This window comes from Hemitrygon akajei, chromosome 16 (genome assembly GCF_048418815.1).
Source record: "Hemitrygon akajei chromosome 16, sHemAka1.3, whole genome shotgun sequence".
NCBI classification, from domain to species: Eukaryota; Metazoa; Chordata; class Chondrichthyes; order Myliobatiformes; family Dasyatidae; genus Hemitrygon; species Hemitrygon akajei.
In genome coordinates, this window is record NC_133139.1 from 90,580,364 (window position 1) to 90,724,542 (window position 144,179).

Below are 144,179 nucleotides of genomic sequence, written 5' to 3' on the forward strand. Positions count from 1 at the left end.
AACTAAAGTGTGGAAAAACAAACGATAGAACAATTTCAGAAGAACTGGATGAGATTTTGGTATCGAAAGCTGTGGAAGGAGATATGGCACAGTCAAGTCTTTAATCTAAAACCTGCTGGATTCATTGCTCAGGCTTTCAGCAGTGTATAGGCCCTAATTCCAGGTGGAAAGAGAGCGTGTAATGGAGGCGATTCACTGTGCCAAGGGACATGGTGGGGAGGGTTGTCAAAATACTTTACCCCAAAACAGCATCAGATCAGAAAACTCTGTGGATGGAATGTTGGCTCAGTGCAAAAGCCTAACGTAAAAGGCCTCAAACTGTGCCTCTTTCTTGAAGAGATTTCAGTGCATACCTTTGGAGTAGGATGTGACATTTAGTTTTAAAAGAAAACAGTCCTTTTAATCTTCTCTTCATCTGACCTTGTGGTTTACAGTTGACATTAGCACATCGCGTGTGATTGGCGTCCTTTGTGCTGTAGTGCCTCCTCTTCTTCCTCTCTGACAGATGTACTATAATAACACCTAAAAAAAAAATCACCCGCACACACACACGCACACGCACACGCACACACACTAAAAGAAGTCAGGCGCACGTTGCTGCAGTGGTTTCGGTCAGAGGACCAGTGCGGAGTGTCAAGTGCTCCTTTAAGCAGAGGATTAGCAGAACTCTCTGCTTGTCTGGTACATAGTAATGGAGGAAAATTCACCGGCTGCAGCTTCAGACCTGACTGACAAGCAACCAGGAGAGAAGCAGGCACTTCTAAAGGCCTACAAGTGGTTTACAGGCCCCAAGCAGAATGCCAAGAGGTGCAAGGAGGACGAGGAGCAGGCAGCTATGGAGAAGGAGGGGGCAGTTGATGGGACCCTCAAGGAGAATGCCCAAGGTGCAGTGCCTCCATTGCATGAGAGTCCTGGAGAGATATCCCCAAGCCCCGAGGAGACAGGAAGTACAGAGCAAGACCAAATATCCCAGGATGATGCTGTGAATACAGGGAGCAAGAAGGACCCTCTCTCCAAAAGATCTAACCAGCAGTGCAAGCAGACAGAGCCATCTAAGTTGACAAGAGGTCCAGGCCGGAACCTGCGCAAGGTGAAGTCAGATTCCGCAGAGAGGATCCGGAATTTCTTGACTTCAGTTTCCAACCGGTTATCCAGGAAACGTTCCCTGCAGGAACCAGTGCAGGAACCACCCTCTCAAGGTACGTCTTGAAAGCTTTGTGTTGATGTCAAAAGAGATGTGATTTGAGTATTTTCTGGTTGGTGGATTTAAAATCCTTGGCCGTGGGGAGCAAATTATGCCCACTATAACTTTGGTTGAGGTACAGGTGAAGTGGAGTAAATTCCGAAGTCACGGTGGTTAATCAGGACATCCAGTATGTTTGCAGAATACAGGGTCTAATGGAGTTAGGATGAGTTTACACGGAAGTGACCAGTTTTTGTTCTGTTCTGTTCTGTCTGTCATCTTTTGTCTGTTTCTCACTTGTGTCAGTCACCAGGTACAAAGCCAGAAAAAACTCCAGGAAATCAGAGAGTCTGTTTACTTGCTGAAAACTCTGATAACACTGAGGTGTGAAATAGTCACATTAAGATACTCATTTCCTCAGACAATGACCTTGGAGGTGTTGTCACTGTTGCAATATTGGAGGCCAAGTTATCAATCTGTGCACAGCAAGCTCCCACAGACAACATCATGAAAACAGCCTGATCATTGGTTTGCTTTCAGTGATGTTGGTTGAGGGACTGAGTTTTGAACGTGGACTTTGATGGAGTCCTAGTGCAAAGGGATCTTTTGCGGATGATCAAATTCAAGTTCAAATTCAGTTTGTTGTCATTCAATATGTAGACTGCCAAAAGAAACCAAAGTGTACAGTGTACAAAGTATAAGATGTAAGCGATGGCAGGGAGTTCAGTGTCTCACAGCCTGGGAAAAGAAGCTGCCTCCCATCCTAACAGTTCTTGTCCTAATGCTGTGGTACATCCTGCCTGATGGTAGGGGGTCAAAGAGACTGTTGGACGGATGGCAGGGATCATTGACAATGCTAAGATCCCTGCATACACAGCCCTCCAGATAAATATCTCTGACGGGTGGATGAGAGACCCAGGTAATCCTCTCAGCAGTCTTTGCAATCCTTCATAGGAACTTGCTGTCCAATGCCTTGCAATTCCTGTACCAGATGGTGACGCAGCTGGTCAGGACTCTCTCAATGAGGCTCCTGCAAAAAGTGGTTAGAATGGGGCGGGGGGGGGGGTGGGGGGGGGCCCTCACTCTATGCAGACTCCTCAGAAAGCAAAGGTGCTGCTGTGATTCCATGACCAAAGAGGAGGTGATGAGGGATCAGGTGAGGTTGTTCATTGTGTGCACGCCCAGGAGCGCGGTGCTCCTAACTCTACGGAGGACCCATTTATGTGGAATGAAGAGTGGTCAGCCTGCACCTTCCGAAAGAACAGAATCATCTCTTTAATCTTGTCTGCACTGAGACCAAAGTTTGAATGCTGATTTAATCCACCATGTCAACTGACTGACTACAGTTCTTCTCGAGGAACCAACAAGATCCGATAGTACAGAAGAGCAGATGAGAGGAGAGGATTTATTTCTGTCTGTACAATTCCACATCTACACAGGTGCCATGAAAAACTTACTTCAGCAACATCACAGACACATAGCATTGCAAAAGCAGCATTCACAAGAAAAACTATGCATCAAAATAAATTAGACACAATTTTTATTAGGAAGAGCACAATCTGAACAGAAGCAGACCACAATGGGCGTTTTAATGCGAAGTGATCGAAGTGGACATAGAGATGGTGATTAGGGCTGTGCTGTTTGGTTCAAGAAGCAAATGGTTGAAGAGAAAGAACTGCAGCTGTTCTTGAACCTGTTGGTGTGGGATCTCAGGCTGCTGTCCCTCCTGCCAGATGGTAGCTGTGAGAAGATAGCAGGCCTGGATGGTGGGGATCTTTGATGTAGCGCCTCTTGTAGATACTACCGATGGTAGGGAGGTGTTGCTGTATTGGGCGGAAACCATCACTCTCCAGCTCAGTATGTTCTTGCAGATTTATTCTGAGGTACATTAAAGCTGCTGGTTAGGTGACAGCAACCTGGGGCTATGAGGCCTGTGGGTTGACAAGGAAGGATCTAAAAGTGAGGCATTATCAGCAGGGAGTAATTCTATCCTATATTGATTTGACAGTGTTGCTGTAGGGAAGGAGGAATCTCAGTGTGGATCTGGCAAGGAATGACCTATGGTGACATATGCCAGTGATATTAATCTTGATTCTGATTCTGATTCAAGAAGTATGACACCATCCGCATAGCCAGCTGGTTGGTAGGCTCCCCATCGCCAACCCTAAATGTTCATTTCCTTCACCGTTGGTGTTTTGTGACTGCAGTGTGTGCCATTTTTCAAAACACTGGGCAGGAATTACCAATACCACCTCCTGAAGACCCCCACAACCTGAAAAGACAAGGGCAAGGGCAGTAGGTGCATGGACCACCGCCATCTACGTGTTCCCTTCCGAGTCTCACATTATGCTAATCTGGAGATATAATACCAGTTCTCCACCATCAGCAGCTCTGAGTTCACACTTCCCTACCTCCTTACAATGTAGAAAGAGACCACTTGGCCCTACAAGTCCACGACAGCCCACAGAACAACCTGTTTCCCCCATTCACTCCAAATTCCATACACCTACACCTGAGGCGATTTACAGTGGCCAGGTAACAGAGCAACAGGTTCTCCAAAGCATGCCGGAGTTTCCTCACCATAAGGACGGTAACAGTTCACCACCATATTCCCAAAAGGACTGCAGAGAGGAGAAGTTAATGTTACTTTGCTTATAATAACCACATCCTGTGACAGAATTTGAAAAAAAAGCTGCAAGACTGCTTTTGACGTTTAATGATACAAATAAATATTGGGGAAATCAACTAGTGCAACAAATACCCCTTGATTGTGTAAGAGGTGGCTGAAAAGATTATGCAGGCATTAGTGAGAACCTTTTAAGAATCTCTCTTTCAATATTTTTATTAGTTTCTTCATAAAGGAACACAGAGTACAACTATATATTATAAGTCAAAAGAAAAAAATAGAACTAAATACATTGTATTAAAAATACAGTTACAATCACTAAACCCTGTATTCATAAAAATTAAATTAAATCATAATATTGAAATATAATCATTTTGTTATACAGAAAAAAATCTAAACCCACTACCAAATTCAGAGCTGTTAGGAAAAGCAAGAAAAAAGGGGAAAAACCCTTATCATATGATAATATATTATTAGCCACCATCTGTACTTTTACAACAAATCAAAGGTTTTGAAAATAACTCAAAAATGGTCCCTACAATGTATAAAAGTCTTGGCTAGATTCAAAAACTGAACATCAGCTCTTCTCTAAATTCGAGCATGACATAACATCCCATAACCATTGAGCATGAGTAGGCAGAACAGCATCCTTCCATTTAAGCAAGAGCGCCCTCCTAGCTATAAGAAAAGTAAAAGCCAAAATATGCAAATCAGGAGTCTCCAAAAAAAAGTCTTTTCCTCCAACAATACCAAATAATGCGGTCAAAGGGTTAGGCTTAAAATTTACCTTGAAAAGTACTGAGAAAGCTTGGAATACTTCCTTCCAGTATCTTTCAAGGCTCAGACATGTCCAAAACATGTGGATTAATGAAGCTTCTCCATTATTACATCTATCACAGAAAGGAGATATATCCGAATAAAAACAAGATAGCTTATCTTTAGACATGTGAGCCTTATGAACCACTTCAAGTTGTAAAAGGGAGTGACAGGCACATAACGATGAAGCGTTAACCAATTTAAAAATTTCATTCCAAGTTTCCTCAGAAATTGAAGTCTGTAAATCTTGTTCCCAAAGATTTTTAATTTTGTCTATAGGAGCTTTTCTCATTCCTAGCAACATATCATAAATATTGGATATTGAACCATTATAAAAAGGTTTCAAATTAAAAGTTACATCTATTAAGTCCTTATCGGAACTTACAGGAAATGTATATAGTTGAGAACACAGAAAGTCTCTAATTTGTAAATAACGAAAAAAATGAGTTTTGGGTAAACTATATTTAGCTGACATTTGCTCAAACGAAAGAAGACTTCCTCCAACAAACAAATCCTGGAAGCATTTAATACCCAATCTATCCCATTCTTTGAAAACTGAATCGGTCATCAAAGGTATAAAAAAATAGTTAAAGCAAATGGGACTAGACCAAGGAATTTCCTAAATTGTACCCAGATCCTCAAAGTATGTTTAACTACCAAATTTTCAGTTAGTTTACTAAAAGATAAAGGGAGTGAGGATCTGACAAGAGAAATAATAGAAAATTTATTAACAGAGTTAGCTTCTAAAGAAATCGATATTGGACAGTCCTCATGGTTATTATAATATGTCCAAAATGTAAGATTTCATATATTGACTGCCCAATAATAAAACCTAAAATTTGGTAAAGCTAAACCTCCATTCTTCTTGGAATTTTGAAGATGAACGTTATTTAGTCGAGAATGTTTGTTTTTCCATATAAAAGAAGATATAACAGAATCGAGAGAATCAAAAAAAATTTAGGAATAAAATTTAGGAATCTCTAGATTCTAGAAAGGTTCCAGAAGACTGAAAAATTGCAAATGTCACCTTCAAGAAGGGAGACTGGCAGAGGAAAGTAAGTATAGGTCAGTTAATCTGACCTCCGTGGCTGGATGGCGTTTGGAGTTGATTGTTAAGGACGAGGTCTCAGGGTAGCTGGAGGCACGTGATAAAATAAGGCAGTCAGCATGGTTACATCAAGGGAAAATCTTACCAGACAAATCTGTTGGAATTCAGCTGGATAGACAAAGGAAAAATTGGTTGATGTTGTGTACCTGGATTTTCAGAAGGCCTTTGAAAAGGTACCCCACATGAGGCTGCTTAACAAGCTATGTGCTCATGGTATTACAGGAAAGATTCTAGCATGGATAAAGCAATGGCCAATTGGCAGGAGGCAAAGTGGGAATAAAGGAAGCCTTTTCTGGTTGTTTGCCGGTGACTAGTGGTGCTCCACAGAGGTCTGTGTTGGGGTTGGTTCTATTTACGTTATATGACAATGATTCTATTGATGGAATTGATGGCTTTGTTGCGCAGTTTGCAGACGATATGAGCATAGGTGATGGTGCAGGTAGTTTTGAGGAAGTAGAGAGGCTACAGAAGGACTGAGCCAGATTAGAAGAATGGGCAAAGAAATGGCAAATGGAATGCAGTGTCAGAAAGTGTATGTTGATGGTAGAAGAAATGAAAGGGTTGACTATTTTCTAAATAGAGAGAAAATACAAAAAAATTGAGAAGTAAAGGGCCTTGGGGATCCCTCTGCAGGATTCCCTAGAGGTTAATTTGCAGGTTTAGTCAGTGATGAGGAACCCAAATGCAATGTTAGCAGCATTTCAAAAGGGCTAGAGTATAAAAGAAAGGATATAATGTTGAGTCTTTATAAACACTAGTGAGGCCTCTCTTGGAATATTGTGAGATGTTTTGAGCCCCTTATCTTAGGAAGGATGTGCTGAAGTTGGAGAGGGTTCCAGGATTGAAAAGTGACAAGCTCTGGGCCTGTATTCACTGGAGTTTAGAAGAATAAGGGGTGTCTTAATTGAAACCTATCGAATGGAGAAAAGCCTCGATAGAGTGGACGTAAAGAGGATGTTCCTTATGGTGGGAGAGTCTAAGACCTCAGCCTCAGAATTGAGGGGTGTCCCTTTAGAACAGAGATGAGGAGGAATTTCTTTAGCCAAACAGGGAGCAGTGGAGGCTAAGTTTTTATGTATATTTAAGGCAGAGGTTGATAGATTCTTGATTGGTCAGGGGATGAAGGGATAGGAGGAGAAGGCAGGATACTGGGGCTGAGAGGAAAACTGGATCAGCCATGATGAAATGGCGGAGCAAACACGATGGGCTAAATGGTCTAATTCTTCTCCTATGTCTTAAAGTCTTAAGTTAGATATGGCCCTTGTGGCTAAAGGGATCGGGGGTATGGAGAGAAAGCAGGTACAGGGTTCTGAGTTGGATGATCAGCCATGATCATAATGAATGGCGGTGCAGGCTCGAAGGGCCGAATGGCCTACTCCTGCACCTATTTTCTATGTTTCTATGTTAATGATAACAATAGGATGCAAAATTTATTAAAAGAATTTAAGAGAGAGAGAGAGATTCTAAACATGAGGAGAAGACAACAGAGAAGATCTCTTTTAACTTTCCATCAATTTGAAGATTTTCAATCCATGTTTTCACACCCAAAAATCTCTGGCTGCTGGGGTAACAATAAAGCAAGATTAGCTTGATTTGTCACATGTACATTAAAACATTGAAAAATACAGTGAAATGCATCGTTTTATGTCAATGGCCAACGCAGTGTGCTGGGGGCAGCCCGCAAGTGTCCCCACTCTTCCAGCACCAGCACGACATGCCAGTAACTTATTCACCCTAACTATATGTCTTTGGAATGTGGGAGGAAACTGAGCACCTGAAGGAGACCCACGTCATCATGAAAAGAACGTGCAAATCCCTTCCCGACAGTGGTGCGAATTGAACTCCAACCTTCCAATCGATTGCTGGCCCTGTGAAGTGCTGCGCTTTGCACTATGTTTACCACGCTGCCCAAATGCAGTTTTCATGGCTGGAGTCAATAGATTTTATTTGGTAAAGACCACTAATCTGCTCTGAACCAGCGTGGATAACTTCACTCATCCCAACAATGAACTGATTCCACAACCTATGGATTCACTCTCAAGGAGTTTACACTCATGTTCTCAGTGTGTATGTACTTATCTATATATTTATTTTCGTATGTTAGCACAATTAGTTGTCTGCTGCACAGTGATTGCCTTTGTGTTCAGTTTTTTATTGATTCCATGGAACTTCTTTGTACCTACTGTGAATGGCTGCAAGAAAGTGACTCTCGGGGTTGAATGTTGTGACACACAAGATATGTACTTTGGTAATAAATTTATTTTGAACTTTGAAGACAGGCGGGTCAGGATTGAATTGGCTTCGAATGATTGAAACACAAGGGGCTGAAAACCCCACTCCTGAATCTAATGCCCCCTCAAAAGCCCTGTCACTTACAGGAGGATAAGCATTTCTGCAGTGCCTTGCATAGAGGAAAAGAGCATGGAACCAGGTACTTCAGCAAATGGATCATCCAGCACCCACTTACGACAAGCTCATCTTATTCTCTCCACGTTTCCATCAACTCTGTAGAGTTTCTCCCATGCACCAACATACCAGAGGTAAATTACAATGCCTGACTCACCAACTAACCCATGTGCCTGTGGTCAGATGGAAATTTCACCAAGACCCTCAGGATTGGACCTCGTTTTCTGGATCTGTGAGGCAGCTACACTATTGTGCCACCCCAATTTTTGCATTGCCCAAAGCACTTCAGTGAAATGGCTAGCATGCCTCGATTAGAGCTCAGGGCTCCTATAGTTTGGAGTTCAATTCTGGCGCTATCCATAAGATCGCAAACATGAGAAAATCTGCAGATGCAACACACACAAAGTGCTGGAGGAACTCAGCAGGTCAGGCAGCATCTGTGGAAAAGAGTAAACAGATGACGTTTTAGGCCGAGACCCTTCTTCAGGACTCAATGAGAGAGATAAAAACACAAATTATACAAACGATAAAAGTGATCAACAGCATTCTGAGCAAAATTGAGTCCATAGACCCGAATCCCAGAGCAGCTGGAGTGGGCCCATAGCCCCGGTCTCAGTTCATCATACAGCGGGGCAAATTGCCACAAAGCTCGCAGACACAAAGCGCTTAGCAGCCAGATCCAAGCCTCAGCACTGTGGAGAGAGGAGTGAACACTGTGGAAGAGGGAGCAGCATCTTCTCGGCCCTTGCTCCCAGTCCTGAGTTCCTGCCTTTCCAGTCTATCTGGGCCAGCATTCAAATCGTCTAATCACCAGATCATGCCTCACCCTGGGACCTAGGCCCTGCTGCAGCAATACGCTCCGGGCCTAGACCTCACTGTCCAGGTTGAAGCCGTTCCCAAACTTTCCAAATTGACTCAGCACTGATCCAATTGCACTCCTGGCTTAGGTTGCTGGAAACCAATACTCCTCCACCTCGACTCCTCTCCGAATCACTCACTCCAACTCCATCTTCGACACTGTCACAAACACATTACACTCCAACTTTGCAATGTACAGCATGGCTCATTCCTTGAAACAGTGTTGCCTTCGCTCACCTCTTCACTGTTTGCGGTAATCGTTTACCACAATTTACCTCAGAAAAAAAAGTTATCAACAATGTTTTTAGTCAAATTTCTTGCCTCTTGAACTACCAGTAAGCTGTCACCTGACTCGAGTAGCACCATTCACCTTGCAACGTAAAACTAATCCGTTTTCTTATTTTCCTAGTAACGATGAAATATCCGTGAATTGGAAATATTAACTATTATTTATTTATTTATTTAGCGATACCTCGCAGGCATAGGCCCTTCCAGCCCAAAGAGCCTCACCATCCAGCAACCCACCCGTTCAACCCTAGCCTATCACAGGACAATTTACAATGACTAACTTATTAACTGGTACATCTTTGGACTGTGGGAAGAAACTGGAGCACCTGGAGTAAACTCATGTTCATGGGGAAGACTTACAAACTCCTTACAGATGACATCAGAACAGAACTCTGTGATAGCTGTATTAGCACCATGCTAACCACTACGTTACAATGGCACCTGAGTTGTCTGCCATTGTCAGAGACCCAAGATACCATTGTCTTCCACCATGCCACAGTAGTATAGCGGTTAGCACAACAAGACTACAGCTTGGGGCTTCGGAGTTCAGAGTTCAGTTCTGGTGCTTTTCAGGAGTTTCAGGAGTTTTTACATTCTCACTGTGACCTCATGGGTTTCCTCCAGGTGCTCCAGTTTCCTCCCACAGTCCAAAGACGTATCAATTGGTAGGTCAAATGGTCATTGTAAATTGTCCTGTGATTAGGCTAGGGTTAAATAGATGGATTACTGGATGAGTGTCTCATTGGGACGGAAGGGCCCATTCCACACTGTGTCTCCAAATAAAAATTAAATTAAAAGAAGTTCTCTGACTGGCTGAGTGTTGGATGTTCCTCGTTTGGATTTCCAGCAGCTGCAGGCTTGTTGAATTTTGGCTTTCTACACTAGTGTTTGTGGACGGCTGCGAAAACAAGTTCACGTTGTTATCATTGGCCTGTCGAGGTTCTGCAGATGACAGACAGTGTTAGGTAAAAACAAAGGTGGAATGGAATAGAGGGCATGATGAGGAGGGGTGCTACAGGTTTTGAGATATTTACAGGAAAGAAGCACAGTGGGGAAAAAAAGGAACCAATGAAGAGAAAAGAAAGTCCAAAAATCAGCAAAAAGCATTACCTCAGGGGTTCTCAAACGACGTTAGGGCAACATATCCTGCTTGCAAATCAAACAGCTTCCCCACAAACTTCCTGTTGAAGAGATTTCATTGTCAATCTGTCTTCAAGCAGGTTAAGCTTTCCGTGCAAGGCAAATAGAGATCAAATTAGAATCAGCTCACCAAATCAGAAATGTGGCAGCTTGCGATCTGCCATCCATGTTACAGGGCAGTAAAAGTAACTTCTGAGAACACCAAATAAAGACAGAAAGAAGTGCTGGAGTCAGGCAGCGTCTATGGAGAGAGAAGCAGTTTTCAGGGCAATGACTTTCCATCAGATTTACAGTCAGTTGGCAGGTGATAAGTCTCAACCAATCTGTCCTCTTGCTTGTTATGTTAAAATGTTCACAGATTATGTCCAGGTTAATTGGAAAATTGGTTTATTATTATCAGAGGAACCAAGGTACAGTGAAAATTTTGTCCTGCATACTGTCTTTACAGATCAATTCAGGACAATAGTGCATTGAGGTCATAATAGGTGAAACAAAGAGTGAAAAATAAAAGTACAGAGAAGGTACAGAGCAGGGAGGCAGTAAGGTGCAAGGTCACAGTGATGTAGATTATGACGTCAAGGGTCCATCTGATCACACCAAGGAACCATTTAATAGTCTGATAACAAGCTGTCCTTGAGCTTGATGGTATGTGCTTTCATGCTTTTGTATTGCCTGCCTGATGGGAGAATATCCACCTGAATAATCATTGTACCATTTTAGTTCCATTTGCCTGAATGAGTGGAACTCTGACAACTTTAAAGAAGCACAGTATAATTCGGGAAATAACAGCCATCAACCACCATAAATGTTAACTCTAAAACTCTTATCAAGTTTATTAGAGTTTCACCAGTTGGTTCAAGAATCGAATGGGTATAGGGAAGAAACTGTTCTTGATCTGGTCATGCAAGACTGCAGACTTTTCAAGAAGCGATGTCTCAAAAAGGTGGCGTCCATCGTCGAGGACCCCCATCACCCAATACATGCCCTGTTCTCATAGCTACCATCAGGAAGGAGGTACAGGAGCCTGAAGACACACACTCTGCGATTCAGGAACTGCTCCTTCCCTTCTGCCATCTGATTTCTGAAAGGACATTGAGCCCATGAAGACTACCTCGCTACCTTTTTATTTCTATTGTTTATTTAATTTAACTGTAATATATATGGTTACTGTAATTCATAATTTTTTTCTTCTCTATTATCGCGATGTATTGCGATGTATGGTATTGCGATGTACCGCTGCCGCAATTTCAACAAATTTCATGACATATGCCGGTGATATTAAACCTAATCCTGATTCTGATTTTATACCACCTGCCTGATGGTAGCTGCAAGACAATGGCATTGGCCTGATAATGGCAATCTTTGGTGATGGATGTTGCCTTCTTGAAGCAGAACTTCCAGTGAATGCTGCCTATGGTGGGGAGGGATGTCCCTTCGTCCAGTGTGTACCATCTATAAAGTGCACTGTAGTTACAGGTTACTTTGACTGTGACCTCTACCACCAGCAAGAACAAGGGGATTGGGAACATGGGCACACTACCACCTGCAGGCTCCCCTCTGAATGGCACGCTGTCTAACTTGGAAAAGTGTTCACAGTTGATGGATCTATGTCATGAAGCTTCAGTCCCAACAGCACGGTGGGAATACCTTTACCAGAGGGACTGCAGTGGTTCAAAATGCTGGCATGTTTTCACTACTACCTCGCTGGTGGTTAGCGATAAGTATTAAATGCTGGCCTTTTTAGTATTGCCCACATCCTGACAACAAATGCAATGAGAAGGCCTTCGAAATGTCACTGGTTAATCTGTTCCTTACCTTACATTTTAAAATTTATGCTCTTTAGTTAGTTATTTATGCGTGAATCATCTGTAGGTTTTATCCTTAACTTCATATGTTCTGTGTGTTGTGTGTACTATTGTGTTTTACATGCTGATTTGGAGAAACGTTGTCTCATTTCTATACACTGTACAGTATATGGTTATGAGACATTATATACACATATATCATTAAATGTCAATAAACAACTTAACTTGACTTGAAATTCATTCTCACTTTGCATACAAAGTATCCTGGCATTCCGAGCTGTACTTTGAAAATTCAGTTCCATTAAAACTGATGGAGCTAAATTCTGGAAACGCAGTACCAAGCACAATAGTGCCTGAATGCTCATTTAACAAAGTTGAATGTCCACCTCAAAGTGTCCTCGTTCGGGTTAAAATGTTTGGGGCCAGAAGTGTTTTGGGATCACTGTCATTTCTGACTCCAGGTACGCAGTCTATGTCTTACATTTGTTGATCACAAATATGTACTTAACAGTACAAAATTATTACATCCCATGAATATGGTGTGTTCAGTGTAACCAAAGCAGCACAGCCTCATTGGGAGAGTACCTGAATCAGCTGTGGAGAACAGTGACAGGATTCAGTCTCCACATACAATGCCATGTTTTGAATAGAAGGTTACAGTACACTGTGTTTGAAATTTACTTGTTTTTAGGTTTTATGTAAGGTATAAAAACAACCAGCATCATAGACTTGTTCTGGTGTTAGATTTTCATCAGCAATGATCTTGGCTTTTCATCAATGAAATTCTCTGCTGCTTCATAATCAGCAGACACTTTATCAACACAGATCTTTAAATATTTAACACTGTGCCTTTTCTTAAATTTCTGTGAGCATTCTGCTGAATTTTCATAATTACATTCAATTTTCAGTTTGTGGTGATAGATCTTTGATTGTTTCATGATCAGCATACCATTAAGCGGCATGTGACAAGGTGCTACACACGAGGCTTTTTAACAAGGTTAAAATGGTTGCACAAGAAAGATACTAGCATGGATAGAAGATTGTCTGACTGGGAGGAGGCAAAGCGTGGGAACAAAGGAGGCCATTTCTGGTTGGCTGCCGGTGACTAGTGGTGTTCTGCTGGGGTTGGCATTAGGATAATTTTTTTTTTCATATTATGTATCAATAATTTGGAGACAGAATTGATGGATTTGTGGCCAAGTTTGAGGAAAGTATGAGGATAGGTGGAGAGCCAGGTAGTGATGAGGAAGTCAGCAGAAGGACTTAGATTGGAAAATTGGGCAAAGAGGTGGCAGATTGAATTTAGCGTAGAGATGTATATGGCCATGCATTTTGGCAGAAGGAGTAAAGGCATAGACTACCGATATTTTCTAAATGGGGAGAAAATTCAAAATTCGAGGGTAAAAAGGGACATGGTGCGGGATTCACTTTGCAGGTTGAGTTGGTGGTGAGGAAGGCAAATGCAATGCTAATATTCGTTCTGAGACGACTAGAAAATAAAAAAAAGTATGGCTAAGGCTTTATAAGGCATTGGTCAGATCACAGTTGGAGTATTGTGAGCAGTTTTGAGCCCCTTAGCTAAGAAAAGACTTGCTTCCATTGGAGAGGGTCCAGAGGACATTTATGAAAATGATTCTGGAAATGACTTAACTGGGCCTGCACTTACTGGAGTTTAGAAGAATGGGGATGGGGGCAGTCTCTCATTGAGTACTCAAATATCGAACTGCTTGGATAGAGTGGATGTAGGAAGAGTATTTCCTATAGTGGGTGAGTCTAGGACTGGAGGGCATAACCCTAGAATTGAAAGATGGAGATGAGGAAGAATTTCTTTAGACAGAGGGTGGTGAATCTGTGGAATTCATTGCCACAGACACCTGTTGAGGTCAAGTCATTAGGTATGTTTAAAAGTGGAAGATAGGTTCCTGATTAGTCAGGGCATGAAAGGTTATGGGGAGAAGGCAGGAGAATGAGGTTGAGGGTATTAACAAATCAGCCAAGATGGAATAGTGGAGAAGACTTGATGGGCTGAATGACCTAATTCTGCTCCTGTGGCCTTATGAGATCTCTCATCCTGTTGACACTCTCTCTCAATGGCGCAGGGTGCAGCCTCAGACTAGATTACATTTTCAGAGCTCTGGAATGTGATTTGAACCACAACCTTCTGACTCAGAGGTGAGCTGTAACCAACCAACATAGAGTGTGTGAAACATTTTAAAAAACTGATGATGTCTGATCTCTTCTGATAGAGAGTCTCAAAGTCTGTCTCTGTCCCCAGATACTGTTCTGGCCTGTTGAGTATTTCTGGCATTTTCTTTTACACCATTGTGTGTATCAGATGTATAAGTGATCTGACATCACTCATGCATAGTATGACATAAAAGTAATTTCCTGGGCCCAAGTAATCTCTCTTTAGAGTGGCACAGTAGTGTAGTGGTTTGTGCAATCGATTTGCTGCTCTAGTGATCAGTGTTTGGGGTTCGATTCCTGCCACTGTCTGTCAGAAAGTTGTACACTCTTCATGTGACTGCGTGGGTAAGATTTAGATTTAGATTTGGGTTCCTTTAATATGAGAGAATGTTTAGTGTATACAACCAGAAATTTGTACTCTTCACAGATATCCATGAAACAAGAGACCCCATAGAATGAACGATAGAACATCAAAGCCCTGAAACCCCCTTCCCCCCACCCTTCCACTCCCCCCACTTGAACACACTCCCCCCTTGAATCCCAACATGCAAGCAACTGCAAAAGCCCCATCAAAACTACAGTCCATAACCCAGCACTTTGATATCTCAGACAGACCACTCCTGCAACAACGAGAGTGGAGATCAGCAACTCACTGTTCTGATGTTACAATCTTCCACATCACTCCTCCAAGCCCCCCCATCTCAAGGACCGACAGGCTCTCAATCTCTGTCAAAAGAGAGAGAGAGGGGGGGATCGCTTGGGTACAGGGACATTATTCTGACAGCAGCCAGTGATTAGCAAATGCACTGCCTGCTGTCTTGATGTTTCCGTCTTCCACGAAGCTTTAGTCAGCGAAATCGGCGAGGACCAGGGTCATCCAGGGGCCCCCCCGAGGATACACGTCTTCTAGACCACTCCCAGAGAAAGAAAAGCACTAGGCTGCACAGCCAGGCCAAAAACTCACAGCTTGCAAAGAACTGTAGGTCACAGACTCCGAGAAAACCCCAACCACCGTCAAAAAAAAGGAAAGACATAAGAGAAGACTAAGCAGTTTCATGGAGAAACCAGAAGTCACTGGGTCTAGCATCATCTTTCCATGCTTCTTCTTCTGATTTTTCTGGGTTTCCTGGTATACTCCAGTTTCTTCCCATATTCCAAAGGCCAATGGTTGGAGTTAGTGGCTAAGCTACGTTGTGTGGAAGCATGGCAGTAACTGCAGGCTACTCCAGTGCAATCCTCGGAAGGTGTTGGTTGTTGATGCAAAATAATGCACTTCACTGTACATTCTGATGTTTTGATGTGCGTGTGACAAATGAAGCTAATCTTTACCATCTTTACCTTAATGGAACTGGAGGGGGACTTGTATCCCAGTGGGAAGGTTTGTTAATACCGCGCAGTGGGGTTTAAATGAGAGTTGTAGAGGGATGGGATCCAGAGTGCCAGAACAGCTAGTGGTTGTGGAAGCGAATGTTGGTAAGACATCAGACAAAGGCAGGAATCAAAAGGTTGAGCATGGTGTGACTAGTGTCCAGAGCTGCGTATATTTCAATGCAAAAAATATCGTAGGAAAGGTTGATGAGCTGAGGGCATAGATCGATACCTAGAATTATGACATTGTAGCCGCTGGTGAGTCTCGGTTGCAGGAACGGCAGGTCTGGAGTCCGTTGTTTCAGACGTGACAGAGCAGGAGGGATTAAAGGAGGAGGGGTGACATTACTGGACAGGGAAAAAGTCACGGCAGTGCTCCGTCAGGACAAACTGGAGAACTCGACCAGTGAGGCTTTATGGGTGGAACTGAGATATAAGAAAGGTATGACAACATTAATGGGGATATATTAAAGGCTATATAAAGGATATATCCAACAGTCCGAGGGATTTAGAGGAATCAATTTGTAAAGAGATTGTAGTTTGTTGCAAGAAACATAAGGCTGTTTCAGAAGGTGGTTTTAATTTTCCACATTGCGTCTGGGAATCCCATACTGTAAAAGAACTAGATGGGATAGACCACAATGCTATGAGTTACAAAGTAAATAAGCGAAAAGGTAGGTCTGGTCCACATGTTGAGATTCTAAATTGAGAAAGGCCAATTTTGATGTTAAGTGTGAATTGGGACAGGTTGTTTTCTCGCAAATGTGTACTTGGAAAGTGGGAAGCCTTTAAAGATGAAAATTTGAGAGTAAAAAGCTTGTATGTGCCTGTCAGAATAAAAGGTAAAGATAACAAGTGTAGGGAACCTTGGTTTTCAAGTAATAAGCCTTGGTTAAGATAAAAAGGGAGGTATATCACAGGTATAGGCAAGTAGGAACAAATTAGGGGCATATGGAGTAAAGAAATGGAAAAGAACACTTAAGAAAGAAATCAGGAGGGCTGAAAGAAGACATGAAGTTGCTCTAGCAGACAAAGTGAATGAGAATTCTAAGGGATTCTGTGGATATGTTAAGAGAAAAAGGATTACAAGGGACAAAATTGGTCCTCTGAAAGACCAGAATGGTAATCCATGTGTGGAGCCAAAGCAGATGGAGGAAATCTTCAATGCATTCTTTGCATCTGTATTTACCTGGGAGACGGAGACAGAGTCTATAGAAGTGAGTCAAAGTGGCATCCGATCACGGATTACAGAGGAGGAGGTTTTTGCTACCCTGAGGTGAATCCCAGGGCCTGACAGGGTGTTCCTTCTGACCCTACGGGAGGCAAGTGCTGAAACTGCTGGGGCACTAGCAGAGATATCTAAATCATCCTTACTGACAGGAGAGGCAGCTGAGGATTGGAGAAAAGCCAATGTTGTTCCACTGTTTAAAAAAGGCTCTATGCTAGTGAATGAAATATTAGACCATAAGACATGGGAGCAGAATTAGGCCATTTGGCTCAATGAGTCAGTTTGCCGTTTCATTGTGGCTGATCCAATTTTCCTCTCAGGCCCAATCTCCCGCCTTCTCCCTGTATCCCTTCATGCCCTGGCCAATCAGGAATCTATCAATCTCTGCCTTAAATATACATAAAGACTTGGCCTCCAAAGCTCCCTGTGGCAAAGAATTACACAGATTCAGCATTTTCTGGCTAAAGAAATTCCTCTTCATCTCCATTCTAAAAGGACAGCCCTCTATTGTGAGGCTGTATCTTCTGGTCTTAGATTCTCCCACCATAGGAAACATCCTCTCCATGTTCATTCTATCACACCATTTCACCTTTTTCAAGGAAGTTACCAGGAATGTGGATGAAGGCAAATCAGTGGATGTTGTCTACATGGACCTTAGTAATGCATTTGTCAATGTCCCACATGGGAGGCTGGTCAAGAAGTTTCAGTTGCCTGGTATTCAGGATGAAGTAGCAAATCAGCTTAGACTTTGACTTTGTGGGAGAAGCCAGACAGGTAGTAGATGGTTGCTCCTCTGACTGGAGGCCTGTGACTAGTGGTGTGCCACAGGGATCAGTGCTGGGTCCATTGTTGTTTGTCATCTTATCATTGATTTGGATGAGAATGTGGTTAACTGGAGGACACCAAGATTAGAGATGTAGTGGACAGAGGGGAAGGCTATCATGGCTTGCAAAGGGATCTGCTTCAGCTAGAAAGATGTGATAACATGCAGACCCAATGGAGATGTTAGTTCAGAGTCAAACACAACATAGTTGGTAAGAAGTTACATTTAGATCAAGATGGATAAAGGCAGCGGATTTCCTCCCTCCAAGGGCATTATATAATAATCTGGTGACTTCATTGACATTGTTATTGCTGCATGGCGTTTTGGTCCTGAATTAACTGGAACTGAATTGTCAACCAGCACGTGGAGTTGAAATGTCCTGGGATAATTTGGTCTGGTTTCCAAGTTACTAGTGTAGCCAGGTTATTCCATAAATAGGGACTGGACTAGTTTCAAAAGCAGACCAACAAGAGACATCATCCACATTCTTGACTGATCCCCATTTTCTCTCATTGCTTTGAAACAACACATTCCTCGGAATACATTCAGTGATAATAAACCAGATTCTGAAATTCATATTTTGGAAGTCTCAGCCTCGAATAGACTCAACAGTAAATGATACACATCCCTCAGGGGAAAGGTATTCAAATTGACAAATGACAGGAAGTTTCTCCTTTCATCATTCGATGACCAAATCTAATTCAGTTTAAGAAAGACAGTCAGGAGGATGAGTTCATAGAGAGGAATTCAAAATGGTTTCCTAGAATTTTACATTAGTGAACCACCTACCAGGGAACTTTGGATCTTGTACTATGTTGTCATGAAATTTGCTTTTTTTGTGTACAGTGGTATACACAAAATTAATACAGTACTTTGCAAAAGTCTTAGGCACCCTAGCTGTGTATATGTATATACTTTTATACAGCATTGTATAATTTGAAAATGAGTGGTAGGCCAAAATATTGGCTGTACAATAGTGTAATGGTTCAAAGTTCATTCAAAATGCATTGCTTTATAGCTCCAATGACCTGGGTTCATTTACCGCCACAGTCTTCAAGGAGTTAGTGTCTTCTCCCTGTGACTATGTAGGTTTCCTCTGGGTGCCCTGGTTTCTGCTCACATTCCAAAGTCATATGGATAAGGAGGTTAATTGGTCGAAAGTGTATAATTGCGTGGGTGGGCTTATTGGATCAGAAGGTCCTTTTACTGTGTTACATCTCTAAATAATAATAATCTAAAAAATTGGGAAACTTTTAGAAATTAGCAATGCATCACTAAGAAATTCATTCAGAAGGAGAAGGAAGCAGTTTGAGAGTTACCTAGCAAATGATGCATACACAAAACACAATCAGTGAGAGTTTCTAAAGATAAGTGAAAATGAAGGAAGTAGCATTGTCCTCTCAGAGCAGGGGACCTCAACCTTTTCATGCCATGGACCAATTCATTTAAGCAAGGGGTCTGTGAACCCCAAGTTGGGAATCCCAGCCTTAGAGGATAAGTATGGGGAATGCATAAAGGGAAGTAGAGAAATGGCAAAGGTTCTAAATAATTATTTTGGATCAGAGTTCAAGGCAGAGATCTCTAAGTATCCAAATAACGATAGACAGTCAGGTGGGTTAAGGGAGGGAGGAATGTGAAACAATCTCAGGTCTTGAACAAGAATGTGAGTCTGGAAAGTGCTGCCGGAGGAAGTCGTTGAGGTAGGTACAATAGTATCATTTAAGAAGCCCTTAGATGGGTAATAGAGGGTTAGATCTTAGTGGGATATCAGCCAAATACAAGAAAGTGGGAGTAGCCAGTGGCACACACTCTTTGGGCCAATGGGTCTGTATCCGTGTTCTACTGCTCTGTGATTCTATGACTTGATGACCTGCATTTCCTGGTCCCTGAGATTCCAAGACTGCAAATGTCATGCTGCCATTCAGGAAAGGAGAAGGATAGAAATCTGGAAGCTAGAGCATCTACCAATGGGAAAACACTGGAATCTATTCTTAAGGAGATAATAGTGGGGAATTCAGAAAATCCTGTGACCATCCACCCTGGTTAAAGAAGGGGGACCTAGAACATAGAACAGTACAACACAGTAACAGGTCCTTTTTCCCTTAGTGTTTGTGCTGACGCTGATGCCAATGAAACCAGTCCCTTCATATTCATGTATCTGTCTAAATACTTCTTAAATGTCAGTATTGTGGCTGCCTCCATTAATACCCTTTGATAAATTTGCCACAGTCTTTGAGGATGAGATAGGGTGGATAAAGGAGAACCAGTAGATGGAGTTCATTGGGACTTCTAGATGTTTGACAAGGTGCCATATAAATCATTACTGTACAAATCTAGATCTTACAGGCTTGAGGATAATATATCAGCATAGAGGATCAGATAAATGTTCATTTTGGACTGGGAATCTGTAACTATACCATAGGCATCAATGCTGAAGCCTCAACTATTTACAATCCATATTAATGACCTGGGTGAAGCTGCAAACAAATTTGCTGATGTCACAAAAAATACACTCGGTGGCCAATATATTAGGTATCTTCTGTAGCTGATAATGTGGCAACTGAGTGTATATTTGTGGTCTTCTGCTGCTGCAGCACATCCACTTCAAGGTCTGGCATGCTGCACATTCAGTGCTGTAATGTGTGGTTATTTGAGTTATTGTCGCCTTCCTGTCAGCTTGAACCAGTCTGTCCATTCTTCTCTGACCTCTCTCATTAACAAGGCATTTTTGCCAACAGAACTGCCGCTCACTAGATGTTTCTTTTGGTTTACACACAATTCTCTGTAAACTCTGGAGATTGTTGTGCATGAAGACCCCAGGAAATCAGCTGTTCCTGGGATACTCAAATCACCCCATTTGGCACTAACAATCATTCTATGGTCAAAGTCACATAGATCACATTCCTTCCCCATTCTGATGTTTGGTCTGAACAACAGTTGAACCTCTTGACCATGTCTACATGGTTTTATGCATTGAGTTGCTGCAACATGATTGGCTGATTAGATATATGCACTAATGAGCAGGTGTACCTAATAAAGTGTAGGTGGATCAGCGAAGAACGCGTAAAAGAATTTTAATAGGGTAAGTGAGTGGACATGAAGTGGACATGTGGAAAAATGTGAGGTAATAAACTTTGTAAAGAAGAATGCTAGAGCATATCTTGGTTTAAAACAAGTGAGAATACAAGTGATCCAGCGGTCTGAGTACATGAAATTTAGAGATACAGCATGAAACTGGCCCTTGGTGATGGATAACTGGTGTTACTGTCCTCTGTAGGCCACACTAACTGTTACAAGACAACTATGCTGCTGTCAGGTTTGACCTGCTCAGTAATGAATGTGTGCGCTGCTTCAAGACACATTCTTAGTGATGCAATGACTACTCCACACAGCCAATATATATTTAAATAACATCCATGCACTGAAGACAGGAAATTAAATCTATTTATTTAATTGGGATAATCGAGTGCTCTTATGACTTTTTCAGCAACAGGTTTATGAAATGTTATTGCTAATTCTTAATTTAGGTAGCTCAATATTTAATAAAGATCTTGCTGATAAGAGGATGAGTACTTCTTAATGCTATCGTTACCATAGCACCACAACGTTCAACCAGGAACCTATGGTAAAAATGGATGCCTTTCCTGTTTGAGCACGGAGGACTAGAATATAAAGGCAAGGATGTAATGCTGAAGATTGGTTAGATCACACTTGGAGTATTGTGAGATGTTTTGCACCTCTTATCTAAGAAAAATGTGCTAGCATTTGAGAGGGTCCAGAGGAGGTTCACAGGAATAACTCCTTGAATGAAAGAGTTAATGTATGAGGAGGATTTGATGGCTCTGGGCCTGAAATCAGTGGAGTTTAGAAGAATGAGGGGGCATCTCATTGAAACCTATTGAATATTGAAAGGCCTGGATGAAATAGATGAGAAGAAGATGTTTCCAATAGTTGGTAAGCCTATGACCAGAAGCACAATCTCAGTATAGAGGAATGTCCATTTAGAACAGAGATGAGGAGGAATTTCATTGCCACTGATGGCTGTGGATAGATAGATAGATAGATAGATAGATAGATAGATAGATACTTTATTCATCCCCATGGGGAAATTCAACTTTTTTCCAATGTACCATACACTTGTTGTAGCAAAACTAATTACATACAATACTTAACTCAGTAAAAAAAAAATATGATATACATCTAAATCACTATCTCAAAAAGCATTAATAATAGCTTTTAAAAAATTCTTAAGTCCTGGCGGTAGAATTGTAAAGCCTAATGGCATTGGGGAGTATTGACCTCTTCATTCTGTCTGAGGAGCATTGCATCGATAGTAACCTGTCGCTGAAACTGCTTCTCTGTCTCTGGATGGTGCTATGTAGAGGATGTTCAGAGTTTTCCATAATTGACCGTAGCCTACTCAGCGCCCTTCGCTCAGCTACCGATGTTAAACTCTCCAGTACTTTGCCCACGACTAATGACCCAAGTCATTAGGTATATTTAAAGTGGAAGTTGATAGATTCTTGATTAGTCAGGGAGTCACAAGTTATTGGGAGAAGGCAGGAGAATGGGGTTGAGAGGGAAAATAAATCAGCCATGATGGAATGGCAAAGCTTATTCGATGGGCCATTCGGCTCCGCTAATTCTGTTCCTGTATCTACTGGTCTTATTGTAAGTGGCCAAAAGAAACAAGCATCTGTAATAAGAATGTAAGGAGATAAGAATATTGTGATTGGTTCTGGTCACCCTATTAGGAGGGAGAATCAACTAAGCTGAAAAGAATGCAGAAAAGATTTATGAGGAAATTGCAGGACTTGAGGGACTGACTGTAGAGAGCGGTTTAGCAGGCTAGGACTTTACTCAGTCAAGTGACGGAGAACGAGGGGTCATATTATAGAGGGGTATAAAATCATGAGGGGCAAAGATAGGGTGAATGCAGGGTTGTGGAATCAAAAACTAGAGTGCATATGTTTTAAGTTGAGATTTAATAGGAACCTGAGGGGCAGCTATTTTACACAGATAATGTTCCATTTATGGAATGAACTGCCAGAGGAAGTGGTTAAAGTAGATCTGTTAGCATTTAAAAAGCACTTATTTGGCTCAGAAAATAGAAAATGTTCAAGGTGATTTGAGCAAAATGTAAGTAGATGAACTGCCCTAGATGGGAATCCAGGTCAGTATGGACTAGTTGGACTGAAAAACCTACTTCCATGATGTATGGCTCCGACATCCAACTCTGACTCCTAACAGCATCAGACCTGCAGTATTCCAAATTGATTTGTGGGATATTGGCTGAATAAAACTGATACCAGGGAACATAAGCTGTAGCTAATAAAGTGGCCACCGAGTGTATGTGGCCTTTTGCTGCTGTAGCCCATCATCTTCAAGGTTCAATGAATTGTACATTCAGAGCTGCTCTCCTGCACACCGCTGTTGTAGCACGTGGTTATTTGAGTTACTGTTACCTTCCTGTCAGCTTGAACCAGTCTGGCCATTCTCCTCTGATATCTCTCATGAACAAGGTGTTTTCAACCACAGAACTGCCGCTTAATGGATTTTTTTTGTTTTTGCGCCATTCTCTGTGAACTCTAGAGACCGTTGTGGGTGAAAATCACAGGGGATCAGCAGTTTCCGACATATTCAAACCAGCAGGTGGTCTGACACCAATAATCATTCCATGGTCAACATTTCTTCCCATTCTGAACAACACCCAAACCTCTTGACCACGTCTGCACGCTTTTATGCATTGAGTTGTTGCCACATGACTGGCTGATCGGATATTTGCATTAACAGGCAGGCGTACAGGTGTACCTAATAATGTGACAGGACAGATAGGATGATTGAACAGATTGTTTCAAACTGAAAGGTTTAGAGGAATAACAGGGAAGATTGATGGGGTGGGGTGAGGGTTGATCCCGGTCCCTAACGGCTGTGCCCAACAAAGGCTGAGGAACTATATTCTGAGAAGGGGAAGATTGGAAAAGATTGCTAAATGTAGAGGATAAGCTTGTTGGAACACAGTTGCCTTGTGACTGGACAACTGACCAAAAAGTATAGGATACTTTGTAAGATTATCCTCTCCACTTTGGGATGAGAATCTTGCTGACTGGTACAGTGAAGCCAGGGTGTGGAGAGAATCCACACGATCCACAGATTGAACATACCATAGCTAGACTATGGCTTAGACAGACCAAAGGGAAGAAGCAGGAAAGTCCAAGATCAGGTAACCCCATATCTCATGGAGTGGCAGAGCAGAAATTATTGTCTTTGTTCTCCTATCACAAGGAGTCAGCTCCAATGAGTTTACAGGGAATGCAAGGATACAGAGGAAGTAAGGAATTGATGGATTTATTGATTAGGTGAGCTGAAGAGCAGTGGGAGAAAATTCATGCAGAATGTAAACACCGCATGAAGAAGATGGGCCAAATGGTCTTTTGCCGTGCTATAGCTTCGTTATATTTGATATATACTCATTTTGGCCGACGGGCAGTCGCTACTCACCCGTGAGAAGGCCGTGCTGAGCTGCCTTCTTCTTCCACTGCATCCCTCTGCTGAAGGTGCTCCCACATTTGGGACGAGAGTTCCAGGATTTTGACCCAGCAACAGTGAAGTAAAATAGTTTTCCCCCTGGCACATATCCTTGCAAGTGAGAGAAATGCTACAGCTACTCCTTCACCTCCAATCAGAGCCCCAGACAGCTCTTCCAGGTGGGGCAACACTTCACCTGTGAGTCTTCTGGCATTGTCAGTTGCAGCCTCCTCTACACTGGTGAGACCCGATGTAAAGTGGGGGCTGGGGGTCGCTCTTGCACCGTCTGCCAAAAGCGGGATTTCCCGGTGGCTAGCCATTTTAATTCCTATCCCATTCTCTTTCTGACATGTCACTCCAAGTCCTCCTCTTCTGCCATAATGAGGCCATTCTCAGGGTGGATGAGAAACACCTGATGTTCCATCTCAATAGACTCCAATTCGATAGCATGAACATTGATTTCTGCTTCCACAATTTATTTATCTCTTTTTTTGTTTTGCCCTCCTCCTCCCCTCTTCCTTCTTCCCCACTTGGTCTCTTGCCTTTTTTCCTCATCTGCCTTTATATTTTAGCATCTTTCCCTGTCCTTTCCAGTATTGAAGAACAATCTCAGCCTGAAACATTGACCGTTTATTCATTTCCATAAATGTTGCCTGATCTGCTGAGTTCTTCCAGTGTTTTGTGTGTGTGCCAGTAACCAACACAATCCGAGTTGTACTGCGGGTAGCACAAGTATCGCCATGCTTCTGATGCCAATCTAGCATGCCCTGCTCACTAACCAGTAGGTCTTTGGAATGTGGGAGGAAAGCAGAGTGCCTGTTAAACATTTTAACAGCATCTGTAATTGATAATTAATCGCTCTGTACAAGTAAGAAGTGGGAAATGTTGCTAACCAGTTGGGAATGAGTTTATTTTTGAAAGCATTGATTCGCAATTTTAAACAAAATTTAAAATTATGGTGGATTTTAAACATGGTGTCATGACAATGACGTTTCGTCAATGTCAGCAGAACAGAAGAGCTGGTCATTGCCTTTAGGAATGGGTGGGGGCAGGCAGTACGCATGCTCTTGCCTACATAACATTTTTTGAGTTCCTAGGAATAAACATGACCAATAGCTTGTCCTGCTCCAACCACAAGTCTCCACAGCCAAGGAAATTTACTAAGTCAAGACATTCAGCAGGTGCATTCATGGTTAATCCTAGGAACTTGAAATTGTCAACCTCAGCACTGTTGATGTGGACACGAGCATGTGTACTGCCCCTCCCCCATCCTAAAGGCAATGACCAGCTCTTTTGTTTTACTAACATTGACGAAATGTCATTGTCATGACACCATGTTACTAGGCTCCCTGTCTCCTTCCTTTACTTCAACTCATTGTTATTTGAGATGCCGCTCACTACGGAGATACCATCTGACAACTGAGCGGAGTGTAGCCCTGCAGTCACAGGCGTGTGGAGCAGCCTTGTGGAGAACCACGACTGAGGACGTGTTGCCTGCATTTTCAGCTCTTGTTTGATGGTCTGTGTGTCTGGGTGGTGCCACCCTTTACTTCGAAGTAGAGCTTTGACCATTGTGAATGATTAAAAATACTTTGGTCGCTCAGAGAATCCTCATAGCACAGGAAGTGAAAAATTATCTTTCATTTCTATCGTGCTTTTCAGTATCTTCAGAAATGGTGATGCTCACTTGAAGTGTTGTTGCAATTCTTAAATGGAAACTTGGTAGCCACATTGTGTACAAGAAGATTCCAAAAACATAAAACACCACAACACAGTACAGGCCCTTCAGCCCACGATGTTGTGTTGACCTTTAAACCTACTCCACGATCAATTTAGCCCTTCCCTCCTGCAGCAGTGGTCCCCAACCATCGGGCCGCGGACCGGTATCGGGCCGCAAAGCATGTGCTACCGGGCCGCGAGGAAACGATATGATTTGGTGATATGAAACGATATGAGTCAGCTGCACCTTTCCTCATTCCCTGTCACACCCACTGTTGAACTTGAACGCACGCGAGGTCATCAGTCGTCGCCTAACCGCAGTGATACCCTTGCGCCAGGGATCACTGGTTGGCCTCAGGTAACTGGCTGCTGGGAAGTGCCGTTGGTACTGGCCTGGAGCGTGGACAGATGGGCGCCGCTTCTAAACCTGTTCAGCACACCGAATGTTCGTGGGGAGCCCGGTGCTGAAATATTTGTAGGCAGCTTAATTCGGGCTCAGAGTTTCATAAGTAGCAGAGCAGCCACCTCGCTGCGATCTACCTAAAGTCATCCCTCCAGCCAAATTTTTGTTGGCCGATAGATCCTACCTACCTACGGGTGGGGGGGGGGTTTGGGCACCCTGTCGCACTCCTCGCTCAGTCTGTCGCTCTCTCCGGACTACGACCGCCGTGGCCCCGGCACGGGGACCTCCGGCCCTTACCTTGTCCTCTCACTGGTGTGTTGCAATGAGTTTATATGTTCATACGAGGAAAATATGTGCTGTGGGTTTAATATCCAAACATTGCTTAAAATGTTATGATGCTATTGACTTATAAGTGAGTTATAATTGACTTATCACTGTGTTCATGCGAGGAAAATATGCGCTGTGTGTTTAATATTAAATTCGTTCGATAAACCCTTTTAGAAACAAAATTGAGTGTATTAGCCACTTATAAGTGACTTATAGCTGACTTATCACCTATATTACGGTCGTGATTAACACCCCCACCATCACCCCCCCGCCACCCCCGGTTGGCTGGTCTGCAAGAATATTGTCAATATTAAACTGGTCCGCGGTTCAAAAAGTTTGGGGACCCCTGTCTGACAGAGCCCATAACCCTCCATTTTTATTTCAGCCATGTGCCTATCCAAGAATCTCTTACATGTCCCTCACGTGTATGTCTCTACCACCACACTCACATTGTGCTGCAGGCATTTACCTGTCTGTGCAAAAAAAACTACTGTATCAAGTGACCAGATAATTTTTTTGAGTCATAGGGTATTGAAGAAGACCCTTAGGCCCCCTATCTGTGGCTCGCAAAGCACCAACCACCCGTGTACACAGTTGGGAAGGACTGTAGTTTTTGATAGACTACAATCATGGTCTTTGGGGGCTTTGCTATTGTTTGCTTGGTGGGTGGTGGGGAGGGGGGGCTGATGCCTTTGCTGGAGCAAGAGAGGTGAGGAGAGGGGTGAGAAGGGTGGGTTGATGCCTTTGCTGCAGGGTGTGCCTGGCTTCAGGGTTCTAATGTTTTCTGTCATTCATTCTTTTGGTTTTTTTGTCTCTGTTTTGTGGATGTCTGTGAAGAGTAGGGATTTTGGGTTGGATATTGTATACTTTCTCTAATATTAAATGGAACCATTGAATCCCGTTTTATGCTTCTCGCTCTCCCATCAGCTCATCATATTCTGCCACTCATTTACAGATTAGATTAGATTAAATGTACTTGTCGCATGTACTTCAAAGCACACAGTGAAATGTAGCATTTGTATCAAATTAAATCAGCGAGGGTTGTGCTGGACAGCCCATCATTGTGCCACAGTTCCAGCTCATACATAGCACGTCGTCAGCTCACCAACCTTAAGCTGGATGACTTTGAACTGGGGGAGGAAACTGGAGCACCCGGAGGAAACACACACAGTCAGGAGGAGAACATGCAAAATCTCTTGAGGCAGTGGTGGGAATTGAACCCCAGTCGTACAGCTGGCACTCCAAAATGATACGCTAACCACAACGGCACCTTGCTACCATCTTTCACATGAGGCACAATTTAAAGTGGTCATTTATCCCACCAATCTGTATGCCTTTGAGTTTTGGGAGTGAATTAAAGCACCCAGAGGAATCGTGCAGGGTCATAGGGAGAACTGTGTCTTGGTCCACACAGACAGAGCCTGGATTGAATCTGGACCACAGGAGCTTTTCTACCAGATGCATCATTGTGCTATCTGGTATTCTTTCTTTTTCTTCTAACTCAGAGTTGCTCAGTAATTGGAAAATGCCGCAACGGCCAATGTTCCACTTAAATAGAGTTAACTTGGACAGAAATGTAGAGGCGATTGATGCAACTTTGAAAAGATTCACAGCATTTCCTTGCAACTGAAGATTAATTTAATTAAACGTTGCAAATAATTCTGATAAATAAGCAACATCATGCCTTATATTCTTGTGTTGATTGCTGAATGAAGCATTTAATCTTCAAAGAATTTTATCACAGTTTTAAAAAGTGCATAAAAGTATTTCGGGCAGTTTCATTTTGAGAGCTATCTGACTCATATATGCAATAGCACCATTCAAACTGTTCATCATTCTCTATATAAATCTCTTGAAATTGTTGAGAATTGAGAGCATAGGGCTTAGTTTTATTTAGCACTGTGCTAACAACAATTAACGATATATCCAACCGATCACTTTGGTATTTTGTGACAAGATGTTGTCTGTGAATTACCCAGTGAATGGTGAATATGTTGGGAACAGTTTTTTTCTGAGGAAGTAGTAACTCCATGGCAGCATCCTGTCATTGTTAGTGCCCCATGCAGCCAAAAACATTGACTCCCCCGTCATACCTGCTTTTAGTCCCCTTGCAGATAACCACTCTTGAACCACACTTTCATATTTTATGAAGCAAACATAACCAAGAGGCATAGATTAATTGCCTGGCAAAGTTGACTCATCCAAATACAGAACAAATGTTGTTGTCCTCCCTTACTGCTGGCTCTTCCTCAGGAGTCTGTGGAGATTTGGCATGACATCTAAAAGTTTAACAAACTTCTATAGACGTGCAGTGGAGAGTATGTTGACTGGCTGCATCACTGCCTTGTATGAAAACATCAAAAGGTAGTGAATTCAGATCAGTACATCACAGGTAATACTCTCCCAACCATTCAGCACATCTACATGAAATGCTGTCGTAGGAAAGCAACATCCATCATCAGAGATTGCCACCAGCCAGGCCGGGCTCTTTTCTCGCTGCTGCCAGCAGTAGAAGGAACAACAGTCTCAGGACTCACGCCACCAGGTTCAAGAACAGTTGCTACCTCTCAACCAACAGGCACTTGAACAAAGAGGATAACAGTCTTATGGTTTTTATATTCTCTGTTATCGCCCGTTCTTTCTCATTGAGTTTTTGTGCAGGGGGAAGGGGTTTGGGGGCCGATGTTCTTGTTGTGTTCTGGGTTGGGGGGAGGTTGATGATTGTGTTGCCATTCTCTTTCTGAGTGGGTGGGTGGGTTTGCTGTTTCTCTTTAAACTAATTTCATGGATTTTCTTTATTTCGTGGCTGTCTGGAGAAGAAGAATCTCAGAGTTCTATACTGCATACATACTTTGATAATAAATTAACCTTTGAACCTTTTTGCATTCACTTCCCCATCCATTGAGATGTCCCCACAACCAATGATCCGACTTTAAGGACTATTTATCTTGTTATTTCATGTTCTCATTTATCACTATTTATTTATATTTGCATTTGCTCAATTTATCTTCTGCTCGCTAATTGATCTTTCATTGATTCTGTTATAGTTACTATTTTATAGATTTTCTGAGTATTCCCACAAATAAATTAATCTCAGGGTTGTGTGTAGTGACATATATGATGTACTCTGATAAAAAAATTTACTTTGAAATTTGAATTTCAATTGTTTGGGCTTTCCTAATTTAGTAAGGAGCAATGAAATGCTGTATGAGGCAAGCAAACCGTTATAGTTTGTTGTGAAATGTTGGAAAATGTGTTTTGAAGTATTTTCCAATTCTGAACATTTTCATGAAGTGACTGAAAATAGCCTAGTTCTTGTTTGCTTGATCAGTGTGTATTCTCTTCAAAGGTTCAAGGAGTCTGGATGATTTCATTGCCTCATTTGAAAAAAATACTATTTCACACAACAGACACATTGTCTGCTGTTGGTTGCTTGCTGCTGGTATGAATCCACATTTTGGATACTCCACACTATACTGTCTACACTCCTGTTTCATCTGGTCTGCTTCTGCCATTTTCATTTGGATTAATGACCATGGTCAATCGCCTCTTGTTTAAGTCCAGCCGCAGGCGCTGCAATCAATAAAGGGGAAACTTATGACATCGTCATTGCTCAGGCTAAACCTGACTCCCTGCTTGAAGGTACATAAAGTGGGGCAGCGATATCCTGGTTGGCCATGGGCTAGAGACATCATTGTGAGCCTTTTCTGCACCCTCTCTGGCTTAATCATGTAAGTTAAGGTAAATCTTAGTTTTGAATCTAAGCGACGCTTGGTCCAGGGGTTCCCAACTTGGGTCCCACGGACCCCTTGATTAGTGGTAGGGGTCCATGGTATAAAATGTTTGGGAATCCCTGCTTTAGTCTATACAACCCACCATTTTGCAAAGATATTTCTCCCCATTTCAATGCAACAGGTACATGGACAGTAGGGAAATGGAGGGCTATGGTGCCAGTGCAGGTCGGTGGGAGTAGGCGGTTTAAATGGACCAGATGGACAAAGGGTCTGTTTGTGTGATGTACACTCTATGCATACATCTCTTTTACTTTGAGACTGCATTAGGACAACAGCTGAAACTCCAACAATCTTTTACAAAATATCATGTCAGAATCAGAATCAGGTTCAGGCTTTGATCTGTGTGTGATCCTTCATCTTTCCTCAAGTCCTCAAGTTGCAAGTCTCCTGCTGTAGAGTCAGGTTGGATCACAAAACTTTGGACCCAGATTCTTCTGTCTGAGATAAGATGATGGGATCACTGAGCCAAAAGCAATCTGACAGCTCAGTGAATAACCCTACCCCCACACAGGGAAACTACTAGCACCGTGGGCTCCTGTTTCAGTAGTTATGCTGAGGTTAGTAACCCACAATTAACGGTCGAGAATATGGAACAGGAAGTGGATAATACATCGTGCACCTTTAATATACTTCCTGTCTACACCACACTGACTGGCAGAAAAGCTGACAGTAACAGAGTACAGAATGAAGAGAAAATTTACAAGGACATTGCTGGGTCTGGAGGCCTGAGTTATATTGAAAGACTGAATACAGTAGGACTTTATTCCATGCAACATAGAAGACTGAGAGGAGATTTGATAGAAGTATACAAAATTATGAGGGGTATAGATGGGGTAAATGCAAGCATGTTTTTTCTACTGAGGTTGGTTGGGACTACATCCAGAGGTCATGGGTTAAAGGTGAAAAGTGAAATTCTTATGGAGAACATGAGGTTAAACTTCTTCACTTAGAGGGTCATGAGAGTGTGGAATGAGCTGCCAGTGTGAGTGATGCATGAAAGCGCACTTTCAACACTTAAAGAGAAGTTTGGACAGGTACATGAATGACATGGATATGGAGGGTTATGGTTCTGGTGCACATCAATGGGCGTAGATGGTTTAAATGGTTCTGCATGGACTAGATGGGCCAAAGAGCCTGTTTCTGTGCTGTACTTTTCTGTCACTCTAACCAGAATTCAGAGCATGAGATGAGTCAATCACATTAGAGTGTCATCTTCAATAAACTTAAACAATGTTTTGATTTTCATCCTTGTTGGTCCCAACTCTCCTGAAATTTTCTCCAACTTTATAGAACAGTACAGCACAGCAATAGGCCATTTGGCCCACAAAGTTGTGCTGAGCCAGCTAAAAAGTAAATCAAAACATCCAAACACTAATCCCTCCTATCTGCACCATGTCCATATCCCTCCATCTTCCTTACATTCATGTGCATTAATCCAAACATCTCTAATGTGAAGATCTCTCTGTTCAGCAACACTGTTAAGGAGCTTGCCCTTAACAGCGTCCTGTCTCCTTGCATTTGTCCTACCAAGGTGCAACACATCACATTTATCTAATTTAAACTCCATCTGCCATTTCTCAGCCCATGTCGGCAACTAATCTATATTGTGCTGTACAACATGCTGGAGGAACTCAGCAGGCCGGGCAGCATCCTCCAGCGTGTTGTACGTGTTGCTTTGACCACAGCATCTACAGTGTACTTTGTGTTTACTATATTGTGCTGTATTCCTCGCCAGTTTTCTACACTGTCCTCAGCTTCACCAATCTTGGTATGATCAACAAATTTACTAACCCACGCACCTACATTTTCACCCAGTTCAAACTTATGACCCAGCACAAGCATATGACCGCACAAGTGCAGTGAACTAGAATTAGAGATCAGAATCAGGCTTATTATCATTGTCTTATATGAAGTGAAATTTGTTGTTTTGCAGCAGCACCACAGGCTCATAGAATCAGGTTCGTACACCCACAAGAGATACATACTAACAAATTACTATACAGAAAAAATACAGTTTGATCAGAAAAAGACCATTTTGTACCAAGTGGACAAAGGGTCATAGCATTGCAATTTTGGGATAGCGATTTAGGTTGTGGAGGTTGGTTCATGAATTAAACAGTCAAAAGGAAATTACTTTGAAAAGCTGGTGGTGTGAGACTTCAAGCTTCTGTACCTCCTGACCAATCTCAGTTTCTTTAACTGGTCTCTTGCTCATCTTCCACTATCAAACTTTTGAATGGACCTCGCATTAGCTAATAGTGAATTCCTCGACTTCAAACCTACTTTATCATGACCCTTGAACTGTATTTGTTTGCTCACACTGCACTTTCTCTGTAACTGTACCACTCTATTCTGCATCCTGTAATTTCTTACTACCTCAATGTATAATCTGTTGGGGTAGTATATAAACTAAGTTTTTCACTAACACAAGAAAGTCTGTAGATGCTGAAAATACAAAGCAACACACACACAATAGTGGAGGAACTCAGCAAGCCAGGCAGCATAGATGGAAATGAATAAACAGTCACTGAGACCTTTCTTCGGGACCTTGAAGGAAGGGGAAAGGCGGCAGAATAGAAAGATGGGGAGAGGAAAGAGAGGCTAGCTGGAACATGGTAGGTGAAGCCAGGGGAGTGGGAAAGGTTAAGAGTTGGAGAAGAAAGTATCATTTTTCACTGTATCTCAATACAAATGATGGTAATAAACTAATTCCATCCATCCTCAATAAACCAATCCCATCCATCCTCAATAAACCAATCCCATCTATCCTCAATAAACCAATCCCATCCATCCTCAATAAACCCATCCCATCCATCCTCAATAAACCCATCCCATCCATCCTCAATAAACCAATCCCATCCATCCTCAATAAACCCACCCCATCCATCCTCAATAATCCAATCCCATCCATCCTCAATAAACCTATCCCATCCATCCTCAATAAACCAATCCCATCTATCCTCAATAAACCAATCCCATTCATCCTCAATAAACCAATCCCATCCATCCTCAATAAACCCACCCCATCCATCCTCAATAAACCAATCCCATCCATCCTCAATAAACCAATCCCATCCATCCTCAATAAACCAATCCCATCCATCCTCAATAATCCAATCCCATCCATCCTCAATAATCCAATCCCATCCATCCTGAATAAACCAATCCCATCCATCCTCAATAAACCAATCCCATTCATCCTCAATAAACCAATCCCATCCATCCTCAATAAACCAATCCCATTCATCCTCAATAAACCCATCCCATCCATCCTCAATAATCCAATCCCATCCATCCTCAATAAACTAATCCCATCCATCCTCAATAATCCAATCCCATCCATCCTCAACAAACCAATCCCATCCATCCACACCATCAGTTTCAAAAGGCAAAGCACTGATTCCTGAATTCCCTCCTTGAAATGCTTTACATCTCAGTACTTAAGGCCACAGTGCAGTCGTTGGACCGCCTACCTCACAGTTCCTGAGATATGGATTCAATCCTGACCTCTGTTGCTTTCTGTGTGGTCTGCACACCGTGACTGCATGGGATTCTACCAGATGCTTAGTTTTCCTCCCACATCTCAAAGATGTCCAGGTCAATTGTGGGTGGTGGGAGAGTCAGAGGAAGCTGATTGGTTACAGGGTTGTAAGTGGAGGAATGTGACTATAGGTCACTGCTGAATTACCACTTACAGACATCTCTCTCTTCCTCCACTTTTAGTGATTATTTTTTCTTATCAGTCTTGTATATTTTTGAATGCAAATTATTACAATACAGCAGGGGGATAGTTAACATTTATTTCTTGAGATACAGTGCGGAAGAGGCCTTTCCGGCTCTTCGACCACGCCACCCAGCAGTCCACTGATCCTAGCCCAATCGTGGGACCACTTAACCTACCAATTGGTACGTCTTTGGACTGTGGACCACCTGGAGGAAACCCACACGGTCATGGGGAGACCGTACAGGTAGCGGTGGGAATTGAACCTGGGCCTCTGGTACTGTAAAGCATTGTGCTAAAGACTACACTACCCTACTGCCCTTACCATATCAAATGACATTTGTGGATTTTTTTAGTAAACAAATAAAATCTATTTGTTAACCAGGGACACCTAGTAATGGGATTGTAAGTGAACTGGTGTAGACTTGATGGGCTAAATGGCCTCTTGCTTTATCGTAAGTGAAACCCCCCGGTTTCCTTTGCTGCAGTAAGCCTAGGGAAGACACATTCTGGTCCCACCAAACCTGAGATGGAGGTGGCACTCCTACCCCAAACACCGGCTTGTGTGGATGCTGTGTAATTTGCTGCCATTACAAATTAACGTCACGAAGTAACAGACAGTACACTGCATATGATTAAAGGAATTATATTTATGAATCTTAACTAAAGGGATAGTAAAGAAAACCAAAAGGAAAAGGACCATTTTAATTAAACAGTCAAATATGCACAAGTTGGAGCTCATCGCTTCACCGATATTCACTAATCCTCAGTCAATCCTGCCACCGGATTCCTTTGAATCACGGCCCCACCCCAGGTCGAATCCAACGACCAGTTCTCTGCAGTGTCTCCTCTCTTCATCTCCCGCTGAACAAAATCCCCAAGACCAACCTTACTGTCCCTCAGCAAAAAAACTCCCCCCAGTTCCGCCATCCTTATTGGATGACAAACATTCCTCATCATCCCTTATCTTCAACAAAACCCCAAACAGGCTGAAAGCAGCTCTCACAGAGCTGCTAAGTGAAGTACCTACAACAGAACAGTAAAAAGTATGAATCAAGGCATTACATAAGGAAATATGAAAAAATATTGAAAGGCTATTTCACTGAGTTTTTGCTCACCTGCCTGAGTATCTCCTCACATGAGTAGAGCCAACAGCCTGTCTCTGAATGTGAACAAAGCAAAAGAGATGGTTGTTGACTTCAGGAGGGCACGGAGCGACCACTCCCCGCTGAACATCGACGGCTCCTCGGTAGAGATCGTTAAGAGCACCAAATTTCTTGGTGTTCACCTGGCGGAGAATCTCACCTGGTCCCTCAACACCAGCTCCATAGCAAAGGAAGCCCAGCAGCATCTCTACTTTCTGCGAAGACTGAGGAAAGTCTATCTCTCACCCCCCCCATCATCATCACATTCTACAAGGGTTGTATTGAGAATATCCTGAGCAGCTGTATCACGGCCTAGTTCGGAAATGGCACCATCTCGGATCGCAAGACCCTGCAGTGAATAGTGAGGTCAGCTGAGAAGATCATTGGGGTCTCTCTTCCCACCATTACAGTCATTTACACCACACGCTGCATCCACAAAGGAAATAGCATTATGAAGGACCCCACACACCCCTCATACAAACTCTTCTCCCTCCTGCCGTCTGGGAAAAGGCACCGAAGCATTCAGGCTCTCACGACCAGACTTTGTAACATTTTCTTCCCCCAAGCTATCAGACTCCTCAATACCCAGAGCCTGGACTGACACCAACTTACTGCCCTATTGTCTTGTTTATTATTTATTGTAATGCCTGCACTGTTTTGTGCACTTTATGCAGTCCTGGGTAGGTCTGTAGTCCAGTGTAGTTTTTTTTCTGTGTTGTTTTTTTATGTAGTTTAGTCTAGTTTCTGTACTGTGTCATGTAACACTATGGTCCTGAAAAATCGTTGTCTCATTTTTACTATGTACTGTACCAGCAGTTATGGTTGAAATGATAATAAAAGTGACTTGACATGAGTCAGTGTCAATATCTTATTTATTTTTATTTAGAGACTCAGCACAGCAAGAAGCCTTTCAGCCCCAATAGGCCTGCACTTCCCAAGTGACTTATTAACCTACTAACCCATGTACCTTTGGAATCTGGGAGGAAGTGGGAGCAGCCAGAGAAAAGCCACGTGCTCATGGGAAGAATGTAAAAACTCCTTGCAGACAGCGGCAGGTGTTGAACCGGAATACTGGCGCTCTAACTGCTACACTGCAGTGCCACTCATTTTGTTTAGTAACATTCCTGCAAAGCGTCTTGGGACACTTATACATGCCACATAAGTAGGTGCTATACGTAGCTTTGCTGGTTGTACCCCAGGTGTCTTGACCGGCAACTTCCTCAGTTTAAATTGTGAAACTGCAATAGTTGTCTGGCTTTAACCGAGGGCTGTTTTGAGATATTGCCGTTTGCACACTAATTGTCGTAAGTCCAATATTCCTGCAATTCAGAAGGTGCTGCATTAGCTGTTACAGACATTGCGATCCTATCATTGGGCAGGAGGTATACAAGCCTGATGTCCCACAGGAACAGACCAATGGACTAACCTTACTTCAGCTACGACAATGATTTACACTACCACTTTCTTGTCTCATATTTTGTGTTTTATTTTGTACTAATGTAAGAGTTTCTTCTTTTATGTTAGTTGGTAAGGCTTATAATAGAATGGCTTCTCTGTAATGTTAACTGCTGGGGCAGTGGGCTCAAGTCAAGTCAAGTCACTTTTTTATTGTCATTTTGACCATAACTGTTGGTGTAGTACACAGTAAAAACGAGGATGTTTTTCAGGACCATAGTTTTACATGGTTCTCTGTGTAGCAGCATGTTTGGGTTATAACTGATAACGGGGCTTTGGAATTCAGTGTTTACCAATGGAAGAGATCTTATTCTTTCTGTGTAAAAGCTGTTAGTTTGCGTGGGCTTCGGGCAGAAGGCACAAGGAGGATGAAGAAAGACACGGCTTGAGGAGATGATGGGTTGACAGACCCTCTGGGCCTTGGGCTCAGGGCGGGAGCCCAGGGTCGGCAATGATCGAAGGGGGATCCGTGAGCTCCAATTGCTGGAATATTGCTGGTTTATTTTGGGGTACTGACTCTACACAGGGGACATCACACACAGCATCCACCCAAAAGAGAGTGCTAAGGTTTGGCCAGGCAGGGGTTATCACCCCGCGATCATGCCACTAGGCAAAGCGAGTGTTTTACTAATAATTGGAATTGGTTTATTATTGCCACCTGAACCGAGATACAGTGAAAAGCTATCTTGCAGATGGTTCATACAGATCAGATCATTACACAGTGTATTGAAAGGAACAAGGTAAAACAAAAACAGAACACAGAATAAACTAACAGCTACAGAGAAAGTGCAGTGTCGGTCGGTAAAAGGGTGCATGAACATAATAAGGTAGATATTGAGATACAGAGTCCGTCATATCATATGAGGAACCATTCAATAGTCATAACAGTGGAGTAGAAGCTAACCTTGTGCTTTCAGATTTTAGTATCTAATATCTTCTGCCCAATGGAAGAGAGAGAAGAGAGAATGTCTGAGGTAGGGTGAGGTGTTTGATTATGCTGTCTACTTCACTGAGGCGGCGAGGGGTTAGAGGCGATGGAGGGGAGACTGGTTTCTGTGACGTGCTGAGCTGTGTCCACCAGCCTCTGCAGTTTCTTGGGCTGATGGGCCCAGCAGTTTCTGTACCACGCAGTGATGCATCCAGATAGAACGCTCTCGATGCAGGCTTTATCTTTCACCGTCGCTTCACTCTGTTATACAATTAATGTACAGTATATTCTTTATATTCTGTGTGTTATCTCAATCTGTTTGCTGTTGCAAGCCAGTTTGTTATTAGATTAGATTAGATTCAACTTTATTGTCATTTGGCCGAGTACAGATAGAAAGCCAATGAAATGTAATTAACATCTAACCAGAAATGCTAAGAATAGTGTTATTTACAAAATAGCTGTGAATAAAAAGTAAGTGCTACAGCACACAAATATAAAAGTACTGAGACAGTACAATATGGGTGCAATACTGCTTAGCGCTGTGATGTGAGGTTCAGCAGGGTCACAGCCTCAGGGAAGAAGCTCTTCCTGTGCCTGCTGGTGTGGGAACGGAGGCTCCTGTAGCGCCTACCGGATGGGAGGAGAGTAAAAAGTCCATGGTTAGGGTGAGATGCATCCTTGATAATGCTTTTCGCCCTGCCCAGGCAGTGTTTATGGTAGATGTTCTCAAAGGTGGGAAATTTGGTGCTGATAACCCGCTGGGCAGTTTTCACCACATGCTGGAGTGCTTTGCGGTCCGATACGGGACAATTGCCATACCACACTGAGATGCAGTTGGTGAGTATGCTCTCAGTGGTACAGCGGTAAAAGTCCATCAGTATCCTGAGACAGAGATGGGCTTTCTTGATGCTCCGCAGGAAATAAAGGCACTGTTGTGTCCTTTTGATCAGGATGGAGGAATTCAGGGACCAGGTGTGATCCTCGGAAATGTGGACACCAAGGAATTTGAAGCTTGATACACTCCCCACTGCAGCTCCATTGATGTAGATGGGGACGTGAGTGTGGCTCCTAGCATGCCTGAAGTCCACAATGATCTCCTTGGTCTTCTGGGTGCGAAGGGCCAGGTTGTTGTCAGCACACCACGCGGCCAGGTGCTGGACCTCATCCCTGTAGGCCGTCTCATCATCCCCTCTGATCAGGCCAACCACCGTCTGCGAACTTGATTATGGAGTTAGAACCATGTACAGGAACGCAGTCATAGATGAAAAGGGAGTACAGAAGAGGGCTCAGCACACAGCCTTGAGGCACGCCAGTGTTTAGGGTGAGAACACCGGCGTGCCTGTATTATTGTACCTGTGCCCACCTGTACTCTGATAATAAACTCAACTCGATGATGTGCTGTTTCTAAAGAGTTATAAATTCGCTGGAGATGCGAGAGACGGCAAATGCTGGAATCTGGAGCAACAGTCAGCTGGAAGAATTCAGCTAGTCCAGCAGTATCTGTGCGAGGAAAGGAATTGATGATAATTTGGGCCAAATCCCTGCAGGATTTCAGGCTGAAATGTTAACAGTTCCTTTCCCTCTATAGATACTGCTTGATCTGCAAAGCTCTTCCAGCAGATCATTTGTTGCTCTAACGAGCGGGTATTTGTTGCTGTAATTAGCAGGAGTGGCATGTATGATAAGATACACTGCAATGGGCTGATTTTCCTGACTTTGTCCCACACTGTGTAATATTCATTATGTTGTTTTGTCCTTCATGTGTTAAAGGCTCCTCTTCTTACACTTCAACAGATGACGCTGACGCAGGGGCTGAGGGTTCGAGTCAGTCTCCTCCTATAACGTTGGTGCCTTCAGCCAGAGTACCAGTCTGGGACATCAGTAACTGCACGCTGGTCGACGGTCAGCTCCTTTTGATGTCACGGGATGACGAGGTAACAGAACACAGTTACAGGTCCTTTCCCTTTACCGGCACTTGATTGGGATACCAGGCACCAGGGAGTGAGTGGCATCTTTTCCAAATGTGGATGATACGTTTCTTGCAAACTTATTGACTTAGGGGCTGAAAGTTCTCTTCCTTGTGTTCCACAGCAACTTGTATATTTATATAGAGCAGCACAGGAAGAGGCTCTTCAGCCCCAAACTATCCCTTCTGCCTACACAATGTCCATGTTGCTCCATTCTCTGCAGATTCATGGCTGATCTAAGAGCCTTCTTAATTTCTCTATCCTAGTTGCCTTCAGCACCACCCCTCATAGTGCAGTCCAGACACCCACCACTCTCTGCCCTACACATTTCCTTTGAACTTACCTCTTCTCACATTGATGTGCCCCCCAGTACTTGGCATTCCTACTCTATGAAAAAGATTCTTACACTGGCTGTTTGATCCTCTCATATTCTTCTAAATTTCCATCAGGTCTTCTCTCAGTCTCCATAACTCCAGAGAAAACAATCCAAATGTGTTCAACCTCTCTTTACAGTGCATCACACTTAATCCAGGCAGCATCTGCTAAACCTCTTCTGCACCCTCTTCAAAGCCTCCACATCCTTCCAATAAGGGGGCAAACAGAATTGAATGCAATAGTCCAGATGCCACATAATAAGAGTTTTATACAGCTGCACCATAACTTTCCTGGCTCTTAAACTCAGTGACTCGACTATAAAGGCTGGGGTCATAAAACTTCTTAACCACTTTATCAACCACATCCACTGAGCTCTGGACTTGGACTTCAGGATCGTTCGGCACATCGGCACTGATAAGGGTCCTGCTGTGAACAGTCCATTTGCATCTCCAAATATGCAACACCTCACACGTGGTCAGATTAAACTCTATCTGCCATTTCTCTGCCCATATCAGTAACTGTACCATATCCACTAAACCCTTACACCATCTTCTGCACGACACGCGACACCACCAATTTGTATCTTCTTCAAACTTAATAAATTTTTTTGCTCCTCAACATCCCAAGTCATTTCACACCAAGGCATCGAATGAAAGACAACATTCTGGGGAAATATCACCTCCCTCAACAAGGCACAGTAGTGCCTCCACTTCCTAAGGAGATTGAGGCAAGCGAGGCATCTTTTACCCTCACCCATCTTAACTGCCTTTTACTGGAGCAGCATTGAGAGTGTTCTGACAAGCTGCATCTCCATCTGGTATTGAGACAGCCCAGCGTCAGATGGGAAGTTCCTACAAAGGACTGTGAGAACAGCAGAGGGGATCGTAGGGGTCTCCCTACCATCCATCAGCGACATTTATCAGGAGCGCTGTGCACACAGGGCCCTTAGTATTATTAAGAAACCTGCCTGTCCATCTGACATCCTCTTTGGCTTTCTAACATCAGCAGAAGACAAGTGTCATAAAATCAAGAATGAACTCGCTGCCACATCACATTGAACTGTCACTGGTTAGTCTATTCTGTACCTTACAATGTTTAATTTATGTACTTTAGTTTGATATTTATGTGTGATTCATCTATAGATCTTATCATTACCTCCATAAGTTGTGTGTATGCGACTACGTGCTTTAAACCCTAGTTTGGAGAAACTTGGTCTTGTTTCTATATACATTATATAGTTAGATACATTATATACATGTATATAGTTAAATGGGTTGTATTGAGAACATCCTAAGCAGCTGCATCACTGCCTGGTTCAGAAATTGCACCATCTCGGATCGCAAGACCCTGCAGCGGATAGTGAGGTCAGCTGAGAAGATCACCGGGGTCTCTCTCTTCCCACCATTACAGACATTTACACTACATGCTGCATCCGCAAAGGAAACAGCATTATGAAGGACCCCATGCACCCCTCATGCAAACTCTTCTACCTCCTGCCGTCTGGGAAAAGGCTCCGAAGCATTCGGGCTCTCACGACCAGACTATGTAACAGTTTCTTCCCCCAAGCTATCAGACTCCTCAATACCCGAAGCCTGGACTGACACCTTGCCCTACTGTCCTGTTTATTATTTATTGTAATGCCTGCACTGTTTTGTGCACTTTATGCAGTCCTGTGTAGGTCTGTAGCTAGTGTAGCTTTCTCTGTGGTTTTTTTTTTACGTAGATCAGTCTAGTTTTTGTATTGTGTCATGTAACACCATGGTCCTGAAAAACTTTGTCTCATTTTTACTATGCACTGTACCAGCAGTTATGGTCAAAATGACAATAAAAGTGACTTGACAATAAATTTGACTTGAAATGTAAGTATCTACTTTGAGAGGAGCAGCAGTCAGACATTACATAGTTTAGTGGAGTGAGTTTTCAGTAACTAAACCAGAAATAAATATTCAGCAGGTCAGGTAAGTGAGAAAGTGTTAATGTTTTGGAGTTTGTGATTCTTCATCAGAATAGAGAAAGACAGGTTGGTGTGATACACATCTTCTCTGGCAATTTCTAGTTTTGCTAGTGATTTTGTGCTAGAGAGAGCATTTTCCAGTAGCTGGGTGTCAATATCTCTAAGAATCTAACCTGGTCCCAACATATCAACGCAGCTATAAAGACAAGACAGCAGCTATATTTCGTTAGGAGTTTGAAGAGATTTGGTTTGTCACCTAAAACCACCGAAAACTTCTACAGATGTACCGTGGAGAGCATTCTGACAGGCGGCTCCTCTGTGTGGTATGGGGGAGGGGTCTACTGCACGGGATGAAAGAAGCTACAGAGAGTTGTAAAATTAGGGAGCTCCATCTTGTGTACTAGCCTTCATGATATCCAAGACGTTTTCAGGGAGTGGTGCTTCAGAAAGACAATGTCCTTTACTTAGGACCCCCATCACCCAGGACATGCCCTCTTCACTCTGTTACCATCGGGGAGGGGGTACAGAAGCCTGAAGGCACACACTCAGCGATTCAGAAACAGCTTCTTCCCCTCTGCCATCAGGAAGGAGGTACAGGAGCCTGAAGACACACACTCAGCCATTCAGAAACAGCTTCTTCCCCTCTGCCATCCGATTTCTGAATGGACATTGAACCCATGAACACTACCACACTTTTTAAAAATATATATTATTTCTGTTATTGCACTATTAATTATCTATTTAATGTACATATATGCCTACTGTAATTGATTTACTTTTTCTTATATTATGCATTGTATTGAACTGCTGCTGCTAAGCTAAGAAATTTCACAACACATGCCACTGATAATAAACCTGATTCTGATTCTGACAATAGTTTAAAAACAGTGAAACCATTATTACCTGTAGTTAGTAGATGGCCTAGCCAAATGATCGGTAACTACCTTTGTTGTGATGAAGCGGGTATTGACAGCAGTTTAGCTGTGTTAACAAAGTAACCCCTAGAAGGAATGCTAGCAAAATTAGTAGCAGCTAGATTCATCTTCAATGAAGGTAGCAACAATTCTCTATTGTGATAGTGATATATGTTTGTTACCTACTGTATAGTAATGTTTATTTGGCAACTGTTGAAACCTTTCTGGTCTGTTTATGTTTGCAGAGTGGCTACAGATCGCGGCTCCGTACGGGTAGTTCAATGTCTGAGGTCAGCCTCACCCCGTCACACAACTGGGGTAAGTGTCTTCCCCCCCACCTCATCTCTAATCTCCACCCTCACCTCAAGCCCACCCTCATCCAAGCTCTAACCTCATCCAGAAGGGCAACTCTGACAAATTTACCTTTGCACCGTCAGTCCAAGTATGTTGTCATACTACACACATCACACACTCAATACACACACAGCATACTTACACAGAGCTCACACACACAACCTGCTACATACAAAGCACACGCACTGAACACATGTACATAGAGAACACAGATATGCAGCCATATATACACAACACATATACACACAGCACATACACAACGTGCATATATACAAAAAACAAGCATACACACAGCACATATACACACAGCACAAATATCCACATAGAACACATACACTCCCATATACACAAAATGTCACACAGACAGTTATCATACACTGGCCATACACACACACACTCACACAGCCTTTCACACATACGGTACATGTTCACATTCAGTCTCAAACACGTCAAATATTCATAAAAATACGTGCCGGTATAAACCGAGAAAATGCAGAAGCACATACACACAGATGCAGACCCATGATGTACATAGACATACATATACAACATGACATACACACACGGCCACGTGCACATTGATATACAATTAAGCATACATACACAACACAGACTTCCAGCAACTCCTCCCAACTGATCATCAGGGTAGCCTCCTACCGAAAAGGACAGAAGCAATGAGAAATAAACAACAGGTGGAGAGTGGAATGAAGCTAGTGAATTCCATGTACACATTGGGCATAGACAGAGAAATAAAAAGTAGGAAAAAATATTGGATTAAGAGAAAAGAAATGAAGATGGTAGAAAAAACAAATATGATGCTTTGAAATTCTCCCAGTAAGTTTTAAAGCTTATTTGAATCAATTGTGGAGTGTGATTGTGGCTGGCCAAGTACAGTTTAATTCGTGCTGAAAAGGTGTGCTGAGCAACATGTTGACCTTGAGCATTTCAGACAGCAGGCCGGAGATAACACATTGGTCTGGGTCTGGGTCTGGGTCTGGGTCTGGGTCTGGGTCTGGGTCTGGGTCTGGGTCTGGACTCACATGCAGGCAAGACTGAGAAGGTTGGCTGTATCCGTTACTGAAGGGTGTGAACAATCTTGATGGGGTTTACATCCAAACTGGCTGTTTGACCATTTCACATCCCTTTTTTAAAATTTTAGATTTATATAATTAGCTGAATTTAAATTTCCACTCAGCCATGGTGTGATTTGAACTCTTCTGTCCAGATCTCCAGCTTATGCATTACTAGACAGTCAACATGATTACCGTAGATGTCGGATTATAAGCCGCTACTTTTTTCCCACATTTTGAACAGCTTTGAACACTGCGGCCTTTACTACGGTGCGGCTAATGCATGATTTTTTTTCATGCCGCCAAAAACATTTTGCCTCGTAACAGTAGACCAATAAAATTGATGAGTAGTTCACAGAGGTCCAATGAAATTGTACGATAAATCAAGCGCACTTTCACAATTAAATTATTGTAAATCAGTCATTTGTACTCACCCTCATCAACATGGAAAACACTCGAAGAAAAGCATTGTGCTGCCTTTATGGCAGTTATTTAGTTTATAATATTTTCGCTTAGTAATTCATTTTCTAGTTAAAGTTAGAAGTGTTTTAACTATATTTGTTTTCTGTACTACATCGCGGGATGCTATGACATCACACCCGGTTTCGCCGCGTCTTGTGGGAAATACCGGTTTGCGATAAACGGGAAGGAGGGGGGCGAGCGCATTACGCGAGCGGCATTAGATCTGAGCGAACGCTGCTTTTAAGTTAAAGGCGATCAATAACTTTTCCTGGTAGGCTGCAGTATATATATTTTTTACCAGTCGTTAGGAGATATTGGAATGTTGTTCAGTAAAAAAGTATACGCAACGTATATTTAAAAGTAGTCGCGTTACAGGCACGGTTCAAAAAAAAGCATTTGCAATATGTATTTGTTTATGTTACCATATGGATTTAATTAAAAGTTAAAAAATCCTCACGTGTAATATCTTTCTGTGTAAATATCTCATATTACAACGTGGGACACCTGCGGCCGAAAATCCGGTGCGGCCGAAAATCCGGTGCGGCCTAAAATCCGGTGCGGCTTGTACAAGTACAAAATTGATTTTCTTTCTAAAATTAGAGCCAGCGGCTTTTAATCAGGTGCGCTCTGTAGTGCGAAATCTACGGTATTAATTCTGATTCCCATTCACATTCTGACATGTCAGCCATGGCTTCCTCTTGTGTCAAGACAAGGCCACCCTCAGCATTTAGCAGCAAGATCTATATACCGCCTGGGTAGCCTCCAACCAGATGGCATGAATATTTGTCATAGGGGGGTGTTGGGAGCGGACCCAAATGCAAGACACAGACACTGAACTACCAGGAACAGGACTAGGCGTGAGAAGGAAGCAAAGAAAGTGGGGAAGAAAGGACGCTGGACATGACACTAGCCCTGGATGAGACCAGGACACAGGGCCCAGACTAGGACTTGACTAGGATAGCGGAACCAGGACATGGAACTGAGAGCTAGGAGCCTGGGCTTGGACTCCAAGCCAGAGACTGGACAAGGACCCAGAACTTGGGTCTTGACTCGGGCTCAGACCCCAGAACTAGGTGAGGACATGACGAGGCAACAGGACTGGACGTGAGACTCCTGGGCAGGACAAGGGAACCCCAGCACCGGGCTGGGCAAGGTACACCTGGGCTGGGTGAGGCACATGGACAAGATGAGAACACAAAGCCGTGGCTTGGACAGGACAAGGTTCTTGGACGTGGCTAGGACTGGACAAGACTCCGAAGCCTTGCCTTGGTCGAGGGAGAGACAGGAACGCAGAACCTTGGTCGAGGGAGAGACAGGAACGCAGAGCCTTGGTCGAGGGAGAGACAGGAACGCAGAGCCTTGGTCGAGGGAGAGACAGGAACGCAGAGCCTTGGTCGAGGGAGAACAGGAACGCAGAGCCTTGGTCGAGGGAGAGACAGGAACGCAGAGCCTGGATCGAGGGAGAGACAGGAACGCAGAGCCTTGGTCGAGGGAGAGACAGGAACGCAGAGCCTGGATCGAGGGAGAGACAGGAACGCAGAGCCTGGGTCGAGGGAGAGACAGGAACGCAGAGCCTGGATCGAGGGACAGACAGGAACGCAGAGCCTTGGTCGAGGGAGAGACAGGAACGCAGAGCCTTGGTCGAGGGAGAGACAGGAACGAAGAGCCTTGGTCGAGGGAGAGACAGGAACGCAGAGCCTGGATCGAGGGAGAACAGGAACGCAGAGCCTTGGTCGAGGGAGAGACAGGAACGCAGAGCCTTGGTCGAGGGAGAGACAGGAACGCAGAGCCTGGATCGAGGGAGAACAGGAACGCAGAGCCTTGGTCGAGGGAGCGACAGGAACGCAGAGCCTGGATTGAGGGAGAGACAGGAACGCAGAGCCTTGGTCGAGGGAGAGACAGGAACGCAGAGCCTGGATCGAGGGAGAACAGGAATGCAGAGCCTTAGTCGAGGGGGAGACGGAACACAGAGCCTTGGTCAAGGGAGAGACAGGAACATGGAACACAGAGCCAGGACACCCTCCTTGGAAACAGGACATAGGGCCAGGTCTCATACACAGAACACGGAGCCAGGACCCCTCCTTGGGTACAGGACATAGGGCCTGGACTCATTACACAGAATGCAGAATACAACGAGATGGTTCCCAACACAAGGTAGCAGCAGACAGCCAGACCTACCCAGTGAGGGAATGGACACAGACAGTTCCCAACGCTAGTTAGCAGCAGACAGCCAGACCTACCCAGCGAGGGAATGGACACAGACAGTTCCCAACACTAGTTAGCAGCAGACAGCCAGACCTACCCAGCGAAGGCATAGACACAGACCATTCCCAATGTTAGTTAGCAACAGACAGCCAGACCTACCCAGCGAGGGAATGGACACAGACAGTTCCCAACGCTAGTTAGCAGCAGACAGCCAGACCTACCCAGCGAGGGAATGGACACAGACAGTTCCCAACGCTAGTTAGCAGCAGACAGCCAGACCTACCCAGCGAGGGAATGGACACAGACAGTTCCCAACGCTAGTTAGCAGCAGACAGCCAGACCTACCCAGCGAGGGAATGGACACAGACAGTTCCCAACGCTAGTTAGCAGCAGACAGCCAGACCTACCCAGCGAGGGAATGGACACAGACAGTTCCCAATGCTAGTTAGCAGCAGACAGCCAGACCTACCCAGCGAGGGAATGGACACAGACAGTTCCCAACGCTAGTTAGCAACAGACAGGCAGACCTACTTGGCAAAGGCGTGGACACAGAGACAGTTCAAAACAATGAAAGACAGTTCCTTATCTTGCTTCGGTGGTAGAACTTGACAGCAGTGAAGAGGAGGCGAGGCTCCAGGAGGAGGGTGAAGGGAAGGAAAGGGACACAGACAGGGGGTTTGGACAGGAACAATCCAGCATCCAGAGGCTGTATCCTGAAGCTATTTATGAGGCCAGCCCAAACGAGAATCAGCTACTGCAACAGAAACTGAGGAAACCTAAAAAACCCGGAATAAGGAGTCTGGACCGGAGCATGAACCGGAATGCGGATTTCACGGACTGGACCATGACAATATTGTTTTCTCCTTCTGGTAAAAAGATGATTTTTCCTTCTGCTCCTCTCTTCTTCTGTTTCACACTCTGACCTTTTACCTCTTCTTGCCTGCCTATCACTTCTCCCAAGTCCCCTCCTCTTTCTCCTACGGTCCATTCTCCTCTCCTATCAGATTCCTTCTTCTCCAGCCCTTTGCCTTTCCTACCTATCTGGCTTCACCTATTACCTTCCAGCTAGCCTCCTTTCCCTTCCCCTATCCTTTTATTCTGTTGTCTTCCCTCTTCCTTTCTGGTCCTGAAAAAGAGTCTTGGCCCAAAACATTGATTGCTCATTCATTTCCATAGTTGCTGCCTGACTTGCTGAGTTCCTCCAGTATTTGGTGTATGCTTTGGATTTCCAGCATCTGCAGGCTTCTAGCAAACATAATTACTACATCACCAAACCAAGAAGAGTGAATTTGAACCCCCACCATCCAGGCCATTTTCTCTTCTCACTGGTGTCATCAGGAAGGAGATACAATAGCTTTAGGTCCCACTCTATCAGGTTCAAAAACGGTTATTACCATCAACCATCAGGCTCCTGAACCATGAGACCATGAGACAGAGGAGCAGGATTAGGCCATTCAGCCCCTTGAGTCTGTTCTGCCATTCCATCATGGCTGATCACAGATCCCACTCAACACCATACACCTGCCTTCTCATCGTATCCCTTGATGCCCTGACCGATCAGGAAACTATCAACTTGTGCTTTAAATATACCCACAGACCTGGCCTCCACTGCAGTCTGTGGCAGAGCATTCCACAGATTCACTACTCTCTGGCTAAAAAAATTCCTTGCTGCCTCTGTTCTAAAAGGTCACTCCTCAATTTTGAGGCTGTGCTCTATAGTTCTGTATACCCGCACCATAGGAAACATCCTCTCCACATCCACCTTATCTAGTCCTTTCAACATTTGGCAGGCTTCAATGAGATTCCCCCCCACCCCATTCTTCTAAGTTCCAGTCAGTACAAGCCCAAAGCTGCCAAACTCTTGTCATATATTAACCCCTTAATTCCCAGAATCTCTGCACCAACTCCAATGACAACACATCAGACTGCTTAACCCATGTTGACACAACTGTATTTCTATGTTATATTGACTATCCTGTTGTACATACTATTTATTATAAATTACTATAAATTGCACATTTAGACAGTGATGTAATGTAAAGACTTTTACTCTTTATGTATATGAAGGATGTAAGTAATAAAGTCAATTCAATTCAATTCAATCCTGTCTGAGATACAGGGTCCAAAACTGCAGCCTGATTAGTGTCTTATAAAGCCTTAGCATTATTTCCTTGTTTTTATATTCTGTTCCCCTTAAAATGAACTCCAACATTGTATTTGCCTCAATTGTAAATTGACCTTCTGAGAGTCTTGCACAAGGACTCCTAAGTCCCTCTGCACCTCAGGTGTTAGAATTATCTCCCCATTTAGATAATAGTCTTCACTATTGCTCCTTTTATCAAAATGCAGTATCTTCATACAATCCACAAAGTTTGCCATAAAGCTGTGAATTCCATTATCTAAATCTTGACAAACAATGTGAAAGGTATAGGTCCCAATACTGACCCCTGAGGAACACCACTAGTCACTGGCAGCCAACCAGCAAAGGCCCCCTTTATTCCCACTTGCTGCCTTCTGCCTGTCAGTCATTCCTCTATTCATACCAGTATTGTTCCTGCAGTGCCATAGGATTTTACCTTATTAAGCAGCCTCATGTAGCAACCTATCGAATGCCTTCTGAAAATCCAAGTAAATGACATCCTATGCCTCTCCTTTGCCCATCCTGCTTGTTACTTCCTTGAAGAACTCTAACAGATTAAGAGATTTGACAGTCAAGATTTCCCTTTACAGAAACCATGCTGACTTTGACTTATTTTATCATTAGTCTCCAAGCAGCCCGAAACCTCATCCTTAATAATAGACTCCAACACTTTCCCAACCACTGAGTTTAGGCTAACCGGCCTATAATTTCCCTTCTTTTGCCTTCCTCCCTTCTTAAAGAAGGGAGTGACATTTGTAATCTTCCAGTCCTCTGGGACCATGCCAGAATCAAGTGATTCTTTAAAGATCAGGAGTTATGCATCTGTTATCTCTTTAGCAACATTCCTCAGAACTCTGGGACGTTGTTTATCTTGTCCAGGTGGCTTATCCACCTTAAGAGCTTTGAGTTTGCCTAGTGCTTTTTCCTTTGTAATAGCAATGGCACTCACTCCTGCTCCCTGACACTCACGTACCTCTGGCACACTGCTAGTATCTTCCACAGTGAAGACTGATGCAAAGTACTCATTAAGTTCATCTGCCATTTCTTTGTCCCCTATTACTACCTCACTAGTGTCATTTTTCCACTGGTCCAATTTGAACTCCCACCCCCATTTTACTCTTTATATAACCGAAGAAAAATCTTTTAGTGTCCTCCTTGCTCTCACCTTTGGCTAGTTTGCCCTCATATTTCATCTTTTCCATTCTTATAGCTTTTTCAGTTGCCTTTTGTTGGATTTTAAAAGCTTCTCAATCATCCAACTTCCCACTCACTTTTGCTATCTTAAATGTCCTTTCATTGGCTTTTTTGCAGTCCTTAACTTCCCTTGTCAGCCACAGTTGCCATTTGAGAACTTCTTCCTCTGTGGGACATATATATCCTGAACTATTCCCCAAAACTTCAGCCATCTCTGCTCCGCCATCATCCCCACCAGTATTTTCCTCCAATCCACCTGGGCAACCTCCTTTCTCAGGCCTCTGAAGTTCCCTTTATTCCATTGTGATACTGATACACGTGAGTTATGCTTCTCCCTCTCCAACTGCAGTTTGAATTCAGTCATATTATGTTCATTGCTCCTAAGGGTTCCTTTACTTCAAGCTCCCGAATAAGATCTGGGATATTACACAACGCCCAACCTAAGATAGACATTCCCCAAGTAGGCTCAAGCACCAGCTGCTTTAAAAAGCCATCTCAAAGGCATTCAACAAATTCCCTCTCTTGCTATCTGACACCAACCTGATTTTCCCAATCACCTTGCACGTTGAAAAGTCCCCCATTATAACTTTGTCATTACCCTTATTACAATGCTTTTCCAGCTCCCTTTGTAATTTCAACCACACACCTTGGCTACTATCTGGATGCCTATGTATGATTCCCATAATTCACTTTTTACCTTTGCAATTTTTAACTCCACCCACCATGTGTCACCTCTTTCTAAAGATGTAATTTCATCTCTTACCAACAGAGCCACACCACTGCCCATGACTTCCTGCCAGTCCTTTCAATACAAAGTATATCCTTTGATGTTAAGCTCCCAACTATGGCCTTCTTTCAGCCACGATTCAGTGATGCCCACAACGCTATACCAACCAATCTCTATAATTGCGCCAGGAGTTCACCCACCTTACTCCGAATGCTACGCACATTTAAATACAACATCTTCAATCCTGCATTGTTCGCCCTTTTCAATTTTGCCTTTGTTGTACAATTTAACTCTTTGCCCTGTCTGCATTTGTACCCAGTCATTGGCATGTCCTTCCTTGCATTCATGTTACATAAATCATCTACTTGTAAACCTTCTGGCTTATCCTCAGCTCTATCATACTGGTTCCCATCCCTCTACCATATCAGATTAAACCACTCCCAACAGCTCTAGTAAACCTGCCCGCAAGCATATTGGTCCCCCTTGAATTCAAGAGCAATCCATCCCCTTTGTACAGGTCACACCTGCTGCAAAAGAGGTCCCAGTGATCCAGGAACTGAATCCCTGCCCCCTGCTCCAATTCTTCAGCCATGCATTTATCTGCCACTTTATTCTATTCCTATCCTCACTGTCATGGATAATTTCACTTACCTCAACAGTGAACTGATTCCTCAACCTATGGACTCACTTCCAAGGTCCCTACAGCTTGTGTTTTCAGTATTATTTGTTTGTTTGCTTATTTATGTATGTATGTATGCTTGTAACAAATAAATACAGTGGAATCAGTGAAAAATAATACCCAGATATTGACGACAACTGATGTGCAAGAGAAGACAAACTGTAAATTTGTCACTCTTCATCTGTGTGCAGTTTTTCATTGATTCCGTTGTATTTATTTGTTCTGCTGAGAATGCCTGAAAGGAAATTAATCTCAGGGTTGTACATGGTGACGTTTACATACTTTACTTTGAACTTTGAACTTCTCAGTCACAGCGTATGTGCAGGTCATACTGAATCTTGATTATGTAATACAAAGTTTTGCAATTATATGACTTAACTTTCTGTGGTGAGCTCTGTGGCATTACAAGCCCAGTAAAATGGGAAGAATAAGACCAGAATGGTGCAATTCTGACAACAGCTGCAAGATTTTCAATTTTGAACGCCTCTCCTTGCCTTTAGTTAGTTTTGCCATTAGGGCAATAATTAGAATTGGAATCTGATTCAGGTCTTTTATCTTTGACAGATGTCTTGAAATTTGTTGACTTTGGTTCAACAGTACAATGCAAAATTTAAAAAACCCATTAGTTAAAATAAATTTTTTAAAAAAACAACAAAATAAATCTTGCAAAAGAGGAATAATGAGGTAGTCTTCATGGGTTCACGGAAGAAGCAGTTCCTGAAATGTTGAATGTGTGCCTTTAGGCTCCCGTACCTCCTTCCTGAGGATAGCAATGAGAAGAAAGAGAGCCATTAATGATGGATGCCATCTTCTTCAAGCACCACCATTTGAAGATGTCCTCAATGTCCATTATCTTCATGGTGCATTGCTAACAAAGGCCTGATATAAGGATGAGAAAATCTGCAGATGCTGGAAATCCAAGCAGCACTCACAAGTGCTGGAGGATCTCAGCAGGCCAGGCAGCATGATAAAAGGTCTTGGCCCGAAACGTCGGCTGTTTGTCTTTTCCATAGATGCTGCCTGACCTGCTGAGTTCCTCCAGCATTTTGTGTGTGTTCCCATGACATAAGGATGTTTCAAGAGTAAGGTAAAGGCAATGAATGAGGTATTGAGTTTGCTAGTCTGTTTGAGGTAGATTTCTAAACTCAACTCCAGCAAACTGAGTTCAGTCCTGATCTCTGCTGTTGTCTGTGTGGAGCTGCATCCGGGTCCTCCATTTGTCTCCCAGTTCCCAGGCTGGTAGGTTATTTGGCATTCTCAACTATCGATAGGGTGTGGGTGAGTGGTAGACTCTGGATAGAGCTGGAGAATGAGGGGAGAATAGGTTTTAAGGAACATTAACGGAGAATGGGATGATTCTGTGAGCCAGTGGAATGAAATGGCATCCTATGTTGTCAGGATAAATAGAGATGGGCAGTTGGAACTGAGCGTGGAAACGGGGACTGAGAGAAAGTGACCTGCCTGAAGGTGGTCTGAGCTAATCCGTAACTATAAACATTGCATGGTGCCGACATTCTGAAATCTGTTACAGATGATCAAAGATGCTGTGCACACACACAGTTAAACAGACAGACAGACACACACAAACTCTCATGCAATACAAGGCACACACACACACAAAATCATACACTCACATACTCACACACACAGACTGACAGTCTCTCTCAGACACACACACAGAATCAGACACAGACTCACACACACACATGCGAGCACAGACACCACCATACGAAGGAAGAAAGTCAAGGCTGTAGAGAAACTGCAGTCAATGTCCGTATGGATAAGGCACTTGTTATGGTTTGTAACTTCAAAGCATTAAACAAATTCAAAGGAAGACACGAGGGTATGGGAATGTGAGGTCTGGCTTCGAGTTTACTTTAAGTGAGGCGTGCACATATCACCTGGTAGCGTGATGATGCATGCAATTAATGTATTTTTTCATATAACCCATAATTAATTACTTAAACAAACAAGAATGCTTAATCAGTCAATATATATACAAAACTACTCAATATTACTGAACTATTAAATGCACAATAGCACCAGTACATGGAGAACTGGAAAAGCTGGTGTTGTACCCCTTAGAGCTGAGACGGTGAAGGAGAGGCTTAACTGACAGTATAAAATTATTCCTGGAGATCAGCAGAAATTCCACAGCCGAAGTAACTAAACCTTTTCATTAGCAGAGTTATCAAAAGCTAAAGAGCAGAGATTTAGGGTATTGGGTAAAAGATTTAGAATGGATATAAAGAGGAACGTTTTCATCAAGGTGTGGTTGGAATCTGGAACAGGCTGTCAGAGTGGGTGGTGAATGAAGATAATCTCATCTAGACACGTCTGGTGTGGAGGCACCAAAGAAGATCAGACAAAGCTGCAGAGGGTTGTAAACTTAGCCATCTCCATCATGAGCGCTAGCCTCCACACCACTGAAGACATCGTCAAAAGGTGATGACTCGGTAAGACATCATCCATCATCAAAGACCACCAGCACCCAGGACATGCCCTCTTCCCATCACTACCATCAGGGAGGAGGTACAGAGCCTAAAGGGGCATACTCGAGAATTCAGACTTGAAATATTACCTTTGATTTTATTTCCACTGATGTTGCCGGACCTGCTGAGTGTTTCCAGTACAATATTTTCTGTTTACATTTCAGATTTTAACTCAGCTGAATTGTCTATGTAAATATAAGTACTTTATTTTTCTTCTGCTGTTGGATATAAATAGTCTATATTTCAGCCAACATCTATTCTGTACATATGAAACTTTCATTTCTGTTCTTCATTCTATAATTACATGATGTAAATTTGCAAATTTAAAACCTCTCAAAACAATAAATAAGAAATGTTAAAGAAAAAATTCAAATCTGTTCTTAAACTTTAATTAAATCAAGGAAATAAATTGCATTATATTTTGGCTGCAGTTTTAGTAAGGCAACTTTTGCCTGTGTAGTACAGGTTGATGCTTAATCAACAGTCGAGCTTCTTCCCCTCTGCCATTAGATTTCTGAATGGCCAATGAACTATCATCCCCACCTCACTACTTTGCTCTCTTTTTGCATTACTTATTTAATTTTCAGTGTATTTCTTATTGTAGCTTATAGTATTTTTGCCGCAAAACAACAAATTTCATGACATTTGTCAGTGATAATCATCCTGATTCTGGTTCTGACCAAATTGCTAAGGCTTAGAATTGTATGGACCAAGTGCTGGTGTATGGCGTTAGTGTAGGTAAGTACCTGATTTATGGTTTGGATGTGGTGGATAAAGGGCCTTCCCTGTCCTGTGTGTTTCTATCACTCTGCTGTATGAGGAGGAACTGGTTCCTTTGACTGGAGATCTGTATTCAGAGAAAGCAAATATAAGGTAATTATTGAAACAACCCAAGGACACAGAGGAATCATGTCAAGTCAAAGTCACAGACAAAGTAAATTTATTATCAAGCTATGTACAATGTATGTCATCATGTACTACCATTTTCTTGCAGGCATTTACAGGAAAATAAAAATTACAGACTAACTATTAATTATTGTGCAAAAGAAGAGAACTTTTGCAAACAAATAAAGCACCAAGAATGCAAGTTGTAGCATCCTAGAAAGTGAGTCTGTAGGCTGAGGAATCAATCAGAGTTGAGGTGAGTGAAGTTATCCATGCTGGTTCAGAAGCCTGATAGTTGTCTAGAAGCAAGGGTGTCTGGAATTTAAAAACAGGAATGTAACGTTAAGGCTTTATAAAGCACTGGTGAGGCCTTACTTGGAGTATTGTGAGCAGGTTTGGGCCCCTTATCTTAGAAAGGATGTGCTGAAATTGGAGAGGGTTCAAAGGGGGTTCACGAAAATGATTCCAGGATTGAATGGATTGTCATATGAAGAGCATTTGATGGCTCTGGGCCTGTATTGACTGGGATTTAGAAGAATGACGGGTGACCACATTGAAACCTATGAACTGGAGAAAGGCCTTAATGGAGTGGATGTGGAGAGGCTGTTTCCGAGGATGGAAGAGTCTAAGACCAAAAGACACAGCCTCAGAGTAGAGGGGCGTCCTTTTAGAACAGAGATGAGGAGGAATTTTTTTAGCCAGAGAGTGGTGAATCTGTGAAATTCTTGGCCACAGGCAGCTGTGGAGGCTTTTTTATGTATATTTAGGGCAGAGGTTGATAGATTCTTGTTTAGTCAGGGCATGAAAGGATGCAGGGAGAAGGCCAGAGATTGCAGCTTAGAGGAAAATTGGATCAGCCATGATGAAATGACAAATAGACTTGATGGGCCAAATGGCCTAATTCTGCTCCTTTATCTTATGGTCTTATGTTTGCAGGGTAATAACTGTTCCTGAAGCTGGTGGTTTCTTCACAAACCAGTTTTTGTGGTCTGAAAGGCTGGCTGGAAGCAGATTCAAATGGAAGTTTCAAAAGGGAGTTGTATCAATATTCGAAAGACAAGAAAACTTTTACTAGTTGAGGGGGTGGAATTGTTTGTCCAAAGAGTTGACATAAATTGTGATGGGCCAATAGCTTCCTTCTGTGCCTTAATAAGTTATGTAGAATCTAATTTGTTCAATGGAGCTGAAAACTTAGGCAACAAGGCAACCTATTCGCACAGAGCAAGATCCCAAATAAGCAATGTGTCAATAGTCAGCTTGGTCAACTGAAAGGTACATATTGAGCCAGAAAATGCTAATGACTTCCTGTTAACGACTGCTGCCTGGCATTTTCTGTGTGTTGCTTGAATTTCCAGCATCTGCAGATTTTCTCTTGTTTGTTAATGATAACGACTTCCCTGTTTTTATTCCCCTAGAATTGAAGTTAGGGGAATTTTTGCATTTGCCAGAGAGGATAAAATGGTGCTATAGTTTACATGGATTCAGAAAAGTCACAGTGCATCATTTACATTATGTTACAGATGAGAAGGGAAGAGGGAGAGGGAGGGGGAGGAGAGAGAGAGAGAGAGAGAGGGAGAGAGAGGGGAGAGAGAGGGAGGATGAGAGAGGGAGGAGGAGAGAGAGCAGGAGGGGAGAGAGAGAGAGAGAGGGAGGGTTGTGGTGGTGGGAGGAAGGGAAGGAGAGAGAGAACTTGCAGTTTGTAATTTGTCCAGCAGATGGTTGCTTTGAGACGTAGAATCAATAGGTTTCCATCGCCTTGTTTTCATTGTGAAAAAAAATCTTAATTGGGGAAAAGAAGGGTGACGTGCTCAAAGTTGTCAGGGTTATGATGGTATGAGATGTTTCTACTAAGATGCAAGACCAGATCTAAGAGAGCCATGAATACAAGCCACACTAAATAGATCCAGCAGGGATTTCTGGAGAAACATCTTAGCATGTGAGTGGGAGTTGTTCTTTTAATTAATTTTGAATCTCCTCTGCATCTACTACATATTGATAATTATAAAGTGTCTGTGGGTCCATGTTCAAGGGGCACTCAGGAACCACTGATATCGAGTCACATGCAGGCCCCATGGTAGAGCCAGTGGTACACCACCAGTGATCCGAGTGCAATCCTGACCTCCTGTGCTGTCTGTGTGGAGTTTGCATGTACTCTGTATTGCCATGAGGGGTTCCACTGGGAACTTTGGTTTCCTCCCACTTGAAAACAATGGTTTCATTGACCTGTAAGCTGTCACTGGTAACTAGGTGAGTGGTAGAATTTGGGATTGTGCTGGAAGGAAATGAAAGGAGAATAAAGTGAGATGAGTATTTATTTATTTTTTTATTGAGATATGGCAGAGAATAGCTTGAAGCCATGCCAACAGGCAAACCCAAATTTAACCGTGGCCCAATCAAGAAACAAATTACAATGACCAACTAACCTACCAACCTGTACGTTATTGGACTGTGGGAGGAAACTGGAGCAAATATAGTGTATTTGAATACGAGGGGTGATTGATAAGTTTGTGGCCTAAGGTAGAAGGAGTCAATTTCAGAAAACCTAGCACATTTATTTTTCCTACATTTACACACTTAGTCCAACGGTCGTGGACCAAACGGATCCCTTCTTTGTAAAAGTCGGTGTCTTGGACCTCCAGAAGTGGTCCACAGCAGGGGTGATTGATAAGTTTGTGGCCTAGAGTAGAAGGAGATGAGTTATTAACTTCAAACTTCCTGCATTTTCACTCATAGAGTTGAACGACACGAGCAGGTAACAAGAGCTGTATAACTCATCTCCTTCTACCAAAAACTTATCAATCACCACTGCTGCGAACCACCTGGAGGTCCAAGACGCTCTCGTTACATGCACGTGCAGTTAAACTCTTTGAGTGATTATGCAGAAAGTTTGAAGTTAATAACTCATCTCCTTCTATCGGATCCGTATGCTTCACGACCACTGGACTAAGTGTGTAAATGTAGGAGGGGACTATGTTGAAAAATAAATATGCTAGGTTTTCTAAAATGGACTCCTTCTACCTTAGGCCACAAACTTATCAATCACCCCGGTATGTAGTGGAACCACACATTTTACTGCATGTTTTGATGTACTTGTGGCAAATAAAGCTAATCTTTTTCATCTTTTCATTCTTGGTTGTGCTACTTCAACCACCAGGGTTGGCAGTGAGTCCCTGATGATTGGAGGGATCTGGATAGGGTGCTGCTGGGAGCTAGGAATAGGATTTTGGTCTTTGACTGGCTTCAGGCAGATGTGATCATGAGTCTGATGTTCCAATTTCTAAATGGTTTGATAGGAGAGATTAGAGAAAGCAGAGGTGGTGAACAGGAAATGATTCAATGTTCTTTGGAATGCAAAGACTGCAATAGACAGGAAACAGTTACCTCTGTTCACCAACACACACAAAATGCTGGGGGATCTCAGCAGGCAAGGTAGCATCTATGGAAAAAAGTACAGTCGGCATATTGGGTCGAGACCTTTTGGCAGGACTGGAGTAAAAAAGATGAGGAGTAGATTTAAAAACTGGGGGAGTGGAGAGAAAAGCACAAGGTGATTGGTGAAACCAGGAGGGGGAGGGATGACGTAAAGATCTGGGAAGTTGATTGGTGAAAGAGATACAGGGCTGGAGAAGAGGGCATATAATAGAAAACTGAAGGCCATAGAAGAAAGAAAAGGGGGAGGAGGACCAGAAAGAGGCAATGGGCAGGCAAGGAGATGAGGTGAGACAGCGAAAAGGGGATGGGGGAATGGTGAAGGAGAGGTGGTGGGGGCATTACTGGAAGTTCAAGAAATTGATATTCATGCCATCGGGTTGGAGGCTACCCAGATGGAATACAAGGTGTTGTTCTTCCAACCCGAGTGTGCCTCATTGCGACAGTAGAGGAGGCCATGAATTGACATTAAACATTGTGCAAGTTAACATGTAATTGTGTAGCTGACAAACTGGAATGGACTTGGGATCAGGGTCGTTGATGACAATTCCTTCCACCTCTTCATCAATTATCTTTCTTATACGGCTGGCTTGGGTTCATTCATAGTATCAAAAAATAAAAATTGGCATTCTTTTTTCAATAGCACAATGTCCAGATTTTGGCATTGTCTGTATTGATGCAATATGTATCTCTGGTTGGTTGATGTGCTATGCTGATGCCTATCAGAACGCGCCTAGGCTTGAGATTGTATTGCCACTGAAGCAGGTTGGCTATTCTACCTGGAGCCTTTGCACCTGGGTAAGTGAAATCTGAAATCAACTAGGGCTAAATTATATGTAGGGATTTACAGGAGTGAAAAGAATAAGTGGTTCTACAGGGTGGTTGATGTTCGAAACTCTCATCAGTAAGCCATGTGTTATATGACACCAACTGTTAACTTAATATCTGAGATTGATAAATGTTTATTTTCCACAGGTATTGAGGGATATGGGGCAAAGATTGGTGTGTGCAGGGAGGTTACATATTCACCACCATTTAATGGAAGGTGGGTCAGGCTAAGGGCCATAAGACCATAATTCATAGGAGCAGAAGTAGGTTATTCGGCCTGTTGAGTCTGTTCCAACATTCGATCACAACTGATTTATTATCTCTCAACCCCATTCTCTTGCATTCTCCCCATAAACTGTGATGCCCTTATTAATTAAGAGCCTACTCAACCTTCACTTTAAATATACCCAATGACTTGGCCTCCACAGCCATCTGTGACAATGAATTCCATAGATTCACTACACACTAATTAAAGAAATTCCTCTTCATCTATGTTCTAAAAGGACATTGGTGTATTCTGAGGCCGTGCCCTCTGGTCCTAGACTGTCTCACTATTGGAAACATCCTCTCTATGTCTACCCTGTCTAGGCTTTTCAAAGAGCTGAGAGAGATGAATGACTTCCCTTGTCCCTCAACAACTTTTCCAGAGACCTTATAGATGGTCTCTTAAACATAGAAACATCGAAAATAGGTGCAGGAGTAGGCCATTCGGCCCTTCGAGCCTGCACCGCCATTCAGTATGATCATGGCTGATCATCCAACTCAGAACCCTGTACCTGCTTTCTCTCCATACCTTCTGATCCCTTTAGCCACAAGGGTCATACCTAACTTCCTCTTAAATATAGCCAATGAACTGGCCTCAACTGTTTCCTGTGGCAGAGAATTCCACAGATTCACCACTCTCTGTGTGAAGAAGTTTTTCCTCATCTCGGTCCTAAAAGGCTTCCCCTTTATCCTTAAACTGTGACCCCTCGTTCTGGACTTCCCCAACATCGGAAACAATCTTCCTGCATCTAGCCTGTCCAATCTCTTTGGAATTTTATACGTTTCATAAGATCCCCCCTCAATCTTCTAAATTTCAGTGAGTATAAGCCTAGTCGATCCAGTCTTTCTTCATATGAAAGTCCTGCCATCCCAGGAATCAATCTGGTGAACCTTCTCTGTATTCCCTCTATGGCAAGAATGTCTTTCCTCAGATTAGGGGACCAAAACTGCACACAATATTCTAGGTGCGGTCTCACCAAGGCTTTGTACAACTGCAGTAGAACCTCCCTGCTCCTGTACTCAAATCCTTTTGCTATGAATGCCAACATACCATTTGCCTTTTTCACCGCCTGCTGTACCTGCATGCCCACCTTCAATGACTGGTGTACAATGACACCCAGGTCTTGTTGCATCTCCCCTTTTCCTAATCGGCCACCATTCAGATAATAATGTTTTCCTGTTCTTGCAACCAAAGTGGATAACCTCACATTTATCCACATTAAATTGCATCTGCCATGAATTTGCCCACTCACCTAACCTATCCAAGTCACCCTGCATCCTCTTAGCATCCTCCTCACAGCTAACACTGCCGTCCAGCTTCGTGTCATCCGCAAACTTGGAAATGCTGCATTTAATTCCCTCATCTAAATCATTAATATATATTGTAAACAACTGGGGTCCCAGCACTGAGCCCTGCAGTACCCCACTAGTCATTGCCTGCCATTCTGAAAAGGTCCCGTTTACTCCCACTCTTTGCTTCCTGTCTGCCAACCAATTCTCTATCCACATCAATACCATACCCCCAATATCATGTGCTTTAAGTTTGCACACTAATCTCCTGTGTGGGACCTTGTCAAAAGCCTTTTGAAAATCTAAATATACCACATCCACTGGCTCTCCCCTATCCACTCTACTAGTTACATCTTCAAAAAATTCTATAAGATTCGTCAGACATGATTTTCCTTTCACAAATCCATGCTGACTTTGTCCGATGATTTCACCTCTTTCCAAATGTGCTGTTATCACATCTTTGATAACCGACTCTAGCATTTTCCCCACCACCGATGTCAAGGTAACCGGTCTATAATTCCTCGGTTTCTCTCTCCCTCCTTTTTTAAAAAGTGGGGTTACATTAGCCACCCTCCAATCCTGAGGAACTAATCTAGGATCTAAGGAGTTCTGAAAAATTATCACTAATGCATCCACTATTTCTTGGGCTACTTCCTTAAGCACTCTGGGATGCAGACCATCTGGCCCTGGGGATTTGTCTGCCTTTAATCCCTTCAATTTACCTAACACCACTTCCCTACTAACATGTATTTCCCTCAGTTCCTCCATCTCACTAGACCTTCGGTCCCTTACTATTTCTGGAAGATTATTTATGTCCTCCTTAGTGAAGACAGAACCAAAGTAGTTATTCAATTGGTCTGCCATGTCTTTGTTCCCTATGATCAATTCACCTGTTTCTGACTGTAAAGGACCTACATTTGTCTTGACCAATCTTTTTCTTTTCACATATCTATAAAAGCTTTTACAGTCAGTTTTTATGTTCCCTGCCAGCTTTCTCTCATAATCTTTTTTCCCTTTCCTAATTAAGCCCTTTGTCCTCCTCTGCTGGTCTCTGAATTTCTCCCAATCCTCAGGTGTGCCACTTTTTTTGGCTAATTTATGTTTCTTCTTTGGACTTGATACTATCCCTAATTTCCCTTGTCAGCCACGGGTGAACTACCTCCCCTGGTTTATTCTTTTGCCAAACTGGGATGAACAATTGTAGTAGTTCATCCATGCGATCTTTAAATGCTTGCCATTGCATATCCACCGTCAATCCTTTAAGTATCATTTGCCAGTCTATATTAGCTAATTCACGTCTCATACCTTCAAAGTTACCCTTCTTTAAGTTCAGAACCTTTGTTTCTGAATTAATTATGTCACTCTCCATCTTAATGAAGAATTCCACCATATTATGGTCACTCTTACCCAATGGGCCTCGCACGACAAGATTGCTAACTAACCCTTCCTCATTGCTCAATACCCAATATAGAATGGCCTGCTCTCTAGTTGGTTCCTCAACATGTTGGTTCAGAAAACCATCCCGCATACATTCCAAGAAATCCTCTTCCTCAGCACCCTTACCAATTTGGTTCACCCAATCTATATGTAGATTGAAGTCACCCATTATAACTACTGTTCCTTTATTGCATGCATTTCTAATTTCCTGTTTAACGTCATCCCCAACCTCACTACTACTGTTAGGTGGCCTGTACACAACTCCCACCAGCGTTTTCTGCCCCTTAGTGTTATGCAGCTCTACCCATTTCAATTCCATATCCTCCAGGCTAATGTCCTTCCTTTCTATTGTGTTAATCTCCTCTCTAACCAGCAATGCTACCCCACCTCCTTTTCTTTCCTGTCTATCCCTCCTGAATATTGAATATCCCTGGATGTTGAGCTCCCATTCTTGGTCATCCTGGAGTCATGTCTCTGTGATCCCAACTATATCATATTCATTAATAACTATGTGCACATTCAATTCATCCACCTTGTTACGAATGCTCCTCGCATTGACACACAAAGCCTTCAGGCTTGTTTTTACAACACTCTTAGCCCTTATACAATTATGTTGAAAAGTGGCCCTTTTTGCTTTTTGCCCTGGATTTGCCTGCCTGCCACTTTTACTTTTCACCTTACTACTTTTTGCTTCTACCCTCATTTTACACCCCTCTGTCTCTCTGCACTTGTTCCCATCCCCCTGCCACATTCTTCTGCCTATTTAAAGCAGAAGAAAAGAAGAACGCCAGGAAAGAAAGTCAAAGATAGCATTCAAAACTTTAAATAGGTTTGCTAAAAACAAACTCTTCCCACTGGCAGGATGGTTGACTACAGAACATGGAATGAAAGAGGAAACCGAATCTCTAACAAAGTGCTGGAAGATCCCAATGGGTCAGGTAGCATCTATGGAGCCAAATGAACAATCAATGTTTGGGTCAAGTTCCCTTGTCTGGAGAGACACCCATCGAGTTCCTCCCGTGCTTTGTGTGTTGCTCCAGGTTCCAGCAATGACAATCTCTTGTCATATATGGTGATATGAGGTATTCTTTGAATTGGACACTTTGTTGGCTTCTGAAATGTGCTGCCTTAAAGGACAGTGAATCCTGTAAATTCAACTGGTGGAACTTGAGAAGGATAAAAGTTTGGGGCAAGTCCGACACTGGAGCAATAAACTCCAGTGTTATGTGACTTGTTCGTTGAGCTCTTTGGGAAATGATTTTCAAAATCTGCTGTGAATGTAAGACGATGAACTGATCTCTAAGAATCAAGGGGAATTTTATTCTCTGCAAGGTTTGTTTCTGCTGACAGGAAGCAATGCTGATAGAAAATTGATGAGGTTTGGGGCTGAAATATTTCCTCTAGATCAAACTGTGGAGATCACCTGACCGGAGGGGATGGGTGTTGTCGGCACAAACAAAATTGTCGCACCAGTCTGTGGTGCGCGAGGTTGTGTAGTGTTGGAGCTGCTACTCAGCAGGAAACTGACAGGCTTCACAGAGAGAAGAGCGGTGCTGGAGGGTACTTGTGAGACGCTACCTCCTGTGTCCTGTGTCAATGACAGCAGCAGTCTGCGAGGCAGAACAATGGGGATGAAGCGTTGGTTATTCTGCGGGGGACAACAAGGTAAGAGACAACCTGCTTCCAATTCTTCTGAATCTCCTGAACAACACAGCAGGCACTGGCAGAACATTTGCTTCCTGTGGTGGCTGGTTTTATTCAGCTGTTAGGCTTAACATGAACATAAAGCTTTGAAATAATGTTCTCTTCTTTTCATGACTGTAGCTTGCCTTTGCCCTCACGCCATCTGGATTTAAAAATACTTTGTAGAAAATCTCCCAAAAACCCATCAAGGTCCTTGGCGTAGATTGTGTCTGATATCCAGAAACAAGTTTTCCTCTTTCCAAACCCACAACTCCACTAACCTCTAGAGGACAAGGGTGTTTTGAATGCCAGCACCTTTAGGTTTCCCTCCATGCCATCCTGATTTGGAAACTTTTCCCTGTAGCTGGATAAAACTCATGGAATTCCCTCCATAGCCAAACAGAGGGAACACCTCCATCAGAAGGGCAGTAATGGTTCAAGAAAGTAACTCACCACTACCCTCTCAAACGCAGCTGGGGATTGACAGTAAACACTGGCCTCTCCATAAAAGGGACTGAGTTTATGTCATCACTAAACGCCTATTCTTTTATTAGGACACAAGCGTGAAGATATGTTTAATTGGTTTACTTTGCAGGGTAATTTTCTCAGGAACCATTTGCTTTCCCATACAACCTTTGGTTAATGGGTGCATGATGATGAGGCAACGAACGGCTGAGATATTGTAGGCAGGTGGAAAATCTGAGGGAGGTGGTGATGTTTCAGAAAGCTTGGTGGTTTACCATTGTATCTCTGCATTGTCTAATATTTTATATTTTGCATACTGGCATTTGAATGACTTGGATTTTCATAATGTTTTTGGTGATTATAGGTGAGTTCAGAGCACCTTGCAGTGAATTTATGAAATGCTTTTAGACTGCTGTCACTGAAGCAAAACAGGATGAAGACTGCGGTGACCAATTTCTGTACAGTACAATCCCCATCCATATCTTGATTGTGAGAGAGGCTATAACACCAGTGTTAGAGTGATGTATAGCTGAAGGAACATGGATCTTTTATAACTGCAGATGATAGTTATATCCACTTCAAAGATTCAACGTATATTTATTATCAAAGTATGTACGCAGAATACAAACCTGACATTCATCTTCCCCACAGGCAGCCATGAATCAAAGAAAACCATGGAATCTGTTCAGAGAAGACATCAACTCTCTCCCCCACACACAAAAAAATAACAAATGGCACAACTGACAGCAAAAACACAGAATATAAGACACAAAATTGAAAGAGTCCAGGCATATTCAGTTCAGCTCAGCATTTGTTATCTGTAGTCTGCCCGGATTCAAAATCACCCAAAATAGCAAAAAAAAGCTATGAACAAAAACTAGAAAAAGCATCATAACATGGACTACAGAGTCTAATCCCCAAACAGCATTGATTAACCCAAACAAGTTCTGGCTCAAAACCCAGATCTCAGCACCATCCTCTCACAGCAATGAGAGAGAGAGAGAGACAGACAGACAGACCATTTGAACGCAGGGACCTACCTCCTGGAGTAGTGAGTAAGAAAGAGAGAGAGAGAGAAAGAGAGAGAGACAGAGAGACAGAGAGACAGAGAGACAGAGAGACAGACCATTTGAACGCAGGGACCTACCTGGGACCTACCTCCTGGAGTAGTGAGTAAGAAAGAGAGAGAGAGAGAGAGAGAGAAAGAGGGAGACGGTCACACAGCAGTGAACAAGAGGCTAATGGATGGTGTTGAATCCCTCCCCCCACTTGCTGCACTCACCTCAATGACTTCAAACTTCCTCGGTGTCTTAATCTGTGAGATTGGCGAGAAATGAAGTTGATTGAGACTGCAAAGTGCTTGAGAGATTAGAGAGGACCACAGTTTCACGACTAAGTTGTTAGCTCTATTACTCTGATGTGAATTTCACTGGTTTCATCGTAGGGTGGGACTCGAGCTCAGACTTTGCAGTTTGCAGCCAAACAAGCTATGGGTTGTGTCACGTGTCAAGGGGTAAACTTTAGGAGAGGTTTTGCCATGTTAATGAAATTCTTATTTTCAATTAATCATTATTCTTTGCCCTAATGGGAAATGCCTTTCAAGATAATGTAGATTAAATTTAGTGCATTGTAGATAGTCACAATATATTATTGGGCACACTTTATCAGCAATTTTACTTACTGCCTGTTATGCTGCTGGCAGTGGTCAGGGCTTCCCTCATCGTGTCAGTAGCTTCCTCTTGGTTTTCACCACTGTCAGTCATGCAAGTCCCAGGAGGAGTCTCAGGGATGCAGTCACACTAAGATGTAGGATGATTCTCCATTGCTGTTTCCGTAACATTTTTGTTTTGCCTGAGCTAAACCCCCAACCTAGATGACAGGTGGATCACTCAGTCTGGCCTCTACCCTTTGACCTGTTTGGCATGGGTGACCCTACCAAGAACCAAAGCGTAAGTCCCTGACTCCAGCCAAAATAGCTCTCCGGGTCATTGAGGCGTGCAAGCCTCCAAACCCTACCACAAGGTTGTGGTGCTCTTGGAGGTCAGCAATTTTACTGGAACACAAATGGACCCCTTCTTCTTCTACTATTCACATGACCCCTCAGCAAGTGGCCTAGCTGGAGTAAGCCATTCGGCCCCTTTTACCTGTGCTATCACCAAATAAAATCATGGCTGACATTATGTCTCAACGCAGCTCTCTCGTACTAACTGCACAGTCCTTGATTCCCCAGTACTCAAAAGTCTAACATTACGGGTGTTACCTGTCTTCTGTAGAAGCAGATATGACAGTGGTCCTCAGCAAATTGTTAGGTAGACACATGAGCATGCAGGGACTGGAGAGATATGGATTTAGTTTAATTTGATATCAGGTTTGGTACAGGCATGATGGACAGAAAGTCCCATCCCTGTACTGTACCGTTCCATGTTCCATATTCACAAAACTCTGGTTGGGCCTCAGATGGAGTAGAAGAGCACGAGGAAGATCTTGGAGTGGGTCTACGGAATTGTACTCAAACTACCCTGAGGTGAGGGACTCCGATTAACATGGCAAGCCTGGAGAGGCTGAGGTTGTTACTCCAAGAGCAGGCAGGCTTCAACAGGAGCAGCAACGGAGGCACAGAGAGTTACAAAGAGCTCACAGGGAACAAGTTAGGGGAGATGTGCCCACTGAACATCGAAAGTAGAACAGTACATTCAAAGTTCAAAATAAATTTATTATCAAAGTATGTATATGTCACCATATACCACCCTGAGTTTCATATCCTTGCAGGCATTCACAAAGAATGAAAAATTGCTCACAAAGACTGTTAAGCAACTATTGTGTGAAAAAAAGACAAACTTTACTTTACTTTATTGTCACCAAACAATTGATACTAGAGTGTACAATCATCACAGTGATATTTGTTTCTGCGCTTCACGCTCCCTGAAGTAAAAATCAAAACTGTGCAAATACAAAAATAAACAATAAATTATAACATAGATAAGAAATAGTACAGCACTGGAACAGGCCATTCGGTCCCCAGTGCCCATTCCAACCCTAACGCTAAATTAAATGGTTCAATCCCATCCTCCTGCACATGGCCTGTATACTCTCATTCGCTGCCTGCTCACGTCTCAGTCTTAATAACTCTTAAATATTGCTGTTGTACCTGTTTCCATCAGCACACCTAGCAGAGCATTCCACTCTGTGTGTAAAAAATGCGCCAGGTAGATCTGAAGGCCTTTTCGTATTTGGCAACTCCACCCTGGGAAAGTGACTCTAGCTGTCTGCCCTGTCTGTGCCTCTCAGAATTTCCAGCAAGTTGCCCCTCAGCTTCCAACCTGCTAGTATACCAATACAACAGCTGGATAAACTTGGGTGTCTTCTCTGGAGCATCGGAGGCTGACGGTAGATCTGATAGTGGTTTACAAAATTATGAGAGGCATAGATAGACTGGACAGAGAATATCATTTTCCAGGATTGAAATATCTAATACCACAGGGCGTGCATTGAGGGTGACAGCGGTGGGGGGGGGGGGGGTAGGTCAGGGGGGATGTGAGGGGTAAGTTTTTTACTCAGAGAGTAGTGGATGCCTGATATGGTGGTAAGTGCAAGTACATTAGAAGCTTTTAAGAGACATTTGGATAGGTACATGGATGCAAGGGAGATGGAGGGATAGGGAGATTGTGTAGGTAAGAGGGAATATTCTTAATATTTACTTTTCAGCTGGTTCAGCTCAATATTGTGGGCTAAAGGGCCTGTTCCTGTGCTGCACTGTTCAGTGGAATATGTTTACTTAATTACCACACATAGACAGAAAGCCATTCAGCCCATTAGTGCATGTCAGCCCCTGGCAGAGCAATCTTGTAGAATGTTGGAGCCGTGCAGTTTCGAGATGAAGAGTAAACAGTTTGTCTCATAATGTTAGAGAGGAGCTTCAGGGAGTGGTCACAAGAAAATGGTTACGGGGCTATTGGGATGAAAGTAAAGGAAGTGAGATAAATCAAATTAACAAAACCATAATCATATATGTACTGTAAACAAAATCAGCAAGGGCTGGAAACACCAGCAGACCTAAATGTTTTTCACCTGAAACCTTGGCTCCGTGTCTCTCCCCACAGATGCTAGCTGACATGCTCAGTGTTCCCAACATGTTCTGTTTTCATCCTAGATTTTCAAAATCTGCAGTTCCTTTAGCTTTCAATTAAATGAACAAACCCTGGATTTGCCAGTCATGAGGCATTTTAGTAAAAAAAATCATTTTTATAACTTAAGCAAATCAAGAATAACATGTTCATGAAATTACGTAGCACAGTGGTACAGCAAGCAGAGACGCCAGCTCACAACTTCAATTACTGGGATTCATTTCTGACCTCAGATGCTGTCAGTGTGGAGTTTGCATGTTCTCTCTGTGACTGTGTAGGTTTCCCTTGGATGCTTGGGTTTCATTGCACATCCCAAAGACGTGCTGGTTTCCAGGCTATCTGGACACTAAATTGCTTTGAGTGTTAGGATATGGACGGGGAGTGATTTGGTGAGAATGTGGGGGAATGAAAAGTCAGGGTTTAGTGTAAATGGGTGGCCAATTATTGTTGCAGTCTCAAAGAGCCAAAGGGCCTGCTGTTGTGCTGTAACTATAACCCCAACAAAAATTTAAAATCATTCCATACGGTAAGTTCACTTCCTTTTTGCTGGCTAAACCAATGGCCAGGAATCTCCATTATAATCATTAGCATCTTCAATTCTGTGTCCAGTGCGACATGCTGTATAATTCGGGAAACTGTTTCTGTCTAGCTTACTGCAGGGAATCCTGGAAGCCCAGGCCTGTTTCTGGGAATGAGAAGTGAGTAGCAGGATATCAGCTGTTATAGGGCCGAATGGTCTCTCCTGTGCAGTATCATTCTTGGATCCTGAATCTGTTATTGTTTGGATCCAAATCAGCTGCAATTATCCAGATCAGTCATAACCCTCACGTTGGAATTTGGTGAAAAAAGCTCTCGCACATCAATAAACTACTTACTCATTTGAGTGAAGTGGTCCGTGGATAACTGTTCCAATCCGTGGTTGTAGATAGTATCCATGATTTGGTACTTTGAACTTTCAGTTCTGACCAAGCTCCATGGCTCATAACGAACTGTGAAGTCTGGTCAATCTACCAAAAGCCCGAATGTATGTAGTATCAGGCCCAAGGCAGCTTCCATCCCACAGCTGAATGGGCCTCTCGTACAATAAAATGGGCTCTTGCCTTATCTTATCGCTGAGTGCCTGCACTCTTTTGGAAGCTTTTACAATTTATTTTATTCTGCACTGTTTTACCTTATTCCAGCTCAAGGCAGTGTATAATGATTTGATGAGTGTGAATAGTATGCAGGACAAGCTTGTCTTGTATCTTGGTACAAACCAATCCCCATGCCATTGCCAGTAACAATCTGAGAGATGGGAGAGGAGTGGACGTACATAGGCCCTGGATTTGGTGCAGTGTTGAGGATCATTGCAAAGAGAAAGATCAGGGAAAAATTGGAATGCAGTGTCTGAGGAAAGTATTTAAGGTCCACAATAATTCTTCTTACATGGAAGGTTTAAATCAGATTTTGTGTTCCATCAGAATCACAAGATGAAGCAATTGGCCCCGTGCAGAGCAATGGTGTAAGCTTTAGAATCTTTCAATGGATGTCTTCTCTTGTATATATGTCTTCCAGTGGGTTCTCTTCCTGCATCAGATGCCACTGCAGAGAATACAACACAAAATCAGACACTTCAGGAGGGAGTTTGGTAACGCTGGTCTCAGTGAAGTGTAGTTCAACTCTGCCTCCTCCAGTGTGTGGTAAAACTTGAGGTCTATTGTAAATCCTCAGCGTGCATGCTGAAGTTTGGTTGTATTGGTGTGGATCATGCTAGACCCGTTCCTTGGATCCATTGCATATTTTCACCGACATGGGCCAGCTGCTAAGCAGTCATAGAACAAATAAGAATGATACAGGCCCTTCAGCCCAACTTATCTATGCTGACCAAGGTGCTAACTAAAAGCCAGTTCTATTTTCCCATATTGGTCCATATCCCTCTAAACCTGCCAAATCACTTATCCAAATTCTTTTAACTGTTGTCATTGTACCTGCTTCAACCAATTTCTTTGGCAGCTCATTCCAAATACACACCACCTGCACTTCTCTCTGTTCACCATTAATCATGGTGAAGAGAGACTGTGAGGAAGATTAAATATCTCCACTGGCTGATGCAAAGTAATTCCTCAAATGAGTAAATGCATGCATTGGATCTTGGAATAAGTTTGCAGAGAGGAAGTCTATGACCATTTTGATACTTTAATGTAAATTCTGAACCTTGTGCTCTTTCATTATTAACCCTACTTGACAGAAGTGGAGAAATTAATCCTGGAATGCACGCATTAAATGAACACTCTGATAGAGATTAAGAAATTTGGTTACAGTGAAGTAATGGGACCGAGCTGCACAGTCACCATCAGTACAGGTGGACCACAAGGAGCTATGTGCTTAGCCTCCTGCTCTACCTGTTTAACTCAGTACTGTGCAAAAGTCTTAGACACATGTACTATATAGCTAGGGTGCTTAAGACTTTTGCACAGTACTGTACCTAAGACTGTAAGATAGTTCCAATGCCATATTTAAGTTTGCCAATGACACCATTGTTATTGGCTGAATTAAAGGTGGTGATGAACCAACATATGGGCGGGAGATGGAAAATCTGGCTGAATGGTGTCATAAAGGTAACCTCTTACTCAATGTCAGCAAAACCGAAGAACTCAGGAGGAGGAAACCAAAAGTCCATGTGCCAGTCCTCATCAGGAGAATCAGAAATGGAGAGGGTCAATAACTTTAAATTCCTTGGCATTATCATTTCAGTTTATCTGTCCTGAGTCAAGCTTGTAAGATATTGGATGTAAGAATGCACACTAGTAATGTAAAATACACCAGTTTTATTGAAAGGGAGAGACCTTGGGCACAGTGATAATGGCCACACAGGTTCCTCTTTGGCAGCAGAGCGATCAGCAGGCCATTGGCACGCACCCACCACGTTCGCCTTGATGTTTCAATCACCCCATCGCTTTAATCAGCGAATAATGGAAGCTTTAATTGGCGAAATGGAGTTCAACATCAGCTTGTGCCCCATCTCGTAGTTTCTTCACCTTGAAGTTGGTGCTTGCGGCTTCCCAGAATCTTCTTGGAGAGTGCAAGACACTGGATCTCCAAACTGGAAACTGCAGGCTCTCGCAGTTCCAGAAACACATTGTGTGTGGTTTTTCATTGATGGTTTTGAGTTTCTTGATACTTACTGTGAATTCCCACAAGGAAATAAATCTGAGGGTAGTTTATGGTGTTCTCTGATGATAAATTTGCTTTGAACTATGAGGCTTCAGAGTAACTCCAGCATCTGTTTTTATTTTAATATAGTGCCAGTATCTGCAATATTTTGCTCTCATTTACAATAAAACAGCTGAGCCACTGCTAAATATCAGCCAAAACTACAAAGTACAAAGTAGATATGCAGCTTTCTCAATACACTCGCATGACTCACAGGATTTTTTTTTACAGTTTTGTTCATTTAAGTTCCCTTTTCACAGGGACGCTGTTATTTGTAGAACTGAAGAAAGGTGCTGCACAGTAGAAGATGCTTCTGTAACATTTTTGTAGTCCAGTGGAGGAACTCATTAGGTCAGGCAGCACCCATGCAGAGGAATAAACAGTTTATGTAACACTTTTGTAATCCAGTTGGAGTTTCTCTGGGATTTAAAAATAAGTAACAAACTTTTCAAAGGATGTTTTGAAATTGGTTGTTAAGGATAGATCATAGCAAGGGCATTGAGGAGAATTTATTTCTCTACTTAACTTACTCGCATGGGATCCCCTAACCTCACTTAAAGTACATACCATTTTAATGTCTGCTGCCTCTGGTGTATGTACAAAGCAGAAGAGCATAGTGTTCTGGGCAATGTTTATTTTACGTCAACTGTACTAGCATGTAATTGCTTAATCTTAATTGCTGTTTGTGGGAGCTTACTGTGCACAGACTTGGTGCTGGGGCAACCATCAGAGCAGGAACTATACTTCAGAGGGAGGCCGGTAGCTGTGGGGCTGTTTTGGAACGACTTGAGGTTGTGAAACATTTTCAGTTCCTTTTGAATTTTGCTTTGTCAGGTTTGTCTTCTGACTTTTGGGTTGGAAGCTCTTCTGTTCCTCTGAGCCACAGGGAGGAGACCACCTACAGGGATTTTGGTTCAATTCCCGCTAACAAACTTCTGAATTCCATAAACGATTTGAGTTAATTTGAGATCTATAGAGAGCTGACAATGGAGGCAAACTTTGCATTATTTTTCTTGCAGAAACCTTTTCCTGTGGAGTGTTGGGCAACTGGAAGCCACATTTCCTATCATCTCACATCAGCTTGGTTGTAACATCGCTCAGAAAGTCATGCATTTCTACGCTCTGCACGTTGCTTTCATAGCCAGATTGGTTCTCAAATATACCCTGGTGTGACATGGGCAGAGAGTGTCTGTGTCATACCAGTATGTTGCAAGAGTATGTTTGTACATATGGAGTAATGCCATTTTACAACTTGAAATAACATTCACATACTGCAGAAGAGCTGAATTTCAGCAAGGTAATGTAAAATAATATAAATTAATGGTGAGGGACAATAAGATTGAAGTTTTGAAAAACAGCAAAGTTTTGGGTGAAGACAAAGTCATAAAAATATGTCTTCAAAGGACATATATATTACCGTACCTTACACTGCCTTGAGATCCATTTTCCTGCAAGCCTTGATAGAACATACATAAACAACTAATTCAGAAAAAAAACACAAGCTGAGCAAATAAAAAAATAACTCTGAGAACATGAGTTGTAAAGAGTCATTGAAAATAATTCAGTAGGTTGTAGAATCAGCTGAGAGCTGTGTTTGGTGATGTTATCCATTCTGGTCCAGGAGCCCAACGATGCGGGACCTGAAGTCTCTCTACCTTGTGTCTGATGGTAGTAGCAAGACGAGAGCATGGCCTGGATGGTGGGAGTCCTTAATGATGGATGCTGCTTTCTTGTGGTAGAGCTTGATGTAAATGTGCTCGGTGGCGCAAAGGGCTTTGCCACTCCTTTCAGTAGACATTTTAATTCCTTGGCGTGAGTGTTTCCACACCAGTCCATGATGCAGTCAGTTAGGATACCCTCCACTATGCACCTATAGAGTTTTTCAAAGTTTTTGGTAACATGGCGAATCCACACGAACGTCTAAGAAAGTAGAGGCACTGTTATACATGCTTTGTGCTGACACTTACGTTCTGGCCCCAGGACAGATCCTCTGACGTGATAATGCCAAGGAGATTGAAGCTACTGACCCTCTGCACCCACGATTGCCTAATGAGGGCTGGATCATGAGCGTCGTGCTTCTTCTTCCTGTTGTTGATAATTAGCTGGTTGATTTAGCTGACATTGAGTAAGAGATCATCTTGTGGCCCCAGACAACCAGATGTTCAACCTCCTTCCTACATGTCAATTCATCACCATCTTTGATTTCACCACTGACAGTGGGATCTTCAGCAAACTTAAATATGGCATTGGACCCGTACTTAGCCATACAATCGTAGGTATAGAGTGAGTATGGGTATGAAGTTTTGATGAATTTTAGCAAGTGTAATTCCGACTGAACCACTACTGTAGTGAACTCCCTGGGCCTGTATGGGAGCCGGAGAGTGCCGGTCTCCAAGATTTCTAGAGCATCTTAATTGGTTAACTGTTGTTTAATTGTTTATTAGTTAAATTTATTTTGATGGGCTCAGGGATTCCGAGTCACATGCTCGATTTTAGTGGATGTTCCTTAGTGCTTATCACAGGGTCTGAGTTTGAAGAATATTTTGTCTTGCGGTGTTGCTTGGTTCTGTTAGAATTCCAGTGTATAAACTCCGTTTGCCATCTCTACACAGGAGTCTGCCTTTCCTCTGCACTTGGGTTCTATCCTTTTCCATTGCACACCCTGACAACTTCTGTACCTCCTGATTTGTACTTTTTGTCACCTGGACATTTCTAGTGAGGCCAACATTTATTACTTTTTTGTAATTACCCTAGACTGCTGGTTCTGTGTGAAGAAACAGAGTACTGTGTGATGTACTTTTCTGAGAGCACTGCCAGATTTGTAAATTCTATGACTTAGACCCAGCAACAATGAAGGAACAGGGATATATTCCCAAGGCAGGGTTGTCTGCAAGCTCAAGTAGAATCTGTAGGTGATGATGTTCCTTTGCATCTGCTGCCCTTGACTTGCTTGATGGTAGAGGTCATGGGCTTGTGAGGTGCATCCAGAGTAACTGCAGGATATTTTGTAGGTGGGACATACTGTAAAGAGGTGGGAAAGACTGTAAATGCTGGAGGGAGGGAATGATTAAATTGATGAAAGAACTGGCCATTTCAGTTCTCCTGAGATGTGCTGAACCTCTTGCGGGTTGTTGGAGCAGCTCGTCCAAGCATTCTATCACACTCCTGACATCAATGTTAGTACGGAAATCTCTTTGATAATGTCTGTGAGCATTAAGAATCTAAGAACACTGGTAATAGGGGATGAGAGGACCAAACAGCCCCTTAACACTGCTCCACTACAGCTTATCTGACCATGGTTTCAACAATTCCCTGCCTGTAACCCCATTACCTTTAACCTTTCGTGAGTCCAACTGTGGAAATGTTCAAAGACTCAGCATCCACAACTCAATGGGATATATGGTCATGCAGCATAGAAACAGGCCCTTCAGCCCACTGAATTCATACTGGCCATCAATCACCCATTTACACATTCTGCACTCAATCTATTCATTATCCTGCAATCCCATCAATGCCTTTCTGGTTCTCTCACTCAGCTATACTCTAGGGCAATGATCAGTGGCTAAGTAACCTCTCAATTTCTCCTTAAAAGAATTCCTTCTTTTCCCTCATCTTGGATGGGAAACTTCACATTTTAAAATTATGCCATCTCGTTCTACATTCTTCCATAATGGGAAGCATCCTCTTAGCATCTAGTCTGTCAGTCCCCACTTAGACATCATATGTTACATGAAGTTAACACTTCAATCTACAGCCTGCTCTTGGAAAAACTCTACTACATGGTCCACTTAAGTCTCCTGTCAATGGTGATTACTAGGGTGTTGCTGATGGGTCAACCGAGTAATGGTATTGATGTTGAATGTCAAAATAGTTGGTTGGACTGTCATCCGGAGAGATTTTTTTAGCCTGACACTTGTCACATTATTTCCTTTCTGAGATAAATTGAACTTTTCAATAAGTAAAACTGTCCAGGACTTGTATACAGGTGTGGATTGCCTTTCTTATTGAAGAATTCAATCTATCTATGTGTTTATCTATTTATCTGTCGATCTGGTAGTTTACTTGTTTATTTATTTGCATTTATTTATTTATGTACACAGCCCAACGAGGCTGCACTGCTCGATTACAGTACCAGGCTGCACGTGGCCTGAATGGTGGGGGTCCCGGATGATTGATACTGCTTTCTTGAGGCAGTACTCCATATAAGTGTACTCACTGGTGGTGGTGGTGGTGGGGGGGGGGGGGGTGTTGGTGTCTCTGATGGACTGGGCTGTATCCAATAGTTTCTGTAGCCTTTTCAAATTTGGAGCACTGGTGCCTAAAGCAGGGGGCTTAACCAGGCTGTGATGCAACCAGTTAGGATACTCTCCTGGGTGAATCTATGGAAGTTTGTTGAAACTTTGTTGACTAGGGTAAATGGATGGTTGATGCTTGGTAAGAGTCAATGGCTGGAGGGTCTTCCAGTGACTCCATGACTCCACCAATGTAGTCACAGAGAAATTTGTCTTAATTTTCCATGGTATCTGGTAACAAAAATAAGCTTACAAAAAGGAGTGGCTATGGCCCAGTCCATCATGGGTAAAGCCTTCCCCAGCACTAAGCACATCTACAAGAATCACTGTCGCAGGAAAGCAGCATCCCCCATCAGAGACCCCCACCACCCAGGTCATGCTTTCTTCTCACTGCTGCCATCAGGAAGAAGGTACAGGAGCTTCAGGATCCACACCACCAAGTTCAGGAGTTACTACCCCTCAACCATCAGGCTCTTGAACCAGAGGGGATAACTTCACTCAACTTCACTCGCCCCATCATTGAAATGTTCCCACAAACTATGGATTCACTTCCAAGGAATATAGAACTCATGTTCTTGATATGTATAGCTTAGTCGTATATTTATTTATTATTATTATTATTATTACTAGTTTTTTCATTTTGTATTTGCATAGTTTTGGTCTTTTGCACATTGGTCATTTGTCTGTCTTGTATAAGCAATTTTTCATCAATTCTATTTTTTTATTTGTACTTACCATGAATGCCCACAAGAAAAGGAACCTCAGGATAGTAAATGGTGATGTACTGTATAATAACCTTGATAATAAGTTTACTTTGAACTTTTGAAATGAAGGAGAGTTAGGCCACAGAGTGATGGGTATGTAGAATTTCCTGGTGGGCAGTGCTGAAAGACAGTCATTCTGGCTGGGACATCTGATTACATCTGAGATACACAGAGATGATCTTGCTGCCTTGGTTTCACAAGGTCACAGGGATCAGAAAGCTTCTTGCACACCACAGGAACTGTAAGGGCGTGGGTCACGTAACGCCTTCACGTATGACTTTACAGCCATTGACCAAATGTCGCTATAGGAAATGCGGCCGCCAACTCCCAGTGATAAAGAACATAGAACATAAAACAGAACATAGAGCATACAGCACAGAACAGAGACTGGTATAGCACTGCATGACACAGTCTGCAGCCCTCTGTCCCTTCCAGTAAGATGGAGGTGCACCTGGATGCAGTGGCCTCTTGGGGGCCAACCAAAGGTGTTTCTGTCTTTATTAAGCATCTTTGATATGATCACAGGACAAGGCTGGCCTTTAAGAACTTCGGATACTGCACTCTTACTCCAACGGTGAGCTGATTGTTATCAGAGCAGCTGGACTTGCTGCCTGTGACAGGAAGGCATCGGATTTGGTGTGTGCAGTGTAACCGCGGGTGATTGCTTTGGATGTTTCTCTTGTGATTGCAAGACCCTGTTAGACATTGGTAATGTCAGATGCTGCTGACCCGTTTCCTTGTTTGTGTGCATGACAGACAGCGGGGGAGCTGCATGGCCTCAGTTGTAGCGAGGACTAGGCCCCAAGCCGCGGGCTTGCCTGCTACTGCAGTCCAGGAGAGGAGACACCAGAGGCGGCGTAGCATATCCAGTTAGGGGCTGAACTCTCCTGTCAGTGCTGCCTTCTAGTGTTCAATCGGTGGAATCACAAGATGCATACATTCATCAGTTCACTGCTAGGAATTGCACCATCAATTAGTAGGACATGTCACTCAAGGTCTTGGGCTATATTATATATATTTATTTTTTCCTTACATGACTGTACATTTGTTTGCCATTTTGAATGTGCCTTGCTGTGCTGTGTATGTTCCGCACCTTTGCCCCAGAGGAACGCTGCTTTGTTCAGCTGTATTGTATGGTTGAATAATAATTCAGAATCACAATCAGAATCAGGTTTGTTATCACCGGCATATGTCGTGAAACTTGTTAACTTGGCAGCCGCAGTGCAATACTATACATAATATAGAAGAAGGGAATAATGAATAGATTAAAAATCGTGCAAAAACATAAATAATCTATATTTAAAAAGTGAGGTAGTGTCCAAAGGTTCAATGTCCATTTAGGAATCGGATGGCAGAGCGGAAGAAGCTGTTCCTGAATCACTGACTGTGTGCCTTCAGGCTTCCGTACTTCCTACCTGATGGTAGCAATGAAAAAAGGGCATGTCCTGGGTGCTAGAGGTCCTTAATAATGGATGCTGCCTTTCTGGGACACCACTCCTTGAAGATATTCTTGGTACCCAAGATGGAACCGACTAAGTTTATAATCCTCTGCAGCTTCTTTCAGTACTGTGCAGTAGCCCGCCCATACTAGACAATGATATCAGAATGCTCTCCACGGTACATCTGTAGAAGTTTTTGAGTGTTTTTGTTGACATACCAAATCTCTTCAAGCTCCTAGTGAAGTATAGTCACTGCCTTGCCTTCTTTATAGTTACATCAATATGTTGGGACCAGGTTAGGTCCTCAGTGATCTTGACACTCAGGAACTTGAAATTGCTCATTCTCTCCACATCTGATCCCTCTATGAGGATTGGTATGTGTTCATTCATCTTACACTTCCTGAAGTCCACAACCAGCTCATTTGTCTTACTTACTTGACTGCCAGGTTGTTGCTGCGACACCACTCCACTAGTTGGCATATCTCACTCCTGTACACCCTCTCACTCCACTTGAGATTCTACTAACAATGATTGTATCATCAGCAAATTTACAGATGATATTTGAGCAATGCCTAGCCACACAGTCATGGGTATAGAGAGAGTAGAGCAGTGGGCAAAGCACACACCCCTGAGGTGCACCAGTGCTGATCGTCAGCGAGGAGGAGATATTATCACTAATCTGCACAGAATACGGTCTTCCCGTTAGGAAGTCAAGGATCCAATTGCAGAGGGAGGTACAGAGGCCCAGGTTCTGCAACTTCTCAATCAGGATTGTGGGAATGATGGTATTAAATGCTGAGCTATAGTCGTTGAACAGCATCCTGACATAAGCGTTTGTGTTGTCCAGGTGGTCTGAAGCCATGTGGAAAGCCACTGAGATTGCATCTGCTGTTGACCTATTGTGGCGATAGGCAAATTGCAATGGGTCCAGGTCCTTGCTGAGGCTGGAGTTCAGTCTAGTCATAACCAACCTCTCAAAGCATTTCATCACTGTCGATGTGAGTGCTCCTGAGTGATAGTCATTAAGGCAGCCCACATTATTCTTCTTAGGCACTGGTATAATTGTTGCCTTTTTGAAGCAAGTGGGAACTTCCGTCCATAACAGTGAGAGGTTGAGACTTAAATTTGAACTTACATATTCATGTGCTCCTCGAAGAGCCTCTTAAATGCCTCTATCGTATCTGTCTTCATTACCACCCCGGTAACAAATTCCAGGCGCCCACCATTCAGTGGAAAAAAAGCTTGTTCTGTACACCTCCTTTGAATTTACTCCATCTGACTTTAACGTCCTCTGTTATTACACATTTCTAACCTGGGAAGGAGATACTCTGTTTAAGCCTCTCGTCATTTTGGAAAGATCAGATTGTACAATTTTAGTGTTGTTGATCGAGTGATGAAGTTGAAAAGAAACCCCGAGAGTGGTCAAAGTCCATGTAAATTTATTATTGTTACCAGATACTCCCTTCAGTTTTATTTTCTTACAGACATTGACTGGACCAATAAAGAAATACAATAGAATCTATGAAAATCCATACATAAAAGACTGAGAAACAAGCAGTGTGCCAGACAAGACAAACTGTGTAAATAATGAAAAATAATAATACTGAGAACAGGAGTTGTAAAAGGGTCCTTGAAAGTGAGTCGGTAGGTTATAGAATCAGTTCAGATTTGTGGCCAGTGAGATCAGAATCTTGGTGCTGTGAGATCCTTCGTCCAACCCAAGGAAGCAGATTTGTTTGAAGTGGGACTCAAACTGAGCACTGCCTCAGAACCTCACACCAAACAAGAGGAAGATCTAGTAGCTGGCCATTTGTTTCAAAGTCAAGGTCAAAGCTGAGTTCATTGTTATATGCACAAGGGTATGTCTGCACAGGTGTAATGAAAAAACTTACTTATGGCGACATCGCAGTCATAGAGCGTCAATTAAGCGGCATTCACAAGAAAACATAAATTACGCACAACGATTAAGTAAGTAAACAATCAGAGCGAAAAAAACACCAAGTCCATTGTAGTGCAACGTAATAAAAGTGTTCATAGTTTTTTCTATACTGAGGTAGTGATTAGGGTTGTGCTGGTTGAGGGACCTGAATGGTTGAGGGGAAGTACATTAGGTGTTGTTGAACCTGGTGGTGTGAGACTTCAGGCTTCTGAGCTTCCCACTCGATGGCAGCTGTGAGAAGATGGTGGTGATCTTTAATGATGGATGTTGCCTTCTTGGAGTAGTGCCTCCTGTAGATGCTACTGATGGTGGGGATTGGTGTGCCTGGGATGTATTGGCCAAAGTCCGCTACTCTGCATCTTCTTACAATTCAATACATGGAAGTGAGGGTTTGCAAGTCCTTTGATGACGTGCCGGTGGCTGTCACTAAAGTAAAGGCTGCTTCAGTATCCTCTCGCCACCCTTTCCCGTTTGGGCGCTCACTGACAGTTTAGCCGCAGACAATCATCTCCTCTCTGCTTTCTCAGGGGTTTTTTAGTTACCCGTTAATGATAACATCTGCAGGAAGTGACAATGTCGGTAAAGTACTGCAGTGTCAGACTGATACCCATTTTTTTCTTCTTTCGATTGACGCATTTTCTGGTTAAATATGTGTGTGCTTCTTATGCCCAGGCTTGGATAGGATTTGGACTCCATTGTAAATGAAAATCAAACAGTTGCAAATATTTGAAATAAAAGCAGAAATTTCTGGAAACTCTCAGTACCTGTGGAGGAAAAAGTGGAGATAACGTTTCAGCTCGTTGTCTTTTCTTCCAGAATTAGTATCTGTCTTCACTGTCTGAGTGAGATTGCTCCCACAGGGTTATAGTTCTGATCAAAAGATTGTTAACCTGATAGGTTAACTCTCGTTTACTTAAGAATGGCTGACTTGCTGGTGATCTCAAGGACTTTTGATCTTTGCTAAATTTTTTCCACTAATTGATGCAGACCTACAAAGGCACGAGAACACTGATGGTGTTGCTTGTGAGTATTGTGCTCAGATATTCACTTTGGCCTCAATGCCCTTCAGAACTAATTGTACTGAGTGTTATTTTTTAATATTTTTCACGAAGAGCAAAAAACAAAATGCTGGAGAAACTCCATAGATCAGGCAGCATCTGTGGTGGGAAATGAACAGTCAGAGATACTCAAGGAAATCTGCAGATGCTGGAAATTCAAACAACAACACACACAAAATGCTGGTGGAACACAGCAGGCCAGGCAGCATCGATAGGTCCTGACGAAGGGTCTCGGCCCAAAACGTCGACAGCGCTTCTCCCTGTTGATGCTGCCTGGCCTGCTGTGTTCTACCAGCATTTTGTGTGTGTTGTTAGTCAGAGCTACTGCCTGACCCACTGACTTCCTCCAGCTTCCAGCACCTGCAGTTTCAGATGTTGCCCTGGATTGGGGCATTTCAATTATGGGATTCAAAGGGTTTGTTTCTCCTGGCAGAGAACCCTAGGATCGATAGGGAAGGTTGTTAAAATCTCTTTCCCCTGGTTGGTCTGTCTGAGCCACGAGGGCAGAAGTTTAAGAGGAGAAGCGGAAAGCTTAGAGGGGATCTGAGAGCATATTTTTTCACAGAGTGTTTGCAATCTGGAACTCATTGCTTGGAGAAGTGGTGGAGGCAGATGGTCTCACAATTTTAGAAGTCTCTAGATGAGAACTTGAATTGCCAAGGCACTGAAGGCTATTAGCGAATTGGGTTGGTATAGACCGTAGAAATGCAGCATTGGTGTGATGGGACAAAGGGTCAAATATATTAACTCCATAATTCTGTCTCTGGACTTGTTCATTGTAAGGGTCTATTCTGATTGTTTTGAAAGTTAAACATTCAAAGTTCAAATTAAATTTATTATTTAAGTATGTATATGTCACCAGCGTATGTACATGTCACATTGAGATTGATTTTCTTGCAGACACCAATCAATAATTGGTTATCAGTCTGATGACATTGAATATGACATGATGGGCTGCAAGAAGTATTAGATGGGAACTTGAATTGCCAAGGTACAGGTGGCTATGGACCTAGTGTGGGTGAATGGTATGGTATTGGATTAGTTAGCTACAATGGGTGGCAGAGACAAAGTGGGCCAAATGGCCTTTTTCTGTGCTGTACATCTCTATGTGTCATCCTCTGAATAGGATATACATGATGTACCCATCTAATCAAAACCTGCTCTGCCTGTGAGTGAGATGACAAAGGACACTTCACCATCTCCTTCTCCAAACATCAAATCAGTGTAGATATTTTTGAGACACACTCCTGCTCATGCAGCCCACACTCAATTGCTTTTCAAAGTTCAAAGTATATTTATTATCAAACTATGTATACCTTATACAATCTTAAGATTTTTCTCCTGACAGGCAGCCATGAATGAAAGAAGCACAAAAGGACACATTAGGAAACAAGACCGTCAAACACCCAATGTGCAGCGAAGGAAAAACAAATTGTGTGAACAATAAGAACAAGCAAGTAGTGTTCTGAACTGAAGTCCACAAAGAGAGTCCGTCCACAGACCCTTAGTTCAGCTCAGTCTCAGGCCCCGACTCCCTGTCCTTTTCAATCTGGCCCAGTGCCTAAATAGCCATTCAATCATTGGGTTCAATTGCTTCAATACATTCTGAGGTCTGGACCCCGCTACCTCAGTTTGACCTATATCCGACCATACCAATTCAGCTAGGCGCTTGAATCATCGTTCAAACATCAGGTCCAGTTGCTTTGATGTGCTCTGGGGCCTCGATTTGGTCTGTACCCGACCTTTCTGATTTGGCCCGGCACTTAAATCAATCGAATCTCGGGTCATCCTTGCTCTCGGTGATGGGTCTGTTGCCTCACCTTGATTCTGCCATGTCAAATTGACATGTTACAGAGGAGGACGTGGAATGATGGAATACATGCAGAATGGGGGGGCTGTGTAGAAAATGTCACAGTGGGTTTTTGAAGCAGAGCAGATGAGTTCCATCCAGCTTCATGGTCAACAATTATCATCCACTTAGCATTCATCAAATACAGATTATCTAGTCACTATCACTATATGCAAACTGGGGGCTTTGTCTCCTATGGTACCATTTTCAAAGTGTACAGAGTTACTGGTTGTACCCTGGTTCATCCTGGGATACCCAAATGCTACACATATACATCTTTCTCCAAGGAGAAGTTAATTGCTGAGAAAGAAGAGCAAATAAAATAATTGAGGGGGGTGAAAAGTCAACATTGAGTTTATTGTCATATGGTACACGGGTACACAAGCTGTCTTACTGGCCTGTAATACAAGCCATGCCAGAAGCAGATGGCTAAAGAGTTTATGGACAGAGATGGGTGAGAGACGACAGTAAATTTGTGGCACAGCAGAGACTGATGTGGTTGACTAAAGGTGATGTTGTGGTCATTAATGTCCTTGAATAGCACCACCATTCCTCACACCTACCAGCCCAGCCCTGTTGCCTGCTACAACAAAAACTATGGTCATCTACACTCAAAGTTGCTGCACCAGTTGATAGGGTTGTGAAGAAGGCATATGACTTTTTGGCCTTCATTAATCAGGGGAGTGAGTTCATCAGCCGCAAATGTTGCAGCTCTATAAAACCTTGGTTAGACCACACTTGGAGTATTGTGTTCAGTTCTGGTCAGTTCATTATAGGAAGGATGTGGGAGCTTTAGAGAGAGTGCAAAGGAGATTTAGCAGGATGTTTCCTGAATTAAAGAGCATGTCTTATGAGCATAGATTGAGAGAGCTAGGACTGTTCTCGTTGGAGTGAAGGAAGATGAGAGGTAACTTGATAGAAGTGTACAAAATGATCGAGTGGACAGCCAGAGACCCTTTCCAAGGCAGAAATGGCTAATATAAGGGGGCATAATGTTAAGGTGATTGGAGGAAAGTGTGGGGACAATGTTAGAGGTACTTTTTTTTATACGGAGGGGGCTAGGTTCTGTTGGGTTCTGATGTTTTCAATCAAAAGTTCTTTCCTAAATCAAGAAGGAGACATAAAACTTGTTGCTTTACGATCATTTTTTAAAACGCTAGTAGAACAAAGGGAATTGGAAACAGATTGTTACAGAGGATTAGTGGGGGAAGGGCAAGAAGAAGCAAAGACTAAAGTGAATAAAGGTGGTGAGCTTGCCTGTTCAGCTTTTTATACCATAGACAAGAAACATTCTATTCAAATATGTAGATAAGAGTTAACCAATCAGATAGTCCCTATTTAAATGACGTGACAGCAGGGAAGTTTCCAGAGCATACAAGCGTAACCACCAAGGATCACACTGGATCACAGGATACACACTGTGAGCACCAGGAAACATACTGAACAGTTACATGTACAAAATCAGTTATATAAAATACAAGCAAGCAATTAATTGTTAAACTGCAAAGAAAATAACAAACAATCTAATGCAACAGTGCATGGAAAGTACTGCCAGGGAATGGTGGTAAAGGCAGATAGTTTAAGGATATTTAAGAGACTCTTAGGTTGGCACACGGATTATAGAAAAATGGGGGCTTATATGGGACTGTGCAGTAGTGTTCTATATATCTCATTATATAAAATATGTGATTCATAGATAGGGTAGGCAGACAAATAACAGTCGGAAAGGAGGGATATAGACCACCAGCAGGCAGGTGTGCAGAGTAACTCAGCATCATCTGGATGAAAGAATAGCTCAGCACAGAGACAGGCCCTTTAACCCATGGTCATCCAGGGTGGATTGATGAAGAAGGAAGTTTCAGGGAGTGAATGTAGAGCAGTACTTGCTGGGGTGAATGAAGGTGAAGTGGACTGAGAGTATGTATGGGTTGGGGTCTTCAAAGAGAACTGTGCAATTTGAATGGAAGTTTTGGCTGAGATTGGTCAAGTAGTTTGAATGGGATTTGTCTCATTGACACCCTCTGTTCTTTCAGATCAAACATCTGGAAAAAAGACCCCTCCTGGTGTGAGGAATTCAGAACGGACTGGAACTTCCAGTGAGGGCCCTGTGAACAACGTAAAGGTACTGTTGCAACATTCCTCGACAAGGTCATGCTCCATTGGTTTTGGTGCCTACTTGTTCCAACCAGAGAGTGATACGACCATTTGGCCCAACAAACCCATGCAAGCTTTCCATGGCACAATACCATCACCTCCACTCTCCAGCAATTTCCCTGCCTCTCTCACACACTTACCTTCCTCCCTTTTGAGAATGATGACTGAATTAAATTCCACGATGCCTCAAGCAGTGAATTCCAGATTATGATAAAATGTCAGACAGCTGTACCTTCGCTTTGTTGTTGTACTGAGATCTTTGCAACACCGTTGGTCTTAGACAATAAACTCCAAGCTATCATGGAGACACAGAGCTAAGAGAAGGCAGAGCACAGCATAACTCAGGGACACAGATAAGGGAAGGCAGACCTCAATGTACCCAGGGAAGACTGATTTTAATATAGCTGAGGAGACAGATCAGGGCAGGCTAACCCTAACGTACTCTGAGAAGACTGACCTTACCTGTATATAGCAGAGACAGGCTTCAGGACAGAGACACAGAGGCTGCAAATGCTGGGATCTGGAGCAAGAGCCAATCTGCTGAATGACCTCGGCAGCATCTGTGGAGGAACACGGACTGGTGGTTCTTCAAATGAAGGGTCTCAACCAACCTGCTGTAGGAACCCAGCAGGTCGAGCAACATCTGTGGGGAGACAGGAATTATCGATGTTTTGGGTTAAATTCCTGCATCACGACATCAAAGTACATTCTAACATTGCCTGGATAATGACATCAGGAAGACACATATACCAACATACCATGAGCCAGAACACCTGGCCATGAGTCAATACAACTGACCCCAACATACATCAGTGAGAAAGGTTCTCGACAGGCATGCCCTAACACCCTGTGGACGTCAGGGAAAGTGACCCAAACATAGTCAGGGAAACAGGCCTGACGCACCTAGTTACCAATGTGCAAATCAAATTGATATTCCAAACATTTTTGCAAAAATATACCATATCAACTTACCACCTTGGTATATACACATAGTGGCAGCTGTCTATAGGTTCTAATGTCCTGGGACAGTGCCAGCCTGGTAGGAGGCAAATCCCTCAAAGAGGCAGCAGTAGAATGTGGTTTCACATATCCCTGGATCCAGATGCCACAACCGGAGATAGTATCATCTTCCTGGGCTGGATGGATAACAAGTGACGATGGAGAGGGATCTGTAGCTGGCTGATGCTGTCATCCTGGTAGATGGCCACTTGTTCACAGTACATGGAGCAGCTTTCCCCTCCCGAGATCCACTTTCAATCCTGACCTCTGGCGCTGTCTGTGTGGAGTTTGCATGTTCTCCCTGTGACCGTGTGGGTTTACCCTTGTTTCCTGGTTCCTCTCACCATCCAGATGTGCAGCTTGGAAGTTCATTAGCTGCAGTAAATTGTACTTAGTATGTAGCTCTTTCTTTGTCTCTCTCTGTGACACACACACATACACACTGTCTCTCTCTTTCTCTCGTTGACACAAGCACTCTCTCTGACACATGCTGTCTTTTGCTCTCTCACACAGACACTTTTTTCTCTCTCTCTCACAGAAATACACTCTCTTCTATCTCTCACACGCTCCTACACACACACTGTCTTTCTCTTTCTCTCTCCCTCTTTCTCACTCTCTCTCTAACTTTTAATGTCACACACTCTGAACCAAATTTTACCTTCCCAGAGTTTTACCATCCCATTCAGTCTTCTTGATGAGCATAATTCAACTTCACAATTAATCAATCAATTCCATCCCTTCTACTCTAGAATCTGATCAAGAAAAGATGGAAGAAGAGAAGTCGGAGTCAACCGGAACCGCTAGATTCTCCACAGGGCAAGAGCATCAGGTAGTTTGATTGTTCCTGAGGGTCTCTGAACAAGAGCACCTTCTCTGCTTGGCATCACCACAACAACCTGACATTACTGAGAACAGAGCAATGTGTTCTGTTGTGGGAGATACTATAGATCCTCTACACACCCTCATGATAGGCAGTGAAAACCAAGCTCCTTTGTTCATTTGGGTATATGCAGGAGTTCCACAATGTCTTAAAATCACAACACATTCAGTGATTATTATAACTTTAAGTATAATAATGTGAACAAATATCACCCAACTCTCAGACTATGCATTTCAGATAAGAATTTTCCTTACCAATAAAAACCTAATAAATATCTAACAATTACCTCTTTATCAGCTAGAGAAGGGACTCCTGGTCTTGGTCAGTATCTAGTCACTGCAAATTGATTTAATTCACCTAATCAACTACTGTCCAAATGTCTTTTCTGCTCTACAGACTTCCTGTTGTTGTCAGCTATTCATAACTCAGAACCATATATGTTTTAATAAGAACATATTTAATGCTTCTAAGCTTAAAGAAATGTTTAGACAGTAAGACCGTAAGATATAGGAGCAGAATTAGGCCATTTGGCCCATTAAGTCTGCTCTGCTATTTCATCATGGCTGATTCAATTTTCCTCTCAGTCCCAATCTTCTGCCTTCTCCTCATATCCTTCATACTCTGACCAGTCAACAATCTATTAACCACTGCCTTAAATATCCATGAAGCCTTGGCCTCCACAGCTGCCTGTGGCAAAGAATTCCACAGATTTACCACAGGTTTAATCTCTATTGAGAGGAAAATCCATTCATCTCATGAATTAGCTTGCTGAATCTCTTTATGAAAGATTCTTCCTGGTCCATAGTTTTCTTTCTTCCTTTCCCAAATCAATTCATCCACTTCTTTCTGTTGTTCCTCCATCTCCTTCTCAGTTCTCACAGTTTAGGGAACTAATTCTGCTGTTGACCCAATAAACTATTTCTGCCACAAACTCTCCCAGTCTCTCACAGAAAAGAAGAGCATTGATTTGATGGGTGGGGGAGGGGTCAATTAGATTAGCCCAATCACCTTTATCACAAGGTGCTTCATTCCGGAAGATTTGAACCACGTACCCTTCTTAACCCTCTTAGAATGATGGTTACACGTTGGATGGAAGATAAAATCTCATGTTCTTTCCAATTCTAACTCACTTTACTCTGTTATGTCCCAGGCGTCAGAGCATCCAAAAGTTGGGAGAGGCTGTATCCTACGAGTCACTGACGGGATCCTTGTGCCCAATAGAAACCCTCGATCTGTCTAATGAGACCAATGTCATCATCAGGCCACTGCACAGCAGCATTCTGGGAGAGAAGCATTGCTTTGAGGTAATGGTGAAGGGGTTTGTGTGTGATTGCAATCTGGAGGCAGAGGTAGCATGCTTTTCAAAAGGAGTTTCACTCCAAGTGTCCATTTCTGAAATAATGAGCTACCTGGAATGGGTGGTGTCACTTTGGCTGATGTGTAGAATTCACACATGCAGAAACACCTAGAATGTAGAACAGTACAGCATGGGAACAGCCCTCACAGTACACCTTGCCTGTACTGAACACTAAACGAATCCCTCCTGCCTGCACGAGATCCACATCCCTACATCTCCTGCACATCCATGTGCCTATTCAGCTTTGCTATCATTTCCGCCTCCACCACCACCCCCAGCAGTCTGTTCTAGGCACCGTCTGCCTAACAAAACAATTTGGCCTGTCCACCTCCCTTAAATTGTAACCAGTTCGCTTTAAAGCTATTATTTGTCATTTCCACAAAGGGAAAACAAAATTCTGACTGTCTATCCTGGGTATCCCCCTCAACTTTTTATAAACCTCTGGTAGACTTCCCCTCAGAGAAACAAAGCCAGCCCAAGTTTATCCAGCATCACCTTACAGCTCATACCCTCTAATCCTCGTGAACCTCTTCTGCACATCACCCATGCTGTACATACAAACGCAGAGAACATTTTTGAAATGCACTTGTAGAGGAAGTAGGGCCCTCTCATTCAAATCTGTTTGCCTTCCATTGGACAAGCATACTAGTCTTGTTGTGCAGCTAGTCGAGCCGGGTGGGGAGGGGACAATAGGCAAATGGAGTCATTTTAGGCAGGGGATAGAAGGGATGAATAGAGGGAGAAGAAAATGAGCTGGACAGTTCAGTGTGTGTGAGAGGAGAGTATCAGGATGGGATAGATTACCTGAAACTGGGATGTTTGTGGGAGGACAATTGAAAAGAAGATGCAAAGGTCCAGACCTGACCATCGTCGAGACACAGCCCGTAATTCCCAATCACTCAGACTTCACTGAAATGGATTTTGACAAGTTGGCTCTCCCACACCCAAATGAGATACTGTGCATCAAGATGGCCTCAAGCATCTCATCCTAATGTTTAGCAGAAGGAGTGATGTGTTCACTGATTCCTTTGACAAGAGATGTGCTGAGGTTATGTTTCTCTGGCTGGAGAATTGATCATCCCATGATAAGGGGGTGGGTCCTTGTTCATGAGATTAGGAGAAATTTCGTCACTCAAAACTGCTTTCCTCAGATCTTTGAATCCTCACGAGGATGCTGGAATCCATACGTTCCTGGGGAATCAAAGGATTTGGGGGCTTGGCCTGAAGTGTCGGCAGTTTTCTCAATTCTATAGATGCTGCCTGGCCGGCTGAATTCCTGCAGCATTTTGTGTGTGTTGCAAAGGAATTGGGGATTGGGCAGGAATGTGGAGCTGAGGTTGATGATCAGACTTGGTGCTGGCTGGTTGTGCAGGCTGTATCAGAAGTGGCCACCTCCCCTCTTCCCTTCAACCATCAAGCTCCTGAACCATCAGCTTTGTTTGTGTGTAGTTTTTCACTGCTTCTATCGTGCTTCTTTGTATCTACTTTCAATGCTTGCAGGAAAATGAACCTCGGGTAGTATTAGTCCTGATGAAGGGTCTCGGCCCGAAACATCGACTGTACTCTTTTCCATAGATGCTGCCTGGCCTGCTGAATTCCTCCAGCATTTTGTGTGTGCTGCTCAGGTAGCATATTGTGATACATATGTACTTTGATAATAAATTTACTTTGTACTTTGAAATTCCATTCCTTCTCTCCTTCAGTTCCCTATTTGCTGAGACTTTCATTATCCTTGCCTTCAGGTTATCAACTCCAGGGGGAGCCGCTGCTTTGGCTGTGCGTCGGCTGCAGAGAGAGACAAGTGGATGGAGAATCTCCTTCGGACAGTCCAGCCCAACAAGGTGAGGGACAAAGGGGCAAGTGTGTGGATTATCACAGGCTGCTTAACCTTAATGAATCAAAAAGCTTTCAGCTATGGTTCTTGAGAACTCGTAAAGAGAAAGGCAAGATCAGCATGCATGGGGGAAATTTGTTGAAGGAGTAGATGTGTTCTGGGTGAGGTTTTGTTAAATCTCTCAATCATCACTAACACAACCATAAATTCTCTGGCTATCATCACATCACGGTGTGTGGGAACTTGCTGTGCCCAACTTTGTTCCCACATGTCCTGCAATCCATTGGTGAATACACTTCAAAAGAATTCCATTGGCTGGAAATCATATACACAAGAGGTTCTGCAGATGCTGGAAGTCCAGAGGAACACACACAAAATGCTGGAGGAACTCAGCAGGTTAGGCAGCATCTATAGAGAGGAATAAAAAGCTGACTCCTGATGAAGGGTTTCAGCACAAACCATTGACACTTTATTCCTCTCTGTGGATGCTGCCCGACCTCCAGAACTTTGTGTGTTCTCCACTGGTGTGCAAAGTGCTTTGAGATGTCCTGGGAGCATGACAGAGGGTGTAGAAATGAAGAAGTTTTCACAAGTTGAAATTCTTATTTAAGTTTTAAAATATTATCATATTTATTGGTGGTTTAAATGATGGTAGAATCACTGGCTTCCCATGTACTTGTATGCCTTCATCACTTGCTTCCACAACGCTGAATGGATAAACCATATTATTTTGTATCTACGTATTCGCTGGATGTTAACCTTAGTAAAAAGGTCATTATCAGTGACCATCACTGACTGTCATGAACCAAGAGGCAACACAGAGTCTTGTTTGGAGTCACATGGAGATCAGAGGAGGGAGGGAGGATTAAGTGCCAGTCTAGATGAAGGGTCTGATGAAAATGTCAATTGTCCATTAATTTCCCTACACTGATGCGACCTGACCTGCTGAGCTTGTCTGGTGCTTTTGTGCGTTGCTCATGATTTCCAGCAACTGCAGGCCCTCTCGTATCCCTGATGGGTTTCTACTGCTGCTCCGTCATTTCATGTTTGGCCAGATTTATTGGATATAAATTTCCCAGCCACTTCATTGGGATTTGAAATCAAGTTGCCAGAGCAGTGGTTCAGAAAAAGGTAGCACAGTAGCATAGTGGTTAGCACAACGCTTTACGGTACCAGGGACCGTGGTTCAATTCCCACCGCCATCTGTCAGGAGTTTGTACATTCGCCCTGTGACCCCATGGATTTCCTCCATGTGCTCCAGTTTTCTCACACAATCCAATGATGTACCGGTTGGTAAGTGAATTGGTAAATTGTCCTGTGATTAGGCTAGGATTAAATTGGGGGTTGTGGGGCACTGCAGCTCAAAGGGCCTATTCAGAGCTATATCTCAACTAATCAATCAATCAATAAAATAAAATACCCAATCTAGTAATCTGGCTCCAAACGAGAGATGCTGGAAAATCCAAGAGGTACGCATCCAGTAATTTAACTACTGTATTCCCTGTATATTTAGTCCTGTGCAGTGGGTGATTCTGTAGTAAAATACCTTAACATGTCCTTTCATACATAGGGAATGTGTCCATATTTCCTTATAGCATAGAAAAAAGCCATTTGTCCCATCAATCTATCGTGGCTACACAGCACTCTCATTTCTCACTGATTTTTCAGTGATTCCAACTTTCCCCACACTCCCTTCCCAGCCAGTCAGAATATGCAAAGAGGATAAAAAGCCCGGCAGACTGAATTGCCCAGCCCTGATACAACCAGAAAGAGATGTTCAGCAGACATGGATGTTGAGGAGCTCAGAATGAGGGAATGTTTGGCAGACTGTGGACGCTCGAATCTGTAGCAACAAACAATCTTCTGCAGGAAGTCAGACAGCATCTTTGGGGGGGGGGGGGGCAGCCCAGGGAAGGGGAAGGAATGGTCAATGTTTAGGGTCCAGACCTTGTATCAGGAAATGCTTAGTAGGTCAGGCACCCAGAGTTATATCAGATGGAAATGGGCCGTCAGCCTAACCCTGCTGACCAAGATATTTACCTAAGCTAGTCCCGTTTTCCTGTGGTTATTGAATAACCCTCTAAGGCAGAGGTTCCCCACGCTTTTTATGCCATGTATCCCTGCCATTGACTGAGAGGTCAATGACTCCAGGTTGAAAACCCCTGCTCTAAACCATTCCTGTCCATGCATCTGTCCAAGTGTCTTTTAAGCATTGTAGTGTTACCCATCTCTATAGCATTTTCTGGTAGGTCATTCCATAAATTCACCGGTGTGAAAAATCTTTCTCTTCAACTCCCTTTTAAAGCTTTCCTTGTTAATTTAAATTTATATCCTCCTAATTTTGATTCTCCATCTCTGGGAAAAGGATGGTGACCATCCACCTTATCTTTTACGTATCTCCATAAAATCACTCTTCAGCCTCCTACACTCTAAGGAAAGACCACGAGACCATAAGACATAGGAGCAAAATAAGGCAATTTGACTCATCAAGTCTGTTCTTTCATCCAGTCGTGGCTGATTTGGAAAGCATCAGCCATAATCAGGGGCCCTACCACCCAGAACATGCTTTTTTCTCATTGTTGTCATCAAGAAGGTGCAGGAGTTTCACAATTCACACCAACAGGTTCAGGAACAGTTACTATCTCTTAACCATCAGGCTCTTGAACAAAGGCAATAACTTCACTCAACTTCACTTGCCCCATCACTGAGACACTCCCACAACCTATGGACTCACTTTCAAGGACTCTTCATCTCATGATCTCGATACTTATTTCTTATTTCTTCTTCTTCTTCTTCTTCTTCTTCTTCTTCTTCTTCTTCTTCTTCTTCTTCTTCTTCTTCTTCTTCTTCTTCTTCTTCTTCTTATTATTATTATTATTATTATTATTATTATTATTATTACTACTGTGTTTTTCTTTTTCTATTTGCAGTTTGTTGTCTCTGCATATTGGTTGTTGTCTGTCTTGTATGTAGGTTTTCATTGATTCTAATGTGTTTCTTTGCATTTACTGTGAATGCCCACAGGAAAATCACTCTCAGTGTAGTCTATGTACTTTGCTGATGAATTTTCTTTAAACTTTGAATGCTCTTGAATTTCCTTGACATTTTCTCCCTCTTTTCCCTCCCAGGACAACTGTGAGAGAGTGGAGAACATGCTGAGCCTGTGGGTGAACGAAGTTAAAGACCTGACACCCAGGAAGAAGTACTTCTGTGAACTGCATCTCGATGGCTCCCTCTACGCCCGTACCACCAGCAAGCTTAATGCTGAGGAGCTGTTCTGGGGGGAGCACTTCGAGTTCAACAACCTCCCCCCCATCAGGGAAGTCACCCTGCACCTCTTCAGGGATGAGGATAAGAAGAGAAAGGAGATGAGTGCCCTCGGCTCCGTCACCATCCCACTTGCAGAGGTCACGGGCCGCCAGCACGTGGAGAAGTGGCACAGCATCAATATCCAGACCCTTAACAAGGGCAAGGTGGTCATGCCAACGATTAGGCTCAGCCTGCGTTACCAGAACATCAAGGTCTTGCCCATGGTACTTTACAAGGAGTTTGCGGAGTACCTGATCTGTAGACATACCATTCTGTGTACTGTGCTGGAGCCAGACCTGAAGGTGAAGGAGAAGGAAGAAATGGCCTCAGCATTGGTTCATGTCCTACAAAGTGTTGGCAAAGCCAAGGTATGTTGGGCTCTGTCTCTGCTGCTATAATTCATGGACACAACTACGGTCCTTGGCATATCTTGACATAATGGTGGTATGTTGAACTTCTTGGGTCAAATGTATCACAGTGTACAGAATAGAAATAGGCTCTTAAAAGAAAAGGATGTGATGTGGATAAAGGACAACCAGTGGATGTACAAAAACATTTCACTATATCTCAGTACATGTAGAACATAGAATAGTATTGCAACATCATCTCATGAGTCTTGAACTCACTTCCCCAACTAATGAAGGTCAACACACCATACATCTTCTTAACCACCCTATCAACTTGTATAGCAACTTTGAGAGATCAATGGACGTGCACCCCAAAATCCCTCAGTTCCCCCACACTGGTGAGAAACCTGCCATTAACCTTGTGCTCTGTCTTTGTTCGACCTTCAAAGTGAATCTCTGCACTCTTTTCTGGATGGAACTCCATCTGCCACTTCTCAGCCCAGGTCTGCATCTCATCAATGTCCTATTGTAACCTATCACAACCTTCCACACCATCCACAAATAAATCTGCAAACTTACTAACCCACCTTTCCACTTCCTTGGCCAAGTAAATTTATAAAAATGACAAAAAGCAGGGAAGCCGGAACAGAACCCTGTGGAAAATCACTAGCCACAGACGTCCAGGTAGAATACATTCCATTTAGTACCACTGTCTGCCATTTGTGGGCAGGCCAATTCCAAATCCACACAGCTAAGTTTCAATGGATCCCATGCCTCCCGATTTTTTGAATGAACCTACCCTGGTAGCCTTGTCAAACACCTTACTAAAATCCACATACACTACTTCCACCACTCTGCCTTTGTCAATGTGCTTTGTTACATCCTCAAAGAATTCAACCAGGCTCGTGAGGCATGATCTGTCCCTCACAAAACCATGCTGACTATGCCAATCAGACTACACTTCTCCAAATGCTTACAAATCCTGTAACCAGTTGTTTGTCCACCCCTGATGTAGGAAAATTTGAAATTGTCCATTTTTAACAGAGAAAAATAAATTAAGCATGTTGTCAAAATGGTGAGGGTTTGCAGAGATCTGAAGTGCTAAGGAACCTGGTGTCCTAGCATATGATTTACATAAGATTGGTACAACTAGTAAATAACCATCAGACATAGTAGCAACACACACAAAATGCTGGAAGAACTCAGCAGGGCAGGCAGCATATATGGGAAAAAAAGTAGAGTCAACCTTTTGTGCCGAAACCCTTCAGCAGGACTGTTCAAAAGGTTTCGTGTCAAAGGTTTTCAGCCTGAAACATCAACCGTACTTTTTGCCAGAGATGCTGGCTGGCCTACTGAATTCCTCCAGCATTTTGTGTGTTGCTCGGATTTCCAGCATCTGCAGATTGTCTCTTGTTTGAGACATAGCAGCACGGCTGATTTATTTTCCCTCTCACCCTCATTTTTCTGCCCTTTCCTCACAATCTCTGACACCCTTACTAATGTAGAACCTGGCAACCACCGCTTTAAACATACTCAATGACTTGGCCTCTGTGGCCACTTTGGCAATGAATTCCACAGATTCAGTACTGTCTGGCTAAATAAATTCCTCATTACCTCTGTTCTAAACAGATATCTTGGTACTTTGAGGTTATGCACTCTGGTCCTAGACATTCCCACTACTGGAAACATTTCTCCACGTCCCCTCTATCTAGGTCTTTCAATATTTGGTATGTTCCAATGAGCTTCCCCTCTCAATTCATCTCAGCTCAAGTGAGTATAGGCCCAGAGCCATCAATGTAGCCACAAGTGCAGATTTGTGGTTACAGACAGATTAGTCATGATCTTATTCAATAACAGAGCATGCTCGATGACCCAATAACCCAGTCCTGATTCAGGTGCTCCGGAAGCAGAGCAGGCTATTTGGCCTTTCAACCCCTCAATAAATCAGAGATGATAAGACCCCAAAGTCAACAATTTCAGATTCTTATAACGCTTGATTCCTCTTCTGTCCAGTTATCTACTACTGCTTTGAATGTATTTACTGAGTCAGCCTCCTTATCTCCCACGAGTAGGAAATTCCGCAGATAATGTCATTGACATGGATGACAAGGGATGATAAGACTATAACATAAGAACATAAGGAATAAGAGCAGGAATAGGCCATCTGGCCCATCAAGCCTGCCCCGCCATTCAATAAGATCATGGCTGATCTGTCCGTAAACTCAGCTCCATCTACCTGCCTTTTCCCCATAACCCTTAATTCCCTTACTATGTAAAAATCTATCTAACTGAATCTTAAGTATATTTAGTGAAGAAGCCTCAACTGCTTCCCTGGGCAGAGAATTCCAGAGATTCACCACCCTCTGGGAAAAACAGGTTCTCCTCATCTTCATCCTAGATCTTCTCCCCTGAACCTTGAGGCAATGTCCCCTAGTTCTAGTCTCACCTACCAATGGAAACAACTTTCCTACTTCTATCTTATCTATCCCTTTCAAAATTTTGTATGTTTCTATAAGATCCCCTCTCATTCTTCTGAATTCCAGAGAGTATAGTCCCAGGTAACTCAATCTCTCCTCATAGGTTAACCCCTTCATCTCTGGAGTCAGCCTGGTGAACCTCCTCTGCACTGCCTCCAAAGCCAGTATATCCTTCCTCAAGTATGGAGACCAGAACTGCACACAGTACTCCAGGTGTGGCCTCACCAGTACCCTGTATAGTTGCAGCATGACCTCCTTGCTCTTGAATTCAATCCCTCGAGCAATGAAGGCCAACATTCCATTTGCCTTCTTAATAACCTGTTGTACCCACAAGCCAACTTTTTGCGATTCATGAACAAGCACTCCCAAGCCCCTCTGCACAACAGCATGCTGCAATCTTTTACCATTTAAATAATAATCTGCTCTTCTATTATTCCTTCCAAAGTGGATGATCTTGGATTTACCAACGTTGTATTCCATCTGCCAGACCTTGGCCCACTCACTTAACCTATCTATATCCCTCTGCAGACTCTCCACATGCTTTGTACAATTTGCTTTTCCACTCAGTTTAGTGTCATTAGCAAATTTTGCTACACTACACTCAGTTCCCTCTTCCAAATCATCAGTGTAAATGGTAAACAGCTGCCGGCCCTGCACCGACCCCTGCGGCACCCCACTCACCACTGACTGCCAACCGGAGAAACACCCATTTATACCAACTCTCTGCCTTCTATTGGTTAACCAATCCACTATCCATGCCAATACACTTCCTCCGACTCCATGTATTTGTATCTTATTTATTAGTCTCTTGTGCGGCACCTTATTGAACACCTTCTGGAAATCCAAGCATACGACATCCACGCGTTCCCTTCTCATTACTGCACATTACATCCACTGCACTCATTACGACCTCAAAGAACCCCAGTAAGTTTGTCAAACAGGACCTGCCCTTTCTGAATCCATGTTGCGTCTGTTTAATGGAACTACTCCTTTCTAAATGACAAATATTTATCCTTTCTGCCTTTGCCATGACTCTCTAGGAATTCCTTATTAAGTCGGGGATTGCAGAGGTTGACCGCTGTGAGGAAAACCACTCCGTTCTCTTCAGAGAAAATACCTTGACTACCAAAGCTATCGATGAGTACATGAAGCTGGTGGGACAGAAGTACCTGGTGGAAACACTTGGTAAGATTAAGAGTGGCTTTGAGCCATGCTCTTCCTTGTTCTTTCGTGATCAGGTGCATCCTTGTAGATTCCTTCACATAAACTCCAACTGTCTACCCATCATTGGCTAATCCACTCAGTACTTTCCCATGGCCTTTACATGGTTGGACAATTCTAGGCCATTATTCAAATGTTTATTTTATTCACATTTCCATCTCTACTTTATGAAGTCACTACCAAGTATGAAACATTCTGGTTTAATGTTATATCACTGTATATTGATTATTGCTGTGTCTCAGGAGCTCGCTCACCATTGTCCACCTCTGTTCGAGGACATTTGCCACATGGATAACAACAGTCTAAGTTCATTACCACTTTAGGGATAGGCACTAAATGCTGGCCTTGCCAGTGACACGTACCCTGTAAGTGAATTTCAGAATCAGAATCAGACTTATTATCACTGACGTTTGCTGTGACAGCGTTTTGTGGCAGCGGTACAGTGCAAGACGTAATTACTATAAGTTTACAATAATAAAACTAAATAAATAAATGAGCAAAAGAGGTAGTGTTCATTAAATTAGAAATCTGATTGCGGAGGGAAAGAAGCTGTTCCTAAAATGTTAAGTGTGTGCCTTAGTCTCCTGTAGCTCCTTCCTGATGGTAGTAATGAGAGGGAGCCACAACCCGGATGGGTAAGGGGCCTTACTGATGGATGCAGCCTCCCTGAGGCACTGCCTTTTGGAAGTGTCCTCGTTAGTGGGGAGGATACTGCCAACGGCAGCAGTGTCAACAGTGGATTTATAGAACAAAAAGGAACTTAGCAAATCAGGCAGCATCTGTGGGAGGAAATGGACAGTGAAAATCTGTGTTGAGACCCTTCGTCAAGTTTGAGAGAATAGAAGGGGGGGGGGGAACAGCTGGTATAAATCACATTAGGGGAGTAGTGAGAGAGAGTCTTACAGAACTCCTTGTAGAGAAAGGTGGAAAATGTCTACAAAGTGGGACTCAAAAAGACTTTATAGTAGAATATTAAAGTGGAGGCATAAAAGACTGTAGGTTCTGGGATCTGCAGCAACAAACGCACCATTGGAGGAAGTCTGCAAAGTCTCTTTAAGGAATGAGTGAAGATTGAGCCGGATGGAGGATACAGTATAGCAAAAGATGTCTCACTACCACCATCTACTGGTCAGACAAAGAGCAGCAAAATCTTCTGCTACCTCCGCCCTTGTGGGAAGAATGTTAGAAACAGCAGCAAGAACCAGCCGTACCTTTCAGCCTCTTTTGCCGTTTTCTTTTTTTGGATGTGAGCATTGGTGTCTTCACCAGTATTTATTGTCCATCCATAAATGCTCTTCAGAAGATGGTGCTGAACTGCTTTTTTGAGCCAATGCAGATCTTCTGACAATGATTCAAATTCAGATTACATTGAAACATACAGTAAAATCCCATTCCCATTCTGATGTGTTGATCTTGTGCCAAGATGAGGCAACGTCTTGAGAGAGTGGAACAGAACACCTTACATTCTCTCTGGGTAGCCTCTAAACTGATGGCATGAATATTGATTACTCCTTCAATTTAAAACAAAATCTCTTCCCCTCCTCACTCTGACCTTTTAGCTCTTCTCACCTGCATACCACCTCCCACTGGGTCCCCTCCTCCTTCCCTTTCTCCTATAGTCCACTCTCCTCTGCTATCAGATTCCTACTTCTCTAGCCTTTGACCCTTCCTATCCACCTGGCTTCACCAATCACCTTCCAGCTAGCCTCCTTTCCCTCCCCTCACCTTTTTATTCTGGCATCTTCTCCCTTCCTTCTCAGTCTTGATGAAGAGTCTTGGCTCAAAACATAGACAGTTTATTCATTTGCATAGATGTTGCCTGACCCGCTGAGCTCCTCCAGCATTTTGTGCGCGTTACTCTGGATTTCCAGCATCTGTGAGAGTGAAAAACTTTTGCCTGCCTTTATCACGTTATCACATCAGTGCATTGAGGCAGTACAAAGGACAAGCAAACTTGATTAATTTTTTTGATGAGGTGACATGGATGATCGATGAAGGTAGAGCTGATGATGGATTTCAGTATGGCTTTTGACAAAGTCTGACTGTAGTTACTTTCTGTAGCTCCTGATCTAAAAGGACTAAAACACCTTTAGAATGACAGCTATGTGGCTGGACAATTACCAGACGGTGTCCAGTAACTGTCCCCTCTCTCTCCTTCACCATCCCCCATCCTTGTTTCCTGGTCTCTCCTTATCTCCTTACCTGCCCATCGCCTCCTTCTGGTGCTCCTCTCCCTTCCCTTTCTTCCCTGCTCTTCTACCCTCTTCTATCAGATTCCCTCTCCTCCAGCCCTTTATCTCTTTCGCCAATCAACTTTACTTCATGCCCTCCCCCCTCAGGGTTTCACCTATCACACTTCTTCTTCCCCTCCCCCATCTTCTTACTCTGACTTCTCTTCTTTTCTTTCTAGTCCTGATGAAAGGAGTTACCAGGTTCGGATGTGGCCCAAGTGCAGAGTGAGAGACACTGAAGCAGGTCGATAGCTCACAGACTTTAATGCGAACAGTGCTAAAGGGAAAATAAAACAATAAATGCTAGGCCAAAGAGGGCCATTAACTAAAGCTCTCAAACGGAAAACGAAGAGAACAACTAAATATTAAACGAATACCGCTAGTCTTCAGAGTCGGTTGACTCGACAGTCCCATTTTTCAGGGAAGGCCCAATGCAAGCAGGCAGCGAAGCGTTGCTGTGCTCTGTCCAAGTCTCGACAAGCACTACGACAAGTATGGAGTTAAATACTATCACGATTAAATAATCATTAGCTGACACGTGCACATTCACAAGTGCAATCTCTGTATCTACTGTGCTGCCGAATCCGTGCTTGTGGCAAAGGGTCTCGGCCCAAGCTGGTGGGCAAACTGTCCTCTTTGGGACTCAGCAGCCCCTCTCTGTAATTGGAGCTTGGACTTCTTGACAAAAAGGCTCCAGTCAGTCTGAGTTGGGAGCAACACCTCAAGCTCCATCATGCTGAGCACTGGTGACCCCCCCCCCCCCCCACCCCCGGGCTGTGTGCTGAACTTGCCGCTGTCAACACTGCTGCCTTACGACTGCACCGCCAGATCCAGCTCAACACCATCATCAAGTTCTCTGATGATACTACAGTGGCTGGCCTCCTCAGCATCAATGGCGTACAGAGAGGAGGTAGAGAGGCTTGTCAAATGATTCAAGAACAACAGCCCGAGTCTCACTGTGGCTAGAACGAAAGCAATGGTTATAGATTTCAGGAAGGCACAGGCTGACCACTCTCTGTGGCTGTACTGTGGAGAAAATGAAAAGCTGAGTGGGAATGTGACGTTCCCCCATGTCTTCTCTCCCACCACCTTTCCCCAACCCACAACATCTGGGCTCTGGGCGGAGCCAGGCAGAGTTGGAAGTGGTGAGCAGACAAGTTCACTGAGTCAGCGAGACTGTCTGGTAGCTGCTCCTTCTCGTGCCTGTTCGCTCTCCTGTTACTGCTGTTTCCGTCATCCTCTCTCACATAATTGTTGTTCACTCCCAATTCATGAAAAGTTAGGTTCAGGAGCAGCTCTCAGGAATGGAAGTCAGAAATAGCTCATGTATCCGTCTTTAGGTACACAGAACTTCAGGGATAATAAAGAGGAGATTCTGCAGATGCTGAACATCCAGAACAACACACACACACAGTGCTGGAGGAACTCAGCAAGTCAGGCAGCATCTGTACAGGAGAATAAATAGACAACATTTCACACCGAGACACTTCATCAAGACTCCTGCGTCCTGATGAAGAGTCTGGGCACAAAATATAGACTGTTTATTAGTTTCCATAGATACTGCCTGACCAGCACTTCCTGCAGCGCTTTGTGAGTGTCGCTTCTGGTATAATTTCACCCCCAACCTAACACCTGCAGTAAGAGCTCTCTGTTCACCACACTCTTGTAATCAGTTCACTTTTGTTTCTCATTTCATAAATTCTAAGTATTTCTTTATTTACTGTGAATGCCTTCGGGAAAGTGAATCTCAAAATAATATATGGTGACATATACGTACTTGGATAATATATTTACTTTGAACTTTACATATCAAACAGTCTGCTGGTCCTGATGCAGGACTTTAATCTGAGGTGTCAGTAATTCCTTTGACCCCGTGAGGCTGCCCGACTTTCCGTGTAACCCCAGCTGATTGTTTGTTGCACCCGACTGTGGCATCTGTTGTGTCTTGTACCCCCAGCTCTCCTGTTATGCTCTGCCAGACGTGCCATCACTCACTCATTTATCCTACACCTCTGTAAAGAGGAGAAGAGAGAGGGTGTATTAAAATAATGGAGAATTATTGAAGTGTTATATTTCCCTGACAAACGTCAGTCTCGGTTTTAGACAGCGGGTGCTTGATACTGCTGACTGTCACCTTCTGCAATACCATTTACAGGAGACTTTGTGATAAGGCTGTATAATTCTGAGGAAAATTATGAAGTTGATCCAAACAAATGCCCGGCTAATGAAGCACTGGAAAACCAACCCAATATGAGGGAAAGCTGTGAAGAAGCATTCAGGCAAATAATGGATTCCCAATGGTGAGTACACAGGAACAATGTTGGAGCAAGAATAGGCCACTCAGCCCCTCTAGCCATCCATTTTATCAATGCTATCCCTAGCTTCCTTTAATCTAGAACATACCACAAAATTCAGCATTGTTAATAGTATATACATTGGAGGCATAAGTCGTTCCTTTGGGGATTTCAAATCTAGGTAAAGAGAGATCTTGTGTTGCTACATCCCCCTTTTCAAATAAGGAGGAGACAGTGTACCCCATGTCTAAGGAGTGTGAGAGGTTGCAGCCTCTACTTAGGTATCTGAAAAAGGTGCTTCTCAAGTTCTGGCTGCACTTTAGGTGCGCGTTCCTGATCTTCAGTCACTCAGTGTGAGGGTAGGGAGCTTGGGTCACAAGGGGAATCTCCTGGTTGGTTTGCTCCTTGGGCTTAGCCATGATGGTCATTCATATGTTCCAGCCAGTGGGCAGCTGAGCTGACGGCCCGGTCCACCTCTGGGGTGACATCTGTACCTGGGTGTCCCTGGAGAAGGAGCACATGGTATCCACAGATGTAATCGGCCTGTCCTAGAGGTCCAGTGAGGAGTTAAATCACTGTTGCAGACAATACAAAATGGTTAGAATGTAGAACCGCAGGCTCCTCGGCCCAGAACTGTGCAGCACACTGCAGGCTCCTCGGCCGTCAATGTTGTACTGACCCTTTAACCTTTTCCAAAAGTAATCTAACTCCTCCCTCCCATATAGCCCTCCATTTTTCTATCATCCATATGCCTATCTAAGAGTTTCTTAAATGTCCCTAATGTATCTGCCTCTACCACCACCCCTGGCAGTGTGGTCAACACCCCCACCACTTCAGTGTGAAAATCCTACTTCTAACATCCCCCTAAACTTTCCTACTAGCTCATTGAAGTTATAGCCACTCATATTAGTCTTTGCCGCCCTGGGAAAAAGTTTCTGGCTATCCGCTCTCTATTTTCAAATCAGTTTTAATATCATCCACATATGTCGTGAAATCTGAAGCACCTCTATCAAGTCACCTATTATTCTCCTTCTCTCCAAAGGAAAACCTATCTTCATAAGAAATAGCTTCTAATCCAGGCAGCGTTCTGGTAGATGTCTACTGCACCCTCTCTAAAGCTTCCACAGTCTTCCTATAATGTGCTGACCAGAACTAAACACAATATACCAAGTGAATATGAGATTGAATTACTGTGATATGTAATTATTTGAATATTAATAAAAAGAGAAACTAAAAGACCAAAGAAGTAGACCTATACACCAGATGCACTAGTCATCATTGACCAGGCTTCCACTGACATCTGGGAAAGAGAATTCCCAAGATTTACAATCTGATGAGTAAACAAATCCCTCCTCCTTTCTGGAATAGTCCTTGGGGCTATAAGCACTGGCCTTTAATGGTTATCCTAGATAATCAGGCTCTCATCCTCTGAGTAAGAGATCCCAAGTTCCCTAAAAACTTGCTAGGTGACTCAAGGAACCTCAGCACTAATAGCAACATCAATGTGGTTCATGTGGATCCCCATCACTGAGTCTCTTCTTCCCCCTCTGCCATCTGTGGGGTGAAATCCAATAATTTTCAGATATTGAGCAACACGCACAAAATGCTGGAGGAACTCAGCAAGTCAGGTAGTGTCTATGAAGGGTAATAAACAGTTGATGATTTGGGCTTCATCAGGTCCAAAGCATCAACTTTATTTCCCTTCACAGATGCTGCCTGAGCTGCTGAGTTCCTCCAGCTTTTTCTGAGTGTGGCTCAAGATTTCTGAAGGATCACTTCTGTCTATAATGTTCAGATATTGTTGAAGTCTCGAGGTCTGTCTACTTAGAGCCACTTAGTCAGCAACGCTTACTGACCAAGAAGTGTTTGTGGTCTAAAATATGCGATAGCAGCTCTGGACCACCGATTGGAAACTGCCCTAACTATGTGTCTTCCTTCCAGTGTCTTCCCCGATGAGCTGAGGCAGATATTTGCGGCTTGGCAACAGGAGTGTGTCAACCGAGGGAAGACGGACATCGGCCAACGGATGATCTGCGCCTCACTGTTTCTGCGATTCCTTTGTCCGGCAATCATGTCCCCCAGCCTCTTCAACCTGACCCAGGAGTACCCCAACGACAGCACCGCACGGACTCTCACCCTCATCGCCAAGGTCATTCAGAACCTGGCCAACTTCACCACGTAGGTCCATCCCATCAGCACATCAGGAGTGGGAGGAATGCATTTCTATAGCACCTTCGGGACCCACACCCAGAATCAGGATCAGAATTGTGTTTATTAGCACTGACACATACTGTGCAAATTGTTGTTGTGGAGCATCAGCATAGTGCGAGAGATATAAGTTATAAGTTACAAAAAAATAGCAGTGCAAAAAGTGAATACTGAGGTAGTGCTCATTTGTTCCTGGCTCATCTCATAGACCGTTCAGAAATCTTACGGCGGAGCGGATGAAGCTGTTCCAGAAACATTGACTGTGGGTCTTTAGGCTCAGAACACAGTCGATCCTGTGCACAGACACAGCCATATTATGCACAGCAAGCTCCCACAAGCTACAATGAGTTGATAAGCTGATAGTCAGTTGGTTGCAATATTGGCTTAGGACATTGGGTTAGAAGTTTCCTACTCTCCTTCAGGAAATGGCCAATAGGATCAAGAAACAATCTGCTTGAGGAACTCAGTGGGTTGAGGAGCATCTGAATACTTCAGTTCAAAATCCTTCATCAGCTCCTGACTCAGGGTTTTGAGCCAAAATACTGACAATTTCTTCCCTTCCTGCCAACAGTGGCCGCTCGACCCCACTGTGCTCCTGCAGCAGATTGTTTGTTGCTTTGGATTCTAGCATTTTCAGGCTCTTGTGTCAGCCAATAGGATCGTTATTTTTGCCTGAGCGGACCTCAGTTTAAGGGTGAATGTATGAGGAGCATTTGGTGGCTCTGGGCCTGTTCTCACTGGAGTTCAGAGGAATGAGAGGGAAAATGACAGATCATTGAAAGGCCTAGATAGAGTGGATGTGGAGAGGTTGTTTCCATTAGTGGGCTAGTCTAGTGGGGGGCACAGATTCAGAAATGAAGGATGACTCTTTAGAACAGAGATGAGGAGGGATATCTTTAGCCAGAGGGTGAATCTGTGGAATTCATTGCAGATGGCTGAGGAGGCCAAATCATTGGGTATATTTAAAGTGGAGGTTGATATGTTCATTACTAAGGGTGGTGAGAAGGCAGGAGAATGGGTCTGAGAGGGAAAATAAATCAGCTAACATCAAATAGCAGAGCAGATTCAATGGACTAATAGCCTAATTCTTCTTTGTTTTATGATCTTATGGTTTAATAGCTTGTCTAAAATATTAGCATTTCTAGCATCATGCTTATCTCAGTACATTTATGTTAATTTATTGAGACACAGCACTGATAGGCCCTTTAGCCCTTTGGGCCGCACAGCTCAGCAATGCCTGATTTAACCCTAGCCTAATCATGGAACAATTTCCAAAGACCAATTAACCGACCAATGGACTGTGGGAGGAAACCGGAGCACCCAGAGGAAACCCATGAGGTCACGGGGAAAATGTAGAAACTCCTTACAGACAGTGGCAGGAATTGAACCCAGGTCGTTTGTGCTGTAAAGTGTTGTGCTACCATGGCACCCACTGACTGACTGCATCAACTAAGATTAAGCAGTAAAAGGAATGATTAGCGGGAAGCCTCCTGGCCTGACTGAGAGCAGCTCAGAAGTGTAGCTCATACAGCTGCTGTTTCACAACACCAGAGATCAAGGTGGAGTCCTGACTTCCTGTGCTGTCTGTGTGGAGTTTGCCTGTAACTGGGCGGGGGGGGGGGGGGGAGCGGGTGGGTTTCATTCAGCTGCACTGGTTTCCTCTCACATTTTAAATACGGGTAGGTTGGTAGATTAATAGGCCGCTGTAAATTGCCCCTGATGTGTAGGTGAGTGGCAGAATATGGAGAGAATTGACGGGCAAGTGGATGAGTGTAAGTGGACGGTGGGAAAACAGGCCTGTTTCTGCTCTGTATCTCTCTATGATAGCACGACACTATGCCTCATTCACCCCATGACTGTCTAATTCCTTCTGACTGCTTTAGGCACTGATTTAGGAACAGTTACTACCCTATAACCGTCAGGCTCCTGAACCGATGCAGATAACTTCACTTACCACCACCCTGAACTGATTTTAAAAAATACAGGCTCACTCTCAAAAACTCTTTACAACTCATGTTCTCAGTATTACTTTGACTTGCATAGTGTGACTTCTTTTTAGCATAGGCTGCGTGTCAATCTTTGCCTGTCCAGATATAGTGTTTTTTTTGTAAAATTCTATTATAGTTATCATCTATTTTATTTATTTATTTCTTGATACCGTGTGGAAAAAGCCACTTCAGGCCTCCTTTTTCTTGTAAATGCCTGAATGAGAATGAATATTGGAGTATATGGCACTTTGATTGCAAATTTACTTTGAACTTCAAGCTCAGTTTGTTCTCATTACACAGGTTCGAAGACAAGGAAGGTTACATGACCTTCATGGATGACTTCCTGACGTCAAACTGGGAGAACATGAAGATCTTCCTGACAAGCATTTCCAACTCGGAGCCTAACATGAATCCCGTAGAGTTTGAAGGCTGTATCGACCTCGGGCTGGAACTCTCCATCCTGCACTCTCTTCTCAGTGACTCTGTGTCTCGCTTAGACCAGGTACAGTCTCTCCTGTTTAATCTTGTCTCCTTCTTTCACCCCTTAAATTGTTGAGACCAATGTCTTTCAGCAGTTGTGGTTGATAATTACTAGTCATTTACCTCTTTAATCCTCCACCGTCATACCAAAATGTTATTGAACTGGAGAGAATTCATAGGAAGTTTACAATGATGTTTACAAAATAAGATGTTGTGCTGTATAAGGAGATATTAAATAAGGTAAGTGGAGAGAGGCAATACGAGTGAATCTGCAGATGCTGGAAATAAATAAAAACTCAAAATGCTGGCAGAACTCAGCAGGCCAAACAGCATCTACGGGAGGAGGTAGTGACGACGTTTCGGGCCGAAACCCTTCATCAGGAGACCCTGAGTTCTGCCAGCATTTTGTGTTTTTAAGTGGAGAGAGGGATGCTTTGGGGAAGAAAGGGAGCCAGATGGATTTAGAGAGGGAGTTGCACAACCGGATCATATGAAGTTGGGAGTCCATAGGCTTGTGAAGGAAAGTGATGGCCAATAAAAAGGCAACAGATAAAAATTGTGCCTTAAAGAAGGTGAGGGCAGTTAGAAATCACCATGGGTGGCATGGTAGCATAGTGGCTAACACAATGCTTTACAATACAGGAGGCACAGGTTCAATTCCCGTCACTGCCTGTAAGGAGTTTGTACATCAGTTATACATCCTTCGGGTTCTCCATTTTCCTCTTACAGTCATTGTAAATTGTCCTGTGAATAGGCTCAGATTAAATCGGGGGATAGCTTGAAGGGACAGAGGGGCCTCGTCCATGTATTATCTCCAGAGCAAGTCAGGAGAACATTGTGGTTTGATCATCCCTTGCTGGAATTCCAGGTTGAGGGCAAAGTTGAACCAGCGAAGTTGTGGACCAGACTTGGGAGTTCACCTTATGACGTGTTTCTGCTTGCTCCTCTGGATCAGGGTGGCCCGCAGATATCGAACACAGAGCTGAGCTGAACATCTCCGACTTTGTTTTTTATGTTCACACTTTTTACGTTGCCATTTGCACAAATTATTTTTTTTTGTGCATGGGGGATGTGGTTAATGTTTCTCTTGAATGGATTCCCTGGTTTTCTTTGTTTCGCGGCTGTCTGTGAGGAAGACAAATGTCAGGGTTGTATACTGTATACATGCTTTGATAATAAATGTACCTTGAATTTTTGAATCATTGAAATGATATTTAACAGTACACAAAACAGTGGAGGAAATCAGCAGGTCAGGGACAGTCAATGTTTTGGGCCGAGATCTGTTGCTTTACATTGCTCCAGATTCCAGCATCTGAAGTCGCTTGTGCCTCAGTAATAACACTGAAATGCTAATTTCCTGTTTTCATTTCAGATTGTTTCAAGAAATGAAATTAAATCCCCAGCCGTGGGTGGACCTGGATTTCTCATGTCTGAGTTTGGAACTTGCTAACGTGCTAATGTCCATCAAACAGCACTAATATTCTCTGTTTACCATCTCTTTTCCATGCACCTTCGGGCGACCCCGTTCAACCTGAAACACTGACAGAACAAACTGGACAGACTGCAGCCTCTCCCCGCCATCCTCAGCAGGATTTCCCACTTAATGGAGAACCCAAACGCACCGCCGGTACCTCATCAGGAGTTCAGGTATGGCCGCGGCAAGCTGCCTAATGTTGAAGCGATGTTGAACGTTCAGAAGTTTCTAACCTCATTAACTATCAATTATTTTTAAAAAATGCACGTTCAGCCCAAAAGTGTGTCAACTCCTGTGGTCTATAAAGTGCACCTGAATTAATCTGGGTAACAGTATCAGTATGCAATCATTTAAAGTTATATTAACAAATTAAAATTGACCACGATTCTCTTTGTTGCTAGCTACTGGAACATTTCTGTACCAGCACTGCATTTTCTCTGTTAGTACAAAACTATCTTGTGCATTCTGTTTTCTTTGCACCACTTCAATATACCCATGTACGACATGATCTGTGTGTGTGTGTGGGGGGGGGGGGGGACGGACACAAATGATTTCCACTGTATCTTAGTATCTGTGACAATAATAAACCAATACTAATCTTTCTCATTAAGAAACCTGATTTCTCAGCAGCTTATACTTGTGCTTTTTGAAAGTAGTGTTATTCTTAAAGTAATATGCGTGCAAGTGCAAATTCTTCCTTGTTAATATTTCAGAATCAGGTTTATCATCACTCACTTACATGAAGTTAAATCTGTTGCTTTGTAGCAGCAGTGCAAAGACATAACATTAATATAAGTTGCAATGTAAGTACATGGTGCAGAAAAGTGAACAACAAGTGGTGTTTGTGGTCACATGAATTGCTCAGAAATCTTTTGGTGGAAGGAGAAAAACTTTCTGAATCCTTATTGCGTGCTTGAGCTTTAATGCTGAAACAAAAACTGATTTTGCTAGCAAGACCTTTGGGGCCATTTTGGTCGTCTATTTTACAAAAGGTTGTATGCTTACTGTTGAGTAATGATAGTGTTACCATTAACACATTTCCCATCAGTTAAATGGAGTGAAAAATACAAAACTGTGGACACTAAAAATCTGAAGCATAAATATACATTGGCAGAAATAATCAGCAGGTCAGGCAGCATCAGTGAGGAGAGAAACAGAGTTGATGTTCAGGGCAAGGGACTTGTATTAGAATAGGAAATGCAAGAGGTTCTGCAGATGCTGGAAATGCAAAGTAACATACAAAATAAACAAAAGTTCACACAGCATCTATGGAAAGGAATCAAGATTCCAGATAAGGGTCTCAATCTGGTTAAATCTTTATTCCTTTCCATACATGCTGCCTGACCTGCCGAGTTCTTCCAGCAATGTGTATGTGCTACACAGAGGGGAAGGGGTGGAGGTAGCAAGGGAAATGTTGGTGACAGGGTACAGACTGAAGTCGTCAAAGTAACAATTACTGGCTGATAATTCCCGAAGGCATTGTCAGTGAGCAGAAACTCAGCTGGACTGGTTACATTGAGAGTGTCTTGACAAGGGTGGGGTCAGAGGCTGGGGGTGCTGCCAGGAGAGACTCATCTCCTGACACCCCAAAACCTTTCAAGACACCAATCATGAGCAGGATAGAATGTGCCCAACTTGTCTGGATGAATGGATTGTATTGGCAATAATCATCAATGCCATCTGTGAGGGTACTCAGACACTTAAAGATTTTAATGGTTAGCTTTATTTGTCGTATATACATAAAAACATATAGTGTAGCGCTTTCTTGGAAAGAAACCAAAACCACTCTAAAACCAAGTACAGGGATTGACACGTGTTCTTCAGTCGCAGAAAGTTCATTCAGAAGCAGATTTGATATCAGTGGCACGTGTTGTGAAATTCATTGTCTTTCCAGCAGCACTACAATTCAATACATAATAACAGAGAAAAAATGAATTGCAGTAAATATATTTTAAATATTATAAATAAATAAGCAAAAATAAAAATAAAAAAGGTAGTGAGGTAGTGTTCTTGGGTTCAATGTCTATTCAGAAATCTGATGGCAGAGGGGAAGAAGCTGTTCCTGAATTATTGAGTGTGTGCCTTCAGGCCCCTGTGCCTCCTCCCTGTTGGTAGCAATGAGAACAGGGCATGTCCTGGGTGATGGGGGTCCTTAATAATGGATGCTGCCTTTTTGAGGCATTGCTCCTTGAAGATATCTAGGATACTATAGAAGCTAGTGCCTGTGATTAAGCTAAGTTCATAAGTTTAAGATCCTCCATAAGAAACTAGCAAAGGCAAATAATAAAAATGATTACAAATGAACAAAACTAAAACTAGCGATACAATGAAATAAGCGGTCCAATTGTTTTTAAGAGTAAATAAGCATACTTAAACATTCCAAATAGCTGCCTTTCTGGCTCTGCCTAGACTAAGTGGATGTAAGACAAAGCAATGATAGGTAACTATACCCTTTGCCCCTACCACGACCCAGCCCATGCGACAAATTAACACGCAAAACAAAATACCATAAAGACAGAAAGTAGATACATGGCTCCTACACACACTACAACGTCATTTGCAACAGTCTGAGCTTGTGCTGGGGGCAGCAGGTGTCACCACGCTTCCAGTGGCAACATAGCATGCCCAAAGCATAGTCCCCCTTACTAGTGTTTTCACTTGTTTAATGGGAAGAGTGTATACCGGTAAATTCCTTACAGACAGCATCAGGAACTGAACCCAGGTTGCTGGTGCTATAAGGCATTTTACTAACTGCTGAGCTAGGCACTATACTCCAGGAAAGTGCAAAGTCAGTACTCAAGCACCTTCTGGCTTTTCCACTTGGTGATCACCCTGTGCCACTCCACCTCCCACCCCCAAGGTGGACATTGTGCAGCCAGGAGATACTCACATGGCTGCTTTTCTCTTTCAGCTCGTACAGCCGGTTGGACAAACCGTCCTACGTGGCCCCCAAGGACGTCGACCAGGTCAGCGCATCTCTGTTGAGCCTGCCGAAGCCTTTGGTGGACGAGCCGCAGCTGGCCCACAGCAGGTTGCCAAGCAACAGCGCGGCCACGGTGAAGCGCACCCAGAGTGCGCCGGCTCGGAAGAGACCCAGCCTGGCGCAGAAGTCGTCAATCGGCCAGCTCAGTTTGGACAAGGGAGACTGTGCGGACCAGGACACCATCACTGGCCTGCCAGGCCGAGAGTACAGCACCTTAACGAGGATGCCGGCGTCTGGCAGGCACTCTCTGAGGTCGCCACCTTCTCGCACACACCCCAGGCCCTATCCGAAGATGCAGGTAACTAACCCATCTCTCAACTGAACTGCACTGCTTCAAGCTTTATTCGTCATGTGTACATTTAACCAAACAATTAAATGCATGGTTTGCATCAAATCAAATCAGTGAGGGGATAGCCACAAGTGTTGCCACACTTCTGAGGCCTATATCTCACTAACCCTAACCCTAATGTGAGCGGAAACCCACATGGTCATGGGAAAAACTCACCAACTCCTTACAGGCAGCAGCAGGAACTGAACCCCAAGCCTACAGCTTGTTGCTGTAAAAAGTGTTGCACCGACTGCTATGCTGTCATACCTTCCCCCTATTGCAGAGAGAGCTGGGGACAGATCCTTATGGAGTTTATGTGCCAGTTTTCAAAAGCAATCAGGGCCTGTTGGGACTTGTCTGCAGAGTGGAAAATCGCCTGGGTAGTGAGGTGTAAACAGAGCAGCCATTGTTGGATTTGGCCAGGGTTAGAGTGGGAGGCTTTGGTTCAACAGACTTCGACGAGAACACTTTCTAGTAAGTTTTTCTCTTTCTCTTTCCTTGTCTATTATAGCAAAGGAGAAATAGCGGTCTCCCTTAGGACAAAGAAACCAAATTTCTGATTGGCTGTCTTAGTTGGTGTCACTCAGTTCATTTCCTCCCACCAGCCTGACCTCCTTTTCTGTGTTTCAAGATCTCAGAGCGGTTCATACCCTGGATGCACTAACCACCTTCTTTTCTCGACAGACCCACCACCCTCGCCAAATGCTGTTTGATTCATTCAGGAAGTCCCAAGTTCCTTGGGAACGCAATGCAGGAAATGAGAAGTGGTCTTCGCAGAGAGAATCAGAAAGTCAAGGCAACAAACCTTTTGAGAAGGTGAATATTGCATCTGATAGTGTCTTCCTTTATGACTCTATATCAAAGGCAAACTCATAGTGAATACTGAACATTCTTTGGAGCCATTGTCCTCATTAAATTCATTGTACAAAACTCTACAGCATGTCCTACCTCACACGAATTCATGCACCCCTGCACTTTGTGGCATAACTAGTTCCAGTAAACTAAGATCTTGGTATTAAAACTCTCATCCTAGTCTTTATATCTTTTCATGGCCTTGCCACTCTCCATTTCTATTCTCTCTGCTCTCTGTGCACCTCCATTCCTGGGCTCTTGCTTTTCCTTCAATTTACTTAGCCTTCAGCTGCCTGGTTTTACTTACTTAAAACCATCACCCCAACTGGGGCTTAGGCTGCTGAGCGTCCTCTGTACTGGGCCAGTACAGTTGTCCCCAGGTGTAGCCCATCTTTGAAGATCCTTCTTCTAAGGATGAGGACTTTGGAGCTTCTATTGGCATTTATATAGCACTGGGTTTTTAAATGATAGGATTGCTAGCCTCATGCCAAAAGCATTTCCTTTTGTAGCTGGGCTTGGGACCATCCATGGTGGAGTTCAGCTGCCAGGCGTTATGTCTAAAAGTTCCTCCCTAAGCTTTTCCTTTTCTCTGTGTTTCCCCTTTCTTGACCAATCTTCCAGCATCTTCCTTAAAATATTGCCATGTGTCTTGGAGCCAGATGCTGTTTGATGAGTCTCCTGGAAAGTAACTTTGTTTTCTTTGTGGCTAATAAATGATTGAGATAGAATCTGGATGTCTGGGCTAAAAATGCTAAGAGTTGAGATCTCACAGTGGTCTTAGTGGAATTTCATTTCAAATTCATGTTCCTTTGTGGAATAGAGGGAGCATTTGGCCCTTTTAATCTGCCAGCTCTCTGGACAATTTCCCCTTATTTCTCTGTAACTTACCCGTCCCATATATCTATCAACCTCACCTATACTCTCCTGCCAACCATCTAGACCAGCGTTAATTGGCCATTGTAAATTAACCTACCAGCTTGTCATTGGTAGCAGGGGAGAAGGGAAACCCTGTGGTCGCAGGGAGAACTCCACACAGACAGCACCAAACGTCAGGATTGAATCCAGGTCAGTTGAGATGTGAGGTAAACACATGAATGTTTACAATGATATTCAACGATGACCACAAACTGCCAGATTGTTGCCAGAAACACCTGGTTCACTACCATTTGGTCAGCAGCCTTCCAGTAGCATCAGCAGATTTTCTTCGGCTTATAGCCAGCACCTAGAAGTTGCCCTCCCAGTCACACTCTTTCAGGCTTGGAAATACACTGGCGGTCTGCCATCTTCATTGCACTAAAACCCTGAAGCACTCTTTCTAACAGCTTTGTGGTGTACCCACACCTCAGGGACTGCACTGGTTCAATGAGGCAGCTCATCACTACCTTCTCAAGAGCATCTAGGGGTAGGTAATTAAATGCTGGCTCAGCCTGTGATGCCCACATCCCAGGAATGAAGAAGAACTGCACGAACGAACAGACTGATCTTCCCCAGTGAGATCAGTCTTACCCTGGTGCAGCCCATCTGGCTTGTACAGGTCCCACGAGATGCCCAAGCCAAGATCTTTCTCAAATATAAAGCTGGCCTGGAAATTTAAATCATTTATTTCAGCTGAGGAAATGAATAACATAATTTTTCTTCTCTGGACCATCCTGCAGCACGAACAAGACATTGCCAGTCTCCAGGAGACCGTGGGGGCAATTGACCAGGAGATAAAGGACCTTAAAGCCAGCATGACAGAACAGGTCGAGCAAACGCTTCAACAGAGTGAGGAGAAGCAGAAAAAGGAACTCGAAGAAAGGGACAAATTGATAACCAATCTCACTAACAGGTGAGGGATCAACAATCTCCTTTAACATGATCAGCTAAGATCACACTCTTTAGACAGGGAGCATTGAAACTGTGGAAGCTGTTGTCACAGGCAGCTGTACGTGTATTTAAGGAAGAGATTGACAGGTTCTTGATTGGTCAGGGCATGAAGGGACACGGAGAAGGCAGGAGATCGGGGCTGAGAGGAAAATTGGATCAGCCATGATGAAATGGAGAAGCAGACTTGATGGGCCAAATGGCCTAATTCTGCTCCTGTGTCTTATGGTCTGTATGGCCCTAGCTCAATAACAAAGAAAAAAAAAAATTCGGGAACCTTAGTTCAGGATATTCAAGGGCTGTTACTGTTATAGCCCACTTGTGCACTGACACTACTTACTGTATGATGATTGTTTATCCCCTGGTCAGCAGGAGAATGGGGGGAAATCTTATAGAGCAGACAAAAAATTATGAGGAGTACAGATAGGATGAATGTATGCAAGCTTTTTCCCCTTGGCTTGGGTGGGATGAAAACTAGAGGCCACAGGTTTAGAGTGGAAGGTGAAATATTTAAGGGGAATCTGAGAGGAAACTTCTTCTGTCAAAGGGTGGTGCAAGTGTGGAACGAGCTGTCAATGGAAGTGGTAGGTGAGGGTTCAATTAGAACATTGAAGAGAAGTTTGGATAGGTACATGGATAGGAGGGATTTGGAGGGATATGGTCCAGGTGCAGGTAGTTAGGATAGGTAAGCATAAACTAAATGGGCTGAAGGGCCCATTTCTGTGTTAAGATACTCTGATTCTGTGCTCTATGACTAGCCCATCTTTCTTTAGCAATGTTAGTCTGGGAGTAAATTATGCCAAATTAAAAGAACATTAAAACTCTATCAAATAATGAGTAACAAATGTTGTGCTCTACAATTCACCAGGTATGTCTCTACAACTAATTGTTAACAGTAATGGGCATCTAGCACATTGTTTCAAAGTCGAACAGGGCATTTATCTCTGAAAAAGGCTGATATTTATCCTTCAAGCCTCAGAAAAAAGATGTCCTTTACTGCATTGTTGCTGTGGGAACTTGCTATATGTAGATTGGCTGCTGCAATACAGCAGTTATTGCCAGTATAAATTACCTCATTGGCAGTAAAGAGCCGTGACATGAAAGTCTTTCTTTTGACTGAAAAGGAGGCAAATGAAATGAATTTCTAGTGGTCAAGTCAAGTTTATTGTCATGTACAAGTAGAGTGAGAAAACTTGCTTGTGAGAGCATCACAGGCCCAAGGGTTCAGACAACTCTCAGAATGTTAATTATACTGTATTTCAGTTAGACAAGATAGCAAAGAACAAAAGAAAGACCAGGAGAGGATAAGAGTCAGCATGAACATGTGGGGCTGTGAGTTAGTCACCCTCATTTACCTGTCCCTGTGAAGACAGCCATGTTGCTCTTGATGGTGACTTTCTCCTGCACTGCCCAGTGGTTACTGCATTAATTGTGCCGTAGCCCGATCACACACTGATCTGTCTTCTGCTCCTCCAGGCTTGAGTCAATTGAAGAGGAAAGGAAGAAGGATGCTGAAAAGTTGGAAATCGTGGCCCAGAGCGAGCAGAAGATTGAGAGTTTGGTACGTTAAGTGTCACTCGCTATTTGAAAACAGACCCGTAACTAGTGGGCAAAGTATTTGAGGACTCTCTAAACCCAAGTTCACATTCAAAACTTTGCAAATTTCTCTCATCCATTCTGTGTTAAGATCACCAGGCCTCCACAGGTGCTCTCTGTAATTAAACTAACTACTGGGCTGTATCCTCTTGAAGTTTAGAAGATTTATCTCAATGAAACACAGAGACCTCTGATAAAGGGTCAACGTTATTAACTGTTTCTTTCTCTAAAGGTGCTGACTGATTTGCTGATTCTTTCCATAATTTCTTTCTGTTATTTCCAATTTCTTGACTATAATTGATATTCTGTCTCTTATCCCTTGGCTAATCATATATACAGTTTCTGACATCTCTTTGAATCCCACATATTCTTTTCCAACTAAAATTGTTTGTTGGGATTCAGTTTTTGAAAATCCAAAAACACAGCATCCACTGCAATACCTTTATCGACGTCCTGTTAACACACCAGTCAGTTTACAGATGTAACTTGCTTTTAACAACAGCAAACTCAGTATCAGTTACAGCTCCTCAATGGCCTGATGTTCAACAGTTCAAAAATTCTAAAGTCCATTTATTATCGAAATCTTTATGTAGCAAACAACCGAGATTTGTCTCCCCAAGATAGCCACAAAACAAAGAAAACCATGAAGTCATTCAATGAAAAACATCAAACCCACTCCCCCATGCACAAAAAAGAATGGCAACATGATCATCAACCCCCAAAACCTACACAAAAAAACAACACAATACTACAAGAACATCAACCCCCAAACCCACCTCCCCTGCACAAGTTACCTGTCTTTTCCTGTGGTTGCCTGTTTTGTTGTTTTTTGCTTTCCTGAAGACGGATATCTTGTGTTATTAATAGTTCTTCCTCACAAATTCTCCAAGGAGCATTGGAAAACCACGCCATCTTCACCCCGTTATCTCTTGCCTGAGTCATTTGTTAACTCTTGAGCAGATAGTATTTTACCTAATTCTATTTTTCTATCTTGGATAACTTTCCTATTGACTAACCTGTACGTCCTAGCCACTTCCCTGCATCTCACCAACCCCTCTATGACAAAACACTGTGAGGGAGGTTAGGTGTGGTTAGTTCTCGCTACACAGGGTGTCCATTCTGCCACTGTATTGTTAGCTTGTTATTCAAGATTGGTCAATGTCATTTCCAGTACACAAGTGTAAAGGAAACAAAATAATTGTTACTCCAGATCCAATGCATCATATAAAAACCTACACTAAGATAAAGAACACAGTAATAAAAATCACGATAAATATAAATACGTAAGATAGCTTATATATATAGATTGATTGTATGTCTGTCCATAAAATGATTCTACGCACAGAAGTGCCTATATACAAGGTGACCCTGAAAAGAAATAATAAAACTAGTGGAGATGGGGGTGTGGAGGGGCGGGTTAGTGGTGGAGGTATTATTCAGCCTTACTGCTTGGGGAAAGTAATTGTTTTTAAGTCTGGTGGTCCTGGTGTGCATGATATGTAGCCTCTTCCCTGATGGGAGTGGGACAAGTTGCATTAAAATTATACTCTTTTATAGGTTATGGGTGTTGTTTTCAAATTGAAAGATTATTGCCCTTAAACGAGGTGTCTTGCTCTGAAGTGTTGGGGAAATGGGTAGGATCCTAGAGCATGCATCTCCCAAAGAAAAGGCAAGTTCCGGACAATTTTTCTTTGTTAAAAGGAAATTTCTTTGTGAACTAGAAAGTTCAAAGTTCAAAGTAAATTTATTATCAAAGATTATCGATGTCACCATATACAACGCTGAGATTCACTTTTATTGCGGGGAATCACAGTAAATACAAGAAGCAGAACAGAATCAGTGAAAGACCACATCCAACAGAATGGACAGCAACCAACGTGCAAAAAGAAGATGAAGTGTGCAAATATAAAAAGAAAGATAAATAAATAAACCAATAAATAAATAAATACACAATAAATATTTAGAATGTAAAATGAAGAGTCCATAGGTTGTGGGAACAGTTCAGTGATTGGGTGAGTGAAGTTACCCCTCTGATTCAAGAGCTTGATGGTTGAGGGGGTAATAGCTGCTCCTGAATGTGCTGGTATGGGTTCTGAGGCAGGCAGCAGTGAGAAGAGAGTATGATGTGGATGGTAGGGGTCCTCGACGAAGGATGCTGCTTTCCTGAGACAGTGCTCAATGGTGAGAGGGCTTTACCTAGACTGGGTCACATCTGCTACTTTCTGTAGTATTTTCCATTCATTGGCATTGGTGTTTCCATACCAGTCTGTGATGCAACTAGTCAATGTTAACTCCATCACACATCTATAGAAGTTTGTAAAAGTTTTAGATGTCATTCAGAATCTTTGTAAACTCTGAGGACGTAGAGGCGCTGCTGTGCTTCCTTCATAATGGCACTTGTGCTGGACCCAGGACAGGTTCTCTGAAATGATAACACTGAGGAAGTTAAAATTGCCGCCCCTCTCCATCTCTGATCCTCCGATAAGTACTGGCTCACGGACCTCTGGTTTCCTCCTCCTGAAGTCAGTAATCATATCCTTCGTCTTGCTGATATTGAGTGAGAGGTTGTTACTGTGGCACCACTTGCCCAGATTTTCAATTTCATACAGGACTGGAATCTGTCAATAAATGCTCCCTTATCCTGTGCTTATCCCCTGCAAAATTGGATTTGGTCATATAAGAGGAAACTGGAGATAAAGTTTTAGAGCAACTGTTTACTTAACATAAAAGCTATAGAAGAACATGGCAATGATACAAAAAGCAGAGGAATGTCTGAGATATCTCTGACTGCTAATGTAAAACAATAAATGAGCCCATTTCCATGTGCAACTGCAGGATTTTTTGATGCAGTCAGATTTTTTTGTCGCCCAAATCTCATTTGAATGCTAAGTAGCCCAGCTTCTATTATTGTGCTCCCTTGGTCAAGGATCAGTGATGCTTCTCTCAATTTCAGGAACAGTGTTCTGCTACAGTGGTAGTTACAAAGATGAGTTTGCCATGTTTGTTTGCATACCACAATGCCTAGATTGTTCAAGTTCTTTGCTATTTCACTTTATTTTCTTTGGAACCCTTGTAATCATCTAAAAATGATGAGGGGAGATAGACAAAGTAATTAGGAATATTTCCATCAATTATGGAGTTCCAAAGGGAGCTGGATAATTCTCCAAAAGGGATTCACAGAGTTATGGGGATATTGGACTAATAGAGTTGCCTTTACATGGAGTTGGTATAGACTTGAGGGTCTGAATGGCCCTTTTTTCAAGCTGTAACAAATCTCTGATTTTGAGGATTCAAACGAGGGGACAAATATTTAAAATAATTTGTGGAGGGGTTACAGAGTGGGTTGGGAGGAAAAAAACCCCGAGTGGTGGTGAAGTCACTGCCTGGACAGCTGGTGGAAATAGGAATCTTCATCCCATTTGAAGTGTACTTGAAGGTCTGAGATCTGCAAGGATGAGGACCCAGTGCTGGAACGAGGAGTTAGACACAGGAGGACTTATTGAACAAGTGTGGAAATATTGCTGTCATTTGTAAACTATGTATGACTTAATAATGCAGAGTTGTGGTTAACCTGAAGGTTTTCATTACAGGAGGCTCGCCTGCTTTCAATGGAGCAACAGTATACAGAGTTACTGAACACCGTTGGCAAGATCATGGACAACCAGCAGCTAGCAGCCCCCAGCCAAGTTGCTCCTGCTGATATCTCAGTCAAGACTCCTCCTAACAACAGTCTTGCTTCTCCTCCTGATCCCAACACACAAACAGATCATGTTGAACCTCAAATAGTGGAGAATGGCCAAGTCAAGAATGGCAGTGTTTAAGAACTTTGTTTAACACCTGGACTGTGGTTTCACCCTTTGGGAAAGGACATGTGAAATTTCAAAGTAACAAAAATATCACATGCATTCACAATTATTCTTGATTACATATCCAAGTTTATTATCATAGGCATACAGTACATACCAAGGGTATACTATGTGTTTTCATTGTGTATGAAGTCCAAACCTCAGATAAAGCCATTATTAATCTTATGGGCCATTGTAGTTGAAGGGTAGACAATGATTGTCAGAGTTTAAAAATGTGAGCCTAATTTGGAGTTCAGCAGACGCAAAGTCCCATAATACATACATCACAGAAATGGGTCATGTCACTGGAAGACTGTATTCCAGCTCTATCTACCACCATTCCCACATCGAAACCACTGCACCTTCAAAGGTCTGGTTCACATTGAATTCGGAATATAATGTATCATATTTATCGACATATTAGTATGCCATTTGACACCATTTCAGCTGGGCTCTGTATAGGTCACACCCCTCAACTCCAAAATTCTTATCACACAGGTCTTTGAAACTTTCAGTCATACTGTGACCAAATCAGACTGAAAACACATTGGAGGTTGCAAATAATGCGGTATGTTTTGCCTTAAATAGAGTGCTTTAAAAAATAAACTGGTTCTCGGAATAGTTGTAACTCACCTATGACTTGTCCCTTCTTGAACCACAGTAGTCCATCTGGTAAAGTGCTGCCACAGCATCGCTGATTATATTCTCTGTATTAAATTAGTAGCAATACAGGAATATCAAAATGTGTCAAAGATATTGTGGTATGCAGTTTAAAAGCAAAACTTGGACGGAATGTAATTTTGGAAAATAATATTGTTTTATAAACAGTTTCAATATAAAATGTCTATATTTTTGTATAATATTTTGCTCAATGGGTGATTGAAAATGTCAAACTTTACTGGAATAGAAAGCATATTTGGATTAGCAAGCTTGTGTGTGTTGGTTCTTGATTGGTATAGATATGATGAGGAGGTTGTGTTGGTGCGTGGCCTAGTGGATAAGGCATTGGTCTAGTGATCTGAAGATCACTGGTTCGAACCTCAACTAAGGCAGCGTGTTGTGTCCTTGAGCAAGGCACTTAACAACACATTGCTCTGCGACGACACCAGTGCCAAGCTGCTTGGGTCCTAGTGCCCTTTCCTTGGACAACATCGGTGGCGTGGAGAAGGGAAGGCTTGCAGCTTGGGCAACTGCCGGTCTCCCATACAACCCTGCCCAGGCCTGTGCCCTTCCAAGGCACAAATCCATGGTCTCACGTGACTAACAGATGCTTATTTTGTTTTGATGAGCAGGACCTATCTTGTTCATTTTACAATTTTATTTAAGAAAATTCTGAAAATTCTTCATTCCCTAAGTTGTCACGCAGGAAGAATAGTAGTTCAGATTCAGCAAATCTAAACTTTGATTTTTCCAAATGCTTTGTAGATGACATTTTAAAAATTAACAACAAATTATTAAATATTAAAGTGGGGTAAAACATTTAAAGTCTTATAGGTAAAGCAAGGGATGAAGAGGTTGGAAAGAGCATTTAGGACTTAGAGTTTAGGACTTCAACAGTTGAGGGAATGTCTGCCAGAGGCTTTGCTAGAGAAATTAGGGAGGTCAGAACTTCAGAGAAGACAGAGGGATACAAGACTATGGAAAATGCAGAGACATTGAGAGCCTTTCCGGGATGTGAAAACCTGATTAAAACAGATAGGAAATTGATTTATGTTGGTGAACAAGGGGATGTTAAATGATTGTCAGTCAATGAATGCCTGATAAAACCAGCAAAGCTTCAAATTTTAATAAGTTTACAGAGATAGGGTGAGGGAGTGTGGCCAATTAGTTGAATCTGGCAAGGATAAGAGTTTCAGCGAAAGACGGTTATGGTATGGAGGGAAATATGCAACGCCAACCCGAGGAAGTATGTGGAACCAAGTTCATTTGTGAACTTGGTGCTGCCTCATGAACCATTCCTTACAGTTTCACTAGTTGATTCAATTTTTATTCAGATTCAGGTTTTCAAACTATCACTTGTTGACTTATTTATTTTTAATGTGTGTATTTTTTGTCAATTTTGAGTAACTATTATATGCAAATAGTACACAGATATAAATGACAAATTGCAATGGATATCTTCAGAGATGATGAGAGAAATGTGGCCTACATTTTGTGATATTATTTGGTCTGTCAATCATTTTATGGAACGATGATAAGTGAGCCACCATTTTGTGATGTAATAAAGTAGAATTGTATTTTGTAAGGTGGCACATGGCCACCATTTTGTGAGGTAGCTAAGCATCGTTTTCTGAGAGTGAATCAGCACAGAAAACAGTGTATTTTGCCAAACTTCAAACATTTCTGACATCTGCATAGCTACTCAAACAAATAATGCAATATATTAATTCAACTTCTGCAAATGCTGTTCAATTAATGAAATCTACAGTAATAAATGGGCAATAATGTAGACATTGTCAAATGCCTGAATGCGATATTATTGTGATATATCTGCCAAGTTAAAACGATGGCTGTGTAGGGCGTTTTCACTGGTTTAATGAAAGGTTCCAGATGGGGATATATTCTTAGGCTCTAGACATAAGGTATCATACACAAAGGGAACATTAGTGGACAGGCAATGCAAACATAAATTGGTTAGGCCTTGCACTAAATAATCAAAAAATCATGTTACTACTCCAGAAAACAGAGTCTGCCTTGGGGCATTTAAGGCACACAGACAGAGGCATATTCTTAAAAGGGAAACATGGTCCAGTTTCTTCCCACAGTCTGAAGACGTACTGGTGAGTAGGTTAATTGGTCATTGTAAATTGTCCCGTGTTTAGGCTAGGGTTAAATTGGTGTTTCCTGGGCAGTGTGGCTCGAAGGGTCTACTCCATGTTGTATCTCAATCAATAAATAAATAAAATGCATTGCTCCTGGATACATCAATGCAATACTGCAATAGAGAATGCAGTGGAACTGAGTCAGGGACCAGAGTGGTAGGGAGGGTGATAACTGGGTTGGGGCAAGGATAGACTAGTGAGGAGACCTTGCCAAGGATAGGATCCCCAGGGAGAGGGCATCAGTAAAGAGAGTAAGAAAAGAGGCATCAGCATAGAGTGTTACACCATAGAAAGATGCCCTTCAGCCCATCTATTTCATGCTGACCTGATCTTCTACCTAGTCCCATCTACTTGCACCCAGACCATATCCCGAGAAACCCTTCCCATGCAGATACCTATGCAAACCTTTCTTAAATATTAAAGCTGAACCTGCATCTTCCAATTCCACTCTCTGATCACTCTCTAATTACTCTCTTATCACTCTCTGAGTAAATAAGCTTCCCTGAATATTTCACCTTTCGTCCTAAACCCATGACACCTAGTTATAGTCCACCTAACCTGAGGGGTAAATATCCGTATAAATTCATCCTATCTACATCCCTCAGCATTTTGTATTCCTCTTGCTTTCCTGAACTCCGGGGAATAAAGTCCTAACCTATTCAACCTCTCCCTATAATTCAGGTCCTCAAGTCCTGGCTGGCGTGTTTGGAGCTGACTAGGACTGGATGGAACCTACATTTAAACTAGCATTAACAAAGGAAACATGAAGAAGGTGCTGTCCTGGAAAAGGACCTCCTGGTTGTTTAAATAGTTGTGTGGTAGCCTCAGTGGCTTGGTCCATGCTGCTCATGGACTCTCTGTGCGAGGGTCAATATTGTATTATGTATGACAATTACATACCATAAGGCCATATGACATAGGAGCAGAATCAGGCCATTTGGCCCATCAAGTCTGCTTCACCCTTCCATCATAGCTGATTTATTATGGGGTTATTATGGGGTTAAGGCAAGAGAATGGGGATAGTGCTGCTTTATGCACCCAGGTTGAGCTCATCAAATTCATCAACTTTGCCTCGAACTTCCACCCTGCTCTTAAATTCACTTGTTCCATTTTGGACACCTCCCTCCCTTTTCTCAGTGTCCCTGTCTCCATCTCTGGAGACAAACTTCTATAAACCCACAGCTTTCCCCTGGATTCTTGACTGTACATCTTCCCACCCTACCTCCTGTAAAAATGTTATTCCATTTTCCCAGTTCCTTCATTTTTCCACTCTAGGAAAAAAGAGATATCCTCCTTAAAGAAAGGGGTTTCCCTCCCTCTGCTATTGATACTGCACTCACCCACCTCCCCTCCATTTCCTGTACATCCACGCTCAGCCCTTCTTCTCATCACTGTAATAGTGATAGAACCCCTCTCGTCCTTACCAAGCACCCCATCAGCCTCCGCAGCCGGCCGATTATCCTTTCTCCACCTCGAAAGGGACCCTACCACTAAACATAGCTTACCTCCCCTCACCCTCCTATTTCTGCATGGATTGCTTCCTCCTCGATTCCCTTGTCCATTCATCCCTCCCCACTAATCTCCCTCCAGGCACCTATCCCTGCAAGCAGTCGAAATGCTACACCTGCCCATACAACTATTCCCTCACCTCTATTCAGGGTCCAAACAGTCCTTCCAGGTGAGGCAACTCTTCACCTGCAAATCCGCTGGGGTTGTCTATTCAAAAGTTCAATGGTTCCGTTTAATATCAGAGACATAGATACAATATACAACCTAAAATTCTTGTCTTTCACAAACATCTATGAAAACAGAAGAGTGCCCCAAAGAATGAGTGACAGTAAAAACTATTGCATCCAGTGCCCCCGATGCGGTCTCCTCTACATTGGTGAGACCTGTCATTAACTGGGGGATCATTTTGTTGAGCACCACCGCACCATCTGCCACAATCAGGACTTCCCAGTGGCCAAACATTTAAGTTCTGATTCCCATTCCCATTCCGACATGTTGATCCAAGGTTCCCTCATGTGCTTTGATGAGGCCAACCTCAGAGTGAAGGAGCAACACCTTAATAGAGCTTTTAGGAAGAGTTTAAACTAATTTGGCAGGGGGATGGGAACTGGAGTGATAGGGTTGAGAAAGGGGAAAACAGAAATAAATCAAAAATAGCGTGCAGCAGAGATTATAGAAAGGACAGACAGGAGATGAGGCTTAATCAAAGCCAGTGGCATGAGTTACAGGGCACTAGAAGCGTGGTGCAGTTAAAACAGAAAACAACAAATACTGGACTGAAAGTGTTATATTTGAATGCACGCAGCATAAGGAATAAAATGGACCATCTTGAAATTCAGCTACAGATTGGCAAGTATGACATTGTGGCCATCTCTGAAACTTGGCTAAAGGATGGCTGCCATTGGGAGCTGAACGTCCAAGGATAAACAATGTATCAGAAAGATAGGTTAGTAGGCAGAGGGGGTAGTGTGGCTCTGTGTATAGGAAGTAATATTAAATCATTAGAAGGAGATGACAGGATTGGAAGGTGTAGAGTCTCTATGGGTTGAGTTAAAAAATGACAAGGGTAAAAGGACCCTAATGGCAGTTGTATACAGGCCTCCAAACAGCAGCTGGGATGTGGATTACAAATTACAGCAGGAGATAGAAAAGGCATGTCAGAAAGCCAATGTCATGATAATAGTTGGGGATTTTAACATGAAAGAAGATTGGGAAAATCAGGTCTGTACTGGACCTCGAGAGAGAATTTGTAGAATGTCTAAGGGATGGCTTTTTAGAACAGCTTCTTGTTGAGCCCATTAGGGAATTAGCTGTGCTGGATTGGGTGTTATGTAATGATCCGGAGGTGATTAGAGAGCTTAAGGTTAAGGAACCTCAAGGAACAGTGATCACAATATGATCGAGTTCACCTTGAAATTTGAGAATGAGAAACTAAATTCCAATGTGACGGTATTTCAGTGGAATAAAGGAAATTATAATGGCATGAGAGGGGAACTGGCCAAAGGTGACTGGAAAGGGACATTTGCAGGAAGGACAGCAGAGCAGCAATAGCTGGAGTGTCTGTGAAAAATGAGGGAAGTGCAAGACAGATATATTCCAAATAAGAAGAAATTTTCAAATGGACGAAGGACTCTACGTGGCTGACAAGTGAAGTCAGAGCTAAAGTAAAAGCAAAAGAGAGGGCATACAGGAAAGCCAGAGCTAGTGGGAAGATAGAGGATTGGGGAGCTTTTAAAAACTTGTAGAAGGAAATGGAGAAGGTCACTAGGAAGGAAAAGATGAATTATAAAAGGAAGTTGGTGACTAATATCAAAAAAGATACTAAAAGCTTATTTAAGTATATAAGGGGTAAAAGAGAGCTGAGGGTGGATATAGGGCCAATACAAAATGACGCTGGAGATATTGTAATGAGAGATGCAGAGATAGCAGTGGAACTGAATGCGTATTTTGCATCAGTCTTCACAGTGGAAGACATCTGTAGTATACCGGACATTGAAGAGCGTCAGGGAAGTGAAGTTTGTGCAGTTAAAATTACGACTGAGAAGGTGCTCAGGATGCTTAATGGTCTGAGGGTGGATAAATCTCCTGGACTTGATGGAATGTATCCTCAGGTTCTGAAGGAAGTAGCTGGAGAGAGTGCAGAGGCATTAATGATGATCTTTCAAGAATCAATAGAAAATTGCAAATGTTACTCCGTTATTTAAGAAGAGTGGGAGGCAGCAGAAAGGAAACTATTGACCTGATAGCCTGACATCTCTGGTTGGGAAACTGTTGGAATCGATTGTTAGGGATGAGATTACAGAGTACCTGTAGGCACATGACAAGATAGACCAAAGCCAGCATGGTTTCCTGAAAGGAAAATCCTGCCTGACAAACCCACTGCAATTCTTTGAGGAAATTACAAGCAGGGTAGACAAAGTGCCGGGGTTAGGACTCAATGTATTTAAGTAAACTACTTAAGAACTTTTTAAAAGCTATTATTAATGCTTTTTGAGAGGGTGATTTTTTTTAGATGCATATCATATTTTTACTGAGTTAAGTATTGTATGTAATTAGTTTTGCTACAATAAGTGTATGGGACATTGGAAAAAATGTTGAATTTCCCCATGGGGATGAATAAAGTATCTATCTATCTATCTATCAAAGGAGATGCAGTAGACGTGGTGTACTTGGATTTTCAGAAGACCTTTGACAAGGTGCCTCACATGAGGTTGCTTAGCAAGATAAGAGCCCATGGAATTACAGGGAAGTTATGAGCATGGGTGGAACATTGGCTGGTCAGCAGAAAACAGAGAGTGGGAATAAAGGGTTCCTATTCTGGCTGGCTGCCGGTTACCAGTGACTATCCACATGATCAATGCCTCTCATCATCTTATACACCTCTATCAGGTCAGCTCTCATCCTCCGTCGCTCCAAGGAGAAAAGGCCGAATTCACTCAACCTATTCTCATAAGACATGCTCCCCAATCCAGGCAACATCCTTGTAAATCTCCTCTGCACCCTTTCTATGGCTTCCACATCCTTCCTGTAGTGAGGCGGCCAGAACTGAGCACAGTACTCCAAGTGGGGTCTGACCAGGGTCCTATATAGCTGCAACGTTACCTCTCGACTCCTAAATTCAATTCCATGGTTGATGAAGGTCAATACACCATAAGCCTTCTTAACCACAGAGTCAACCTGTGCAGCTGCTTTGAGTGTCCTATGGACTCGGACCCCAAGATCCCTCTGTTCCTCCATGTACAGATTGGCTAGGTATGCCATGCCTCCACACAGAATTTCAACCTTGTTTCTCAAGCTCTTGTCGGCTTTGAGCAAAAATTCAACCACAGTGTCAAAAAGATCAAAGAAACGTTTTAAGCAGCAGCCTTTTGACAGCCAATGCACTTCAGTGTGAAAAAGCAATCGTTCAAACTCTTCGTTGTTATCTTGGCCCAACAGGCAAAACACTGTTATTTAATGGATGAGTAATTTTGCTGATCGCAGTTATTTCTAGAGTTATGCTTGAAAAGCATCACTGGCTGAGGTTTTTGGTTGCAAGATGCTGATGATGAATTACACAAAGAGTTGCAAACAGAATTTCTTTTCTTCCATAAGTGCCGCTAAACCAGCACAGGGACCTGTCATATATGGTACTCCATCTGTTGCACATAAAATCACGTTCCCGACTGGAATACTTTTATCCTCAATATATATTTGGAGTTTGTTGTAGTTTGATTCTCTGTTGATATTTGTTTTTAAACTTTTTACAAAAGAGAATCTTTTCATAAACTTTTTCAGTTTTGATAAACCATACACATGCGATTAGCAATGTCTGATTATCTTGCACAGTTGATGCATCCAGTTGTACCCAAATTCTGTTTTCTGTAGCTCTGCGCATAGTTGACAGTCAATGTCTTCATTCATTTTGTCAATTTGACAAGCTACAGAGTTACTCCTCTCCAACACAACACAGAACTTCTTTCATTGAACAAATGCCATAAATAAAATATTATAGGTGCAGACATTACATTTAACATGGCTTTCTATTTTGAAGTACATATTTCTGATTGAGCAACCTTGCAACAATAATTTCCTTTAGGATAAATAAAGTTTTATCTTATATCCTCTTACTTTGGATGCTATTTTGAAGTTACAGGAGATTTTACTACTGACTATTATACTATTCTCTGGGCTTTGTGTCTGAGGGCTCTATGCTGAACCAAGCCGAGACTGTGTCTTGCTCCAGGGCCCGTGTCTGAGGGCTCTGTAACGTTTACTGGGCTCTGCATTGAACCGAGGCAGAGGCTGTGGTCTGCTCTGGCTGCTCTGGGCCCTGTGACGTTACAGTACTCAGCTCTGTGCTGAATCGAGGCTGCAGCTGTGAGCTGCTCTGGCTGTTCCGAGCTTCATGTCTATGTTCTTTTGTTCTGAACAATGCTCGTTTACTTCTATTGTTTGCACAGTTCGTTTTTTCTCCCCCTGCACATTGGGTGTTTGATTGTTTTCCTTTTCAATATATGGATTCTTTTGGGTTTCTTTGTTTTTTGGCTGCCTGGTAGGAGATGAACCTCAAGGTTGTATAATGGTATATACTTTGATAATAAATATACTTTGAGCTTTGAACTTTGAGCTCTTTACTCGGTACTTTACCCAGCTTTAGCCATTAACCACATCTACCATATCCACTCAAGTGTAATTGCTGTTGAATCTAAGCATAACTCACTCCAACAATTACTTGGAGCCTGGTTTCAGTTGTATTTAGCATGAACAAACACATCTGCTGTTTCTTTGCACACTGCTCTTTAAATGTTGCTCATTCTTTACTCTGGCAGAATGTGTTCAGTCTCTTCTTGGTTGCCAAAGTTTTCCTTGAACCCTTCATGTTTTATAATGGAAAAATCACAGCCACAGAACAACCTGACTGAAGTTTGTCTGTTCGTCTTTTCATATCTGTGATCACGGTCTATTCATGACCATGCTTGTTCTTGGCAATTCTGCAGAAGCAGTTTGTCATTGCCTTCTTCAGGGCATTGTCTTTACAAGATGGGTGACCCCAGCCATCATTAATACTCTTCAGAGATTGTCTACCTGACGTCAGTGGTCACATATCAGGACTTGTGATATTCACCAGCTGCTCACTTCTCCCATGGCTTCACATGACCTTGGTAGGAGGGGTTGGTGTTGAGCAGGTGCTACACCTTGCCTAAGGGTGACCTGCAGGCTACAGAAGGGAAAGAGCACCTTACACCTCTTTCTGTAGAGATGTAGCTCCACTCTGCCACCCAATTTTGTGTGGGTTGACTGGAGTAACCCACACTAAAAGCTAGAGGAACTCAGCAAGTCAGGCAGCATCCATGGAGGGAAATGAACAGTTAATGTTTTGGCCCAAGCCCCTTGATCTCCATGGAATGTTGCCTGGCCTGCTGAGCTCCACCAGCTTTTTGTGTGTAAAGTTCCAGATTTTTAGCATCTGCAGAATCTGCAGTGTCTCCAGAGTGAAGCGACTTTCCCTTTCACGGCACCACTTCCTGCTACAGGACCATGAGCTGCGTTGATAGAGAGACGGTTCATGTCTTGCAGTTAATATGATAACAGATCTTTGACTGTGAAAAGTTTAAGCTTATCAGCATTCTGAAATTTTAGTGACTGGGTTTTAGTCTAGCTCTGTTTCTGATGTTTACCACTTTGAAATGGCTGTTGAGGTGAGAACCAGACTTCATCGCAAATCTTTGTTTCTGATAACTTGCATATCCTTGGAGACAGCTACACCACAGAGGTCAGGTCAAGCTTGATATTGATGCAGGATCTTAATCCAAAATGTTGACAGTTCATCTTCCTTTGCAGATGCTGATTTACCTGCTGAGTTCTTCCTGCAGATTGCTGTTGCTTTGAGCAACACACACAAAATGCTTTAGGAACTCAACGGGTCAGGCAACATCTATGGAGGGAGACGAACAGCACTTCAGGCAAAGAATTGTGGAAGTAGAGTTAGTCAGGGTCTTAAAGGGACACTGGGTAGGCAAGGGAAAGCAATTTGCACAGATGCAGGTAAATATCAAACTCAAGTCCTCTCAGCTCACAGCCTAATTGAAAAAGTTCATGAGAAGGAGCCTCGATTGCTCACAAACAACACCAACTAGGATGGGGGTGAACTACACACTCAAACCTCACAGCACACTGACATAGAAATGTTGGCAGATTTTTAGTCCAAGTTGGTTTGCCAGGAATCTGATCCTCCCTCTGACAAAACTGCAGGCTGGGTCTTGCCACAGTCTTGTCCAGCAGTATTAATAACTTTAGCAGCCATGAATATAGCCAAAAAGCTTTTCTGAAGAGACTTCTGACTACATGCATGTTGCGAAAAGTGGAACATACATAGCTCAGAGAAGATTGACAGTGAAAATCTGTTGCAATCTGTTGCAGTGAAAATCAGTGAAAATATGATGATTTAAAATTTTGAATGAAAACAGAGCAATATGTGAGAGGAAAGACTGTTTTATTTACTGGATATTGTTAGGATCTGAAATTCACTGGTTTACTTATCATAGATACACAGTGCAGGTATAGACCATTCAGCCTAAACAGTCGATACCGTGTCTATATTGCCCTTGAGCTGCCTCTTGTCTTCAATGTAGTGTTCTATCCTCCCTCATATGGTTGCCCAGTTCTATTCACTCTCCCAGTGGAGTGAATGCCACTTTATCTGAAGATCCCCCTCATTAACTTTCAGTGGTACAAGATGGTAAGACCGTGCCTGGAATATAATGTGTAGTTTGGTGATTTCTACCAGCCCATCAGCAAAACGGTTAAAGTCTTCTTCTTCTAATGTCTCCCTTACCCTTTTCAGGGTGGCTGGGGTCCAGTCGGGCCTTTGATCTACAGTGGCACTCAAACTGCTGTTCAGCTCAGTACTGTGTTCCTGCTCTCGGAGTTTGCCGAACAGCCGCATTTTTGATACGTCCAGGTTTGACCAGAAGTTGGGTGTCTTTGAGGTGTGACCTTGTGCAGCCCTGTGGACATGGATTCTTACTGGTGTCATGAATGGAAACATAGCGGGAGCTTGAAGACAATGAGGGCAGCTGTCGGAGGCCTCTGCTCTCAGTGATCGATGTCTCTGTCTCTCTTGATGATGAGTGGGTGTTTGCTAATGATTCTAGAGTTGCGGAACTCAAAATAAAAAGCAAGGCTTCAGACTGTAACATCGAAACAGTGACTGCCTGTCTCCCTTCTCACTGTGGAAGGAACGATATCTGCCTGTCCACTGTTGGTGAGAGAGAGGGCCTACGGGATGTTGTAATGTTGGAGTGTACAGTTAGTTTTTGATGTACTGTAGACCACAGTCTCTCTTTGGGGGCTTCAGAATCAGAATCAGAATCAGGTTTGTTGTCACTGGCATGTGACGTGAAATTTGTTAACCTAGCAGCAGCAGTTCAATGCAATACATAATCTAGCAGAGAGAGAAAAATAATAATAAATAAAATAAAACACAATAATAAATAAACAAGTAAATCAATTACATAAATTGAATAGATTTTAAAAACTGTGTAAAAACAGAAATACTGTATATTAAAAGAAGTGAGGTAGTGTCCGAGGGTTCAATGTCCATTTAGGAATCGGATGGCAGAGGGGAAGAAGCTGTTCCTGAATCGCTGAGTGTGTGCCTTCAGGCCTCTGTATCACCCACCTGATGGTAACAGTGAGAAAAGAGCCCTGGGTGCTGGAGGTCCTTAATAATGGATGCTGCCTTTCTGAGACACTGCTCCCTAAAGATGTCCTGGGTACTTTGTAGGCTGGTGCCAAAGATGGAGCTGACTAGATTTACAACCCTCTGCAGCTTCTTTCGGTCCTGTGCAGTAGCCCCTCCATACCAGACAGTGATGCAGCCTGTCAAAACGCTCTCCACTGTACAACTATAGAAGTTTTTGAGTGTGTTTGTTGACATGCCAAATCTCTTCAAGCTCCCAATAAAGTATAGCCACTGTCTTGCCTTCTTTGTGACCACATCAATATGTTGGGACCAGATTAGATCCTCAGAGATCTTGACACCCAGGAACTTGAAGTTGCTCACTCTCTCCACTTCTGATCCCTCTATGAGGATTGGTATGTGTTCCTTCGTCTTATCCTTCTGAAGTCCACAATCAGCTCTTTCATCTTACTGACGTTGAGTACCAGGTTGTTGCTAAGGCACCACTCCACTATTTGGCAATTCTCACTCCTGTACGCCCTGTCATTACCACCTGAGATTCTACCAACAATGGCTGTATCGTCAGCAAATTTCAGATGGTATTTTAGCTACACCTAGCGACACAGTCATGAGTAGTGAGTAGAGCAGTGGGCTAAGCACACACCCCTGAGGTGTGCCAGTGTTGATTGTCAGTGAGGAGGAGGTGTTATCATCAATTCGCACAGACTGTTCTTCCGGTTAAGAAGTCAAGGATCCAGTTGCAGAGGGAGGTAGAGAGGCCCAGGTTCTGCAACTTCTTAATCAGGATTGTGGGAATGATGGTATTAAATGCTGAGCTATAGTCGATAAACAGCATCCTGATGTAGGTGTTTGTGTTGTCCAGGTGGTCTAAAACCGTGTGGAGAGCCATTGAGATTGCATCTGGTGTTGACCTATTGTGGCGATAGGCAAATTGCAGTGGGTCCAGGTCCTTGCTGAGGCAGGAGTTCAATCTAATCATGATCAACCTCTCAAAGCATTTCATAACTGTCGATGTGAGTCCTACTGGGTGACAGTCATTAAGGCAGCCCACATTATTCTTTTTAGGCACAGGTATAATTGTTGCCTTTTTGAAGCAAGTGGGAACTTCTGCCCATAGCAGTGAGAGGTTGAAAATGTCCTTGAATACTCCGGCTAGTTGGTTGGCACAGGTTTTCAGAGCCTCACCAGGTACTCCATCGGGACCTACAACCTTGCGAGGGTTCACTCTCTCTAAAGACAACCTAACATCGGCCTCTGAGAGAGAGATCACAGGGTCATCAGGTGCAGCAGGGATCTTCACAGCTGTAGTTGTGTTCTCCCTTTCAAAACGTGCTTAGAAGGCGTTGAGTTAATCTGGTAGTGAAGCATTGCTCCATTCATACTATTGGGTTTTGCTTTGTAGGAAGTACTGTCTTGCAGTCTCTTGCCAGAGTTGCCGTGCATCTGATATTGCCTCCAACTTCATTCAAAATTGTCTCTTCACCCTTGAAATAGCCCTCCGCGAATCATAACTGGTTTTCTGGTACAGGCCTGGGTTGCCAGACTTGAATGCCACAGATCTGGCCTTCAGTAAATGACATACCTACTGGTTCATCCACAGCTTTTGGTTTGGGAATGTACAGTAAGTCTTTGTAGGCACACACTCATCCACACAGGTTTTAATGAAGTCAGTAACAACTGCAGCATACTCATCCAGATTCAAAGCTGAATCCCTGAATACAGTCCAGTCCACCAATACAAAGCAATCCTAAGGCGCTCCTGTGCTTCCCTTGTCCAAACCTTCTTGGTCCTCACTACTGGTACTGCAGTCTTCAGTCTCTGCCTGTACTCAGGCTTTACTGTTTCTTGCATGGTGGGTGGTGGGAATGCTGATGCTTTGTGCTGGAATAAGAAGGAAGGGAGGGTTGATGCTGCTTGTATGTGGGGGGGGGGGGGTCGGGGTCTTCAGGGTTCTTACGTTTTCTTCTGTCATTCATGCTTTGAGCTTTTCATCTGTTTCATGGATGTCTGTAAAGAGTAAGAATTTCAGGTTGTATACTGTATACATTCTCTGATATTAAATGGAACCATTGAGCCTTTGAACTGTTGAGTTTGGTCATCTTATCACAGGAAAGGTCTGAATAAGTTATAAATGGTGCAACAAAGATTCACAGGGTTGTGACCAAAACTGGAGGGTTTGGGTTATAATGAGAGATTACATAGATTTGGGCTGTCCTCCCTGGAGTGAGGCAGGCTGAAGGGGAAGCTCACAGAGGTTTATAAAGCCATGAGGGGTGTAGATAAAACAGATCTTCACAGTTTTTGTTACGATAGGGAAGCCTAAAATGAGAGGACATAGATTTAAAGTGAAAGGGGAAAGATTTAAAAGTTATTGGTGGTGGGGATGTGGAACAAGTTGCCAGAGGAAGTATTAAAGGTGGGTACAAGTACAATGTTGAAAAGATATTTGGACAGGTACATGAAAAGGAAAAGTTTAGCAGGATATGCATAAAATCCAGGCAAGGGAAGCTGGCTTATCTGTGGAATTCATTGCCACACACACCTGTGGAGACCAAGTCATTATGTATATCTCAAATTCAAGTTCAGGTTATTTATTATTCATCCATACACATGAATAAAGCCAAACAAAACAGTGTTCCTCTAGGGCCAAGGCGTAGAACAGAGTACCAACAGCACACAACACATCATGTAAATAGCATATATAGCTATAATAGCAGAAAACATACAGTCATAACAACGATAATTTAGCCCAGCTCCCTGAGCGGGTAGATTGTTGGCGCCTGAGATGCTGTCCTGGTCCAGCTTGTCTTCCACTGAGCAAATACTGGAGGACTGTACCAAATAGGACGGGGCAGCCCTCAACCCAGAATGGGTTCCAAAGGCCTCTGCTCTCTCCCATACCGCCTCCAGCGTTTCCTCTCCTGGCCAGCTGCAACAGATGACACCACAGCTTGAGGGCCTTTAAAGTGGTGGTTGATACATTCGAGATTATTAAGGGTGTCAAAGGCTGTGAGGAGAAGACAGGAGAATGGGATTGAGGGAGATAATAAATCAGCCATAATGGAATGTCATGGCAGAGTCAGTGGACCAAATAGGCCAATTCTGCTCCTATATCTTATGGTTTTATGTTCTAAACAGGACTAACTCAGGAAAATACCTAGATCGGCATAGACACTTTGATTGAAAGGGCCTGTTTCAGTGCTGAGTAACTCCATGATACAACAATTACCATTTTGATGTCTGGTCGTCTAGTATTGAGATTGAAGCCCATTTCAAGAACAAGGGGCGAATCTCAGATTCCCTGTGAACTCCACACTAAAAGGTGTTTAAGACAATGAATAGTAAACACGTTGCTGAAGCAAGCATCGGCCTGATTCAGGAAAAAAAGCTAACAAATATAAATCCAAAGACAAATGACTGTGTTTGCTTGGAAACGGAAATTAGAACCAGTTCTGATGAAAATACAGTTGGCCCTCCTTATCCACGAGTTCCACATGTGTGATTTCAACCAACTGTGAATCAGGAAAACCCGAAATGTTCTTCCAGCACTCATTGTTCGAGCATTGTTTGCCTTGCGTCTCGTACGTTTGCTACTTTTTTCCTGTGATAAAATGGCTCCTAGAAAGCAATTACGTGGTCAAAGCAATTCCTCAAAGGCTAAGAGGGAGCATAAAGTGCTATCTCTCGCCACGTGTGGCTAGAGGACATGTCACAGAAGCAAATCCCTGTCGATGGCCAAATTATACTTGAAACAGCTCAGTCTCTATGAGCACTATGACGGGGTTGATGAGAGCAAGAGAAAAGAGTTTAAGGCTAGTAAGGGATGGCTGGCTGGCTATGTAAAGCACTACAGCCTGAAGAACGTAAAGATCATGGGAGAATTTTCATCAGTGAATGCCGAGGCCGCAGCAGCGTTCCCAGAGGAGCTCAAGAAACTCAAAGAACAGAAAGGCTACCTTGCAAGCTTTGTTTGATGATGCGAAGGAGAAGAAGAGACAGCTTCCTATAACAATGTTTCTAACTAAAGCATCTGCAATTCTGAAGTCTCGACATTCAGCGCTTGAAAAACCTCACCCTCAACCTCCACAGTTCCTGACTTTAGTATTATTGAGCCTCCTCCAAAGCGTCCTTATTCCCTAAACAAGACGGTGTAACAACTACTGTACAGGCATTACAAGTTTTACTCGTTGTTTGATTATTGCTCACCTCGTGTCTCATTCATTCGCTGCTCGTGTCGTGAGTGAAAGGAACATGTACAGTATTTTTTCTTGTCAATATTCCCTAAACAAGACAGTGTAACAACTATTTAAATAGCATTTCCATTGTATTAGGTGTTATAAATTCTGTAATCTAGAGATGGTTAAAAGTTTTACTTGTTTGATCATTGTTCGCCTCGCATCTCATTCGTTCGCTGCTTGTGTTGTGAGCAAGAGGAACATGGACAGTTTTTTTTCTTGTCAATATTCCCTAAACAAGACAGTGTAACAACTATTTACATAGCATTTCCATTGTATTAGGTGTTATAAATAATCTAGAGATGATTTGAAGTATATGGGAGGATGTGCGTAGGTTATTGGCAAATACTACGCCGTTTTATAGAAGGGACTTGAGCATCCACATTTTTTGGTATCCGCGGGAGGTCTTGGAACCAATCCCTCTTGGATAAGGACGGCTGACTGTACATCAACTTGCAATGTTACCCCTGTTCTCTCTCTCTCAACAGGTGCTGTGTGACCTGCTGAACTCTTCCATCTTTTTCTGATTTTATATTACACAGTGTGGAAAGCAAAGATGTCATTTGATCTTTTCTGATACCAGTTCCACGACATTTTTTCACTTATTTCACTGAGATAAGCAGAGGAAGTGTTATTGATAACATCACCTTCCTTCTGAACACAGCTTTGAACTGAAGCCTTCAGAGTCAAACTCGACTGACGAATAAAGTCAAAATAGCAACACCCTGCCCACCTGTCATTTAAGTAAAATCCCCAGAGCAGCTTCTTACTTGCTAGTTATTCTGTTTCCATGGGCTAGACTATCTACAGTCACAGCTCGTCCGGTTTCATGGCTCATGATCCAACTTACACTAGCTTCCATGTTTCTTAAGGAAGTGCAGATGAAAAAAGTCACAGCAACTTCTGCAATCACGAGCGGGGCAGCGCAGTGCTTCCAGGGAAGCAAGGTAAAAAGCAGTTTGCAGCCTGCATCACAACTCATGCTGATCAGATGCTCCTGAAAGAAACAAAATATTAAATTGAATCGGTAGATGCCAGGAATCTGAATGAAAAATTGAAAATTAAATTAAATCAGCAGATGCTGCAAAGCTGAAATGGAAATTGAAATGGCAGATGCTGGGAATCTGAAATAAAAATTGAAAATTAAATTGAAACGGCAGATGCTGGGAATCTGAAATAAAATGGACAATTAAATTGAAATGGCAGATGCTGGGAATCTGAAATAAAATGGATAATTAAATTGAAACGGCGGATGCTAGGAATCTGAAATAAAATGGATAATGCCATAATGCTGGAAAACCTCAGTAGGCCAAACAGCATGTGTGGAGAGAGAATCATGTCCGAGAAAGGATTCCAGATTTGAAGATGTAACTCTGTTTCTCTTACCACAGAGGCTGACTGACCTCCTGAGTGATTCCAGTATTTCCCCATTTTTATCTCATTCATTGAATATCTGTTGGGCATCTGTTAGAATTTACAGCAAGACGTTTATTCCACCAGTGAAGGCCTCAGTAACCAGACAAACAGATGGTTTTTAAATGGAGGCGGAGAGGGGAAAACATTTGTGAAGTTGGCAAGCTGTGGTTGATTCAATGCCCCTGAAAGGAGAATGAAAGTAGATTCAGTTTAAAATCTCCCTGTCTGAAAGCTGGATGTATTTGGAAATTATCAGTTGTAATTGGATAATTCCGTCTTATTCTTTAAATACTGAGCAGGGCAGCACAGAATAGTTCACATCTTCACTATTTGCTTACATGATCTCCTTGTAGCTTGAGGTGACTTGAGTGATCTTAGGTCCCACCTGAGCTGGTCTGAGTTGTCCTTGTGAAATCCCTCTGGTATCCTCTGCCCATTTACCAACACCGTCTGGTGAAAAGGCTGACTTGTAGCACTACAGACAAGAAGCATAACCAACGGCTTATTTGGTAATGAAGTAAATGTTATTTCTTTTTTTCTCAAATCCTCCAACCCTACCTCCCTATGCACATTGTCCAAAGTCCAGAAGCAATCCAAAATCCACCCTCAGTTATAAGGGTGCTTTGTTTTTGATGGGATCTGAGGAGATTCTGTTGGAAAGAGAATTTTCAAAGATAAAAACAAGGCTGCCAGGAAAAGGTGAGATGTAGCACAGCAGAAGATGAAGTTTGATGGGCTGAATGGTCACAAATATGTAAACTGTGCTGTATCGATTGAACTCTCCATTCCAGAGGTGGTCGATGCCCTGATGCTGCAGTTTGAAAACTGAGATCAATGGGAATGGAGAAGTGTGGGAACGGATAGGAAAGGAGAGGCAGCGGGCTGGTCAAGATGCAATGGAATGGTAGAGTAAGCATGCTGAGACATGGGGCCAACACCTCTGTGATTTATTACCTTGAATATTTAAAGTTATGGAGTCATACAGCAGGGAAGCAGGATCTTTGGCCCAACTTTTCTAAGCCGAATTTGGTCCGTATCTCTCTACATCCTTCCCATCCATTTACCTGTCCAAATAATCTTTAAATGGTGTTAATGTACCTGCCTTAACCACTTCCCCAGGCAGCTTATTCCATATACTGACCACCCTCTGGGTTCCTAGTAAATCTCTCCCCTCTCTCCTAAATCTATGCCTTCTAGTTCTTGATTCCTAAACCATGGGGAAAGGTCTGCACATATTCACCCCATATATGCCCCACACTACCTTATATTGAATGTTACTTGCATTTCTCTAATGAGTTGTGTCGTCTTCTTTTGAAGAAATCTTCTTAGGTAAATAAGCTTATCACCCTCCACCAGAACCCCTACCCAACCCTCGAGTCTCGCACCATGAGAGGTGGTTTGTATGAGGGGTGATCTCCTTATCCTTGGATAACAGTCCCATCAGACTGAAAGAGTGTTGGATTTGCAAATGTGTTGAGTGTTTTTTCTTAATCGGGACCATCATTGCTTTGACCCCACCATTTGAAATCAGAATTAGGTTTATTTTCACTGACACAGGTTGTGAAATGTGTTGTTTTGTGGCAGCAGTACAGTGCAGGATATAAAAATTACACTAAGTGACAGCAAAAAAATAAACAGTGCAAAATAGGAACAGTGTTCAAGGGCCATTCGGATATCTGATGGCGGAGTGGAAGAAGCTGTTGCTAACATGTTGTGTGTGGATCTTCAGGCTCCGGTATCCCCTCCCAACTGCAGTCGTGAGAAGAGGGCATGTCCCGGATAGTGAGTGCCCTTAATGATGGTACCGTCTGTTTGAGGCGCTGCCTCTTGAAGATCTCCTCAATGGTGGGAGGCTTGTGCCTGTAATGAAGCTGGTTGAGTTTACAACCTTCTGCAGCCTCTGTCCATCCTGTACATTGACCCCTCCATACCGGGCTGTGCTGCGACCCCTCAGAATGGACTTTGAAGTGACTTGAATATTGCCTCCCATTTCAAGATTCTGTGAGATCGTTAGTGTTCGTTCAAGTGTTATTCAGTTAAAATACTCAGTCCCCGGTAAATGTAGTTTTCAACAACTTATTTGAAAGTAAGATATCGTAGAAATTTGCCTTTGTACCTGTGACACAGATAACGATCTTACTTTCAGATATACTTTCTAGAGGCACAGTGTATGTCACCATATGCTATCCTGAGATTTATTTTCTTGCAGGCATTCACAGTAGAGCAGAGCTGTACAATAGAATCAGTGAAAAACTGCAAAGACTGATGAACAACCAATGTGCAAACAATGACAAACTGTGCATATAACAAATAGAAATATAGAAAACCTACAGCACAATATAGGCCTTTCTATGCCAAACATGTACTTATTTAGAAGTTACCTAGGATTAGCCATAGCCATCTATTTTCTAAGCTCCATGTACCTACCCAGGAGTCTCTTGAAAGACCCTATCGTATCTGCCCCCACCACCAGAACCGGCAGCCCATTCCACACACTCACCACTCTCTGCATAAAAAAATTTACCCCTGACATCTCCTCTGTACCTACTTGCAAGCCAATAATCATCATCATCATGAATAACTAATACTGAGAAAAGTACAATGAAGTTCGTGGCACTGTTACGCTGTTCCTTTCCGTTGTAAAAGAGTGAGCATGGCATCTCTCAGCTTTGGCTGGCAACTTTGCTGAACTCTCCCCAAGCTGTAAGTTATAACACAGTTTTCTCTGTAATAAAGTACAAAGGGTATTGCTGGATCACCCTCTGATCCTGATCACGACTATTCCTAAACAGGTTTGGACAACTTGACTCACCTCAGCTCTGAACTGGTTCCACAACCTATGGAAGAATTTTCAAGGAATCTACAACTCATGTTCTCAGTATTTTTTATTATTTGCACAATTTGTCTTCTTTACACATTGGTTGTTTGTCAGTCTTTGTAATGTATAATTTTTCATAAGTTTCTTTGTTTTACTGTGAATATCTGCAAGAAAATGAACCTCAAACAGAAGGACTAAATGGGTTGATCATATTAAGGAGCTAGAGATACCAAGGAGTGACGTTTCAAAAAGGCAGCGTCTGTCATTAAGGACCCTCATCACCCAGGACATGCCTTGTTCTCATTGTTACCATTAGGAAGGAGGCACAGAAGTCTGAAGGGTCACACTCAGCGATTCAGGAACAGATTGTTTCTCTCTGCCATATTGTTTCTGAATGGTCATTAAATACATGAACACTACCTCACTACATTTTTAATTTCTATTTTTGCACTACTTATTTAATTTAACTATTTAATGTATATATATATATACTTACTGTAATTCACAGTTTTTTTCTTTATTATGTATTGCAATGTACCGCTGCCACAAACTTACCAAATTTTATGCTGGTGACATGAAACCTGATTTTCATTCCATTATCATCACCATTTAATATTTAAGATTTCATTATTAAAATCTCCAACATTAGTTAATGAACTCTCTTCATTTCTGTATAAGACCCACAACACTGGGATAGTAATTTTAATCAACCATTGTACTTGTTTTTTGCTTCGAGTAACACATTTCTGTTGTAGACATCAGACCTGTAGCCAAATGCTGGAGACACAAGGGAATGTAAATGTTGGAGTTTGGAACCACATACAAGATACTGGAGGAACTCAGTCAGTCAGGCAGCATCTGTGGAGGAAAATGGACAGGCTGCATTTTTGGGTCAAGACATTTCATCCGGACAGACGAAGGGTCTCAACCCAAGATGTCGACTGTCTGTTTCTCTCTACTGATTTTGCCTGAACGACTGAGTTCCTGCAGCATTTTGTGTACTACGACAAATAAAAGTAATTTCTTCTTGAGCATTATCAACTGTAAAGCTCCAAAAGCTATGGCTGTGATCCACAGACAGTAATAGTGCTGGGCAACAAACATTTTCATAAGTGTTGCTTCTTCAGGTGTTTTCTTTTGTTTAAGAGGGACCACTCGAAGCTGAACACAAATGTAATTTCAGACTACTTGTATCACATGGGAATTTGGAGAAGCAAGAAATTAACTTTTATTGAATACAATGCGCTTAATTGCATAATGGTGCCAATGCTTTGCAATAGCTTAGCTAAGTTAAAAATGTTTTATTGATGATTTTTTTGTTTGTACTCAGTGTCTGTGGCTTCTTACTTTAATGTCCAACATTAATCAGCCAGTACTGATACATTCCAGTTGTCCTAATACCATTTTTCAATGTCCTGGTGAAACCTTTCACTGTGTTTGCCATCAACAGCGCCAAGATTTACTAGAAGTCTCTTCAAACGCATTTTCTTCAAAAAAGAGTAATTTGATTCTTCAGAAATTTTAGAAAATCCTTATCAGATAATAGAGTTGAAATAAAACACCAGGATCTGTTCATATGAGTGAAAACAGGAAGATTTAAAGTTAGAAATACAGGAGAGTGGTCGGACACAGCTATTTCTTTATATTCAATGGATCAAACTAAAGGAATCAATTGACTATCAATAAAAAAAATCGATCCTAGTATAGGAATGATGGATATGAGAGAAGAATGAATACTCGCTTTCTGCTGGGTGAAGAAAACATCAGACATCAACAATATCATATTTTGTTAGAAAGGATTGAATAAATAAAGTTGATTTATTAGGTGTGGCTAATTTAGGAGAAGAACGATCTAATACTGGGTCTAGACAACAATTAAAATCTCCTCCCATCACTAAAGAATAAAAATTTAAATCTTGCAAGAATGAAAAGAAACGCTCATTAAATCCCATGTCATCCACATTGAGGGCATACACATTAGCAAATACAATTAACTTATTATGTAGTTTCCCTGACACTATGACAAATCGCCCATTAGGGTCAGAGACAACATTTTAAACCTAATCCTTTGACTGCCTTATTTGGTATTGTTGGAGCAAATGATATTATTTTGGAGACATGTGATTTGCACATTTTGGCTTTTATTTCTTTTATAGCCAGGAGGGCATTGTTGCTTAGGTGGAAGGATGCCATTCATTGGTTAAACTATGTTACGTCATATTTAAATTTAGAGAAGATTCCCTGTTCAATTTCTGAACCTAGGCAAGATTTTTTAACAGTGTGCGGACCTTTTCTGAATTGCTTTCAAAATTTTTGATTTGCTATTAAGCACAGATGTTGGCTAATGTTTTACTATATGTTAAGGATTTTTTCCTTTTCTTTTTTTTTAACCAAACAGCTGTTTTTTTTCTGGTAGTGGGTTTAGATTTTTTGTATTATAAAATTATGTCTTTTCAACTTTATGTTTAAATTTAATTTATATGGATATGAGGTAATTACACTTCATCTGTTTGATTTGTTTGTAATATACATAAATGATCTGGATGATGGGGTGGTAAATTGGATTAGTAAGTATGCTGATGATACTAAGGTAGGAGGTGTTGTGGATAATGAGGTGGGTTTTCAAAGCTTGCAGGGAGATTTATGCCGGTTAGAAGAATGGGCTGAACGTTGGCAGATGGAGTTTAATGCTGAGAAGTGTGAGGTTCTACATTTTGGCAGGAATAATCCAAATAGAACATACAGGGTAAATGGTAGGGCATTGAGGAATGCAGTGGAACAGAGAGATCTAGGAATAACAGTGCATAGTTCCCTGAAGGTGGAGTCTCATGTAGATAGGGTGGTGAAGAAGGCTTTTGGAACGCTGGCCTTTATAAATCAGAGCATTGAGTACAGAAGTTGGGATGTAATGTTAAAATTGTACAAGGCATTGGTAAGGCCAAATTTGGAATATTGTGTACAGTTCTGGTCACCGAATTATAGGAAAGATATCAATAAATTAGAGAGAGTGCAGAGACGATTTACTAGGATGTTACCAGGGTTTCAGCACTTAAGTTACAGAGAAAGGTTGAACAAGTTAGGTCTCTATTCATTGGAGCGTAGAAGGTTGAGGGGGGATTTGATCGAGGTATTTAAAATGTTGAGAGGGATAGATAGAGTTGACGTGAATAGGCTGTTTCCATTGAGAGTAGGGGAGATTCAAACGAGAGGACATGATTTGAGAGTTAGGGGGCAAAAGTTTAAGGGAAACACGAGGGGGTATTTCTTTACTCAGAGAGTGATAGCTGTGTGGAATGAGCTTCCTGTAGAAGTAGTAGAGGCCAGATCAGTTGTGTCATTTAAGGTAAAATTGGATAGGTATATGGATAGGAAAGGAGTGGAGGGTTATGGGCTGAGTGCGGGTAGGTGGGACTAGGTGAGATTAAGAGTTCGGCACGGACTAGGAGGGCCGGAATGGCCTGTTTCCGTGCTGTGATTGTTATATGGTGATTGTTATATGGTTATCTGTGATTTCAATATATCGTAATCAATGTATATTATATATCTTTCTGTACCCTGTATTCTTTTATGTAAGAAATTAATAAAATATTGAAAAAGAAATACTTATTATTATTATTATTATTATTATTTTCCTCTTCTTCTATATTA

At 42.8% G+C, this 144,179-nt stretch overlaps 1 protein-coding gene across 2 annotated transcripts; it reads left to right on the forward strand.

Annotated features, from left to right (window-relative positions):
* Positions 1–559: 559 nt before the first annotated feature.
* On the forward strand, positions 560–121,578 carry LOC140740291 (ras GTPase-activating protein nGAP-like). 2 transcript variants are annotated; one of them, XM_073069433.1, is made up of 18 exons: positions 560–1,199; positions 39,651–39,790; positions 43,312–43,384; positions 85,361–85,449; positions 87,230–87,309; positions 88,511–88,664; positions 90,460–90,558; positions 93,680–94,228; positions 97,725–97,869; positions 102,292–102,436; positions 104,372–104,608; positions 106,927–107,128; positions 108,653–108,753; positions 111,492–111,861; positions 112,576–112,707; positions 114,399–114,571; positions 116,083–116,167; positions 119,793–121,578. In XM_073069433.1, the coding sequence occupies exons 1-18, from the start codon at positions 692–694 to the stop codon at positions 120,021–120,023; spliced, it is 3,513 nt and encodes a 1,170-aa protein (XP_072925534.1). In that variant the 5' UTR covers positions 560–691; the 3' UTR covers positions 120,024–121,578. The 2 variants fall into 2 exon arrangements, with proteins under 2 accessions (XP_072925534.1, XP_072925535.1); XM_073069434.1 differs by lacking the exons at positions 560–1,199; positions 39,651–39,790; positions 43,312–43,384 and adding an exon at positions 64,011–64,187.
* The last annotated feature ends 22,601 nt before the right edge of the window (positions 121,579–144,179 follow it).

What these genes read in the sequence shown, in the direction of transcription:
- LOC140740291 (XM_073069433.1), top strand. Translation starts at nt 692, where the DNA reads ATGGAGGAAAATTCACCGGCTGCAGCTTCAGACCTGACTGACAAGCAA. An exon ending in CCACAGGGCAAGAGCATCAG is followed by an intron (nt 87,310 to 88,510) that starts GTAGTTTGATTG and finishes GTTATGTCCCAG; the next exon opens with GCGTCAGAGCATCCAAAAGT. An exon ending in GTACCTCATCAGGAGTTCAG is followed by an intron (nt 108,754 to 111,491) that starts GTATGGCCGCGG and finishes TTTCTCTTTCAG; the next exon opens with CTCGTACAGCCGGTTGGACA.